The sequence below is a fragment of the Salvelinus alpinus genome, chromosome 6, assembly GCF_045679555.1.
Source record: "Salvelinus alpinus chromosome 6, SLU_Salpinus.1, whole genome shotgun sequence".
Classification (NCBI taxonomy): Eukaryota; Metazoa; Chordata; class Actinopteri; order Salmoniformes; family Salmonidae; genus Salvelinus; species Salvelinus alpinus.
In genome coordinates, this window is record NC_092091.1 from 43,522,862 (window position 1) to 43,667,040 (window position 144,179).

Genomic DNA, 144,179 nt, shown 5'->3' on the forward strand with positions numbered 1-144,179 from the left:
ACCTCTGATTATTTACTGTTATTAAGGGTTTGTACACATTTTCCATGATTTCTCCATGACTTTTAACAACATTTTCATGACTATTATTATAGCCTACATAAGCATAATTGACACTGGAAGACTGCTATGTCTCATCCCATGTAGGCCTACAGTCTCCTGCCGTTAACCCCCTACAAAGTAGAACTGCACTGTTAGTCACATGTTATCAACATGTGGTCAACCCTCCCTCCAGGGTATGCGGGCTTGCCTTTTGATCCAGCCCCGAAACATCCAGGTCTACTTATCAAGGTCCTGTTGAGCAGCTGTTTAGACTACAATTGTCACGACTTCCGCCGGAGTCGGTCCATCTTCTTGTTCGAGCGGCGTTTGGCGGTCGACGTCACCGGCCTTCTAGCCATCACCGATCCACTTTTCATTTTCCATTTGTTTTGTCTTTGTTTTACACACACCGGGTTTCAATTGAAACAATTCTAACATTGTTGGAATTAGCCTACATGGCTACTGTTTAATAGAGGGGAATCCCAGTTTTCCAACGGTCCAGATTTATTTAGGCTATCTACAGTACCCGTGGAAAGCGACAATGACATTAATGCCTAGTTAGCTATAGTTAACTTATAGCAGTTATTTCGTTAGTTATGTTTTGAATTGGCTATCTAGCTAGCCTGTTGTCTGTCATTATTTTATACCTGCTGCTGAAATGTCACACTCTCGCCTCTGACAACAGCCCACTCGCACTGGCACAAACTCAGCACACACAGACACGCACTGAGTCATTCCGATAATGGCTGATATGTAGATTTTTAAGTGATTGATGATATTTAAAAGTGTGCCTTCATGAAATACATTGAAATTATACTAATTTCCTTTACATTTCATGACCTTACAAACCCTAATTTGACAACTTGGAAAAGCACATCGTGAGCATTCAGGCTGGCGCATTTTCAATCTGCGAAATCTCGAACAGCATGCTGTCACACACAGATTCACAGACTTGCGGCAAATACACTTGAACAAACCAAAATCAGGAAATGAATGCCCACTCTACACTGCTATTCAATGCAGATCCCCCCCTTTATCCCCCTTTGATCAAACGTTTTGGCCTCATTGTGTGAATCTGGGCCAGCGATAGGCTGCTTTGTTTTATAGAGAAGCTGGTACAGAATCTCCCCCCATTGTAATTTCCTTAATTTTGTCAAATACTTTCTGTGGCACACATCAGAGTCAAATACTTTCTATAGAACAAACTTCACGTCAGGATATTCAACCGAAATTAATAATTCATGTATGTGTATTATATTAAACATAGAGGGAGTAAAATGTTGGCAAGCAATAAACGTTTCAGAACAATTATGGCTGAATTAACCTTACGCTTTCAAAAATACTTGTCGAACATGGGAGAGATGACGAATTTTGGCAAAGAGATTTATTTATAGACTAATACAAATCAGGACCCAGGGTTGAAACAAATAGCCAAACCGAAAACTGCAGACTAAAATGCTTTCTGCTACTAAGATCAGTGAAATGTAGGCTAAACTGACAACCGAGTGAAGAGCAGAAGAATGAGAGGGGGGGGGGGATAATTCTGGCAGGGGGGAGATTTGCGGTACAACACCTGTACAGCGCTCTGGACAGCTCCGGCCCAAGTCAAGCACTGTATTCAACCAAATACTAGCTCCGGGGTGACAATAATTTTGTCCATGCCATTTGTATTTTGGGGGGCTCCAGGGGGAGCGGAGGACGCTGACACCCACCTGAAGGAGGTCTACCACCGCACCCAGGTGTCCTGACTGGGGGACTTATGTTACAAAAATGAAATTGGTTCTGCAATGTTAAAAATCGAGTGCTACTACACCGGTAGGCCATGGAGCAAGGAGGGGGGGGGGGGGCAAAATACTGCCCACGGGCACTTCAGTCCGGCCTGTGAGACATAAAAAAGAAAATACATATATTTTTTATACACCTTTTTTCTCCCCAATTTCGTGGTATCCAATTGGTAGTTATAGTCTTGTCTTATCGCTGCAACTCCCGTATGAACTCGGGAGAGGCAAAGGTCGAGAGCCGTGCTTCCTCCGAAACACGACCCAGCCAAGCCGCACTGCTTATTAACACAATGCCCGCTTAACCCAGAGGCCAGCCGCAACAATGTGTCAGAGGAAACACTGTACACCTGGTGACCGTGTCAGCGTGCATGCGCCCGGCTCGCCACAGGAGTCGTTAGAGCACGATGGGACAAGGAAATCTCGGCCTGCCAAACCCTGTCCTAACCCGACGACGCAGGGCCAATTGTGCGCTGTCTCATGGGTCTCCCAGTCACGGCCAACTGTGACACAGCCTGGGATCGAACCTGGTTCTGTAGTGAAGCCTCAAGCACTGCGATGCAGTGCCTTAGACCGTTGCACCACTCGGGAGGCCCCCGCAGATTGATTTAAACAAACAATTGGTCCCCCCAAAAATGCGTTCCTCTGTTGACTTTTTTAATCCCGATGGAGCCCTCGAGCCAAAAAGTTTGCCCACCCCTGCCCATAGAGCAACTTCTCTACTCAACTCTCTCACCAAGGTCTCCAATCATAAGTGTGTAATCCACTGCTGCTGTCCACCTCTCTCATCCTTATAGTGCCCTACTATTGTACCTGTACCGCTCTCTTCACACACTGGGAGAGTCAAGATCCTGCAGCTCTCAACTTAGCACTCTATTTTCTCTCACACAACCAGTCCCAATCCCTTGCTATTGAGAAGAATGACTTTACTCAAAATCCAAAATATTGGAGGAAGGAGGAGGATTTAGGATGAGGGGTTGGAGGAGGTGTTAACCTCCTGCCACTTCTCTACCTTTCTCCCTGCTCTCCATCTATCCTCTCTCTATCTATCCCAGCTCTTAACTGTTATCCCTCTCTCTATTCCAGCTCTACAGTTATATCCATTGTCCCTCTAGACTGTGTTTCTTTGTGTTTCTCCTGATGCGGGGTCGGACTGGGCGAGGTGCCCAGACCCTCGGCCCAGAGGAGGCTCGTCAGTCATATCTGTACAGTCCTGGGAGACATCAACAGTTATACCCGCCAGCCCAGGGTCTGCTGTCCCCCATCCAGGACACCAGGGTGCGGTGGTAGACCTCCCTCAGGTGGGTGTCAGCCTCCTCCACTACTCCAGGAGCCCCCAGAGAATGGAGCAGCAGCCCTGCGTCCAAGGGCCTCTCCCACTGCAACGAGGCCTCCAGGCTGGCCACCAGACGCTTGGCTGCACTGGTAGTTCAGGTCTCTGTGTTTAGAGGCTGGAGGGTCGACGCCTCCAACCAGTCTGAGGAACACAGACAAAGGACGATCAAGTTTTTTAACACCTTAACACAAGTTTTTTAACACCTGAACCACATTCTCCAGACCCAAGACTCTTAGAACAAAGAATCTTTCAGAAGTCATGAAATAAAGATTTGCCTTAAATCTTCTGCTATAACAGATACAGTCCAGTTTGACTTTAAATAAGAGAATGAGAAAACCCTATGGTGTAATAGTCCAATTATAGCTTCTCAGTATGTCCTGTATTTCACTTTTACAGCGTTTTAGCCCTACAAACAGGGTGGGCACATGGGGTGGCGAGGGTGGGAGTGGCCAAGGCCATAAAAGGAGCCGGACTAGGGCATGAGGCATTAACATAATGACCTTGCAGAGTGAATGAAAGGGAAATTGATCAATAAATATCTTTAAGTGGCCATTAGTCATTTTATAGCTAGAAAGAAAGATTTTTTTAATGACATATTTCAGAATCAGTGGAAGAACAAGTTAAGGCTCAAATATTGTTTTCTAAATGGCTGCATAAAAATAAAATGAGGTTCATATTCATCATTGTGTGGGTCTCAAGAGGTCAGACTCCAAAAGAACAGGAAAAAACACTTTGTTTAGGAGCCAACTATAGTATATTAACATGGTCAACTTACAACTAACAATGACAAAACCTGTTTCTTTTTCTATTTGACTACAATGTACTGTAGGCTATGCCCAAGGAAATGGAACCTCTGTCTTTCACTTTTTCATAAAAATGTTTAGGGGCATACTATAGCCCTTATTCTTCCCCACTTAGCTATAGATAGAGATGTACATGTCTTTCCCTGATTCTTCACATCCTCTATCCCAGGTATCATCACCTAAATTCCACCGCAGTACGATTTATTCTTGAGCGGATGGTCGGGGAACGGAACATAATTACAAATATACTGAACAAAAATATAAAAGTGTCAAGGGTGTGCGTACTGGTAGCGGAGTCAGGTGCAGGAGAGCAGAGAGTTGTGAACAGGCGCACACTTTATTGAGGCAGGAGAAACCAACAGACGGACGCCATTGCGTCAAAACCTCCAGCCAATTGGCAAAAGTGCAAATAGCGCAAACAGTCACAATAATTATGTTTAAACAAATAAACATACCTTGTGACAAAACACGGAATAATACGAACACCAGTCTGGCGCGTCAAAATTGACACGTAACACAAACAATATCACACAAAGACATGAGGGGGAACAGAGGAATAAATACATGCAGTGTGATTGGGAAATGCAAACCAGGTGTGCAGAACAAGACAAAACAAATGGATCAATGAAAAATGGAGCGGCGATGGCTAGAAAGCCGGTGACGTCGACCACCGAACACTGCCCGAACAAGGAGAGGAGCCGACTTCAGTGGAAGTCGTGACAGTACCCACCCCCCTTGACGCGCGGCTCCAGCGTCCTCAGGGACGACCCGGAGGACGAGGCGCAGGACGATCCGGCCCGGCGATGGTGGAACCTCCGCAGCAGTTCAGGGTCCAACACATCCGCCACCGGAACCCAGCACCTCTCCTCCGGACCGTACCCCTCTCACTCTACGAGGTACTGAAGGACCCTCGCCCGACGTCTCGAATCCAGGATGGAACGGACGGAGTACGCCGGGGCCCCCTCGATGTCCAGAGGGGGTGGAGGAACCTCCTGCACCTCAGACTCCTGGAGCGGACCAGCCACCACCGGCCTGAGGAGAGACACATGAAATGAGGGGTTAATATGGTAACCTGTAACACACCTCGTTCAGTCTCCTCAGGACTTTGAATGGCCCCACAGACCGCGGGCCCAGCTTCCGGCAGGGCAGGCGGAGGGGCAGGTTTTGGGTCGAGAGCCAGACCGGTCCCCCTGCGAACACCGGGGCCTCACTGCGGTGACGGTCCGTACTGGTCTTTTGGCGCAGCACGGCCTGCTGGAGGTGAGCATGGGCGGCTTCCCATGTCTCCTCCGCGCACCTGAACCAATCGTCCACCGCAGGAGCCTCGGTCTGACTCTGATGCCGCAGTGCCAGAACCGGCTGGTACCCCAATACCAGCCGGTTAGTGGAGGAGTGGCGGAGCGAGTTCTGCGCTATCTCTGCCCAGGGCACGAACGCCGCCTACTCCCCCGGCCGGTCCCGGCACTAGGGCTGCAGAAACCTGCCCACATCCTGGTTCACTCTTTCCACCTGCCCATTACTCTCGGGGTGAAAACCTGAGGTGAGGCTGATTGAGGCTCATTGTTCAAGTCTGTTGAATCACTGTTTGGTGTCATCTCACTTTGATTTTGTTCCATCATCTGTCTGTTTCTTCCTCTTTTCCCTTTAAGTTGGATTGTCTTCTCAGACTGTGGTCGACAGGTAGGTCATTGATTACGTGTAGTAGGTTTCAGAGTAGGATTCTGGTCTTGTTTCCACTTGTCTCAGTATATACTTTACACACTGGATTGGCATTTACTTGTTCTTTGAAAACATACACAGTTTTCTCCCAATATGAACTTAACTTCCGTGGACCTCCTCTTTCACCCAGATTCCTGACAAGTATTCTGTCTCCAGAGTGAAGAACGACTCCTTTCATGTATCGGTCGTAGTACTTCTTCCCACTTGCACTTGATTGTTTGCTGTTTTCAGATGCAATTTGATACGCTTCTCTCATCCTCTCAGCCCACTTCTCGGCGTAACCCTTAGAAGAAGGAGCCACTTCACCTATCATCAAACTAAACAACAAGTCTACTGAAAGAAGTGGATGACGGCCATACAGCAAGTAGAACTTGAGAATCCTGTCGCTTCGTACTTGGTACAATTATAGGCATGTCCACCCTGTGGAAGGTGGTCTTTCCATCTTGAGTAACGTCCTGCTAAATCTTTCTGCTGGATTACCCTGTTGGTGGTATATGGTGTTGTCCTCAAATTACCCACTCCGGTGAGTTGCTGCAACGTCTTAAAGGTTCATTCTCAAACTCGCGGCCTTGGTCATGTTGTAATTTTGATGGATATCCGAACTGTGGAATGAAATCGCTGAAGATCCTTTCTGCCGTTGTTCTTCCAGACTTGTTTTTTTTGTTGGATACGCTTGGGCGAACCTTGTAAAATGATCAATGACACCCAGGATATATTCATAGCCACCTCAGCTGACCTCTAAATACATGTAGTCAATAGACACAAGTTCCAAAGGGGAACTAGTAGTAATGCTGCCTATTGGGGCTCTGGTGTGTGTAACCGGCTTCTTTTGCTTTATACAGTGGCACCGTCGGGTTACATGCTCGTAGATGTCTCTCTTCATTAATTGGGCCAGTAAAACCGGTGCCTCGCCAGGATAAGGACTCTCTCAGTTCCGACAGTTGTCTTCTCTGGCATGTCTTCCGGTATAGTAGTCCATTGTCGAGGTGAAGTTTCCCCCATTCATGCATCACCTTCCTTATTAAAGGACCACTGGCTCCTCGTCTGTCATTACTGGTCAGGACTGTGTTGGTTTCTTTCAGTCTGATTAGTTCTCCAATGGCCCTATCCATTCACTGAGTCCTCACAAACTCATTGTGGCTGATCATCGGCAAGGGTCCCCTTGAGTCTGGTTCCGAGTTGCCTTGTGACAGGTTAAGAGCGGCCACCCAGGCTATGTCTTGTCTCTGGGCAGCTTTGCATTCAGCGACATACACGTTGAAATCCAGTGGCAACCGGAAGAGTGTGTCTGCATCCATGTTCGCCTTGACTCGTCTGCATCTGCTGTCAGATCTGCAGTGGGCAAGTTCACCAACCCATCTGTGACCCACTGCACTCAGCTTGGAGGAGCTCATGATCTACAGTACCAGTCAAAAGTTTGGACACACCTACTCATTCAAGGGTTTTTCCATATTTTTACTATTTTCTACATTGTAGAATAATAGTGAAGACATCAAATAACACATATGGAATCATGTAGTAACCAAAAAATTGTTAAACAAATCAAATATTTTTGATTCTTCAAAGTAGACACCATTTGTCTTGATGACAGCTTTGCACACTCTTGGCATTCTCTCAACCAGCTTCACCTGGAATGCTTTTCCAACAGTCTTGAAGGAGTTCCCACATATGCTGAGCACTTGTTGGCTGTTTTTCCTTCACTCTGAGTTCCAACTCACCCTAAACATATATATTGGGTTGATGTCGGGTGATGATAGTTCTACAAAGCGCAAACCAGATGGGATGGACAGTCCATGGAGAATAAGAGCACCTTCTCCCAGCTGCCCACTGCACTGAGGCTAGGAAACACTGTCACCACCGATAAATCCACGATAATTGAGAATTTCAATAAGCATTTCTCTACGACTGGCCATGCTTTCCACCTGGCTACCCCAACCCTGGCCAACAGCTCTGCACCCACCGCAGCAAACTGGCCCAAGCCCTCCCCCTGCTTTTCCTTCACCCAAATCCAGACAGCTGATGTTCTGATAGAGCTGAAAAATCTGGATCCCTACAAATCAGCTGGGCTAGACAATCTGGACCCTCTTCCTAAAATGATCTGCCGCCATTGTTACAAACCCTATTACTAGTCTGTTCAACCGCTCTTTTGTATCATCTGAGATTCCCAAAGATTGGAAAGCAGCCGCAGTCATCCCCCTCTTCAAAGGGGGAGATACTCTAGACCCAAACTGTTACAGACCTATATCCATCCTGCTCTGCCTTTTTAAAGTCTTCGAAAGCCATGTGATCAAACAGATCACCGACCATTTCAAATCCCACCGTACCTTCTCCGCTGTGCAGTCCGGTTTCCGAGCTGATCACGGGTGCACCTCAGCCACGCTCAAGGTCCAAAACAATATCATAACCGCCATCGATAAAAGACAGTACTGTGCAGCCATCTTCATCGACCTGGCCAAGGCTTTCGACTCTGCCAATCACCGTATTCTTATCGGCAGATTCAACAGCCTTGGTTTCTCTAATGACTGCCTCGCCTGGTTCACTAACTACTTCTCAGATATAGTTCAGTGTGTCAAATCGGAGAGCCTGTTGTCCGGACCTCTGGCAGTCTGTATGGGGATGCCACAGGGTTCAATTCTCGGTATATATTTATCTGTATATATCAATGATGTCGCTCTTGCTGTGGGTGATTCTTTGATCCACCTCTATGCAGACAACACCATTCTGTATACATCTGGCCCTTCTTTGGACACTGTGTTAACAAACCTCCAAACGAGCTTCAATGCCATACAACACTCCATCCGTGGCCTCCAACTGCTCTTAAATGCTAGTAAAACCAAATGCATGCTCTTCAACCGATCGCTGCCCGCACCCGCCCGCCTGACTAGCATCACTACTCTGGACGGTTCTGACTTAGAATATGTGGACAACTATAAATACCTAGGTGGCTGGCTAAACTGTAAACTCTCTTTCCAGACTCACATTAAGCATCTCCAATCCAAAATGAAATCTAGAATTGGCTACCTATTTCACATCAAAGCCTCCTTCACCCATGCTGCCAAACATACCCTCGGTAAACTGACTATCCTACCGATCCTTGACTTCGGCGATGTCATTTACAAAATAGCCTCCAACACTCTACTCAGCAAATTGGATGCAGTCTATCCCAGTGCCATCCGTTTTGTCACCAAAGCCCCATATACCACCCACCACTGCGACCTCTATGCTCTCGTTGCCTGGTCCTCGCTACATATTCATCGCCAAACCCACTGGCTCCAAGTCATCTATAAGTATTTGCTAGGTAAAGCTCCGCCTTATCTCAGCTCACTGGTCACCATAGCAACACCCACCCGTAGCAAGCGCTACAGCAGGTATATTTCACTGGGCATCACCAAAGCCAACACCTCTTTGGCCTTCTTTCCTTCCAGTTCTCTGCTGCCAATGACTGAAACGAATTGCAAAAACCACTGAAGTTTGAGACTTATATCTCCCTCACTGCAGCTGTACACAGCCCATCTGTAAATAGCCCATCCAACCAACTACCTACCTCATCCCATATTTGTTTTTGTTTTTTCTGCTCTTTTTTACACCAGTATTTCTACTTGCATATCCTCATCTGCACATCTACCACTCCAGGGTTTAATTGCTAAATTGTAATTACTTCACCACTATGGCCTATATATTGCCTTATCGCCACAATTATAACACCATTGTCCTTCTACACACCGTTCTTCCGTATACTCTGTCCATCTGCACACACTTGAAACTTTACAATTCGTACACTGCAATGGTTTGGGGGCGAAAGCTCTTACAGCGTATCATATATAACCAAGCTTCATATGCATAGATATTTGCTCTTTATAAAAAAACAACAGGACTTTCTTCTTTTTCTCCATTCACCCAGCGGGTCAGACGCCAGGCACCAACCACACCAGGAATTCTCCTCAGGTATTTAACCTGAACATCTGTCGTCACCCCTGAGATGACTCCTTTGACGGGTGCTCTACTCCGAAGTTCAAAACACAAAACTTCTGTTGTCCGGATTCTTTTGAGGCTCACTGAAATCTTCCTCTGTTCTTCAGAAATACAATTAATGAAAATAAGACCAATCCTGGTCACTCTGACGGACTCCACTTTTCCCAGCGCATATTTTCAACACCTCAAAAGGGTCTCCCACATGTATCCTTACTCAACAAACGCATCCCAACAAGAAGTGACTCATTATCATTCATACACGTATCCTCCACTTCAATTTTAGACAATTTCCTTTTTGTTCCAGTTTTTCAATACTACTGTTGTCCATTCAGAACATTCGCCTTTACCAACTTTGATCAACGCTCTGCTTGATTCGAACTCCACTTCGCATCCACTTCCGCCATCTTTCTTCCATCTCCTCCTCACTCTCCTTTATTTCCTTCTCGATTGCGCAGACAGCCTGTCAACAGTTTAGTGAAATATGTTTTGTTGCACCTTTTTTTTTTACTATGGATGTTCCAGAACAGATTTCACGTGGTTTCCCAAATTAAGCACTGGGTAGCTGCAGGGAAAGGTTGGACAGCCCATGGCATACAGAGTTTGCGTGCAATATCACCTGTCGGGCAGCAAGAGCATGCTCCTCAAACAGTGGTTGAAGCATGGAGTGAAATGTGTTCTTATATTTATTTCTCAGCTGCACATAATAAGCACATGCTCCACTATAAAACCGAAGCAGCCTACAGAATGGACAGGCGGGAAAGTGCAGGGCCACCATTCCCTATTCGAGTGGTAGTGGGGCACACATCTTTCTTGTGTTATTATACACTGCTCAAAAAAATAAAGGGAACACTAGACACATCCTAGATCTGAATGAATGAACTATTCTTATTAAATACTTTTTTCTTTACATAGTTGAATGTGCTGACAACAAAATCACACAAAAATTATCAATGGAAATCAAATTTATCAACCCATGGAGGTCTGGATTTGGAGTCACACTCAAAATTAAAGTGGAAAACCACACTACAGGCTGATCCAACTTTGATGTAATGTCCTTAAAACAAGTCAAAATGAGGCTCAGTAGTGTGTGTGGCCTCCACGTGCCTGTATGACCTCCCTACAACGCCTGGGCATGCTCCTGATGAGGTGGCGGATGGTCTCCTGAGGGATATCCTCCCAGACCTGGACTAAAGCATCCGCCAACTCCTGGACAGTCTGTGGTGCAACGTGGCGTTGGTGGATGGAGCGAGACATGATGTCCCAGAAGTGCTCAATTGGATTCAGGTCTGGGGAACGGGCGGGCCAGTCCATAGCATCAATGCCTTCCTCTTGCAGGAACTGCTGACACACTCCAGCCACATGAGGTCTAGCATTGTCTTGCATTAGGAGGAACCCAGGGCCAACCGCACCAGCATATGTTCTCACAAGGGGTCTGAGGATCTCATCTCGGTACCTAATGGCAGTCAGGCTACCTCTGGCGAGGCCAAGGAGGGCTGTGCGGCCCCCCAAAGAAATGCCACCCCACACCATGACTGACCCACCGCCAAACCGGTTATGCTGGAGGATGTTGCAGGCAGCAGAACGTTCTCCACGGCGTCTCCAGACTGTCACATGTGCTCAGTGTGAACCTGCTTTCATCTGTGAAGAGCACAGGGCGCCAGTGGCGAATTTGCCAATCTTGGTGTTCTCTGGCAAATGGTAAACGTCCTGCACGGTGTTGGGCTGTAAGCACAACCCCCACCTGTGGACGTCGGGCCCTCATACCACCCTCATGGAGTCTGTTTCTGACCGTTTGAGCAGACACATGCACATTTGTGGCCTGCTGGAGGTCATTTTGCAGGGCTCTGGCAGTGCTCCTCCTGCTCCTTCTTGCACAAAGGTGGAGGTAGTGGTCCTGCTGCTGGGTTGTTGCCCTCCTACGGCCTCCTCCACGTCTCCTGATGTACTGGCCTGTCTCCTGGTAGCGCTTCCATGCTCTGGACACTACGCTGACAGACACAGCAAACCTTCTTGCCACAGCTCGCATTGATGTGCCATCCTGGATGAGCTGCACTACCTGAGCCACTTGTGTGGGTTGTAGACTCCGTCTCATGCTACCACTAGAGTGAAAGCACCGCCAGCATTCAAAAGTGACCAAAACATCAGCCAGGAAGCATAGGAACTGAGAAGTGGTCTGTGGTCACCACCTGCAGAACCACTCCTTTATTGGGGGAGTCTTGCTAATTGCCTATAATTTCCACCTGTTGTCTATTCCATTTGCACAACAGCATGTGAAATTTATTGTCAATCAGTGTTGCTTCCTAAGTGGACAGTTTGATTTCAGAAGTGTGATTGACTTGGAGTTACATTGTGTTGTTTAAGTGTTCCCTTTATTTTTTTGAGCAGTGTATAAAACAAAGGTAGTTGAAGTGTACAGCTACATTTCAGATGCATTTTTGTAGACTTGAACAGCAGTAGGAACAATCTACCTTGTTTTATTAGGGCTCTAAAGAAATACTATTACTGAACAAAAATATAAACGCAACATGTACAGTGGTGTTCCCCTGTTTCATTAGCTGAAATAAAGATCCCAGAAATTTTCCAGATGCACAAAAATATTCTTTAACTCTTTCACTTTTTTTTGCACAAATTTGTTTACATCCTGTTTGTGAGCATTTCTCCTTTGCAAAGAAAATCCATCCACCTGACAGGTGTGGTACATCAAGAAGCTGATTAAACAGCATGATCATTACACAGGTGCACCTGGGCTGGTGACAATAAAAAGCCACTCAAAAAATGTGCAATTTTGTCACACAACACAATGCCACAGATGTGTAAAGTTTTGAGGGAGTGTGCAATTGGCATGCTGACTGCAGGAATATCCAACAGAGCTGTTGCCATGGAGAATTTGGCAGTACGTCCAGCAGGGCTCATAACTGCAGACCACATGTAACCATACCATGTCTGTAATAAAGCCCTTTTGTGGTGAAAAACTCATTCTGATTGGCTGGGCTTGGATCCTCAGTGGTGTGGGCCTGGTTTCAAAGTGAATGAGCCTATGCCCTCCATGGCCCACCCATGGCTTCGCCCCTGCCCAGTCATGTGAAATCTATAGATTAGGGCCTATTGAATTTATTTAAATTGACTGATTTCCTTCTTTGAACTGTAACTCAGCAAAATCTTTGAAATTGTTGCATGTTGCGATTATATTTTTGTTCAGTGTGGTCGTGCCCCCCCATGGACTTATAAAATGCCCCCCTCAGGCATGTCATCCTGGAGCCTGACCTGGCCCCATCATCTGCAAACAGGGAGAGGCCAACACCAGGCCCGACATCCTGGAACATGTCATTCACCATTATATTAAACAAAACTGGATGAATTACACTTCCCTGGAGTGTCCCATTCCCAATCTCCACTGACTCAGAATAGGCCCCACCAACTCTGACCTGGATAGTCCGGCTCTTCAAGAAATAAAATAAAATAAACGTTTATTGGTCGCATACACAGATTTGCTAGTAACAGTGACTAATGTTCAAGGCAAGGTACTGGGTGGAGGCCAGCTAGTGGTGACTGTTTAACAGTCTGATGGCCTGAAGATAGAAGCTGTTTATCGGTCTCTCGGTCCTATCTTTGCTGCACCTGTACTGTCTCCCCCTTCTAGATGGTAGCGGGGTGAACAGGTTGTAGCTTAGGAGGCTGAGGTCTTTGATGATCTTCTTGGCCTTCCTGTGACACCGTGAGCTGCAAATGTCCTGGAGGTCAGGCAGTGTGCCCCCGGTGATGCGTTGGGTGTACTGCACCACCCTCTGGAGAGCATTGTGGTTGCGGGCGGAGCAGTTGTAGTGACAGGCGGTGTTACAGCCTAACAGAATACTCTTGGTGGTGCATCTGTGGTAGTTCGTGAAGGTCTTAGGGGCCAATATACATTTCTTCAGTCTCCCAATGTTGAAGAGGCGTTGTTGTGCCTTCTTTACCACGCTGTTGGTGTGGAGGGACCATTTCAGGTACTTAGTAATGTGTACACACAAGGAACTTGAAACTTTTGACCTTCTCCACTGCAGCCCCATCGATGTGGATGGCGGCATGCTCTCTCTGCTGTCTCCTGTAGTCTACGATCAGCACCTTCGTTTTGTTGAAGTTGGATTATATTTCTGCCACCACTCTTACAGTGCTCTCCCCTCCTCCCTGTAGGTGGTATTGCCGTTGTTGGTAACATGCCTACCATTGTTATGTCATCAGCAAACTTTTGGAGACATGTTAGAGTTGGAGACATGCATGACCATGCAGTCATGGGTGAACAGGGTGTGCAGGAGGGGGCTGAGCACGCACCCCTGTGGGGCCCCCGTGTTAAGGATCGGCGTGGCAGAGGTGATGTTGCCTACCTTCACCACCTGGGTGCCTGTCAGGAAGTGTAGGACCCAGTTGCACAAATCTAGGTCCCAGTTGCACAATCCTGGATCCAATTAAACAGGTGACCCCGCAACCCAGCATCATGCAGCCTCAGCAGCAGTCCCCCTTTCCAGAGCATGTCGTATGCCTTTTCAATGTCCAGTAATAACGCCACCACTTCCTCCTTGTTGGCCATCGCCTTCTTTATATCACAGTTCAGTGCTAGCACCGAGTCCATGGTTAATCTGCTCTGGTACGGAGAAAAGAGACCTAAACTCTCACACATATGTACTCATTTGTCTGTGACCATTCTTTCCATTACTTTACACAGTACAGAGGTCAACTCTGTTGGTCGGTATGAGCCAGGGTGGGATGCTTTTATTCCCGGTTTCACGATTGGAACTATGGCATGTTTCCACGCTGCTGGTAATGTCCCCTCCTCCCATAATGTATTTAATAATTCCAATACCTCCTCCAGTACCAAATCAACAAGTTGGTTGCCCGGGTCAATATTATATACAGTACGTTATCTACAGTACACTGTGGATAGCAGTGGTGGAAAAAGTACCCAATTTTCATACTTAAGTAAAAGATACCTTAAAAGAAAATGACTCAAGTAAAAGTGAAAGTCACCCAGTAAAATACCACTTGAGTAAAAGTCTAAAAGTATTTTGTTTTAAATGTACTTAAGTATCAAAAGTAAAAGTATAAATAATTGAACATTTCTTATATTAAGCAAACCAGACAACACAATGTTCTTGTTTTTTAATTTACGGATAGCCAGGGGCACAGTTCAACACAATCACAAACGAAGCATTTGTGTTTAGTGAGTCTGCCAGATCAGAGGTAGTAGGGATGACCAGGGATATTCTCTTGATAAGTGTGTGAATTAGACAATTTTCCTGTCCTGCTAAGCATTCAAAATGTAACAAGTACTTTTGGGTGTCAGGGAAAATGTATGGAGTAAAAAGTACATTATTTTCTTTAGGAATGTATTGGAGTAAAAGTAAAAATTGTCAAAAATAGAAAAGTAGTAAAGTAAAGTACAGATACCCCAAAAATCTACTTAAGTAGTACTTAAAAGTATTTTTACCCCACTGGTGGATAGCCTGAAACGTTGACACATACAAGTAAGTCATCTTTATCTTTATAATTTACAGTGATCTCTTCTCCATCGTCCAACACCGGCATACCCATCCGTCTGTAACTTTCCGACATTCGCCAATCACTGCCCACACTTCCCCCACTGGTGTATCGGCCCCCAATTTCCCGTAATATTTCTCCAACACTCCCACTTAGCTCCCTTAATGACCTTCCCCACCTCACGGAGCTTTAATACTCCACCGCTGAATCCTCCAATGTATGTCGCCTCAGGGTCCTGTATGCCAAATTTCTAGCACGAACTGCAGCATCACAATCCTTGTTCATCTGTGTCCTAGGGGCATTCTCTGTGGGATAGTAAGCACAGAAGCTTGAATCTTCATTGAACGCAGGAATTCATTCCATTCTTCAACAGATCAGTCACTGTGAACCTCACTGAAACATTCTGCACATTTCTCTGCAAATTCCTCCCATCAAGCTTTTCCAAAGTCCAGGGGTCAATGTCTTTCATCCACTTCCAACAGTTTCCGGCCAAACCAGCTCAGAATTGGGAAATGGTCGCTCCCAATTGTACAGTATACCGGTCCATTAAATCCCAATCCTCTCTTCTGGCCAGATCCCCCGATGCCAGCGTCAGATAATGCATGACATAGTTGCTCACCCAATGTGAAATCTTGTTGGGCATCCATCTTTTATGCAGACTAATCTGTGGTTGTAAAAGTTAAGTACTGTAATTGTGCACTGGACACGCCACACTTCAACCGCTATACATTCCAACTCAGTTCTCAACATTACTCTTCCATACTGTACACCTAGTTTCAGAAACATCACCCCCCCCCCACCCCCCCCACTCGCTCTTTCCGATCAGCCCATGTGGCCACATACCCAGGCAAAACAAAATCCAAACATGGTTTCAACCACATTTCCTGCGCATACTGTCTCATGCTTATCTTTATATATATATATATAGATATACTGTATATATATATAATTTTTTTCACCTTTATTTAACCAGGTAAGCAAGTTCTCATTTACAACTGCGACCTGGCCAAGATAAAGCAAAGCAGTGCGACACAAACAACAACACAGAGTTACACATGGAATAAACAAGCGTACAGTCAATAACACAATAGAAAAAAAGAAAATATATATACAGTGTGTGCAAATGGCATGAGGAGGAAGGCAATAAATAGGCCATAGTAGCGAAGTAATTACAATTTAGCAGATTAACACTGGAGTGATAAATGAGCAGATGATGATGTGCAAGTAGTGATACTGGTGTGCAAAAGAGCAGAAAAGTAAATAAAAACAATATGGGGAGGAGGTAGGTAGATTGGGTGGGGCTATTTACAGATGGACTATATACAGCTGCAGCGATCGGTTAGCTGCTCAGATAGCTGATGTTTCAAGTTAGTGAGGGAAATATAAGTCTCCAGCTTCAGCGATTTTTTCAATTCGTTCCAGTGACTGGCAGCAGAGAACTGGAAGGAAAGGCAGCCAAAGGAGGTGTTGGCTTTGGGGATGACCAGTGAAATATACCTGCTGTAGCACGTGCTACGGGTGGGTGTTGTTATCGTGACCAGTGAACTGAGATAAGGTGGAGCTTTACCTAGCAAAGACTTATAGATGACCTGGAGCCAGTGGGTTTGGCGATGGATATGTAGTGAGGGCCAGCCAACGAGAGCATAGAGGTCGCAGTGGTGGGTAGTATATGGGGCTTTGGTGACAAAACGGATGGCACTGTGATAGACTGCATCCAGTTTGCTGAGTAGAGTATTGGAAGCTATTTTGTAGCTGGCATCGCCAAAGTCGAGGATTGGTAGGATAGTCAGTTTTACTAGGGTAAGTTTGGCGGCGTGAGTGAAGGAGGCTTTGTTGCGAAATAGAAAGCTGATTCTAGATTTAATTTTGGATTGGAGATGCTTAATGTGTGTCTGGAAGGAGAGTTTGCAGTCTAGCCAGACACATAGGTATTTATAGTTGTCCACATATTCTAAGTCAGAACCGTCCAGAGTAGTGATGCTGGACGGGCGAGCAGGTGTGGGTAGTGATTGGTTGAAGAGCATGCATTAAGTTTTACTTGCATTTAAGAGCAGTTGGAGGCTGAGAGTTAGATTTGAAATAACTATTTAAAAAATATAATTTTATTCAACAGCAAATACGTGCCAAATTGCATTTTGAAACTGGCTTTAGGCTAATGAAGTGTTTGGTGTCATACAAAAACAGTCTGTCTGACTTGTGGCAGGGTGTGTTCACGTGCGCCTGCTTTATGATCTTTACGGTAGCTATTCCAGACTAATTTTTTTTTCCTTGGGAGGAAGCAGCGGAAAGTCTGGGACCCAAGCACATCAGCGTTTACAGTCATGGCTGAGCGCCGCGCATTCGCCCAAAAAATCAACAGGTAAGGGCGTTACTTCCAATTTTAACACTGATAGAACTGAGTCCCTCTTTCAAGCAACGCTGTTTTCAACATTTAAAAAACTCTCGTCCTCTGCCCTCCGTTTCAAGGCAAAGCCATCCCCAAATAAGGCCCTGCCAGCTAGCTAGTTATCGTTAGCCATATCAAAGATGCCCCAGTGCCAGTGATAGACCCGCCATATAGTACAGCGCTGTCTGTTTCTCGCAATGTTATTTTTGTGTATCGTGCAGTTGCATGCATACGGGGTTGAAGTTTAGCTACTTTTGACATCTATCATACTATCAAACCCAACCACTATCTGTCTTTACAAGGATTTAGGTAAGCATTAGTTGGACTGACTTGAAAATCCGTAGTAGACAGTTGCGGTAACTTGTTGGCTACGGCTGGGTAGCACTGACACATCGACGAGAGAAAGCAACACAGTAGTTACGATGCCAGTTGAGCGACGACTAATGTGGGCGAAATCGAGCTCCTAAGTGGAGGTCTTTACTGTAGGTGCTGATTTCAGTGCCCAAAGAATAGCCCGCAATTACACAGAACAATGACTTGTGTAATTGCGGGCTATTCTTTGGGTGCTGAAATCAGTAGTTTATGATAATTAATTTTTTGTGTTATGTGATGGAGCTCCAGTTTGCCCAAACTGAGTCACCGCCCAACTCCATCCTAAATCGTGCCCAACTCCATCCTAAATCGTGGAGTTGAGTTTAATCGGCTATACAGTTACGTTAACTAACATCGTCATGGACAGTGGTAGTTTACCAGCAAAAGCTCTAACATTCAAAGTTATGTCAACTACAGTTTAAGGTCATGCATTCAGATCTAATGCGTCTATTGAAGCGAACAAAACCAGAAGCGCTGTATCAATTGTAGTTGCTTGCTGTTCGTGCCAGTTGAATTAAAGCTGGATGTAAAACAATGCATTGCATTGTTGTGAAGAAATTGCTCATATGTGACTCACTACCTGGATTCGGTCTTATGTAGCAAAAATTTATATTGATTTTTTTTTACATTGGTGAAAATTAGACTCAGAGCTGCAAAATGGTATATCATACACTGCATTTTTGAGGAACATTGGGAAAGTAATTCTGCTTTGAAAGTTGATGAACTTGTGAACTCACTTTTGAGAAAAGGGCCTTTGAATGTTTTGGTACCTACTCGAGAGCTCTCCTTTGTCTACACCCATTCAGCATAGTTCACACCCTCTTAAGCCAGCCCCACCCATCTGTTTAAGGATTCACATGTGAGGTCATGTGCTAAACAGTGATTAGTGTAGTAAAGACTAAGACTAAAAGTGGTAGTAGCCTACAATAAGGACAATTCCAGGTAAACAGAAAGTGTCCAGATGTAAAGATGCCTTATTAGAAAATTACTGAAGTAAAACTAAGTCACCCAGTAAAATACTACTTGAGTAAAAGTATGTGGTTTTAAAAATACTTTATGTACTTAAGTATCAAAAGTAAAAGTATAAATCATTTCAAATTCCTTAAACCAGATGGCCCTATTTAAATTTTTTATTGACAGATAGCCAGGGGCACACTCCAACACTCAGACATAATTTACAAACGAAGCATTTGTCTTTAGTGAGTCTGTGTGGTATGTCACAAAATCATGTTACGACCACACATGTCAATATTCATTTTATATATCAATATTTTCCTAAGTCTTGCTAAGTGGATGGGTATCTACAGAAGGTGTAAACGGTACAGCCAAAGGTTACTTGCATAGTAGCAATATCAGAAATAGATGGTGTCAATATAAATAAAATATACAGTATGTACACGAACAATATCAATAAAGATAGTGATAGACGAGGTAGTTGTACGCATACAATCAGGGGTAAAGTGGCTGAGCAGCAGGAAAAAATATAATAGTAGCAGCAACATATGGGGTGTGTGTGTTTGGTGAGAGTCATTTGAGTAGAGGCACTGCAGATGGTGCTGACTGGTCCGTCCGAACCACGCTTGAGCAAGGGAATCTACAGTTGAAGTCGGAAGTTTACATACACTTAGGTTGGAGTCATTAAAACGTTTTTTTCAATCACTCCACAAATTTCTTGTTAACAAGCTATAGTTTTGGCAAGTTGGTTAGGACATCTACTTTGTGCATGACACCAGTAATTTTTCCAACAATTGTTTACAGACAGATTATTTCACTTATAATTCACTGTATCACAATTCCAGTGGGTCAGAAGTTTACATACACTAAGTTGACTGTGCCTTTAAACAGCTTGGAAAATTCCATAAAAGGATGTCATGGCTTTAGAAGCTTCTGATAGGCTAATTGACATAATTTGAGTCAATTGGAGGTGTACCTGTGGATTAATTTCAAGGCCTACCTTGAAATCAGCCAAGACCTCAGAAAAAAAATTGCAGACTTCCACAAGTCTGGTTCATCCTTGGGAACAATTTCCAAACGTCTGAAGGTACCACGTTCATCTGTAAAACAATAGTACACAAGTATAATAAACACCATGGGACCACGCAGCCGTCATACAGCTCAGGAAGGAGATGCGTTCTGTCTCCTAGAGATTAACGTACTTTAGTGCGAAAAGTGCAAATCAATCCCAGAACAACAGCAAATGCCCTTGTGAAGATGCTGGAGGAAACGGGTACAAAAGTATCTATTTCCACAGTTAAACAAGTCCGACATCGACATAACCTGAAAGGCCGCTCAGCAAGGAAGAAGCCACTGCTCCAAAACGGCCATAAAAAAGCCAGACTACGGTTTGCAACTGCAGATGGGGACAAAGATCATGCTTTTTGGAGAAATGTCCTCTGGTCTGATGAAACAAAAATCAAACTGTTTGGCCATAATGACCATCGTTATGTTTGGAGGAAAAAGGGGGTCGCTTGCAAGCTGAAGAACACCATCCCAAACGTGAAGCACGGGGGTGGCAGCATAATGTTGTGGGGGTGCTTTGCTGCAGGAGGGACTGGTGCACTTCACAAAATAGTTGGCATGATGGATGAAAATTATGTGGATATATTGAAGCAACATCTCAAGACATCAGTCAGGAAGTTAAAGCTTGGTCACAAATGGGTCTTCCAAATGGACAATGATCCCAAGCATACTTCCAATGTTGTGCCAAAATGGCTTAATAGCTTCTTACGGCTGAAATCCCGTCAACGGGATCGATTTGACAACAGCCAGTGAATGTGCAGGGCGCCAAATTCAAACAACAGAAATCTCATTATTAAAATTCCTTAAACATACAAGTATTATACACCATTTTAAAGATAAACTTGTTGTTAATCCCACCACAGTGTCCGATTTCAAAAAGGCTTTACGACGAAAGCACACCATCTGATTATGTTAGGTCAGCGCCTAGTCACAGAGAAACACAGCCATTTTCCAGGCGAAGAGAGGAGTCACAAAAAGCAGAATTAAAGATAAAATGAATCACTAACCTTTGATGATCTTCATCAGATGGCACTCATAGGACTTCATGTTACACAATACATGTATGTTTTGTTCGATAAAGTTCATATTTATATCCAAAAATCTCTGTTTACATTGGCGCGTTATGTTCATTAATGTTTTGCCTCCAAGACATCCGGTGATTTTGCAGAGAGCCACATCAATTTACAGAAATACTCATCATAAATGTTGATAAATACAAGTGTTATGCATGGAATTAAAGATATACTTCTTCTTAATGCAACCGCTGTGTCAGATTTCAAAAAAGCTTTACAGCGAAAGCACACCATGAAATAATCTGAGTACAGCGCTCAGAGACCAAAACAAGCCAAACAGATACCCGCCATGTTGTGGAGTCAACAGAAGTCAGAAATAGGATTATAAATATTCACTTACCTTTGATCTTCATCGGAATGCACTCCCAGGAATCCCAGTTCCACAATAAATGTTTGTTTTGTTCGATAAAGTCCATAATTTATGTCCAAATACCTCCTTTTCGTTCGCGTTTAGTTCACAAATCCAAATTCACAAGGTGCGAGCACTAAGTCCAGACAAAGTCAAAGTTCTATTACAGTTTGTAGAAACATGTCAAACGATGTATAGAATCAATCTTTAGGATGTTTTTATCATAAATCTTCAATGTTTCAACCGGACAATTCCTTTAACTTTAGAAATGAAAAGGAACAGAGCTCGCTCTCACGGCCGCGCGCCTGACTTAGCTCATGGCATTCTGCCAGACCTCTTAGTCAAACAGCTCTTATTCTCTCCCCCTTCACAGTAGAAGCCTGAAACAAGGTTCTAAAGACTGTTGACATGTAGTGGAAGCCTTAGGAAGTGCAATATGACCCCATAGACACTGTATATTGGATAGGCAAACGTACAAACCTCAGATTTCCCACTTCCTGGTTGGATTTTTTTCTCAGGTTTTTGCCTGCCATATGAGTTCTATTATACTCACAGACATTCAAACAGTTTTAGAAACATCAGAGTGTTTTCTATCCAAATCTACTAATAATATGCATGTCTTAGCTTCTGGGCCTGAGCAGCAGGCAGTTTACTCTGGGCACGCTTTTCATCCGAACGTGAAAATAGCGCCCCCAGCCATAAGAAGTTAGCCTCCCGGGTGGCGCAGTGGTCTAGGGCACTGCATCGCAGTGCTAGCTGCGCCACCAGAGTCTCTGGGTTCACGCCCAGGCTCTGTCGCAGCCGGCCGCAACCGGGAGGTCCGTGGGGCGACGCACAATTGGCATAGCGTCGTCCGGGTTAGGGAGGGTTTGGCCGGTAGGGATATCCTTGTCTCAGTATGTAAAATGTAATAAAATGTATGCACTCTACTGTAAGTCGCTCTGGATAAGAGCGTCTGCTAAATGACTAAAATGTAAATGTAAGTTAAGGACAACAAAGTCAAGGTATTGGAGTGGCCATCACAAAGCCCTGACCTCAATCATATAGAAAATGTGTGGGCAGAACTGAATAAGCGTGTGCGAGCAAGGAGGCCTACAAACCTGAATCAGTTACATCAGCTCTGTCATGAGGAATGGGCCAAAATTCACCCAACTTATTGTGGGAAGCTTGTGGGAGGCTACCCAAAACGTTTGACCCAAGTTAAACAATTTAAAGGCAATGCTACCGAATACTAATTGAGTGTATGTTAACTTCTGACCCACTGGGAATGTGATGAAAGAAATTAATGCTGAAATAAATAATTCTCTCTACTATTATTCTGACATTTCACATTTTAAAAGAAAGTGGTGGTCCTAACTGACCTAAGACAGGGAATTTTTACTTGGAATAAATGTCAGGAATTGTGAAAAACTGAGATTAAATGTATTTGGCTGAGGTGTACGTAAACTTCCGACTTCAACTGTATATAATGTGGGTAGATGACATAATGACTGGGGCGAAGGTTCACCTTCCAACAGGACAACAACCCTAACCACACAGCCACACAGCCAACCACACAGCCAAGAGTGGCTTCGGGACAAGTCTCTGAATGTCCTTGAGTTGCCCAGCCAGAGCCCGGACTTGAACCCGATCGAACATCTCTGGAGAAACCAGAAAATCGCTATGCAGCGACGCTCCCCATCCAACCTGACAGCTTGAGAGGATCTGCAGAGAAGAATGGGAGAAAGTGGCCAAATACAGGTGTGCCAAGCTTGTAGCGTCATACCCAAGAAGACTCGAGGCTATAATCGCAGCCAAAGGGTCTGAATACTTATGGAAATGTGATATTACTTATAAAAAAAGATATATGTATGTATTTGACATTATGGGGTATTGTGTGTAGATTGATTGGGGGGGGGGAGCAATTTAATAAATTTCAGAATAAGGCTGTAACGTAACAAACTGTGGATAAAGTCTGAATACTTTCTGAATGCACTGTATGTGCGTAATGGATTATGGTCATTGTAGTAAAATTACCATATTTTATGTGCTAAACTGTTGATTATTGGCCTGTTGGAAACTACAACTCCCTACTACATCACACAGTTCAGGCTGAATCTGATTTATCTCTAGAGAAACTGTGCAATGTGCGCATTGAGTTCACTGAAAAAACACGAACAAAATAGAAGTCAAATAACTGAACCGACCGGTCAATTAGTTGTTTAAAAACTGAAAAATAACCAACATTTCTGTTAACCAGTTAGCACTTGTATTGACTCGGGTGTGAATAACTATGTAAATTAGATTTCTGTATTTTATTTTCAGTAAATTTGCAGAAATGTGAAACACTTTGTCATTATGGGGTGTTGCGTGTAGATGGGTGAGAATAAATTTTTTTTTTTAATCTATTTTGAATTTAGGCTGAATCGCAACCAAATGAGGAATCAGTCAATGGGTATGAATACTTTCTGAAGGCACTATAGGTATTACAGACGGTTAGGTAGAGGTTGAAAATGTCAGTGAAGACACTTGCCAGCTGATCAGCGCATGCTCCGAGATGGTGCTGCAGTGGATAGCGGCCATTTCACGCTGATCTAAATTTTTTTGGTACATAATATTTCCTATGACCGAAAACGGCTTCTGGACATCAGAACAGCGATCACTATCATCTATTTGGATGAATATTTCTACTTCAACGAGTCGGCAGCTCCAGACATTCTGCTTACTCCAGACCAAGCCCAGTCTGGCCAGGGACCATAATGGTGTCAGAGGGACCAGTAAGGACCATAAAGGCCACCAGCATGGCCAGGAAGAGCAAGCCCTCAGGGACCATAATAGTAATGTTTGGCCCACAACAGAACTGCTTCCCTATTTGTTCTGTTGTGTGATATACAGCCGTGTCAGAGGGAACAGTAAGGCCACCACCAGGGCCTGAGAGAGTGAGCCCTCAGGCCACAGCATTTTCATTATTTTTTATTTAACTAGGCAAGCCAGTCGGACACACTGGGCCAATTGTGCGCCACCCTATGGGATTCCCAATCATGGCCAATTGTGATACCCTGGTTCGTTTCCAGGCTGTCTTGTGACGCTGCTAGCACTGAGATGCAGTGCCTTAGACCGCTGCGCCCCTCGGGAGCCCTTATAGCAGGGACAATAATATATAATAGTAATGTTTGGCTCACAACAGAACGGCTGCCCTTGACTATACTGTACCTGTCCTTCAGAGTGACCAGACTACTGCAGCAAATGAACTGGCCTTATCTGTTAACTTATTACGCCTACACTGCCCTTTTCCACTTTCCCAACCCGTCTTTGTGTGTGTGTGTGAGACATCTTTGACTGTAAGCAGCTTCGAGGCAACTTCTGACTGTGTTTTCCATAAGCAAAGCCTAGATTGAATAGATTAGACTGTCAAGTGGCTAGCCTCTGTCTCTACTGAAGGGTTGCCATTTGTTGAAGCAAATCATTTAGCCTATAGCCATGATCTGTCTCTCTGTGTTTGACCTGTTAACTTAATCTTAAGGATCGATATTCACTGCTAAGCTTCTCTCTCCTAACCTCTCTGCAGGACTGTAGCAGCTGAGGTGAGAAAGCAGATTGCTGGTCAGCATGGGGGCTCCCCACAGCTCCTCAAGAACCTCAACGTGGGTGCCGCTGCAAGCAACACCGTAAGCATCTAACCACAATGCATCTTGGTGTTTTTGCAGAGGGAGAGGTAGAGGTAAATGGAGGGGGGGGAGGGGGAAAGGGGGAATGGTTTGAGTGTATCAGCTAACAATTAACAGGTCCATTCTTCACATCCTTTCACCCCTACGGTGTGGTCAGTGATAACACTGCCTTGCTCCTCTCACCAGTAATGAATGAGTAGGTGTGTCCAAACTTTTGACACATACATACATACATACATACATACATACATACATACATACATGCATACATGCATACATGCATACATGCATACATACATGCATACAGCTGAAGCTGGTTGAGGGAATGCCAAGAGTGTGCAAAGTGTGGTTACTTAAAATATATTTTGATTTGTTTTAATACTTTGTTGGTTACTACATGATTCCATATGTGTTATTTCATAGTTTTGACGTCTTCACAATTATTCTACAATGTATGACTGCTAAATATATGACTGCTAAATGTACAGTATTACTGCTACTCTACACACATGGCGGTGCGTGTACAACACGAGGCTCGGCATCTACCCAGATTTTGCGAATTAGCAGTGATTTACTTAATTGTTCTTCGTTTATTCACTCAGTACAGCCTGACGTACACTCTATATAGCCGACAAGAACTCCTGGATATTGGAACACAATGCACAAAGAGAGTTTTTGACGACTTACAACTTCCACTGGAGATCGCGAGGATGCTCCAGGAGACTGAAACTTCACCGAGAGGAAGTGCCCGGAGTCGGTGTCGAGATCGTAAACAAAGGAGAGGGAAGCGGGGTGGCCTCGACAACACTATTGGGCTAGAGGGGCGCGACGTCTTCAGGGCTGATCGTACAGCAGAGGACTCTGGTAAGACCAGAGGAGGTGGTCTGTGCATTTGTGTAAACAAAGCATGGTGTACATACAGAAACATAACCGGGAGTCACTGCCCAACAAATCTGGAGTAGCTGACGATTAGGTGCAGGCCTTTCTACTTGCCTCAGGAGCTTACATCTATTGTTGGTACTGCAGCCTATATACCTCTGCATGCTAATGCTAAACTAGCAATGAGAGCTGCAGATTGCTATTAGGGAACAGCAAACTGCACTTCCTGATGGTGCTTTTATTGTTGCAGGGGATTTTAACCACTAACATCTGAAAACTGTTTTTCCCAAATTCCACCAAAATGTCTCCTGCCCTGCTAGAGGAGACAATACACTAGACCGTATGTATACAAACATTCCGGAGGCTTTCAAAGCCATTCCCCTCCCCCACCTGGGACAGTCTGATCACCTTTCACTCTTCCTACTCCCCAAGTATTTACCTCTCATTAAACGCGTGAAACCATCAGTGAGGACAGTCAAAGTGTGGCCAGAGGGGTCAGACTCATTACTACAGCATCAGTTTCAACACACAGACTGGAAAATGTTTGCCACTCAGGCCACCCTTGACTCCCATACGTACATCAACATCTGCATCAACAATGTCACCACCCATAAACTAATAAAGACCTTCCCCAACCAGAAGCCTTGGATGAACAGAGAGGTCCGACTTCTGCTAAAGGCATGCAATGCTGCTATCAGATCCGACGCTGTGGAAGCCTACAGCTCATCCAGGGCCAACCTGAAAAAGGGCATCAAGATGGCTATACATGACCACAAACTGCGGAATTAGGAGCACTTCAACGCCGACTCTCAACGCATGTGGCAGGGCATCCAAGCCATCACAGACTTCCGGCCAAAAAAACCTACTCCCACAGCCAGCTACGTCTCAATTGCCGACCAGTTAAACAGGTTCCATGCTCGCTTCGACAGGGACGACAAAAATCCAGCCATCAAAGCTGAGCTCACCCCCAGACAACCTCCCCCTCAGACTATCCATCGCAGATGTGTTGTCTGCACTGAGCAGGGTGAATGCACGCAAGGATGCTGGTCCTGATGGCGTCCCCGGTCGTGTACTCAGAGCATGTGCTGGGCAGCTGGCCGAGGTCTTCACTGACATTTTCAACCTGTCACTGGCCAGGGAGGTTGTCCCCACGTGCTTTAAGACCGCAACCATTGCGCCAGTGCCGACGCAGTCGACCGCATCAAGCCTGAATGACTTCCGACCTGTTGCACTCACCCCCACGATCATGAAGTGATTCGAAAGACTTGTTTTGGCCTACCTTAATTCCTGCCTCCGTCCAACATTGGATCCCCACCAGTTTGCCTACCGACTGAACAGGTCTACAGAGGACGCCATCTCCACAGCTTTACACTCTGCCCTGACCCACCTGGACAAAACCAACACCTATGTGAGAATGCTGTTCATACACTTTAGCTCAGCATTCAATGGTCACCAAACTCCATGACCTAGGGATCAGCCCCTCTCTCTGTAACTGGACTTAGGACTTCCTAACCAACAGACCCCAGTCTGTCAGGTTAGACAACTTCACCTCCTCAACCCTGAACCTGAACACCGGTGGGCCACAGGGCTGCTTGCTGAGCCCCCTACTGTACTCTTCACCTACGACTGCGTTCCTGTACACTGTTCCAACACCATTGTCAAGTTCGCAGACGACACCACAGTGGTAAGCCTGATCAGTGACAATTACGAGTCAGCCTACAGGGAGGAGGTCAAGCACCTGGCTGCATGGTGCGCTGGCAACTTGGTCTTCAATGCAAAGGAAACCAAGGAGCTCATTGTGGATTACAGGAAGTCTAAAAGCTGCAGCCACGCCCCAGTTCTCAATGATGGCACTGAGGTGGAGTGTGTGCCCAGCTTCAAATTCCTGGGTGTTTACATCTCCGAGGACCTTTCCTGGACCCTCAACACCTTCAACCCTGGTCAAAAAGGCGCCGCAGTGCCTGTACTTTTTGAGGAGGCTGAAGAAGGCCCGCCTGTCTCCCAAGATCCTGGTGAAGTTTTACCGCTGCACGGTCGAGAGCATTCTGACTATCTGCACCACAATGTGGTTTGGCGGATGCTCCGTGGCCGACCGGAAGGCCCTGCAACGGGTGGTGAAAACCGCCCAGCACATCACTGGTGCCCAGCTCCCTGCCATTGTAGACCTCCTGCGCAAGCGGTGTCTGCGTAGGGCGCACAGCATCCTCAGGGACCCTTCACATCCATGCCACAAGCTGTTTGCCCTCCTACCATCAGGCAGGCGGTACAGGTCTCTACGTTCCCGCACTAGCAGGCTAAAGAACAGTTTCTTTCCAGCTACTGTAACCCTGCTGAACTCTGACACGGTACTAGCCACATCCACCCGCCCACCGCTTAGTACGGCCTCTCAGGGACCTTGTTCCACTACACTCTTTGCACTCTTCTCTTCTTTTCCCCTTTATTATTTTTCCCCTAACGCCCCCTAATTGGAGTAAACTAATGGACAATATCACTTAGGCTTCTACTTCCAGCTTTTACGGACACGGTATATTTTACATTAGTTATCATTTGTTTGTTTTTAGTCCCATCCTTCAGCTACCCTCAACCCCTCCCATCTATCTATGACAACCATCCAGTTTTGATTTCTATTTGCCATATATTTTTCAACTGTGTTTCACAAAAGTTCTGAACCTATATGCATTTTACGGACACAGTGTATTTATCTTTTTTTTGTTCTTTTTAGTTCCACCCTTCAGCTCCCCTCACCCCCTCTCATCTATCTCTGAACACCAGTTAATTTCTATTTGCCATATATTTTTCAACTGTGCAATGATGTTTCACAGAAGGTCTGAAGCTTTCTATTCACATAGTTTTTACAGATTGTAAATAAAAATTAAAATTTTTGCTAAGTATTATTGATCGATTGACTGACCTATCAAATCACCCAGCAGTGCTATATGCACAGTTAACTTCAGGTAAATGTTGCAATTCTTCATCCTTTCCTGAACCTACGACAAAAAACGATCTACATATGGACAGTACCAAAACCAATGTTCTAATGATTCTCTTCGCAGATAAATCTGCAAAGCTTGGATTGTTGTATCTCTCATATATATAACATTTTATTGGTTGAAGGAATTTTGTATTATTTTAATTGAAAAACTCAGTTTTGAATCTGGTGTCGTCTTGTGTATCAATTCATAAACCATGTGCAATTGGTACATCGAAATCTCTTCCCGACTACACTGACCAAAAATATAAATGCAACACGTAAAGTGTTAGTCCCATATTTCTTGAGCTGAAATAAAAAATCCCAGAAATTGTCTGTACAGACAAAGTTAATTTCTCTCAAATTTTAACATTCCTGTTAGTGAGCATTTCGTCTTTTCCAAAAAAATCCATCCACTTGACAGGTGTGGCATATCAATAAGCTGATTAGACAGCATGACCATGGGTGACATCTGCTGATGTAAAAAGGGCATTATTAATACATTTGATTTGATTACACAGGTGCACCTTATGCTGGGGACAATTTAAAGGCCACTTTTAAAATGTGCAGTTTTGTCACACAACACAATGCCACAGATGTCTCAAGCTTTGAGGGTTGCATGCAATTGGCACACTGACTGCAGGAATGTTCACCAGAGCTGTTGCCAGATCATTTAATGTGGTACACCTTTATACACTGCTCAAAAAAATAAAGGGAACACTTAAACAACACAATGTAACTCCAAGTCAATCACACTTCTGTGAAATCAAACTGTCCACTTAGGAAGCAACACTGATTGACAATACATTTCATATGCTGTTGTGCAAATGGAATAGACAAAAGGTGTAAATTATAGGCAATTAGCAGGACACCCCCAATAAAGGAGTGGTTCTGCAGGTGGTGACCACAGACCACTTCTCAGTTCCTATGCTTCCTGGCTGATGTTTTGGTCACTTTTGAATGCTGGCGGTGCTTTCACTCTAGTGGTAGCATGAGACGGAGTCTACAACCCACACAAGTGGCTCAGGTAGTGCAGCTCATCCAGGATGGCACATCAATGCGAGCTGTGGCAAGAAGGTTTGCTGTGTCTGTCAGCGTAGTGTCCAGAGCATGGAGGCGCTACCAGGAGACAGGCCAGTACACCAGGAGACGTGGAGTAGGTCGTAGGAGGGCAACAACCCAGCAGCAGGACCGCTACCTCTGCCTTTGTGCAAGGAGGAGCACTGCCAGAGCCCTGCAAAATGACCTCCAGCAGGCCACAAATGTGCCGCCACAATAGGGCACTTGTTTCACAACGTTGACATCAGAAAACTGCTTTCCCACGCGACACCATACATTAGGTCTGCGGTTGTGAGGCCGGTTGGGTGTACTGTCAAATTCTCTAAAATGACGTTGGAGGCGGCTTATGATAGAAAAATTGACATTTATTTATCTGGCAACAGCTCTGGTTGGCATTACTTAAGTCAGCATGCTCCCTCAAAACACGAGACCTCTGTGGCATTGTGTTGTGACAACTGCACATTTTAGTTGCTTTTTATTTTCCACAGCACAAGGTGCACCTGTGTAATGATCATGCTGTTTAATCAGCTTCTTGATATGTGACACCTGTCAGGTGGATGGATTATTTTGGCAAATGAGAAATGCTCAGTTACAGGGGTATAAACAAATTTGTGTACAAAATTTGAGAGAAATAAACTTTTTGTATGGAACATATCTGGTATCTTTTATTTCAGCTCATGAATCATGGGACTAACACTTTACGTGTTGCATTTCTATTTTTGTTCAGTATATTTTGCAATCTGTATGGCCCAGCGGTCAATTTTTTTGGTCCTTAAATGAAACTGGTAGACTTTTTCATTTATCACAATTTTCTTTAACCAATTTTGGTCTTTAATGCAGGGCTGACAGACAAGTTCCTTACTTTCTCCCCCTTCCACTCCTTTTTTACGATACTGCTACAATTACTTGGTTGTAATTTTGGATAGAGCAGAAATGTCCATATTTTTGTTAGTTGCATGTGTGACAACTCCACCAGTTCTATTTATGATATAATTTAAGGTTATACAATTGTACATTTTGTTTTCCAAATTAGTTTTTATCAACTAGTATATTTGAGTTGAACCATTATTTGTTGTAATATTTGTTCTGTCTTGTTGTGGATTAAACTGAAATTGCAACAGACTTTCTGTGGCTTGTTTTAACTTTAGCGATATTTAGAGAGTGAGAGGTTGTTATCGGAATAAAGGAAAAAAAGCCATTATTGAACAGGTGCAATACATTTATAAAATAATAAGCTTACCTTGACTTGGAAGAGTTTGAGTGTTGGATAGCCAAAGCCATAGCCAGCTAGCTAACATAGCACCCCCCTCTGTGTGAGCTGGGTGTTTGAGTGGACTATACTAGCAAACTAGCTAAGCTAGTTAAGTAAGTAAAACTTGAAAGTTAAAAAAAAAAAATAATAATATAGCTAGCTCGCTCTTTCTCCTCTCTCTCTCTCTCTCTCTCGCTTTTCCTTCATTTTTGAAGAAATTTCTTGAACTGTTCAACTTTTGTCTTTGTCAACTACTCACCACATTTTATACACTACAGTGCTAGCTAGCTGTAGCTTGTGCTTTCATTACTAGATTCATTCTCTGATCCTTTGAGTGGACAAAATGTCAGTTCATGTGGCAAGAACTCTGATAGGTTGGAGGACATCTATGGAAGTGGGTGAGAACCATGAGCCTCCTAGGTTTTGTATTGAGGTCAATGTACCCAGAGGAGGATGGGTAGTTCTGTTTATACCATGGTGCAACCCTACAGAGTGCTGTTGAGGCTACTGTAGACCTCCATTGCAAAATAGTGTGTTTTTAATAAATTATTTGGTGATATGTGAATATATTTAGTATAGTTTTATGAAAAAAAAGTTATAGCTTTTTTAATGTGACACTATTTTTATGAAATTCACTGAGGAGAATGGTCCACCTCTGAGGAGCCTCTACTGTCTGCCAATATAGAAAATGCAGTTCCCTGATAATTGGTTTTGAAACGTTCTCAGGTTAGAACTTGTCTCAACATTTATCAAGCCACGGCGTTTGCTGACAGCTAATCCTTGATATTTCTTTGCTAGTAATACAGCTGGACTTTTTGGGGATGATTTTCTGCGGCTAACCCAGTTAGGTAGGCCTTTTCCAGATATATTCTCTGATTTTTGTATTCACTCGAACAAAGCCTCTCCTCTCTGTTTGCCAGGTGCCTCTCACAGAGGCAGTGGAGCCAGTGGATTTTGAGGAGTACCTCAGCACTCACCCACCTATCATCGAGTCGGGCCCCCTGAGGGACCTGATCGAGTTCCCCCCGGACGACATCGAGGTGGTCTGCACCCCCAGAGAGTGTCGCACAGTGGGACAGGCCGTGCCTGAGGAAGGGTAGGTGCTGGACTGGGACAATACTGACTGGCTGGGTTCGAGTTGGTCCTGAGGAACTCAATCAGATCAATCAATACAATTAATTGAAAGCCTTTTTTTTTTATATCAACAGTTATCAAAAAGGGCTTTACCGTAGACCCACCCCCCAAAAAAGCCCCATACAGTACGAGCTGAGTCTGTATTATCAGTTGAGACATTATCAGATTCCTCTAGGCCTACATCAGGTCTAACTCAGTTGCAGCAAACAGGATGCATCTCCTCATTTTAACACAATTACACCAATTGATTTACCAAATGAATAAAGCAAATAACTGTTCTGGTTTTGACGTCCAGTTAGGAGGGGTGTGACGTTACGCAATGTTTAGATATAAATATATTGTCTAGAACAGACATGAACTAACAGAAATTACTATTTGTTAGGTAAAATAGCAGGAATTTTTCTTCCATTGAAATTCTTGGGCTGGCCGCCCAAGCGTTTTTTTGTGGTCGCCAATTATTATAATTTTTATACATTTTCGGGATGGAAAAACACTTTCAGTGTAAAATTAAACTGCTGAAACCAGATAACATATGTAGAAAAGATCATGGACTTATTATTTATTTTTGAGAATTAACAATCACACAAAATAAAAGCTAGAGTCAAGGATAATTTTAAATAAAAACAATTCATTTAGAAGTAGCAGTTTTGTTATTATGTTTGAGCAAAATAACGCAGCATTAGCCATGGCAAAATGCATAGAATTGCAGGAAATTTGCTTTAAAATGGCAAAAATGTCTCCTCTCCATGGAGACATTTTGTAGAATTGTAGGAAATTGGCTTAAAAATGCAAAGATTTCTCTACACCACCAAGATGGGGGATGTCATACCAAAAAGTGTCCCCCTCTGCGTCACAATGGGATTTGATAAACTATTAGAGTTTGTTGCAATATCAACGGTGTGATGGGCTAATGATTCGAATTTGAGTTCACTACAGCCTAAATTACGTTATTTTCATCATCGCTATGCGAACAAGGCTGATTTCCGCGACAATTTCTTTGTTTAAACAAATTTTGTTTAGCTAATAAAATGAAAACATTACTTCAAACTACTTTTGGGTACCTTGTTAATATTACAACATGAAATCCATGTGTTAAACGTTGCTACCTTTTGGAAATAGCAAGGAAAATGTGTAATCTGCTTGACACATTAAAGTTACTTAATTTACAGATCAGGAAGTCAGCTAATTTCCACTCCATTCATATGCAAATCCGTTTGATTCACACTCTGGCTTGTATGGCTGTCATGTTAATATTTTAACCTGCCCTTCCCTTATCTACACTGAAATAATATAATTTCAGTAGTCCTCTACTCAGATTTTTTTTTATCAGTCTTGCATAGCTCATTAGTATAACCTCGTGGTTGAACATGTATAGATATATATCTATCTCTCTATATATATCTCTATCTCTCTATTTATTGTAGGTTCTAGGATACAACACGGAATAATGTGGAACAAATAAATACCATCAAAGGATACCTTACGTCTTACTATGAACACCTTGTGAAACAGCTGTGAGAACCAACCTGGCAATATTTAAGATTTTAATACATACACTGATCGTTTTTGGTACAGTTGGTATTATTTTCACAGATTTTTTTGGCGGGGACAGTCACATGACAATAATACTAAAATACTGAATTCTGGTTTGTGGAATTTTGAGGGGGTTGCTGTGTGGGTGGGAGGTTCTGCCTGTCACTTGTTCTCAACAGGCATCCAGTCTCGAATGGGAGATATGTACTTTTCATAACTTTTGGAAGGTATAGCCTACCTCAATGTGGTTCCCCTCTGGCTGGGGGGTTTGGAGAGGTACATTGAAGAAGATTACCATTTATTGCTTTCTTAAATGTCAACCAAATAATTTTTACCTGGTCAAAAACCTTCACATCCTTCTCAGTCTGTGCCTGAAGGTGGTCTTTGAAGGTGTTCTGATCTGGTTTGACAACTTCCACCACATCAGGTGGTGTTTCAGTGATCTGAAAGTACATTATCCAAAAATAGCAATAGACAAACAATAAACAAATCACAAATTTGAAAGACTACAGTATATACAATACATTGTTTACCTCAGTCAACAGCTGCGGCCCCCGGACCGTACACGGTGGAGACCTGGATGCTGCTGTTGTGTGCAAAGAGAATTACCTTCAGGTTTTTCTCCCACCCTTCCTGGTACCAATCAAGGGACTTGCCCATGGCAGTCTTGAGGGTCTGGTTGGTCCATTCAGAAAACCTGGAGCAGGGGGTAGGAAAGCGATATCTATTGACAATGTAAGATATTGAAATATGTCTGATTTATGCACCATGGAAAAACAAAAAGAAATTGTAACAAATAAATAAAACAAACCATTGGTGACAGAATATAACTTATAACATCCATACCTTGTTCCAGCGTTTATGACTTCGGTCACTCAAGATGACCTCAGGAGAACCGTGGGTGTTGAAGATGTCCATCATTGCCTTGGAGTTGGCCTCGCCAGTCTCGTCCTTGAGGGGTATCATACAAAATGAAAATCTATTTTTGGTTGCAAGCACCCTTTTTTAATGGGTTACAGAAGAAAATGTAGAATTAAGAACGTACTCGTCCTTTATTGACCTTAATGGGTATTGCCTCCACCCACTTTTTAAAGTGATCGGTTGCTTTCAGACACCAGCTGTTGCCATTCCTGGATTTCGTGAAGGGTCCGATGAGGGCCACCCCTAACATTTAAAGTGTTAAGGAGAAGATTACGTTATTCTTACCCGTATCTGTGTCATACAGTATGCATATTTTAATATTTGTAAGGATACTGACACACACACATTCTATAATATTGAACTCTGCTGTGGTCAAATAAAGCAACCATTACAAAACAACTTATCAGGGCAAATTTTTAGTTGGGACACTTACCGATCATGTGCCATGGTGAAACAACTTTGATGGGCTTCAACTCCGGCGCCACAGTCTTCGTCCTCTCAAACGTCTGCCAGGCTAGACAGGGTACTGACCTTTTTAAGCAAAATGTGACATTCATTGAAATTATAATAATTTCAGATATAATAGAATGTGATTGATAAACAAAAGGTTATTTCATGCGTTTCACTCCGAAATGGCCAGCATACATCTCGGTCAGCACGGCCTCCTTCTGCTCCTTAGTAAAAAATCCCCCTCCTGTGTGGCTGGCCATCCTTCCCCTTTAGGTACATATGATTGCCTAACAAGTTGGAAGAGAAGAGTTGTTGAAATACTCGAGTCTTAAGTACATTTGCACTGCTGTCTTTCTCTCTCTGTTTCTCTATCTCTGTCTTCCACTCTCTTCCCACCTCTCTCTCCCTCTCTCACTTTCATCCTGTCTCACTTTCTTCTGTCTGTCTGGCGAAGACACCTAGTTAAGGGCATTTGTAATTACCATTACTTTTAGACAGGGGGACACTTTTTTTGTCATGACAGGGCCTCTAAAATGTTCTCTAAACGGGCCGACCGCGCCACCTGCCACACCCACCACATAAGCCCCTTTTGAAATAGAAAGCCCCCAGAAATAGGTAATCAGTAATAGCGCTTTTAATTACGTTTCCATCTGCAACATATGAACGTTAAACCTCACTGAACACATCTGGTGTTGAGGATGAGACTTTGACTGTAACGTGCGGTATCTCTTTGCCTTCCAGGCACAATGACGCCCACGTCAGAGACTGTGTCAGGTCCTACACTGAGGACTGGGCCGTTGTCAACAGAAGGTAATTTTTTCCCCCTATTTTTTAGGGAGTGTGTCCTTTAAAAAAAACGTATTCATTACATCTTAACACCCACATTTTAACCCTTATTTTACAGTTTTTTACAATTACACCTGGCAGCTAGTTATCTATTACACCTCAACACTCGCATTCTGGTCTACTTATTTCAACAGATACCATAAGCTTGGTACTGGGTTTAACCCTAACACCCTGGACAAGCAGAAGGAGAGGCAGAAAGGCCTGCCCAAACAGGTGTTTGAGGCTGATGAGATGCCAGACGTTAGCGCTTATCAGGGCGACCAGGTAACCCATAGCATTGGGGCAGTCAACTAGGTAACCCATAGCAACGGGGCGGTCATCTTACGCTTTCAATATTTTTATAGTGTGTGTATATATAGGCCCTCTCTAACCTGTGTGTTTGTCCTACCCCAGGATGACCTGAAGCGTAGGTCCATGTCCATAGACGACACTCCGCGTGGCAGCTGGGCCTGCAGTATCTTCGACCTGAAGAACTCTGTCCCCGACGCCCTCCTGCCCCATTTGCTGGACCGAGCCCCCAACGAGGAGATCGACCGGCACAATGAGGAGCACCGCAAGTCCAACCGCCATCGCGAGCTCTTCGCCCTGCACCCCGCCCTCGACGAGGTTAGGACAGAGGCGCGCACACACTGCTGCATTTCTACGTAAAGACTGAAGTGCATTTTGACGTGTCAGGCCAGCGTTTGCTTTGCCAGGGTCTTGTGCATGTCTGTCTCTTCACATGAATGTGTATCGTCAGCCATGATCAGGGTTGCCATGTCCTGCAGTTTTCCCGAAAATTGGGCTAATTAAAGAATTATGTGGCAGGTGAAAATGTATTGGTTGCGGGTATTTGGGCCACTTAAAAAATATATATATTTCACTGTGACCTGTTGCTGACTCAGGCAGTGAGGCAGCGTGTTGCTGAGGTGAGTGAGGTGTGGAAGTAAAGGGCCAGAGCGGTGTCTGTGTGTTGACACTGAGCGCTTCAAGCAGACAGCTGAGTCACGTGAGTGAGAGGAGACAGAGCGGCAGGTGTCCACGTCGTGATAACTTTTTACCAGCTGTGGGTAGGCTATTTAGATTGTCATTATGGAGACACCTATTTCCAACCTTTTTTTCCATAAAACATATTAACGCATTAGAACGGATGCGCATCAAGAATTAACGGCCATTAGACTTTAGGCGCTGTAGCGCGCATTAGATAAATTCGCTTGAAGGTGGTTTAAACTGCATTATAAACTGGGTGGTTCGAGCCCTGAATGCTGATTGGCTGAAAGCCACGGTATATCAGACCGTATACCAAGGGTATGACAAAACATCTATTATTACTGCTAATTATGTTGGTAACCAGTTTATAATAGCAATAAGGCACCTCGGAGTTTGTGGTATATGGCCAATATACTACGGCTACGTGCTGTGTCCAGACACTCCGCGATGCGTCGTGTAAGAACAGCCCTTAGCCGTGGTATATTGGCCATATACCACACCCCCTCATGCCTTATTGCTTAATGCGAGTGGGAATTTGAAATGGAAGTTATAGAACTAACTCGTGTTCTTCTGTTATGGACAGAAGATTAGCCATCTATCTGTTGGCCATCAATTAGCCTATTAATTTCTATGCCGATGTAGGCTACTGTAGTCTGCTGTTTTATACAATAGATATCACTGGAGTCATTGCAAATCAATTTGTGTCACTTGTGTAGCCTTCCTGGAGCTGTCAAATGGATTTATTCAGTGTTGGAAAAAGTAGGCTACCCAATTGTCATACTTGAGTAAAAGTAAACATACCTTAATAGAAAGTGAAAGTCATCCATTAAAATACTACTTGAGTAAAATTATTTGGTTTTAAATATACTTAAGTATCAAAAGTATATATGCAATTTCAAGTTCCTTATATTAAGCAAATCTGACGGCACCATTTTATTTATTTATTTATTTATGCATAGCCACTCAGACATAATTTACAAATGAAGCATGTGTGTTTCGTGAGTCCACCAGGTCAGAGGCAGTAGGGATGACCAGGGATGTTCTATTGATAATTGCATGAATTGGACCATTTTCCTGTCCTGCTAAGCATTCCAAATATATTGTGTACTTTTGGGTGTCAGGGAAAATGTATGGAGTAAAAAGTACGTTACGTTCCTAAAGAAAATAGTAAAGTAAAAATATAATTAGTAAAGTACAGATACCCCCCCCCCCAACAACTACTTCAGTATTTTTACTTAAGTACCTTACACCACTGGATTTAATAAATAGGCTATATTATAACTTCAGTGTGTTGTAGCCTTGTGTTATTATGCAATTATTTAATGGCCATGTTTAGTTAATGAAATTGGAAGTTAGAACTGTGACCATGATCACAAATGATCAGCTGATTTTCGGAGATTGGAGTATCTGTCCATAGGACCACTTTAAGCCGTACACTCCACAGAGCTGAGCTTTACGGAAGAGTGGTCAGAAAAAAGCCATTGCTTAAAGAAAAAATAAGCAAACATGTTTGGTGTTCGCCAAAAGGCATGTGGGAGACTACTAGAGGTTGACCGATTATGATTTTTCAACGCCAATTTATTGGAGGACCAAAAAAGCCGATACCGATTAATCGGACGATTTTTCTATTTTATTTATTTGTAATAATGACAATTACAACAATACTGAATGAACACTTATTTTAACTTAATATAATACATCAATAAAATCAATTTAGCCTCAAATAAATAATGAAACATGTTCAATTTGGTTTAAATAATGCAAAAACAAAGTGTTGGAGAAGAAAGTAAAAGTGCAATATGTGCCATGTAAGAAAGCTAACGTTTAAGTTCCTTGCTCAGAACATGAGCACATATGAAAGCTGGTGGATCCTTTAAACATGAGTCTTCAATATTCCCAGGTAAGAAGTTTTAGGTTGTAGGTTATTATAGGAATTATAGGACTATTTCTCTCTATACCATTTGTATTTCATTAACCTTTGACTATTGGATGTTCTTATAGGCCCTTTAGTATTGCCAGTGTAACAGTATAACTTCCATCCCTCTCCTGGGGGGGATGTTCTTATAGGCCCTTTAGTATTGCCAGTGTAACAGTATAACTTCCATCCCTCTACCTGGGCTCGAACCAGGAACACAATGACAACAGCCACCCTCGAAGCAGCGTTACCCACGCAGAGCAAGGGGAATAACTACTCAGTCTCAGAACGAGTGACGTTTGAAACGCTATTAGCGCGCACCCCGCTAAATTGCTAGTCATTTCACATCGGTTACACCAGCCTAATCTCAGGAGTTGATAGGCTTGAAGCGCAGCGAAGAGCTTCTGGCAAAATGCAGGAAAGTGCTGTTTGAATGAATGCTTACGAGCCTGCTGCTGCCTACCACCGCTCAGTCAGACTGCTCTATCAAATCATAGACTTAGTTATAACATAATAACACACAGAAATACTAGCCTTAGGTCATTAATATGGTCGAACCCAGAAACTATCATCTCGAAAACAAGACGTTTATTCTTTCAGTGAAATACGGAACCGTTCCATGTTTTATCTAACGGGTGGCATCCATAAGTGTAAATATTCCTGTTACATTGCACAACCTTCAATGTTATGTCATAATTACGTACAATTCTGGCAAATTAGGCGGCCCAAACTGTTGCATATACACTGACTCTGCGTGCAATGAACGCAAGAGAAGTGACACAATTTCACCTGGTTAATATTGCCTGCTAACCTGGATTTCTTTTACCTAAATATGCATGTTTAAAAATATATACTGCTGTGTATTGATTTTAAGAAAGGCATTGATGTTTATGGTTAGGTGTTGGTTTGGTATGGTTAGGTGTTGGTTAGGTGTTGCTAACCATGTTTATGGTTAGCAACGATACGCACCGCATTGATTATATGCAACGCAGGACACGCTAGATAAACTAGTAATATCATCAACGATGTGTAGTTAACTAGTGATTATGATTAATTGTTTTTTATAAGATAAGTTTAATGCTAGCTAGCAACTTACCTTGGCTTCTACTGCATTCACGTAACAGGCAGGCTCCTCGTGGAGTGCAATGTAATCAGATGGTTAGAGCGTTGGACTAGTTAACTGTAAGGTTGCAAGATTGAATCCCCCGAGCTGACAAGGTAAAAATCTGTCTTTCTGCCCCTGAACGAGGCAGTTAACCCACCGTTCCTAGGCCGTCATTGAAAATAAGAATGTGTTCTTAACTGACTTGCCTAGTTAAATAAAGATTAAATAATGGTGTAAAAAAAATAATATATATATATATATTTTTTTTAATCGGCTAAATCGGTGTCCAAAAATACCGATTTCCGATTGTTATGAAAACTTGAAATCGGCCCTAATTAATCGGCCATTCCGATTAATCGGTCGACCTCTAGAGACTACCCAAACATATGGAAGAAGATACTCTGGTCAGCTGAGACTAAAATTGAGCTTTTTGGCCATCAAGGAAAATGCTATGTCTGGCGCAAACCCAACACCTCTCATCACCCTGAGAACACCATCCCCATGAAGCATAGTGGTGGCAGCGTCATGCTGTGGGGACGTTTTTCATCGGCAGGGACTGGGAAACTGGTCAGAATTTAAGGAATGATGGATGGCGTGAAATACAGGGAAATTCTTGAGGGAAACCTGTTTCAGTCTTCCAGAGATTTGAGACTGGGATGGAGGTTCACCTTCCAGCAGGACAATGACCCTAAGCATATTGCTGAAGCAACACTCGAGTGGTTTAATGAGAAACATTTAAATGTCTTGGAATGGCCTAGTCAAACCCCAGACCTCAATCCAATTGAGAATCTGTGGTAGGACTTAAAGATTGCTGTACACCTGCGGAATCCATCCAACTTGAAGGAGCTGGAGCAGTTTTGCCTTGAAGAATGGGCGAAAATCCCAGTGGCTAGATGTGCCAAGCTTATAGAGACACCCTAAGAGACTTGCAGCTGTAATTGCTGCAAAAGGTGGCAACCACTTTGGGTGGGTGAATAGTTATATGAATAAAAAAAAAACATTTTTTTTGCATCTTCAAAATGGTAGACATGTAAATCAAATGATACAAACCCCCCACAAAAATCCATTTGAATTCCAGTTTATAAGACAACTAAATAAGAAAAATGCCAAAGGGGGTGAATACTTTAGCAAGGCAGTGTATCAGGGGCTATAGCCTGCATCTTGCTAACCAAACCGTGGCAAAGTTGATTTACAATCATAAACTCAGATTTTAGTAAGTAGGCGTAGCCTAATTCTATTGAATGACAAGTCAATCTAATTGGCCATTAATAACGGTTTGTAGTCTTAACATCTGGCACATAATAACAGCACAATTGCCAGAAAATAATTTAACAGAAAATTATAATTTCTCTTGCTACATATTCAAATTATTTTATTAGTTCACAATAATTATTTTGATGGAAAAAATTTCTTAGGTCATTAGAAGTGAAGTCGATATTCCTTCTTAATTCGCTCAAAAACGTTAATCTATTCTCTTGCTGCTGAGAAAGACAAATGGGGTAGTTTTCAGGCCTTGTGGGCGGGTTTTGAGTAGTCATTGGCCAAGAAATTTTAGCTAGACCTGGCAACCCTATCAATGCTAATGCTGTCACATCACATGGCTTTTTAAAGCGGCGAAAATTCACGAAGTTGACGCTACTGGTTTCACACGAGTGTGAAAATACGTTTCATCAAATAGTGTTTATACACCGCATATTCCAATACATAATGTACCATACAAAAACTTATGTTCATGTTTTTCTTCTTCTTATTATACATTCTCTGCGTCCTCAGGAGGAACCCATAGAGCGCCACTGTGTGCCTGATGTTCCTAAGGAGCACTTTGGCCAGAGGTTACTCGTCAAGTGCTTGTCCTTGAAGTAAGTGGGGGAACACACCGACAACCTTTAAAAAGCATTTTAGCTGCACTCTTTTTAACTGCCTTCTGCTTTCTACTGACCCAATCCATTTTCCCCTTCAAGGTTTGAGATCGAAATCGAGCCCATATTCGCCAGTTTGGCCTTATACGATGTAAAGGAAAAGAAAAAGGTAAGCTGTTATGTTTTCCTCAATGCCACTCGGCCCTGAGTTGTTGGGTCAGTCTCTGAGAAATCAGTAAGTGGTTGGAGTCCAACATGAACTAGATGACTGGGCTATAAAAGTTTACATATGAGACTTGTTATCATTGTGTGAATGCTCTTTAAGTCATACCATGTATGAGTAACACTCAATCGTTGCTCATACGCATCAAACGTTAGAGGGAAGCGGTAACCAATTTAAAATGAAGTCCCTCCAAGCCCCTCTTCCATGCTCAGTCAATTTCCAGTGAACAAATATTTAAGAGTTTTTAGAAACTTCAATGTTGTCAGATTAAGTATTGGTAATGGATTGAGAAATACGTTGCACTAAACCGATATCAATATCAGACTAGTCTCCTGTCTTTTTCCACTGTTTATTCCACTCAAAATTTCACGTCTCTCTCCCTCATCAGATATCAGAGAACTTCTTATTCGACCTGAACTCGGAGCAGACTAAAGGGATGCTGCGCTCCCACATCCAGACAGCAGCCATCTCCACCCTGGCCCGCTCAGCCATCTTCTCCATCACATACCCCTCCCAGGACGTCTTCCTCGTCATACAGGTCAGCATCACGCACATTTCTAGAGTTGCAAAATTCCCTAAATGTAAAAAAATAAGAAATAAATCAGAAGGGAATAAGATGTAAGTAAATCATCCAACAGGGATTTCTGAAAAAACAGGGAATTTTTTGCAGTGTTAACTTAATCATTTCCTTTTACATTGGATCTGCTGATCTGTATGTGAGTAGTGACTAACTTCCTTCCTGTGTGTTGGCTGTCCCCAGCTGGAGAAGGTGTTGCAGCAGGGTGATATAGGAGAGTGTGCAGAGCCCTACGTGGTCTTCAAAGAGTCCGACACAGCCAAGGTAAGAGCGTTCTTTAAAAAATACATTGAAATAAGCAATTGACTCAAAGTGATGGTAATCTTTTCATAGATTAGGTAGATTCAGTGGTGTAGATCACCAAACAGATGGAGGAGATGCATTGATTGTCTCTCCTTCCATATATAGAACAAAGAGAAGTTGGAGAAGTTGCGGAGCCAGTCGGAGCAGTTCTGCACACGTCTGGGTCGGTACCGGATGCCCTTCGCCTGGACAGCCATCCACCTGATGAACATTGTGAACAGCGCTGGTAGCCTGGAGAGAGACACTGAGCTGGAGATGGGACTTCCAGGTCAGAACGCTTGGGGATCAATAAAGTTGTACAGAGTTGAATTGATTACCACAGAGGATGGCCAGTTCTTCCTGGAAGTCAGTGCCAGCTGAGAACAGAACAGGGCCGTGCAGTTTGTCTATATGAGTCATCGGGTGGACATTAGTCATACTTGAGGGTAAGGTTGCTGATGGAGAGGTTTCATACTGGGGGAGGGGACTCAGGGAACACATCTAAGCCGCTTTTCATCAATTGTTAACTTTATTATCATATGAAATGAAACATATCATTGAATATAGAGTGTAGAGGCTGGTCTATATGATTACCTTTGACCTTGTGATGTAATGATGATTCTGTAACTCTGACGACCCTGGCTGTGGCTTTCTGTTGGCCCCCCCAGAGAGGAAAGGGTCATGGTCGGAGAGGAGGAACTCGAGCATTGCGGGCCGGCGCTCCCTGGAGAGGACCACCAGTGGAGACGAGTCATGTAGTCTGAGCAGCTTCAGACCTGCTACCCTCACCGTCACCAACTTCTTTAAACAGGAGGGGGACCGGTTGAGTGATGAGGACCTGTATAAGTTTTTAGCTGACATGAGGAGGCCGTCTTCTGTACTGAGGAGACTGAGACCAATCACAGGTACAGTAACACCACCACCATCAGCACTACTCAATAAACGTCAATAAACACAATCTTTTGAATTAAGTCACCATATCAATCCATTAACTAGAAAAGGACCTTTACTGAAGTAAATGTGGTGTGCTTGCTAGTCTTGAAGTATTTATGGTTGTGAAATAGTATTACTCGTGGTAGTGACAGCAGTAGTAATGGTAGTAGTTGTAGGTAGTAATAGTTTTCAAAGGTTATGTGTTAGTTATAGTGATCTATTTTGGAATGGTGGGTAATTATTATGGTGTGTTCAAGTTGGATAATATACTAGGCTAGAGTGAGTACTACACTGAGTGTACAAAACATTAGGAACACCTGCTCTATCCATGACATAGACTGACCAGGTGAATCCAGATGAAAGCTATGATCCCTTATTGATGTCACTTGTTAAATAGACTTCAATCAGTGTATACGAAGAGGAAGGTTTTTTAATCCTTGAGACAATTGGGACATGGATTGTGTGCCATTGAGGGTGAATGTGCAAGACAAAAGATGAAGTGCCTTTGAACGTGGGTATGGTAGTAAGTGCCAGGCGCACGGGTTTGAGTGTGTCAAGAACTGAAATGCCGCTGGGTTTTTCACGCTCAACAGTATCCAGTGTGTATCAACAATGTTCCACCACCCAAAGGACATCCAGCCAACTGTGGGAAGCATTGGAGTCAACATGGGCCAGCATCCCCTCGTACACACTACCCTGGCGTTACAAGCGTCATGCTCTACCAACTGAGCTACAAACAGTTTAAAAGCTGTGGCAAATCCAAATAATTCCTTTCAAGCCTATGGAGAATTTATTCACATTTACAAATGGCACAGTTCTAAGCAATGTTGTATCTTTACCATTTCATGCCAACCCGTGGCTATTTTATATAGACGGTTACCTACTGATCATAGCATGTTTGTGTTGGAGACTGATCTGAAAACCCGCAGCTGTGGCCTTGGACTGTTTCATGTAAATGTTGAAAATGGATCTTATTGTAATTCTGGCTTCTCAAACCAACACAGACATTTTAGATAATTATTGAGGCTTAGTTTTAGAAAATTGTGCCAGACTCTGATGTCTCTGTTTACAGAGCTGGCAGAGGTCGAGGTGTAGCCATATTCATAAAGAACATCTTGAAATTTGCTGTGTGTATTTCCACCTCTGTCCCCAAACGATTTGAATGTCTTGTCCTAAATGTGGGCCTTGGTAATAATTCCCAACTAACGTTAGTGAGAGTTTATCGCCCTCCCAATTGCTCTTAGCAAATTATCTGTCTTGCTCTAATTGCTAATCTGAATTATTAATATTGGGTGATCTTAACCTGGATTAGTTGATGCTGGTATCAGATGGACTGAAAGATATTTGTACTGAATAAACCAACCCGCCCCAACTTAAAACACCTTGAAAAATCTATTATTTTAGATATCATTCTGACAAACACCCTTTGTAAGTATACAGCCAATGGAATTTTTGCTAACGAGCTCTGTGACCCTTGTCCCATTGCCTGCATGTGACATATCAATCTACTTAAATAACGTTCACGCATTATTACAAAGATACATTTTAGAACTTTCACTTAACATTTCCTGTATGACCTGGACGTTGTATGATAGGGAGGGTGTGTCCTCTCTCTGATTCAGATCCTTAAATGTTTTATCTCTCTGTTTAACTCTGTTGCAGATAAGCATGCCCCATATACATGATTAAGGGTAAAGTACAGATCCAACCCATGGTTCATGTATGAATTGTCCCTCTTTCATAGGTGTTCTCTCTTTCATAGTTTCTGTACTGTAGCGGGGTATATGGCATGACCGGAAGTGCACACAAGGGGCTCAATTTTAACAACAAAGAAAAATAGAAACAATAATATTTATTTTATTACATTTTTACGTACAAAGTAATTTAGGCAACAGGGATCTTGATGCAGGAGGGGATTGGATATCTCTGCTGTAACCAAGAAGCTTGATCTTGACATCTAGCCACTTAGCTAGAAAGTTAGCAAACCAAATGCCAAGCTAGAGCTGAATTTAATTAGATTAGATTTCTTATTGTTATACTTACAGTTAGTTATAAGCAGTAGTGTAGCATGCACCCCCCAAAACAATATTAATTAATTATAGTGGTGGGAATCCAACAAAATGTCACGTAGGGCCCCCAAAAGTCTAGTGCCGGCTTTGTATGGATGTGGGTACGCTGACCCGCGAGCCACTGTGGCCCATCATGTTGAGTTCAGGTTTTGTGTGGCCCCCACCCCCATCAAGGGGCGGCAGGGTAGCCTAGTGGTTAGAGCGTTGGGCCAGTAACCGAAAGGTTACTGGCCCAACGATCGAATCCCCGAGCTGACAAGGTAAAAATCTGTCGTTCTGCCCCTGAACAAGGCAGTTAACCCACTGTTCCTAGTCCGTCATTGTAAATAAGAATTTGTTCTTAACTGACTTGCCTAGTTAAATAAAGGTAAAAAAAATAATTTTAAGTTACACATCCCTGCTCTAGAGGGAGTCCTTTATTCACCTCTAAACAGGTAGAAAATCCACAATAGCTGATTTGCTTGATAATTTATTACTGTAGCTTTCTGCCCCCCTCATTGTAGAACCATTTTTTTTATTTAACAATTGCTTCTGGTGCTATCCCTAAGATCTGGAAGGCGGCGCATACACTTAAATGATGTGTTAAATTGCTTAGATCATAAGAATCACTGTGCTGCCATATTTATAGCCGTATCCAAGGCCTGTGATACTGTCGACCATCCCCTACTCATTCAAAGGTTGTCTGAAATGAGCTTCGACCAATTGTCATCAAGTGGTTTGGAAACTGTCAGACAGGACACAATGTGCTTTCTGAACGTGTCAAGTTACCGCTGTATTACTAAAGGTGTCCCACAGGGGTCGTTTTTTATTAATTACAGTGCATTCGGAAGTATTCAGACCCCTTGACTTTTTACATATTTTGTTACGTTACAGCCTTATTCTAAAATGTATTATTTTTATTTATTTTTATCGAGTACACACAATACCCCTTAATGACAACGTGAAAACAGGTTTTTAGAATTTTTCACATTTATAAAAAATAATAAACGGATACCTTATTTACATAAGTATTAAGGCTCTTTGCTATGAGTCTTGAAATTGAGATCGGGTGCATCCTGTTTCCATTGATCATCCTTGAGATGTTTCTACAACGTGATTGGCATCCACCTGTGGTAAATTTAAATTGTTTGGACATGATTTGGAAAGGCGCACACACCTGTCTATATAAGGTCCCACCGTTGACAGTCCATGTCAGAGCAAAAACCAAGCCATGAGGTCGAAGGAATTATACTTAGAGCTCCGAGACAGGATTGTGTCGAGGCACAGATCTGGGGAAGGGTACCAAAAAATGTCTGCAGCATTGAAGGTCCCCAATAACACAGTGGCCTCCATCATTCTTAAATTGAAGAAATTTGGAACCACCAAGACTCTTCCTAGAGCTGGCTGCCCGGCCAAACTGAGCAATCAGGGGAGAATGGCCTTGATCAGGGTGGTGACCGAGAACCCGATGGTCACTCTGACAGAGCTCTAGAGTTCCAGTGTGGAGATGGAAGAACGTTTCAGAAAGACAACCATCTCTGCAGCACTCCACTAATAAGTCCTGTAAGTAGAGTGGTCAGATGGAAGCCACTCCTCAGTAAAAGGCACATGACAGCCAGCTTGGATTTTGCCAAAAGGCACCTAAAGGACTCTCAGACCATGAGAAACAAGATTCTCTGGTTTGAGGAAAAAGATTGAATAGCGTAAAGTATAGAGATGCTTGATGAAGGTTCACAACAACCCTAAGCACACAGCCAAGACAATGCAGGAGTGGCTTTGGGACATGTCTCTGAATGTCCTTGAGTGGCGAAGCCAGAGCCCGGACTTGAACCTGATTTGAACATCTGTGGCGTCATACCCAAGAAGACTCGAGGCTGTAATCGCTGCCAAAGGTGCTTCAATAAAGTACTGAGTAAAGGGTCTGAATACTTAAATAAATGAAATTTCCGTTTTCCAAAAATTTCTAAAAATATGTTTTTGCTTTGTCATTATGGGGTATTGTGTGTAGTATGATGAGGAAAAATAACAATTTAATCCATTATTAGACTAAGGCTGTAATGTAACAAAATGTGGGGTCAAGGGGTCTGAATACTTTCCGAATGCACTTATATATATAAATAATATTGGTCTATATGCAAGAACCTATAACATTCAGCTGTATGCAGATGATACTCTTATGTGCGCTATTGCTCCTGTTGCTGACCAGAATATGTTAGAACTACAATCTGATTTTGTTGCCTTGTTGATTTAAAATGGGTAATTAATGTGGGAAAAACTAAATGTGTCCTTGGTTTACACATTTATGCATTGACGATTTAAATAAAATATACGGATGAGCTAGTTTAAGAATTTGAGATTTCAAGTAGGCTTCTTTTTATAGAAATAGATCATGCCTCTCCTTAAACAGCAGGAAGCAGATTGCACAGTCAACTTTCCTGCCAGCTCTTGGTTATGGTGGCACCATTTATCAGAATGTAGCAGCCACTACTCTAAAACCCTTGGATGCAGTGTACCATAGTGCCCTTCGCTTTATCACAGGTGACAGGTTTAATACTCTCCATCCTTTATCACTGCGTCCTTTATCAAAAGGTCGGCTGGACCTCTCTAAATTCCTGTAGATCACTTCATTGTTCCCTTTTAGTTTACAAAGCTCTGCTGCAGGAGCTTCTAACATGTCTCACTTCTCTGTTAAAGTATATAAGAGGCACCAAACCCGCTCACAGGATTGGTTATCTCTAGGTAAATCAGCCTTTAGTTTTAACTAGAGGTCGACCGATTATGATTTTTCAACGCCGATACCGATTTATTGGAGGACCAAAAAAGCAGATGCTGATTTAAAAAAAAATATATATATATATATGTGGTCCCGTGTGGCTCAGTTGGTAGAGCATGGCGCTTGCAACGCCAGGGTTGTGGGTTCATTCCCCACGGGGGGACCAGGATGAATATGTATGAACTTTCCAATTTGTAAGTCGCTCTGGATAAGAGCGTCAGCTAAATGACTTAAATGTAAATATATATATATATATATATTTGTAATAATGACAATTACAACAATACTGAATGAACAATGAAGACTTATTTTAACTTAATATAATACATCAATAAAATCAATTTAGTCTCAAATAAATAATGAAACATGTTCAATTTGGTTTAAATAATGCAAAAACTAAGTGTTGGAGAAGAAAGTAAAAGTGCAATATGTGCCATGTAAAAAAGCTAACGTTTAAGTTCCTTGCTCAGAACATGTGAACATATGAAAGCTGGTGGTTCCTTTTAACATGAATCTTCAATATTCCCAGGTAAGAAGTTTTAGGTTGTAGGTATTATAGGACTATTTCTCTCTATACCATTTGTATTTCATATACCTTTGACTATTGGATGTTCTAATAGGTACTTCAGTATTGCGAAGAGCTGCTGGCAAAACGCACGAAAGTGCTGTTTGAATGAATGCTTACGAGCCTGCTGGTGCCTACCATCGCTCAGACTGCTCTATCAAGTCATAGACTTAATTATAATATAATAAACACACATAAATACGAGCCTTAGGTCATTAATATGGTCAAATCCGGAAACTATCATTTCGAAAACAAAACGTTTATTCTTTCAGTGAAATACGGAACCGTTCCGTATTTTATCTCACGGGTGGCATCCATAAGTCTAAATATTGCTGTTACATTGCACAACCTTCAATATTATGTCATAATTACGTAAAATTCTAGCAAATTAGTTCGGAACGAGCCAGGCGGCCCAAACTGTTGCATATACCCTGACTCTGCGTGCAATGAACGCAAGAGACGTGACACAATTTCCCTAGTTTAATATTTCCTGCTAACATGAATTTCTTTTAACAAAATATACAGGTTTAAAGAAATATACTTCTGTGTATTGATTTTAAGAAAGGCATTGATGTTTATGGTTCGGTACATTCGTGCAACGATTGTGCTTTTTTCGCAAATGCGCTTTTGTTAAATCATCCCCCGTTTGGCGAAGTTGGCTGTCTTTGTTAAGAAGAAATGGTCTTGACACAGTTCGCAACGTGCCAGGCGGCCCAAACTGCTGCATATACCCTGACTCTGAATTTTCCTAGTTAAAAGAAATTCATGTTAGCAGGTAATATTAACTAAATATGCCACATTTGTCAGAATAAAAGCCTGAAACAATGTCTAAAGACTGTTCACATCTACTGGAAGCCATAGGGAACGCAATCTGGGTCATGTCCCTTTATATGGTGGATAGGCTTTCAATGGAAAAACACCCATTTCAAAATAATGTCACTTCCTGGATGGATTTTCCTCAGGTTTTTGCCTGCCATATCAGTTCTGTTATACTCACAGACATTATTTTAACAGTTTTGGAAACTTTAGAGTGTTTTCTATCCAAATCTATAATTATATGCATATCATAGCTTCTGGGCCTGAGTAAAATGCAGTTTACTTTGGGCACGATTTTCATCCGGATGTGAAAATACTGCCCCCTAGCCCAAAGAGGTTAAAATAAATTAATGTTAGCAGGCAATATTAACTAAATATGCAGGTTTAAAAATATATACTTGTGTATTGATTTTAAGAAAGGTGTTGATGTTTATGGTTAGGTACACATTGGTGCAACGACAGTGCTTTCTTTCGCGAATGCGCTTGTTAAGTCACTCGTTTGGCGAAGTAGGCTGTGATTCAATGATAAATTAACAGGCACCGCATCGATTATATGCAACGCAGGACAAGCTAGATAAACTAGATCAACCATGTCTAGTTAACTAGTGATTATGTTAAGATTGATTGTTTTTTATAAGATACGGTTAATGCTAGCTAGCACCTTACCTTGGCTCCTTGCTGCACTCGCATAACAGGTAGTCAGCCTGCCACGCAGTCTCCTCGTGGAGTGCAATGTAATCGGCCATGATCGGTGAGAAAATTAATTAATTCCAATTAATTGGTCGACCTCTAGTTTTAATGCCCCACCCACGTTTGGAATCATTTACAATCCTCATTACGTCTTGAATCACTGGTGCCAATAGGGCCGCTTAGAACGCTGATAAAGAATGAATTCACTGAGTGTTTTGGTTGATTGTAATCATTTATTTGTGTTGTAATGTATCTAGGAGTATATTTTTGTTGATGCTGTTTAATTGCATTATAATGTTGATTTTTGATTTGTTTGTTCTCATTGCACCATTGAGAATGAGACACTTGTCTCAATTATAAATAGAAGTTAAATAAAAAAAATACAAGTTATAATTTAAATGGTATCAAAAAGCTGTATGCAACCTATTCCAGACTGCGCTTGAAACTTTGAATGGTTTTTCTATCTTAAACGGTGGAAGACTGGTTACGACCGGAATGTTTCCTGTCGAAGTCTATGGTCATTGAAACGCATTGGGATTTATGCAAATATGGTTGTAGTGTGAAAAGTGTATCTAAAAGCATTCTGACCAGTGCCAATCTGCAAATTTTAAAGTTATTTTGGTGTTGGTAGCTTTTACAGTTTTTACAGTTTTAGTGCTAGAGTTTCCAGCGCAATAATGATAATAATATTAACAGTTTCTAAAGTTGTGCTTTGCTTTCAGCAAGCACATCTAATTACTTACATCAGGCTTCTTCAAAGTCTCAGACAGTGGGCCTCTCGTCAGAGAAAATCAAGAAAAATATATTCAATTAATTTCTCAAATACAGTAGTTTCAATAAAACTGTTAGAGAACAACTTTTTATTTATGGACACTGTCCTGATTGAAGGCATTAATTCTGAGACTCCAGACAAAAGTAGCTTTTTATTTATCTGACTTTCCAGTCTTTATATTTAGCCTCACAATTAAGTGTTTTATCATTTTATTTTCAGGACAGCCAGGTCTACAAGCGGAACACAAAACAATTTGACATAAAAATTTACATTCATGAGTTTTATTGACAAATGTCAAATTATGTTTTTCCAAAGCAAAAACCTGATAATGAATTTATTTGTACAAAAATGTATACTTACAGATATTGTTTGCTCAGTGGTATGAACATGCAACTGACCTATTAAAAACGAAATCAATGAAAGTGCTTTCAGGATATCCAAGTAATTTATTGTTTAATCTGAAAATAGTATATTTTGGTTTCTGTTACAAAGTATGTCTGGCATTTTTAAAATGCCGCTGCCCCTTTAAGAGTTTGGTTGCTCAGTTGTGCCTAAACCATGCTACAAACTCTGGTTGTATATGCATTTTCTTTATGATGCCATGTGCACAACACTAGGAGTTGAGAAGTAAATGTGGTATCACTGGAAAGCTGGGACACCCCTCTTTTTAAATGTATCCATCAAATCTGCTTTAAAAGGTGTGTTTTCCCTGCGATGGTATTAGAGAAGAGAATACAGTTTGACTTTCCTTTCACGCCTCCACTAAAACTCTCTGGTGCCCCACACTTTGAAAACCTCTGACTTACATATAACTTCCAGTGAGAGAGCACCACTGCCATATCAGTCCATTAGGCTTAGATATTCGTTGAGGTGTAGAGCTCTGTGTGTGATGTTGTTTACCCTGTCTTGTTCTCTCCAGCCCAGCTGAAGATTGACATCTCGCCGGCCCCAGAGAACCCCCACTACTGCTTGACCCCTGACCTCCAGCAGGTCAAGCCCTACCCAGACAGCAGGGTCCGCCCCACCAGGGAGATACTGGAGTTCCCACCCAAGGACGTCTACGTACCAAACACCACCTACAGGTAATGAAACAATACCACTTACTGTACATTACCTAGCTAGCGTTACCCAACACCACCTACAGGTAATGAAACAATACCACTTACTGTACATTACCTAGCTAGCATTACCCAACACCACCTACAGGTAATGAAACAATACCACTTACTGTACATTACCTAGTTAGCATTACCCAACACCACATACAGGTAATGAAACAATACCACTTACTGTACATTACCTAGCTAGCATTACCCAACACCACCTACAGGTAATGAAACAATACCACTTACTGTACATTACCTAGCTAGCATTACCCAACACCACCTACAGGTAATGAAACAATACCACTTACTGTACATTACCTAGCTAGCATTACCCAACACCACCTACAGGTAATGAAACAATACCACTTACTGTACATTACCTAGCTAGCATTACCCAACACCACCTACAGGTAATGAAACAATACCACTTACTGTACATTACCTAGCTAGCATTACCCAACACCACCTACAGGTAATGAAACAATACCACTTACTGTACATTACCTAGCTAGCATTACCCAACACCACCTACAGGTAATGAAACAATACCACTTACTGTACATTACCTAGCTAGCATTACCCAACACCACCTACAGGTAATGAAACAATACCACTTACTGTACATTACCTAGCTAGCATTACCCAACACCACCTACAGGTAATGAAACAATACCACTTACTGTACCTTACCTAGCTAGCATTACCCAACACCACCTACAGGTAATGAAACAATACCACTTACTGTACATTACCTAGCTAGCATTACCCAACACCACCTACAGGTAATGAAACAATACCACTTACTGTACATTACCTAGCTAGCATTACCCAACACCACCTACAGGTAATGAAACAATACCACTTACTGTACATTACCTAGCTAGCGTTACCCAACACCACCTACAGGTAATGAAACAATACCACTTACAGTGCATTCGGAAAGTATTTATTTTCTACTTTTTTCCAGATTTTTCCCACACATACATTATAGCCTTATTCTAAAATGGATTAACAAAATGTTTTTGCTCGTTAATCTCCACACAATACCCCGTAATGACAAAGCAAAAACAGGTATTTAAAATGAAAAACAAACTTTATTTACATAATGAATACTTATGTAAATGTGATAAAAAAAATTTTTTTTATTAAATACATTTTGAAAATATTCTTTACCTATTTTTGCCTTGACATTTTGGTGTAGTGTGTCTGTGTGTAGATGAGTAAAAAACAGCAATTGAATCCATTTTAGAATACGGCTGTAACGTAACATATGTGGAAAAAGTGAAGGGGTCTGAATACTCTTCGAATGCACTGTACATTACTTAGCCTTACCCAACACCAGCTATGTGTAATGATACATTCTACCAACCAGCAGGCAACATAACAAGATGACATGCATGGATATTTATTTAACCTTTATTTTAGCAGGGAAATCCCATTGAGACCAAGGCCTCTTTTTCAAGAGAGCCCTGCATACAAATACAGCATTTTACAAATGCAATGCAATAAAAACATACAGTACTTACAAGCAATTAATGAAGAGCAATCACTTTCCTCAACAGTTCAACGGGACTTATAGAGTTTGCCATCCCTGTGATCGGGTCTGGTAAGTCTGTAGTTTAACAATGAAGTAAGGTACGGCGGAAGTTTGTGCTAGAGGGCTTGAATTTGTAATCCAATACCATCCTTAGACTTACAATCTAATACCATCAACAAGGCATTCCTGACACGTTGATGTCATTCCTAGTCGTCAAGGGGAATTTCTTCCTGTTTTTGAGACTGTGTATTTCCATCTAACTGTTCTGATCAAACACACTGGAGCCTGGAGGACACAGACGAACCAAACGGTCTTTCTCCCTTCCACTCTGTGTCTCGCTTTCATCTGAGCCATGGGGGTAACACTGCTGTAACAGAGCAGCACAACACACAACCTACAGGCCTTCCTGTTGATATTAAGCTTTCCTTCTAGCCATGGCGCATCAGGTTCAACATGTAACAGCACCCCATGTCCCGTGTGACTGCCAGATCGACTGACTAACTGCACACAGCCTTGTGTTGAGTGACCTTCTGAGCCCTGCTGCTATTTTAGTCAAGGTCAGAGAGTGAGGGGGAGAGGACTTTTATCAGACGCTGTATTGACATGGTGAGAGAGAAAGAGGGAGATGGAGGGAGAGAGGGCTCTTATCAGACACTGTGGTGGCATGGAGGGAATGAGAGAGAGAGGGAGAGAGAGAAAGAAAGAAAGAGCGAGAGGACCCTTATCACAGGTTGTGTTGACATGGCCACTTCAGCTGCCCTGAGGCCTTGTTTGTCTCCTGATAGCAGTCAGGGCCTTCCTAGATTGAGCTCCTGCCAGCTTTAGTAACTCTGCTTTAGTTGCTCTGCATACTTCCTGGTTAAGGAGATTGATGTGGTACAAACTATTACATTACTAGGAGGGATATATCATTAACTTTCAAAGTTCCAGAATGGTTTGGTAATGGCAGCCATTTTGGTCAGGGAGAAATCCAAACCATTCTAATTGGAATAAATGGCAGTAGAGGCATACTGTAGGTGATGCATTTCCTGCTTTTACGTATGCAGGAAAATAAAAGTAAAATGGGATATATCAGAAATCCTGTCATTAGGGATGCACGATATATCGGTGAACATATCGGAAATGGCCGATATTAGCTAAAAATGCCGGTATCAGGTTTTTATTTACAAGGAATCGGACAAAAATGTAATTTCGGTGCATCACTACATGTAATAGTTATTGTCAACCTAACATATCGTCATGGGATTCGTTCCACAAAAAGTTCCTTTTCCGTCCCATTGATATTTTAGTTGAAGGTGTGCACTAATATAGATTTTTATTTTATTAAATGAAGTGCGCTTTAATGTAGACCACATGGAGAATTCAATACGTTTGATTTTTAATATGAAAAAGGTTTGCCAAAGTGCAAAATATTATCTTCTAGGAAGCGTTCAACCCACTTACTCCCAAAAAATTTGGTTTTACCATCACTGTAATGCCCTAGTTATTTTGTTGCTTTGACAGTAATTTCTGAAGATTGTGATTTATTTAATGTGATTAGTGATTATTTTAGGTTCTACTCTTTTTGGCAATTTTCTGGGGTTTTGTGGTTGAAAACTGAGCCGCTCGAGCATTACACGTCATCCCTCTTACCCAAAGATAGACGGGTTATGAATGTTTTAGCAATGACTTTTTGTGATGCTTGCATTCAATTGCCACTCCCTGTTGCACACAACAAGCTTCCATTCCCCGTCACACAGGGATTTATGACTGATATAAGATTAAGTCGTCGACTTTAAATCGTCAACCCTGTTACTTTAAATAGGCACCTACTATAGTTACCTCCTGAGATGGGGAAATATGTCAACGGACCATGTCTCCATTTTTGTTTTCTTGGAAAGCTATGAGTGATAGTACAATACCAGTACTTTCATTTCCAACTTCCCTAAGTCCTATCATCAACTTATTTCAGTCCCTGTATGGCTGTGGATTGACTGCATTGTTTGTATGGAATGTTGTCGTGTTGGCAGTTTTTAATTTGAAGAACTACTGCAATCATTCCACTAAACCTGTCTGTTTAGCTAGCTAACAAACGCACAGTGCAGGTCATCTTCAAATGAATTGTCTTACACTATCTTATCACAGCACTGGCTGATCATGGCTGACCAACTCACCAACATTGCTTACCCTTTATACTGTCATAAGAAGGTTCATGTCCATTCTAGTATTCTAATTCCTAATTCTATGGTAGAAAACGCTGTGAGCTCTGAAGTTTATTTACCCGCTGTACATTTACATGTTGATTGGATAAGCGGTACAGTACATCTGGGTACAGTAGCAAATGCCATTTACTCACTGTAGGTTGAGTGTACTGTATATTGGCCTCTCACTTGCATAAGATGGTTAATGCAAATAATGTTTCAGGATTGTTGTCAGCATTGCGGGCTGATCAGACTCAACTGTTGCGTTTATAGGCCAGGGGTGTGATGACCTGTGGTTGGTGAAAGCGTTGCCTAAACCTGCTTCGATGGCATTAGATCATTAGCCCAGTTTGTTGGTTTTTCCTTGGCAAAGAATACAAAGGACAGCAGTATATTTGTTTTGAGTATGATGGTTTTATTTGTCATTATAAATATACAGTAGTTTACCAGAGTCTCTGATAAGGTGGAAGTAATCGTGCTGAGCAATTAGTGTTTTTTTGGAGGATTTCGATTTTGGTTCAAAAAAAACATTTTTACATTAAATGATTACCTTAAAATGATTTTAGAGCTTTTTAATAAATATTCCAAAGCCAAATATTGAGAACATTCAATTGCCAAAACATTCTAACAGTCTTATTACTTTTTATTCTATTTAATTTGTTAGCCATCTCATCTCTGCTCAGGCAGTAGCAGCCAGCCAGACAACCATCTGACATTCTCGCCAACGAGTTATCCTATTTAGCTGAGCTAGTAGCTAGCTGCCTATGCTGTATGAAAAAATCACTTTCAAGACTGCTAATTACCAAATACTACAACTGTCAATCGGGTAGAGCTACCTCTCAAACTGTCTCTATCCCTTTTGTCGGTTTTGTGTACATAACTCTCATGCATATGGCCGGGAGTAACATATGGAAGGCAGTACGGGCGCAATGGATTATGGGCATTGTAGTTAAATACCACTTATGCGCTGAACTAGGTTAAATATTATTCGATTGAAAAACTTTGTTTAGCATTTCAGTTCATTCTTGATCTGATTTCTCTCTTGCTTGTTTTTATTTCTCTAGAGGAACGGCGCGTTGAACTGACAAAAACAAAATGAAATGGAATTCAAGTAATTGAACCAACGTCGGTCAATTAGTTTAATAATGGGGGGGAAAACTCAATTTAATTTAATCGCTCAGCAATAATTAGTAAGAAACATAAAATATGTACAGTAAGTAGCAGCCGTTTTAAATGCAGCAGAAAGATAAGAGTTGGCAGGAGACGAGAGTCAATATGACCAATGTAAATGACCTGACATTAACTAACCTGGCAGCACATTTAATAGAACATCAAAATGGTTTTAAATACAGTATAAAGTTTTTAAAAAGATGGTGAAAACACTAAGCTCATATACATTTGAAGATCTATGCATCATGTTGATATTTTGTCTACTTACGTGTGAATATTTGGTACATTCAGCAACAGCCACCAAATGTGCAGAAACACAATATAGAGTGATCAATCAGTGGATAAGGACATGCCTGAGGATTATGCCTTTGTCACATGTAGTTCATTCATTTAACATAATGAGTAGTAACTTATCTAAAGCAGAGTGTTCTGTCGGTTACATAAATTGCTTAATTGAGAAGAAGAAAAAAATCACCCATTGAAGGTAGCCTAACTTCTCAGTGCTGGGATGTGTTGCAGACCAGGACAGACAGTGTTGAATCATCTGACATTCCATCCAAACCAAAACTTGGCTCTTATAAAACTGATTACCCCTCCCAGTTGTTACCCAACTCTATGTGTTTCTGGAAACAATTTGTGAGGTCATTGACCGGCTGACTGCTATTGCATCATTCTGACGAGTCAGCTTATTTTCTCTGTCATACAAATTTGTTGGCTGGCTGTTATTGGCGGCTGACATTTTTTCTACTGTCAACAACTGCTCTATCTTTTGCTACCATGCCAACAATGTGTAATGTGAGGGTGGGTAAGTGGAAGGTTACGGCGAGAGGGGGTGTATTTGTTGTTGTCATACCAACGAGGTATAATGTAGGTGGGGACGAGGTTATGGGGGGCTTGAGGTGAGGGGGGCGGGTGAGGCGGGTCGTATGGAGATCTTGGTGGTCTTGAGAGAGTATGAGGTCCCCATAGGTTTCCACTGGATTCCTTTCCTCCTCATGGAACGACCCTTTGACCTCAGCCACATGTACCTGCCGTTCAGGTTGGTGTCACCACAGGCATTGAACCACCAGCCACCTGCCAGAAATGGGTTAAATTATATAACAAGTCTAGAACCCATAGTCAATCTCTGCTGCCTGCTTGGAAATGTCTTTAACAGGTGTATGGTACCAGACAGTGCTGTGAACCTGTACCACGTGTGTAGTCAGTACCTGTAGTTGCATCAGGTGTGTGGTCTATACATACCTGTGTAGTTTTTGGCGCAGTTGGAGTCCTGGTGGTTGTCGTTGTCTCTGTCCTTGGTTGAGAACCTCATGCCACTGTGGTTGCCCATGGCGTCGGGCAGATCACCAGACAGGTGGGTGAGGTGGAGGGTGTAGTGGGCCTGGGGTCCCTCCAGGGTGAACTGGTACTCTACAGACCTCCTCTCCTCCTTCCAGTCCTCCAGCTCAATACGCAGGATAGATTCACCCTGACCAGCAAGGCTGTGGATCTTCCTCAGGCCCAGCCAGAACTCTCCTACAATAACACCGATAACACACACAAATGTCATTGATTGAATGGCCATAGAGCTACAACACACAGATAAAACACGCATTCTGTCAGAACTGTCCTATGATAACACAGAGAACAAACACATTCTGTTAGAACACTTCTATAGTAACACAGATCACACACAAATGTCAGAACTCTACTTTAACAGATCACAAACACATACAATGCCATCAAATGGCCATAAAGCTAGTTCAGATTCTATACTGTAGGCATAGCTACTTTGTTTTGTTCTGTATGCCATGGCCCATGACTCGTGTTAAATAGTTTGGGGCAAGATCTGACACTCAATACTATTTTCCCTAGCCCCTGGCTGCATACTGTAGTCATGGGTGTGATGACATAATTACGCTCGTAGCAGTGACGGAAACTGACACTGAACAATTTATAGCTTAAATTTGGACTTGTGGCATTGTTGGAATGCAGTAGGACTATATGCCTATGAGCTGGGGACCAAGCCTGGCTGAAGTTAAGTGCAGCTATTGCTTTGTCTAGTCAGACAATGGAGGAAGTCAACCTGTCAACGGGTGACTGATAAGCTAATTTACAATAACTGTTTCCTGTCCGCTGTTCCTTCAGGAAGTACTTAAGAGTGGTAATGTGTGGCTGTATTGGCTGTTTCCTGCTTTGAATGCCTACAGGCCTTTGTAGACTGGAATCAGGATATAAAGGCATAATCAGGTATGGGTGCTTGCAGTTGAGTTGAGCCATAAAGATATCATTCGTTTTTTTGGTTCTTTATGGATAGAGATGTATTGACTGTCTACTAGATCCCGACCGATATATTGGTTCAACGATATTATCGGCCGATATTAGTCCAACGATAACCAACGCACAATAAATAGGATGAAAAAAGGGAATCTAATGCTTATCTGAACACTTGCGGCCATTCTCATGTCATTATTGTCACAATGTATTTAATCAACATTTGAAACATAGAGATTGGACAATTGCTCATTTGGAGGGCAATTTATGAGAATTCAGTGAGGAAAATGACACTTTTTTTGTTTGTTTCCCCCGCAGTTAAACAGTATATCGGCAGATATATCGGTATCTGTACCTTTTCTCCCCCCAAAAATCGGAATCTGTATCGAACCCCAAAAAACCTATCGGTCGGGCTCTACTGTCCAAACCGCTGGCAAAATGTACTGATAGAAAGAAATAAGCCAAACTAACCTTCCAGATCCCCAAATCCGTTCTCGTACTTCTCCCATGCCTGGTCAAAATCCACAGACCCGTCCTCCCTGCTCTGGATGACTGTTGATCCTCCTTCTGTAGATGTGGGAGATGGGACATGTAGTCAATACATGGACAGAGAAACACAACAACAACAAAGTGCTGTTCCTTTCTCTAGACTGATTAGGGAAAGTCGTAGGAAGCACTTATTTCCTAGGATTGTCAGTCCTGAATTCATAGCTACGTGTGCTATGTTTTCATTGGTCTGAATCGTCTGTACATTGAGTCTGGAGCAGGATACTTGTTATTTGGTTGTACTGCAAGGACTTCTAATTGGTCAGCCACAGGCTAGTGTGTGGGGGGTTATAAATTACATCCTGTTGCTTTGTTCTGTGGAGAGAATCACTGAGGATGGGGGAGCATGAACATCTATCTACCTCCCCGCATGATTTGTTCTCTTTGGTGAATAAACCTATTTTCCTCCCCCTGATTTGCTTTGGGGTTTGTGTTTTTGAAGAGTAACATCAACTGCTAACGCTTGTATGTAGTGCAAGGAAATGGCTTGACACATTACTGTCACATAGTTGGTTGAGAATTTGAGACGGGATTGTGTCTTACCTGAGGTCAGTTCACAGTACACGTTGAAAGGCTCAGACTGGTTTGGCTTGACAGAGTACACCCCGCTGTTTCTCTCGCCTCTGTTGAACAGATCACTGCAGTCCATGGATAGGTCTGCGTCCGGACCAGTGGAGTTGCCTGTCAGGTATTCGAACATGTCTGGCGTCTCCGAGTTGGAATCAGCTGCTTTGTCAGTCGTGTCCTGGAAATTGTCAATGCTGATCTGGAATAGCAGGCAAAATAAAAAACGGTATGGTGTTGTCTGTCTCCTTAAATGTTTTTAGTGGCCTTTTATATACACTGATTGAACAGGGATGAATGAAATGGCCAGCAACAGAGATGTGTACCTTTTCCTCCAGAGTCTTGATCTTAGTTTTTTGGTGGTTGAGCTGATCGTGCTGCTCCCTCACAGCTTTCAGCAGGTCCGTGATGGCCCTCTCCTGAGTCTCAATCACATCCTGAAACAGACCAGTTAACACTGTCTAGTTAATGCTCACATTTAAAATACATTTCCCAATGGCATAACTTAAAATTGATATCGTTACTACTCATTAAAAAGGTATGTGTTCATTAATAACTTAAACTTCTCAATGAATTCAGCAAAATAACATTTGATGCAATATTCAGTAGGAATTGTATATGTTTAAATATGTTGAATATGTGTGCCAGAAACACTGAATCTTATTCTAGAACAAAGACATTTCACATTGAAACAAAATAAGTCATAAATCTCAGTACTGATTTAATATGAGTGAAGGTCAGCAGTGTACCTTGAGTGACTTGATCTCGTTGAGCTGCTCTGCGGGTATCATGCTCTCCGACAGTCCCTTCAGTTTCTCCTCCAGCCCTCCTACTTTACTCTGCAGCTGGCTCCTCTCTTGCAGGATACTGTTGATCTTGGAGTTGATCTCCAGTGACAGGTTCCGGATCTCCTCGTTGTTGGCCTTGAGGAATGTGGTGGTCTTCTTCAGCTCCTCTTCTTCCTCCTTTATCTCAGAGGTGACCACAGAGAGCTGGTAGAAAGAGCGGTCAAAGATGTTGAGTTTTTGAAAGATGTCGTTGATCTGGGCCTTGGTCTTGTGGACAAACTCCCTGAGGCTCTGACCCAGTTGGAGCAAGCCGTTGGCAAGGAGACGGACATCGTCCAGCATGGCAAAGCGGGACTTGGCCTCGGCTGGAGGCTGCGTCTGGGGCTGGAGTTGCGAGGTTACGGTGGGGTAGACCCTGGAGGTGTCCTGATGAGCTGCCTGAACTGTAGACACACCCAGCAGGAACAAGAGGCAGAAGAGCTTCATGGTCAAATCTCTCTCAGCAATCGTGGAATAGCAAGAAGTAGTCTCTCTCTCTGTTCTTCCTTCCGCTGCCCTACTTTCACTCTCCGTCTGTCTGTACACCTCTTACTCTCTCTCTTTCCCTCTACCTCTCTCTCTGTCACTCTGCTAGAAAGATGTGAGAGCAGCAGGCAGGCCTGTGTTATATACCCCAGTCCAGCAAGGGAAGGGTAGATTAGTTGATCATTAAGCCCTGTTATGTTTGAGCTACTGGGCCCCCTGAAATCCCCTCGGGGGCCCCCTCAACCCCCTCCCTTCATAAACAAACAAATCACTGCAGTGAGCGAATAGCAAATACATCCCTTTAGCATGACAGCTCGCCCCCCCCCCCCCCACCCGCTTAACCTCCCAAATCCCCCACCACACCCCACCCAGCCTCCATCTGCAGTGCCCTGCTTTAGCTGATCAGCAGAAAGCCCACAGTGTAAGGCCATCAGATGATGGCTCATTTGTCCCTATCAATCTCACCTTATAGCAGCCACACCTCACCGTGATTCATAATATGTCACACAATTGTTGTCTAAGGGTTTGATTTAACGTCCTGCTGAATCAGCCCAGCATCACTCTCTCAGGTCCCTCTCGCTGGGCATAGATGAGGTGTGCTGTAGGTACTGAGAGAGGCAGGTGGATGTCATCAATGCTATGGTATTTGCTGTAGTTTGCATTGGGGGAGAATAATGTCCTACATGTAGATGACTGTGAACTCATTTTGGTTTTGTTTGATCGTACTATTCTGATTTAATGTAGTCTAGTCTTTCTGATCTATCTAAAGATCTATTTTAATGAATCACTTTTAATAGGAATTCCTAGTCAGTGGTTTGTTCGTGGCTTGTCGTTTCATATCCACTATATCGTTACTGTAAAATTCCAAGCTTCCACTAATGATGATTATGAAGGCGGGCCTAAATTGTTGTTGCGTTCTGTTGCCACATTTGACTATTCTAGTTCTGCAATCTGACCGTGCTCTCTTTGTGAGCATCTTTTGTTGCTCCTACTTAGCCAAGATTATTTTAATTCTCCCAATAATCTGACTACTTTGAGATGTTGGTCAAACTGTCTCGACAGCATGTTTCAATGTGGTTCAGTGACTCTAAATCATGTTAGTCCTACTCTACTATATGTTTTATTGGGTGTACAGGTGGTTGGGTTGGGGCAGAGAGTTGGTGGGGCCTGAATTTTTTTAGCAACTTTTGGCCTTTTTTTAGGTTGTTTATCCAACTGAAAAGCGGTGGCTATACTTTATTTTGGGGTCCCCAAAAGTTTCAAATAAAACACCAATATGTAATGAGGAAAGAGTGATGGACAGCAACTTCCCTTCAACAGAGGCACATTGTGGGGAGGTAGTTAGTTAGTTAGTTTCTTTAGCATTTGTATCCTGTAAATGCATGACAAAACTCACCATGCCATTACAGACGCGGGTAACTCTAGTGCAGGGATGGGCAACTGGTGGCCCCCCTTTTCAAGGCCCTCGGATCAACACCCCCCCCCCCCCCCATTTTGAAATGTGTTTGTGCATCAGCAGTTTTTCTCTTATGTCAGTCACTGATAGTCAGTCAATTAGTCCATGCTAGCTAATTTATTTTAGATTACTAAGTTAGTTTAGCGGCCAGCTATCTAAACTTGTTATCATGGTCGAATTACAGGCCCCATTGATTTTGTTAGTCAGTCTCACTCAAATATCTTACTATAAACTAACATTTCTCTCCGTCCCATGGCAAAATGTGTAGTACTTGGACCCATGAGCAACTGCTGATGAGTTCAGATTTTTTGGTGGCTACCACCCCCAGCAAAGTTATTCATCCCTACTCTAGTGCATAGCAATGTTCATAGCAAATGCAGATACGCTGGCTATTTGTTCATACAGTACAGAGACTCTGGCTGCAATATGCCCTTAGTAAATATGGGTTTCTGAACAAACACCATTCCTACCTGATTCTGAGCTGTGCTTGCTTAGCTTAAAGCTGGCTACATGATTCCTTACTCCCTATATGTTCTCCTTCCTAAATCTGTGGGGAGCACAGACGGTACAATATTCACATTGGGACATGTAGTAGGCCTACAGTGGGAGGCGAGGGTTGACTGTGTGACTCCGAAACGGTGCTTACGCTCGGTTTGGTTATGCAGCTACTCTGAGTCAAATAATTGATTAACCTGAGATGAATCTGTTGAGGCTGAATGACCAATAGGAGAGAATTGGCCCCGTGCTGAAAAGGGAGCTGGATCTGGTCCATATGTGTAAGAATGGCTTTTTCCTGGGGGTTATTGCAATGCAATTACATCATTCTAAAATCAACATGAGTGCCTCAAAGAACAATCAGGCAGATCAAAAAAATCATCCAGCTCTTCACCTTCACGGAGACACGTGACCAGCTACTAGACAGGGAAAGGAGGAGGGAGGAACGAAGGGAGAGGAAATTAGATAGATAGATATAGCGTGAGTGAGGGAGATGAACCGAGAGAGAGAGAGGATGAGGGATTCCCACGGTTTCAGCCGTTTGTCGTCACAGCTGTGGTCCTAGGGGGACCTACCCTGCGGCGGAATCTACGTCAATGTGGTCAGGCCACTGCGCTGTGGCTGCCTCGGACGTTCTGTGGTCGTAACCCTGGGAACCCTAAAGCGTTTGTGTCCAGCTTGTTAACACTAGAAAAGCCTGGCCTCATTGTACCTCCCTTCGTGGCGATGACACGTCTTTTCAACATTCTAATCGTCTAATAAATAGATTAAATATATGCTATTGTAAAAAATAAAAAAATAAAATTGGTTGTGTTTATGAAGGTCTTAGGTAACATTAGAATACGAAAAATTGGTACCACCTTATTTGGATTGGATTGTAATGCATCTACAGATGGACTAACTATCTACTAACTAACTAACTAACTATCTACTAACCCTTGTCCTAACCCCAACCCTTATCCCAACTGTAAATTAACCCTTAACCTAACCTTAACCCTTACCCTTATTCTAAATCTAACCATAACTAAGCAAGCAGTTGGTTATATACAGATAGTTTATTGATAGTACAACCATCTGTATAGTATCTACAGATGGACTATCCAAATAAAGTGTGACTCCAAACAAAAAATATATATTTGATATAACGTAACATGTTCATTTGTTTGGTACTGTAGGCTATATGTAAAAACTAAAAACCACTAAAAACAGTTTCAAGTGTAAAATAAATGTTATTCGTGGAGTGTCTTTGTTACAACTATGAAACAAAAATAATTGATGTGGGAACAGAGTAAAAGCTTATTTTTATAATAACAAAACAAATATAAATACTCAAACCACCAAGACCCCCGGTCAAATCAAGAAAATATCAGTAGCCTTGTGAATAGTGAAAATCAGCACAAACGCAATAATGGCATTATACTTTATACCATGACTTAAAAAATGGCAGTAATACATTTCTAAATTGTTTGCATTTCTAGTGTTAACTGAAGCCCCGCTGCTTACTGCCTGTGGAGAAGAGAGGAGGACTTTTTTTTAAACGTCAACTTTTGGACCTATAGGCTACCACAGTATTGTCCAATTGCCACTATAGACACTTAAAGAAAAGTAAAATAACTGTCCAATTTACATATTTTTCATCGATGATGAACATTATACCTCTGACGGTATTGAACATGCGCAGTTGGCCATGGCATTATTGCACCTTCCCCCAGCAGTGGTGCAGTAAGGCAAATGTTGCCCCTGTGCCCCCCCCGCCCACCACCACTAAACTAGCCCAGCAGAGGATTTAGTTGCCGTGGATCCAGAGTGATTGACAGGACGAGCCTCCCTTTTCCACCAGGCAGTGGCCACAGAGGCCTACCCTGATGGCCTTGGTCACTCCAGTCACTGACCTATTGATAGTACTGTACAGGTGTTATATTCAGTACATTATGTGTAGGAGGTATGTAATGTCCTAAGGAAAATGGCGAGGACAATGTTGTGAAATTCACTCAGAGCTGTTGATACATACAGTATCAACAGTGCTGCTATGTCAGTTGAGTTCATGTGTTCCTGTTTGATGGAAGGTGGTTTGGTTTCACGATAGGAAAGGCGTGTCTATATATGTGTGTGTTCCAGGAACCTGCTGTATGTGAACCCACACAGCCTGAACTTCGCCAACCGTCAAGGCTCAGCCCGGAACATCACAGTGAAAGTGCAGTTCATGAACGGGGAGGACCCCAACAACGCAATGCCGGTAACAATGACACACACACGAGAATGCTTCTTAGCCCACCCAACCACAATAATTCTTCTTAGCTCACCCGCTCACACACATTCTTCTTAGCCCACCCTCCCACGAGAATTCTTCTTAGGGTTATTAGTGTATTTTGGTGCTTTACCAGGTACTGCTGCACAATCCTAGACTGATTTCTTGGAAATGGATTGTGAAGAATGGTGTTCAAGTATATTTGAGCTCTGTTACTAAACACATCATTTTAGAACATGCAGACAAACATAAGTCTAATGTCCACTGTATGTTGCCTCTCTTCCTCTGGTCCTCTGTAATTCAACCCCTGTATGCTGTTCTTCATCTAAGTTTCTTTCTCGTCTCTCTCTTCCCCCAGGTGATTTTTGGCAAGTCTAGCTGTGCAGACTACGCCAAAGAAGCATACACTGCTGTAGTGTATCATAACAGGTGAGGGACTCAGATCCAGCTCTCAGACAACTCACTGATGTTTACATTTTGTATGAAGTGTGCTTAGGCCCTTTCTTAAAAGAAATATACACAGTACCAGTCAAACGTTTGGACACCTACTCATTCAAGGGTTTTTCTTTATTTTTACTATTTGTACATTGTAGAATAATAGTGAAGACGTCAAAACTATGAATAACTCATATGGAATCATGTAGTAACCCCAAAAATTTTAAACAAATCAAAATATATTTGAGATTCTTCAGATAGCCACGCTTTGCCTTGATGACAGCTTTGCACACTCTTGGCATTCTCTCAACCAGCTTCATGAGGTAGTCACCTGGAATGCATTTCAATTAACAGGTGTGCCTTGTTAAAAGTGAATTTGTGGAATTTCTTTCCTTCTTAATGCGTTTGAGCCAATCAGTTGTGTTGTGACAAGGTAAGGGTGGTATACAGAAGATAGCCCTATTTGGTAAAAAAACCGAGTCCAAGAACAGCTCAAATAAGCAAAGAGAAACGACAGTCCATCATTACTTTAAGCCGGGAGTTCTTAAACTTTTTCAGCCTGGGACCCACATGAGAAATTCTGTGTTTTCCTGGGACCCAAGCTTAGGAAAATATGCAACTATACATAAATATCGGTGCATTTCATTGCCTTTATGCCTAAAACAAATGCAATATAGACAAAAACATAACAATGAAATTGAATATCCATATAAATATCTATTCATGTTTATTTCACCCCATTTAAAAACACTCCTACATATCTGTCTAGGATGGAACTGTTGCTGTTAAAATACAATACATTTTCATTCTGAACTGGAATAAACTGATCACATCACACAGATGAATAAAAGAACACACACACACAGGCTTTTTGATAGTTCAACCCTAAGTAACAGTACAGATGAAAAATTATCAGGCCTATTGTACATCTTACTGTAGAAATTATTGTTGAAAGAAAGTCTAGGTTGGAACTGTTGCTGTTCAGAATCAAAATATGTATTGTATTTTATCTGGAAAAAAACTGATTCTGGGTTCCGTTGTTGACAGTGCAACACGGAGGTCATGCTCAGCCTTAACTGTTTCTGTACTTGTTTTTTTAAGTATGTCAGAGTTGAGAACCCTGAGGTATGTGGTGCCAAACTGGATCAGAACATCTACTGCTTTCTCAGTCAGACAGGAGACCGCTTCCTGCTGTAGATGAGCAACCCAGAACTGTGTGTGTTTGCCTCAAAAAGCATCTTGCTTCAATCAGTTCATTCCGGTTCAGAATATAAATTATTACTTGTATTTTAACAGCAACAGTTTCAACCTAGATTTGTTTTCAACAATAATTTATACAGTAAGATGTACACTAGGCCTGATCATTTTTCATCTTCGTCTGTACTGTTACTAAGGGCTGTTAGCTTGTTTGGCTAATGTTAGCTATTATTTGTGTAGAAGGCCAGGGGATTGTTAGAAAGATAAACTCACATCTACTACTATGAGTTAGTAAGTACTCCTTTATTTCTGCTTATCACCACCTGTTTTAAAATGACAACAATGCCTTGCTAGCTGACTGACTTTTCCATTGTCGAAGCACTACTAAGCACTTCCCCGCACAAAACGCACTGTGGGCACTCCTCGTTATAAGTTTGTATGAAAGAGCGAGAAACTCAGCGCTGTATATGCGTTTCATGACAATTTGAGCTCAGTCAGAACTTGTGGCTAGCATGAGTCCATTTGACGACAGCGGTTAGTGATGGCGAGTGGGAATGACAAGTCAGTGTCTGACAGCGAATCATATGTTGCTGAACGACAGCGCTGCATCGTATGTCGCGGAGTGATCTTCAAGACTGCAGAAAAGAGATCCTGTAAACCAGGAAGCACACAGGCATCTCTCTCCCACAGCTGCCAAACTGAGCAGAGACCGCAGATGCACTTGGCCAAATAAATTCCTGTAATTCATGAAGTAATTATAAATTTACTCTGACACGTCGTGACCCACCATTAACAGGCCCGGGTTGCGACCCATACTATAAGAAAGGCTGCTTTAAGACATGGTCAGTCAATCTGGAAAATTGTTTAAATGTTTCTTCAAGTGCAGTTGCAAAAACCATCAGCAAAAACCATCAACCAACCAGTGCTATGATGAAACTGGCTCATGAGGACCGTCACAGGAAAGGAAGACCCAGAGTTCCCTCTGCTGCAGAGGATAAGTTCATTATAATTACCAACCTCAGAAATTGCAGCCCAAATAAAAGCTTCCGAGTTCAAGTAACAGACAGTATCTCAACAACTGTTAAGAGGAGACTGCGTGAATCAGGCCTTCATGGTCGAATTGCTGCAAAGAAACCACTACTAAAGGGCACCAATAAGAAGAAGAGACTTGCTTGGGCCAAGAAATACGAGCAATGGATATTAAACCGGTGGAAATCCAAATTTGATTTTTTTGGTACCAGCCACCGTGTCTGTTATGAGACACATAGTAGGTGAACGGATGATCTCCGCATGTGTGGTTCCCACCATGAAGCATGGAGGCGGATGTGTGATGGTGTGGGAGTGCTTTGCTGGTAACACTGTCAGGGATTTATTTAGAATTCAAGGCACACTTAACCAGCATGGCTACTACAGCATTCTGCAGCGATATGCCATCCCATCTGGTTTGCGCTTAGTGGGACGATCATTTGTTTTTCAACAGGACAATGACCCAACACACCTCCATGCTGTGTAAGGGCTATTTGACCAAGAAGGCGAGTGATTGAGTGCTGCATCAGATGACCTGGCCACCACAATCCTCCGACCTCTACCCAATTGAGATAGGTTGGGATGAGTTGGACCCGCAGAGTGAAGGAAAAACAGCCCAGCATATGCGGGAACTCCAAGACTGTTGGAAAGCATTCCAGGTGAAGCTGGTTGAGAGAATGCCAAGAGTGTGCAAAGCTGTCAAAGGGTGGCTTTTTTGAAACATCTAAAATATATTTTGATTTGTTTAACACTTTACTACATGATTGATGTGTTATTTCATAGTGTTAATGTCTTCATTATTCTACAATGTAGAAAATAGTAAAATATAGAAAAACCCTTGAATGAGTTGGTGTGTCCAAACGTTTGACTGGCACTGTAAATATGATGGGAAATATTGGTTGATATGAGTTTACATTACAATTAGGCAACTTCTCAATTTTCAGGTTTATCCTTGCATCAGGTTTAACTGGTATTATATTGAATTCAAGTATTGAATATGAGACTCGTTTCAGGAAACTAGGTGTATGTCGTGCGACGTACAGGAGAGCCATTTGAATTTAAACTTTTTTTTATCAGAATGCGTTTTTTGGCAGAAATGCCTTCTGGAAGATGTGAACTTTCATGTGCCTTAATAACAAACTTGTTTGCCATCTGTAAATATGAATGGTTAAATTATGAGCAATTACAAGCAAGATGACGCCGATAGAGATGGCAGCTTAGCTTCAAGCCCTTAGGAAACTGTGCAGTATTGTTTTTTTAATGTATTATTTCTTACATTGTTAGCCCAGAAAACCTTAAGTGTTATTGCATATAGCCGGGAAGAACTATTGGATTTCAGAGAGACGTCAACTAACCAGCACTAAGACCAGGAATACGACTTTCCCAAATCAGGTCCTTTGTCTGCACCTCCCAGAGGCCGACCCAGAAACAACGCCGTCGGAGGAGAGCGTGCCGGAGCGGTTTTCTAGAGAGGCTTCGGATGCGCGCACACCACCCACCACTTCCGAGTATATTACTTGATAATGTCCAGTCCCAAGTTAACAAAGTCGACGAAATTAGGGCAAGAGTTGCTTTCCAAAGAGATATCTGTGAATGTAACATACTCTGTTTCAAGGAGACATGGCTAGCTGGGGACATGCTGTCAGAGTCTGTACAGGCAATGGGATTTTCAGTGCGTTGCGCCGACAGGAACATAGAGTTGAAGTCGGAAGTTTACATACACCTTAGCCAAATACATTTAAACTCAGTTTTTCACAATTCCTGACATTTAATCCAAGGAAAAATTAATTCCCTGTTTTAGGTCAGTTAGGATCACCACTGTATTTAAAGAATGTGAAATGTCAGAATAATAGAGAGAGGGATATATTTCAGCTTTTCTTTAGTCACATTCCCAGTGGGTCAGAAGTTTACATACACTAAATTAGTATTTGGTAGCATTGCCTTTAAATTGTTTAACTTAGGTCAAATTTTTCAGGTAGCCTTCCACAAGCTTCCCACAATAGGTTGGGTGAATTTTGGCTCATTCCTCCTAACGGAGCTGGTGTAACTGAGTCAGGTTTGTAAATTTAAAGCTGAAATAAATCATTATCTCTACTATTATTCTGACATTTCACATTGTTAAAATAAAGTGGTGATCCTAACTGACCTATGACAGGGAATTTTTACTAGGATTAAATATCAGGAATTGTGAAAAACTGAGTTTAAATGTATTTGGCTAAGGTGTATGTAAACTTCCGACTTCAACTGTATGTAAGAATGCTGTTCATTGGCTACAGCTCAGCATTTAACACCATAGTACCCTCAACTCATCATTAAGCTTGAGACCCTGGGTCTCGACACCGCCCTGTGCAACTGGGTCCTGGACTTTGTCTATAGAGCTTGTACCTTCAGACACATGAAACTGCAACAGTTTGCCTACCCGGCGCGCAGGGCAGTTGAATTGGCTGCACCTACCATCAACGGCCCGAGACTTTATCGTTGGATTTTTTTACAGAAATGTTTGGCGATTGACTAGAAATGCCTTGGAGATCGACAAGTCGCCGTTTTGGTGACCAGTGGCCTAGGGGTTCACATACTTTTTCCAACCTACACTGTGAATGTTTAAATTATGTATTCAATATAGAAACGAAAAATACAATAATTTGTGTGTTATTAGTTTAAGCACACTAGGTTTCTCTATTGCTGTGACTCCAACGATGAAGATCAGATCAATTTTAATGACCAATTTATGCAGAAGTCCAGGTAATTCCAAAGGGTTCACAAACTTTTTCTTGCCACTCTACGTTATATGATCTATGAATGGCAAAGGGATATAGGAGATGGACTTTATTCACTCAGTTCAACATCTTTTATAAACTAGTCAACACTTGCTGTTCGGTCGTCAATGAAAGGGGAGGGGGAATGACATGTCCTCTTAACTGCTTATAACACAAATTCTGTTTGTGATATTAAGATGTTGACAATGTGTGTTAGATTTATTTAGGAAAAGTGTTAAGGATTAACATAGTTTTAAAAAATTTAAAAAAGTTATCACAGATTTTGAAAGGTTTCACCTTTTGCACTTTGGATGTTTGGGGTTTAATTCCCTCGGCCTGTTCAATAATGTTATATTTTCCATTAGGAGAAAAGGTTGCTCAGGCTCCTTCGCTCCAAAGGATGTTTCTACCCTTTATCCACAAACAATCTATTTTGTCTTCTCCATGAGAAAAAGGCTTGCTCTGTACTCATTTAGATCGTTTTTTTTCTATAGCTGTTAAAACCCCTTGCTTCTTTCTTTGCAGTCTTCAGTGTGTTGTTTATTCCTATAAACCTCTGCCCTAACCAACCGTGACATTTAGATGCTTATTCCAATTCCTTTTAAAGCCTTAACTTACCATGACTCTGTAATGGGTGTTGTGCTTCTCAGATTCCTTGACTTCTCTATACTCCGTTAGATGTCTATTCCTATACGACCCCAGTCTTTCCCAGACGGTTATTTCTTATAAAGCCCTAACCAACCATTAATTCAACTCTGTGTGTGTAATGGTTGTTGTGTTTCCCCCCAGGTCCCCAGACTTCCATGATGAAGTGAAGATCAAGCTCCCGGCTTCTCTGACTGACCACCACCACATCCTGTTCACCTTCTACCATGTTAGCTGCCAGCAGAAACAGAACACCCCTCTGGAGACCCCCGTGGGATACACGGTAACTACTGCACATGTGTGCGCACATATGCACAAAGAAATGCGCGCACGCACAAGCACACGCACATGCCTTTTGCTTTTCAGGCCCTAATCATCTGTATTTCTCTCCTTCTCTCTCTCCTTAGTGGATTCCTATGCTGCAGAACGGTCGTCTGCGTACAGGAAACTTCTGTCTGCCTGTGTCTCTGGAGAAACCTCCTCAGTCCTACTCTGTTCTCTCCCCTGATGTTCCTCTACCTGGGATGAAATGGGTGGATAACCACAGAGGTGTTTTCAACGTTGAAGTGACATCCGTTTCCACTGTCCACACACAGGTATAGCCGACCAACATTTTCTGTTGCAAAACGTTTTGCTACAGTCTGCCTCAACTGAGCACGACCCAGGTATTTCATGCAAAGGACCCCCTACACTTTCCATTCACTACCTGGTATACATGTATAGCATATATCTGTGTCAGACTCTGAGACTGATAGATAGACCAAATACCTCAGCATGGGTAGTGGAAGGAGGAGAGGTGAGCGTAATGTGTCCCTCCCTCAGTTCATTACTGGTTGAACTTCACTGGTGTTATTTAGTGCAGCCCACTCCATCCCTCTGTTCTGTTGGCTGTAGTGTGGAGAGGGGGAGAGTGTTTCCCAGGAGCTTAGCCCGGTGGTAGTGTGATCATAAATCTCTGGGTTATTTTACCTATAGCTCTGCTCACTGCATTACCCTACTGTAGTCTGTAGTAGCGGTCGACCGATTTAATTAGAGCCGATTTTCAAGTTTTCATAACAATCGGTAATCAGCATTTTCTGGACGCTGATTATGGCCAATTACATTGCAATCCACGAGGAGACTGTGTGGCAGGCTGACCACCTGTTACGCGAGTGCAGCAAGGAGCCAAGGTAAGTTGCTAGCTAGCATTAAACGTGTCTTGTAAAAAACAATCAATTAATATAATCACTAGTTAACTACACATGGTTGATGATGTTACTAGTTTAACTGTTAATTTATCATCGAATCACAGCCTACTTTGCCAAACGGGGGATGATTTAACAAAAGCGCATTCGCGAAAAAAGCACAATCGTTGCACCAATGTACCTAACTATAAACATCAATGCCTTTCTTAAAATCAATACACAAGTATTTAAAAAAAAAACTGCATATTTAGTTAAAAGAAATTAATGTTAGCAGGCAATATTAACTAGGGAAATTGTGTCACTTCTCTTGTGTTCAGTGCAAGCAGAGTCAGGGTATATGCAGCAGTTTGGGCCGCCTGGCTCTTTGGGAACTGTGTGAAGAACATTTCTTCCTAACAAAGACCGTAATTCAGTTGCCAGAATTTTACATAATTATGACACAACATTGAAGGTTGTGCAATGTAACAGCAATATTTAGACTTAGGGTTGCCACCCGTTCGATAAAATACGGAACGGTTCCGTATTTCACTGAAAGAATAAACGTTTTGTTTTCTTATTGATAGTTTCCGGATTTGACCATATTAATGACCTAAGGCTCGTATTTATGTGTGTTTATTATATTATAATTAAGTCTGCTTTGATATTTGATAGAGCAGTCTGACTGAGCGGTGGTAGGCAGCAGCAGGCACGTAAGCATTCATTCAAACAGCACTTTCCAGCATTTGCCAGCAGCTCTTCGCAATGCTTGAAGCCTATCAACTGCCGAGATTAGGCTGGCAATACTATAGTGCCTATAAGAACATCCAATAGTCAAAGGTATATGAAATACAAATGGTATAGAGAGAAATATTCCTATAATTCCTATAATAACTACAACCTAAAACTTCTTAACTGGGAATATTGAAGACTCATGTTTAAAGGATCCACCAGCTTTCATATGTTCTGAGCAAGGAACTTAAACGTTAGCTTTTTTTCATGGCACATATTGCACTTTTACTTTCTTCTCCAACACTGTGTTGCATTATTTAAACCAAATTGAACATGTTTCATTATTTATTTGAGACTAAATTGAATTTATTTCTCTATTATATTAAGTTAAAATAAGTGTTCATTCAGTATTGTTGTAATTGTCATTATTACAAATATATAAATATCGGCTGATTAATCGGTATCTGCTCTTTTTGGTCCTCCAATCGGTATCGCCGTTGAAAAAGCATAATCGGTCGACCTCTAGTCTGTTGCTCTTACCGCAGAGCACACAGTTCAAGCACTTCTATTGTGTGGTGGAGTCTAACATATTTATTTTATCAAAGCCAGGTTTTCTTTGTTACTGACTTCTTCCATCCCTGCCTCCCTCCATCAGGACCAATACCTGGATAAGTTTTTTGCGTTGGTCCATGCCCTGGACCACATGTTCCCTGTGCGGATAGGAGACATGCGCATCATGGAGAACAACCTGGAGGAGGAGTTAAAGTGCAGCATCGCCGCGCTGAACTCCTCCCAGCTGGAGCCCATCGTCCGCTTCCTCCACCTCCTATTGGACAAGCTGGTGCTGCTGGTGGTGCGGCCGCCCGTCATATCAGGACAGATAGGTACCGCATCCAGGCTCATAGGAACTGTAGCCTTTCAATGACTTCATTTAAATAATTATATTCCGTCATCTAACCTTCCAAATTATTAACAATAATAGGAAGATCATAAATGACACACAAATATTCAAAGTGCACTTTGAACTTATTTATTTGTGCTGCCACTGAACTGGCACTGAATAAAACGACTGTACTATCTGGTCCTAAATGTGTTGTCCATGTCTGTATGTGTAGTGAACCTGGGCCAAGCGTCGTTCGAGGTGATGGCGTCCATAGTGAACCGGCTCCATAAGTACTTGGACACTAGTCAGGACATGCACGGCAGAAACAGCCTGCTCTCCTCTTACGTATACTACGTCTTCCGCCTGCCCAACATGGACCCCAACTCCCCCTCACCAGGTACCTCAGCTTTATAATTTTTTTTACCTCAGTTTTACTTCTATTAAATTATATTAAAATCAATTAAATTGTAAGAGCCATTACATTTATTGTGGAGTAATAACTACTCTTTTCTTCTCTTCCATGTGTGCGTTTGTCTTAGGGCCAGGTCTGGGTGGTTCAGTCCACTATGCCACCATGGCCAGGTCCGCCCAGCGACCTGCCAGCCTAAACCTCAACCGCTCCCGTAGCCTTAGCAACAGTAACCCTGATATCTCTGGCACACCCACCTCCCCTGACGATGAGGTCCGATCCATCATCGGTAGTAAGGTAGGAGACACGCCACAGACCAGACATGGCTTACGTTATGTTTCTCAGTACTTTTGGGGTGTAGTCAGTCCACTGCATCAATGGTGCAGTGTTTTCCATTAGCGCCAGCCGTCGGCTAATCAGACGGTTACAGACTCATTTTGAGCCGGCTACTTTTCCCACTTTATATTAACTAGCCTACTTTTCATTTCAAAGTTTCAAATCGCTAGTCCGTCGCACCCTTTCCCGCTAGAATGAACGATATGCATCTTCTAGCGATCTATTGGGGTGCCGCCGCCGTGCTGAAGTTTGCAGGTCTGTGAGTGACTATCGTCTCGTTAGTCAGTGTAGTCTACCGACTCGCATCGGTGAGAGAGACGTTCATTTGCATAGGCTACTGGTAGGCTTTTTGGAAATGATCTGCGAATAAATTATGATAAGATGAAGATGGTGAGTCATCACTGCAGGAACAATAGGTAGTGGAGAGCCTCATTCTGGTCCAAATACGATAATTAGGGCCCTCGCGCAATCCAGGCATTGAAACGGAATTCAACATTATAAAAAACAACACATTGACCTTAGTAAGGAATCAACTAAATGTATAGGAAATGTATACATTTCTCCAATGTTTATTGTAAGTCATGAACAGAATGCATCATTGGTTCATATTTCCTGCTACTTTCTGAAGAGGCAATGAGAATGTCTCTGTGTGTACGGCACGCTCGTCTAGAACTTTGTGTAGCTGTTAGTGATGATGCTAATGCAAACAGTCTTCTGGAAGTTGGAAAGGCTTTCCCAAAAACTTTCTCAATTACATTTCTACTGCAAAGTAGCCTATGCTTACCTGGCAGAATTATATCATGATTTGTTTTTCATTAATCCAGTGGGTATTTGTTTAGCAAACTCTACCGCTACAAAACCACTGCTAAACAACAGCCTCTTGCTTTGTGCGCACTTGAATTAAGGGTAACTACACCCCAAAAAATATATTTCTCCGATTTTTCCCAGACATCAAAAGTGGTCTCCTGATGTGTTTTAAGCATTGTTGTGGACTTTAAACATAACATTTGTTGTGAAAACCTGGAAAAACAAAACGGACTCAAGCATATTTTAATGGATTTTATAGGGCCCTACCCAAGATGGCGCCGACAGACATAGCATCTCTTTTTTTATATATATATTTTTTAATTTAACCTTTTATTTACCTAGGCAAGACAGTTAATAACTAATTCTTATTTACAATGATGGCGTACCAAAAGGCAAAAGGCCTCGTGCGGGGATGGGGGCTGGGGTTAAAAATAAAATATAGGACAAAACACACATCACAACAAGAGACACCACTACATAAAGAGAGACCTAAGACAACAACATAGCATGTCAGCAACACATGACAACACAGCATGGTACAGTAGCAACACCACATGACGACAACATGGTAGCAACACAAGATGGCAGAAGCACAATACATGGTACAAACATTATTGGGCACAGACAACAGCACAAAGGCAAGAAGGTAGAGTCAACAATATATCACGCTTAGCAGCCACAGCTGTCAGTAAGAGTATCCATGATTGAGTCTTTGAATGAAGAGATGGAGAAATGTCTCCAGTTGTAGTTTTTTTTGCAGCTCGTTCCAGTCGCTAGCTGCAGCGAACTGAAAAGAGGAGCAACCCAGGAATGTGTGTGCTTTGGGGACCTTTAACAGAACGGATGTTGCATGTGAAGGATGAGGGCTGCAGTGGGTATCTGAGATATGGGCGACCTCTGCTTCTAGCTCCTAAGCAACTTTGCAGTATTTTGTTATTTCTTACAACAACAAAAAACGTTCTGGGCTAATAATTTGTCATTACATACAGCCGGAAATAACTTTTGGATATCAGTGCGGCGGTAACTTACCTGCATTACAACCAGGAATACGACTTTCCCGAAATGGATCCTTTGTTCGTTTCCCCCAGGGCAATTGAACTTATCCCAGAACCTGCTCCAAGATGCCGTCAGGGGAGAAGAGGTATTCGGAGTGGACTTCTAGTCCGACTCAGGAGGCATGCACACCTTCCACCGCTTCGGAGTACATTACTCGCTAATGTTCAGTCTCTGGACAATAAAGAAGACGAGCTCAGGGCGAAGATCTCCTTCCAGAGAGACATCTGGGACTGTAACATACTCTGTTTCACGGAATCATGGCTCTCTCGTGATATACTGTCCCCATCCATACAGCCAGCTGGGTTCTCAGTACATCGCACAGAGAAGAATAAAAAACTCCGGGAAGAAGAAAGGCGGTAGTGTTTGTTTCATGATTAATGACTCATGGTGTGATTGTGATAACATACAGAAACTCAAGTCCTTTTGTTCACCCGACCTAGAATACCTCGCAATCAAATGCCGACCGTAATTGTATTGAGGTAATATATATATAAATGTATTTTTTTAAATCTTTATTTAACTAGGCAAGTCAGTTAAGAACAAATTATTATTTTCAATGACGGGACAGTGGGTTAACGGCCTTGTTCAGGGGTAGAATCTTTGGTTATAGTCAAAGCAGTGTATAATTCCCCCTCAAGCCGGTACCATGACGTCCCTCAAGGAACTACACTGGACTTTATGCAAACTGGAAACCACATCCTGAGGCCGCATTTATTGTAGCTTGGGATTTTAACAAAGCAAATTTGAGGAAAACGCTACCGAAGTTCTGTCAACACATTGACTGTAGTATTCGCTCTGGAAAAACACTAGACGACTGCTACTCCCCCTTTCGAGATGCCAAATCAGATCACAACTCCATTTTGCTCCCCCCTTCCTATAGGCAGAAATTCAAACAGGAAGTACCCATGCTAAGGTCTATTCAACGCTGGTCTGACAAATCGGAATCCACGCTTCAAGATTGTTTTGATCACATGGACTGGGATATGTTCCAGGTATCCTCTGAGAATAACATTGACGTATACACAGACACAGTGACTGGGTTCATCAGGAAGTGTGTAGGGGATGTTGTTCCCACGGTCACTATTAAAACTTAACCAAACCAGAAACCGTGGATAGATGGCAGCATTTGCGCAAAACTGAAAGCACGAACAACTGCATTTATCCATGGCAAGATGACTGGAAATATCTTTTAAAAAAACAAGTGTAGTTATTCCCTCCGTAAGGCAATCAAACAGGCAAAATGTCAGTACAGAGACAAAGTGGGGTCTTAATTCAACGGCTCAGACACAAGATTTATGTGGCAGGGGTCTACAGACAATCACGGATTACAAAGGGAAAACCAGCCACGTCGCGGCACCGATGTCTTGCTCCCAGACAAGCTAAACACCTTCTTCACCCGCTTTGAGAATAACATAGTGTCACCAACGCGGCCCGCTCCCAAGGACTGGGGGCTCTCGTTCTCCGTGGCCGACGTGAGTAAGACATTTAAGCGTGTTAACCCTCGCATGGCTGCCAGCCCAGACGGCATCCCTAGCCGCATCCTCAGACAATGTGTAGACCAGCTAGCTGGAGTGTTTACGGACATATTCAATAATCCCTTTCCCCTTACTGCTGTCCCCACTTGCTTCAAGATGTCCACCATTATTCCTGTACCAAAGAAAGCAAAGAACTGAACTAAATGACTATGGCCCCGCAGCACTCACTTCTGTCATCATTAAATGCTTTGAGAAGCTAGTTAAGAATCATATCACCTCTACCTTACCTGACACTCTAGACCCACTTCCCACCCTAGACGCACCTAGACCCGTTTGCTTTACTGCCTCAATAGATCCACAGACGATTACCAACAATGATGAGACCGCCTACAGGGAGGAGGTGAGGGCCTTGGCGGAGTGGTGCCAGGAAAATAACCTCTCCCTCAAGGTCAGCACAACAAAGGAGCTGATTGTGGACTTTAGGAAACAGCAGAGAGAGCACGCCCCTATCCACAACGACGGGACTGCAGGGGAGAAGGTGGAAAGCTTCAACTTCCTCGGCGTACACATCACTGACAATCTGGAATGGTCCACCCACGTAGACAGTGTAGTGAAGAAGGTGCAACAGCGCCTGTTCAACCTCAGGCGGCTGAAGAAATTTGGCTTGGCCCTTAAGACCCTCACAGACTTTCACAGATGCACAATTGAGAGCATCCTGTCGGGCTGTATTACCGCCTGGTACAGCAACTGCTCCGCCCGCAAACGCAGGGCTCTCCAGGGGGTGGTGTGGTCTGCCCAACGCATCACCAGGAGCACACTGCCTGCCCTCCAGGATACCTACAGCACACAATGGCACAGAAAGGCCAAAAAGATAATCAAGGACATCAACCACCCGAGTCACGGCCTGCTCACCCCGCTATAATCCAGAAGGCGAGGTCAGTACAGGTGCATCAAAGCAGGGATTGAGAAACTGAAAAACTGCTTCTATCTCAAGGCCGTCAGACTGTTAAATAGCTATCACTAGCCTGCTACCACCCGGTTGCTCAATCCTGAATCTTAGAGGCTGCTGCCCTATATACATAGACATGGAATCACTGGCCACTTTAATAATGGAACGCTAGTCACTTTAATAAAGTTTACATACTGCTTTACTCATCTCGTGTACAGTGCCTTCGGAAAGTATTCAGACCCCTTGACTTTTTCCACTTTTTGTTACGTTACAGCCTTATTCTAAAATGTATTAAATAAATATACATTCTCAGCAATCTACACACACAATACCCCATAATATCAATGCAGAAACTGTTTTTTAGACATTTTTGCTAATTTATAAAGAGTAAAAAATGTATCACATTTACATATGTATTCAGACCCTTTACTCAGTACTTTGTTGAAGCACCTTTGGCAGCAATTACAGCCTTGAGTCCTCTTGGGTATAATGCTACAAGCTTGGCACACCTGTATTTGGGGGGTTTCTCCCATTCTTCGCTGCAGATTCTCTCAAGCGGCCAGCTCTAGGAAGAGTCTTGGTGGTTCCAAACTTCTTCCATTTAAGAATGATTGAGTTATTGGGGACCTTCAATGCTGAAGAAATGTTTTGTTATTCTTTCCCAGATCGGTGCCTTGATGCAATCCTGTTTTGGAGCTCTATGGACAATTCCTTTGACCTCATGGCTTGGTTTTTGTTCTGACATTCACTGTCAACTGTGGGACCTTATATAGACAGGTGTGTGCCTTTCCAAATAATGTCCAATCAATTGAATTTACCACAGGTGGACGCCAATCAAGTTGTAGAAACTTCTCAAGGATGATCAATGGAAACAGGATGCACCTGAGCTCATTTTCGAGTCTCATAGCAAAAGGTCTGAATACTTATGTAAATAAGGTATTTCTGTTTTTTATTCGTAACATTTGCCTTGTTATTATGGGGTATTGTGTAGATTGAGGACATGTTTTTGTTTTATCCATTTCAGAATAAGGCTGTAACGTAACAAAATGTTGAAAAGGTCAAGGGGTCTGAATACTTTCCGAATGCACTGTATGCAGGCTAAATACAAGGAGTAACGCTACCGCCTTTCTTCTTCCCAGAGAGTTTTTTTATTCCTCTCTGCGCGATGTACTGAGAACCCAGCTGGCTGTATGGATGGGGACAGTATATCACGAGAGAGCCATGATTGCGTGAAACAGAGTATGTTACAGTCCCAGATGTCTCTCTGGAAGGAGATCCTCGCCCAGAGCTCGTCTTCTTTATTGTCCAGAGACTGAACATTAGCGAGTAATATACTCAGAAGCAGTGGAAGGTGTGCATGCCTCCTGAGTTGGACTAGAAGTCCACTCCGAATACCTCTTCTCCCCTGACGGCATCTTGGAGCAGGTTCTGGGAGGGGGGAACGAACAAAGGATCCAATTCGGGAAAGTCGTATTCCTGGTTGTAATGCAGGTAAGTTACCGCCGCACTGATATCCAGTGCTCTAATTATATTGGTAACCAGCTTATAATAGCAATATGGTATCTCGGGGGTTTGTGGTATATGACCAATATACCACAGCTAAGGGCTGTATCCAGGATTTCCGCTTTGCGTCGTGCATAAGAACAGCCCTTAGCCGTGGTATATTGTCCATAAACCTAACCCACTCTGGCCTTTATTGCTTAATTATATAAAAGGGGTACACTGAAGCACTTTTTCCCCCCTCATTTACATGGATTCACTGATTTCAAAGAGGATTGGATTGAAAAGCCCCATTGTTTCTGCCTCCACATAAGCGTTCACTGTACCACTGTATCACTTACTGTACACTATGAACCTGAGAGCAGCATTTCTCAACTGTGTGACTTGTCAACCCTATAGCTGATGGACAAACATCAGCAGGAACACCTTATCTCTGTAACCCCTGTATTGGCAACCTGACACACAGAAGAGAGAGGCCGCCTCTGCGACGAAGGCATAGCAAAGCATACACTAGCACACTTTTAGTAAAGTTAAACAATCTTCATGGCTCTGTTAGTTGGGTAATTTCCAGGGGTATCCAAGTGTATTGCAGAGACACTTTGTAAATTAGTTAATAGCATGGACTTGTTGCTCTAATCAAATCTTACAATGATTTGGTACTTTGATCAAATTACTTAATTTGACCCCAAAAGTACTTAACAGATGAGTGAGTGATGAACACTCCCACCCCCTCGGTCTTTCTGAATAGTCTGGTCTAACGTGATGCTAGTGATGGATGCTACCCCCATAGAAATAGAATAGCCACCCATGATGGCACATCGACTTGAATGGAGATTCCTGTTCAAGGTATCCTAGTAATTCTAGTTCTATGGCTTCCTCTGTGTGATGAATGATACCTACAGTATAATGCTACTAAACTAACCTGTATTCTTTTTTTCTGAACCAAGGGTGCAGATTATCATGATGGGATATGCAATCTAATCTGTTCATGCATTGCTGTTTTCATGAATCAGGAGTTTCTAATGAAATTATTTCAGATCTTTAACTAGCTAACTTTATTATTCCGCCTTGCTGCTTACGATTCAATCATCTTAACCTTTAACCTCTATGCTATTCCTTCCTCCCCTGTGCTGCTCTGTCCGCTTGTTGCTGCCTTAATCTTGCCTACCCTTTGACTTGGGACCCTTGACGTCTCAGGGCCTAGACCGCTCCAACTCCTGGGTGCACACCGTGCGGTGTAAGAGCACCCCCTGGAGATCCAGCCACGGTTCTGCCTCTGACACTGACACCGACACCATGCAGGTGCTTCAACAATAACTCCCTTCCTCTCCCACCAAAAAATACATCATCGTCACTCCCTACCCTTCTTAACCCGCACCTCAACCACCCCTCACCTACACGCTCTCCCCGACTTAGGAAGTCAAAGTTGCCGCTATGAACCTTAAACCGCCATCTTTAGTTCCTTCTTCTTTAGTTACTTCCCTTCTTGTCATCGTTTCCGTTTTTACACAACACCTTTCTCTCTCCAGTTGGCTGTAGAAGAAACATCTATGCCCATTCTGACAGTCGTGGTGTTGTCACTGTCTTGAAACGAGTGCAGAAGGATTTCTCACCGCACTTTCTAGTACCCCTAGTGTAGGAGAGGTGTTGCACGTACGTTGCGGCCAACATCTAGCCAAGACCCATGTGACTCCGTTTGTGCTATTTTTCTTTTCTCATACTTGAAATCTATACTATTTTTATTGGCAATCCAGAGGTTATCTTCATTTTCCCAGCATTCATTTTAATTGGCTTTCTTCACCCTGTCATTCCCAGTCCTGTTTCATTTTCACCATGATCATTTAAACCCATGCATGACCTACTACTAATTTCGTTCAGCGTGTGGGATGGGCATGATGTGGAGTGTGCTGCGTGGGTTTGGGAGTGACTGCGAGTGTGTACGTGCTTGTCTTTGTCTTTTTTTTGTGTGTGTTGTGACTATGGTTACATTTTTTACATTTAAGTCATTTAGCAGACGCTCTTATCCAGAGCGACTTACAAATTGGTGCATTCACCTTATGATTCAACTTTTTTTTTTTTTTTTTTTGGTTGTCGTCATTGGTTGTCATGAAGGGGGTTTTGTGGCTCTAGTCATGTCCAAAGATTCAGTAAAAAATCCTATATGCATTTGTATTTAACTGAGGTAAGTTGTACGCACAAGTTAACCCACATTTGGGGTGTTTGTTGTCATTTTTTCCCCCACAGTTGATACTGTGCACGAACTACGTGTCTAGGGGCAGTTTGTCCACTTGTATAAAATATATCTAATGAGGTGTGTAAGAAATGTAAATATGAGGGAACTCACACACTGCACTTCTACATTGGTACTGTATGTTTTTGTATACTGTACTTTAGATTATGATGTTTTGTGCTCATGTGTGTTAATTGTGTGCGTGAGAGAGGGATTCTGCTGCAGACACATCTCCTTGGGTTGAGAAGGTGCTACAGCTAGACCCCACACCTGTTGCCCCTCACTAACCGGTTGTTGTTGTCACCGTCCCATCCATCCCACCCATAGGCCGCGGAGCGCTGTGGCAACCGCATGTCTTCGCACACTGAGAGCGCCAGTTTCTTGCAAACTTTAACAGGACGGTTACCCACCCAAAAGGTACCTGCCACTGTCTACACCGGGGGAGGAGCCATGCAGAATGCCACCTCACCTTATTCGCCAATCTGTCTTTGGATGTGTGCCTCTTGATTGGATGGTGTATTTGGGGATTGTGGTCTTTTTGGATGTAGAGCAGGGATGGGCAACTTTGATGGGGGTGGGGACCACAAAACTCTGAACTCCTAATGAGGGGCTGCAGGTCTGCATACCTACATCCATACACACACATTTGTGGACCCCAGGAAGAGTAGCTGCTGCTTCTGTAAAAGATCATGGGGATCCAAATATGCATGCGAGCCTAAGTGACATTTTGTTTGGGGGGGTCCCCCCACCTTGCGAGCAAAACATTTTAGCACCCCCCCTCTTGACAGGTGAGAGAGAAATGTTACGTTTTATTAGTTCATTTTCTGCATTTCTACACATTTTGCCATGTGGCAGTTTTAAAGCAAGTTTGCTGTAATTCTACACATTATGTCGTGGGGTGGAGAGAACATTTAGCAATTTTATGTAATTCTGTATGTAATTACAAGTTTTACATGTAATTTCCTGCAATTCTACACATTTTGCCATAGGGTGGCGAGAATTGTTTGCCGTTTTTAATATGATATCTGATTGAGTGACTAACAAAATCCATGGGGGACCCCTGGTTGGTAATTCAACTGTGATTACTACAGGTTTAGACAGCTGGCGAGACAAACTTACCGATCTAAAAAAAAAAATAGCTGACATGGGATAATTGAGTGACAGTGACTGACATAACAGGAGAAAAACTACCGATGCACAACCAAATTTTTAAATTGCACCTTGTGTATTCTAACTCTAACCAGTAAGTCAGGACCTCGACTGACAAAAGGGGGGGGGTGTCGCAGGCCTGCAGTTGCCCTTCCCTGATGTGGAGTGTAGATGTTCCACCTCTTGGCTGTGATTGAATTGTGTGTGTGTGTGTAATGTACCACTAACTATAGCACTTTTACTCTTGTTCAGGGAAACGGCACACACTTTTATATTTATTTATATATTAATGAAGCCTCCCTTTTCAGTGTTACCACCAGACACAGGTGCACCAAGTGGATTATTTAGTTATTTTGAGCAAATATTACATGATTTAAGATAAGCTCAAACTAAATTGATATGTGTCTAACTGTCTGGTCTGTGTGTCTCCATCTCTCTGTGTCTCAGTTGTTCCATGAGGAACTGGCCCTACAGTGGGTGGTGAGCAGTGGCATCGTCAGGGAGGGAGCTCTACAACAGGCCTGGTTCTTCTTTGAGCTGATGGTAAGACAAGACTACACACAGCTACATATCTGGCGCCCTTTTCACACTACTAAGCTGTGCCGACCTATACTGCTCTGGCCTGGTTGCATATCCAACATAATTGCTTGGTTAGTTTTAAAAACTGATTTTAAGAAAATAAATTGTAGAACCACGTGGGGCTTCCAACTTTGCAACTTGGCCAGATCTTGACGACTCATGACTACCACTATGTGTTGGGCCCATAGACTTAGACACCACTGTGTCTGCCCCATTGTGATGTCTGTGAGAGCATGGGCAGCACCATTGAGGACATCTTCATTTTGAAGTAGTACGTTTTCTTCTTCTACTACTTGAGTTGGCAAACAAACTGAAAATGTGCGTACTGCCACCTGTAGTGTGTTGTTTGAACAGGTATTATGCCAAGGTTGGCGATGTATTGCCACCTGCAGTTATGGAATGTTTACTCACAAGTACAATTCATTGGCTGATGACCTGGATGGAATTATGTGATCCTTCCTTAACCCATATGAAGTCCCACCCAGTTACTACTTCAAAATGGTGAAAGTCCTCAATGGCGCAGCCCATGCTAAAACAAGCTTTTGGGCCCTAGAGTCCTCTTTCATCTGCTAAGGTTGGGCCCTGTCTCACCTTGATGACCTCACTCCTCAGGTGAAGAGCATCATCCACCACCTGTACTTCACCGACCGGCTAGAGTCGCCCAGAAAGAACCGTTTCCCCGAGCGCTTCATGGATGACATCACAGCCCTGGTCAGCACCATCGCTGGGGACATTGTCTCACGCTTTCAGAAGGTAGGAGTGAAAATTTGAATTAACTTTGTCACCAGCATAGGACACACGGGACACTACAGATCAGGCTTACATCAACACAGCAGTTTCTAATGCCACTAACCACACAGATACTTCAAATAAATTGACCTTTTCTGGTTCTGAGTCAATCAGATCGAGCAGTGTTCTCGAGACTTTACCCTGACCTCTGACCCTGTGTTTCTGTCCAATCAGGACCTGGAGTTGGTGGAGCGTCTGAACACCAGCCTGGCCTTCTTCCTGAATGACCTGCTGTCTGTCATGGACCGAGGCTTTGTCTTCTCCCTCATCAAGACATACTGGAAACAGGTACTGGGAGAGCGAACCAACCCACTTAGCACCCAACAGCACCTCAATGATAACGTCCTTTCAGAATCTGCTTTCATTTAAAAGGCTTGGTGATGAAACCACTATGATAGATTAGAGTGACCTTGTGCACAGGATTTCGGAAGTAACGCTACAGTAGCTATCCTGCCAATTATCAATCCTGGTAACCTGCCTAAATGATTACCGCCCTGTAGCACTCACGTCGGTAGCCATGAAGTGCTTTGAAAGGCTGGACATGGCTCACATCAACACCATCATCCCGGAAACCGTAGACCCACTCCAAATCGCATACTGCCCCAACAGATCCACAGATGACGCAATCTCAATCGCACTCCACACTGCCCTTTCCCACCTGGACAAAAGGTACACCTATGTGAGAATGCTGTTCATTGACTACAGTTCAGCATTTAACACCATAGTGCCCACAAAGCTCATCACTAAGCTAAAGACCCTGGGACTAAACACCTCCCTCTGCAACTGAATCCTGGACTTACTGACGGGCCGCCCCCAGGTGGTAAGGGTAGGTAACAACACATCTTCCACGCTGATCCTCAACACTGGGGTCCCTAAGGGGTGCGTGCTCAGTCCCCTCCTGTACTCCTTGTTCACCCACGACTGCGTGGCCAGGCACGACTCCAACGCCGTCATTAAGTTTGTTGACAACACAACAGTGGTAGGCCTGATCACCGACAACAGTGAGACAGTCTATAGGGAGGAGGTCAGAGACCAGGCCAGGACAACAGCCTCTCCCTCAATGTGAGCAAGACGAAGGAGCTGATCGTGGACTACAGGAAAAGGCGTGCCGAACAAGCCCCCATCAACATCGACGGGGCTGTAATGGAGCAGGTTGAGAGTTTCAAGGCCCTTGGTGTCCAAATCACCAACGAACTATCATGGTCCACCAAACACACCAAGACAGTCGTGACGAGTGCACGACAACAACTTTTCCCCTCAGGAGACTGAAAAGATTTGGCGTGGGTCCCCAGATCCTCAAAAAGTTCTTCAGCTGAACCATCGAGAGCATCCTGACCGGTTGCATCACCGCCTGGTATGGCAATTGCTCGGCATCTGACCGTAAGGCGCTAAAGAGGGTAGTGCGTACGGCCCAGTACATCAGTGGGGCCAAGCTTCCTGCCATCCAGGACCTATATACTAGGTGGTATCAGAGGAAGGCCCAAAAAGTTTATAAAAACTCCAGTCACCCAAGTCATAGACTGTTCTCTTTGCTACCGCACGGCAAGCGGTACTGGATCGCCAAGTCTAGGTCCCAAAGGCTCCATAACAGCTTCTACCCCCAAGCCATATGACTGCTGAACAATTAATCAAATTGCCACCCGGACTATTTACATTGAAACACCTTTGTTTTTACACTGCTGCTACTCTCTGTTTATTAACTATGCATAGTCACTTTACCCCTACCTACATGTACAAAATAACTTGACTAACCTGTACCCCCACACATTGACTCGGTACCGGTACCCCCTGTATATAGCCTCGTTATTGTTATTTTATTGTGTTACTTTTTAACTCTTTCTTGAATTGCGTTGTTGGTTAAGGGCTTGTAAGTAAGCATTTCACGGTAAGGTCTACTACACCTGTTGTATTCAGAGCACGTGACAAATAAGATTGGATTTGAATTACAGTATTGGATATCACTTCCCTGACTTGGAGTAAAGGGCCTCAACAGTGCTTCTCCATCAAACCCTGGTTTGGGAAGTTTTCTAGACCTCATTCCATGTCTTTCCCCAGGTGTCCACTAAGCTGTACATGCTGCAGAACCCGACTCTGGAGTCCCTGAGACTCGACTTCCTGAGGATCGTCTGTAGCCACGAGCACTACGTCACACTTAACCTGCCCTGCAGCCTCCTCACGCCCCCCGCCTCGCCTTCACCCAGCATGTCTTCCGTAACCTCACAGGTCAGCTATACACAGTACATACACACTGGACACACACATACAGCTGAAGTCGTAAGTTTACATACACCTTAGCCAAATACATTTAAACTCAGTTTTTCACAATACCTGACATTTAATCCTAGTAAAAATTCCCTGTCTTAGGTCAGTTAGGATCACCACTTTATTTTAAGAATGTGAAATGTCAGAATAATAGTGGAGAGTGATTTATTTCAGCTTTTATTTCTTTCATCACATTCCCACTGGGTCAGAAGTTTACATACGCTCAATTAGTATTTGGTAGCATTGCCTTTAAATTGTTTAACTTGGGTCAAAGGTTTCGGGTAGCCTTCCACAAGCTTCCCACAATAAGTTGGGTGAAGTTTGGCCCATTCCTCCTGACAGAGCTGGTGTAACTGAGTCAGGTTTGTAGGCCTCCTTGCTCGCACAGGCTTTTTCAGTTTTGCCCACACATTTTCTATAGGATTGAGGTCAGGGCTTTGTGATGGCCACTCAATACCTTGACTTTGTGGTCCTTAAGCCATTTTGCCACAACTTTGGAAGTATGCTTGGGGTCATTGTCCATTTGGAAGACCCATTTGCGACCAAGCTTTAACTTCCTGACTGATGTCTTCATATGTTGCTTCAATATATCCACATCATTTTCCCTCATGTAGCCATCTATTTTGTGAAGTGCACCAGTCCCTCTTGCAGCAAAGCACCCCCACAACATGATGCTGCCACCCCCGTGCTTCACGGATGGGATGGTGTTCTTCGGCTTGCAAGCCTCCCCCTTTTTCCCCCAAACATAACGATGGTCATTATGGCCAAACAGTTCTATTTTTGTTTCACCAGACCAGAGAACTTTTCTCCAAAAAGTACGATCTGGCTTTTTTATAGGCCAGGACAAAAGCCTCTCCCTCAATGTGAGCAAGACGAAGGAGCTGATCGTGGACTACAGGAAAAGGCGGGCCGAACAAGCCCCCATCAACATCGACGAGGCTGTAATGGAGCGGGTCGAGAGTTTCAAGGCCCTTGGAGTCAAAATCACCAACGAACTATCATGGTCCACTAGTCTGGCTTTTTTATGGCGGTTTTGGAGCAGTGTCTTCTTCCTTGCTGAGCGGCCTTTCAGGTTATGTCGATATAGGACTCGTGGATATCGATACTTTTTTACTTGTTTCCTCCAGCATCTTCACATGGTCCTTTGCTGTTGTTCTGGGATTGATTTGCACTTTTCGCACCAAAGAACGTTCATCTCTAGGAGAGAGATTGCGTCTCCTTCCTGAGCGGTATGACATCTGCGTGGTTCCATGGTGTTTATAATTGCGTACTATTGTTTGTACAGATGAACGTGGTTCCTTCAGGCGTTTGGAAATTGCTCCAAAGCATGACCCAGACTTGTGGAAGTCAAAAAAAAAAAAAAAAATCTAAGATCTTGGCTGATTTCTTTAGATTTTCCCCTGATGTCACGCAAAGAGGCACATGAGTTTGAAGGTAGGCTTTGAAATACATCCACAGGTACACCTCCGATTGACTCAAATTATGTCAATTAGCCTATCAGAAGCTTCTGAAGCCATGACATCATTTTCTGGAATTTTCCAAGCTGTTTAAAGGCACAGTCAACTTAGTGTATGTAAACTTCTGACCCACTGGAATTGTGATACAGTGAATTATAAGTGAAATAATCTGTCTATAAACAAATATTGGAAAAATGACTGGTGCCATGCACAAAGTAGATCTCCTAACCGACTTGCCAAAACTAGTTTGTTAACAAGAAATGTGTGGAGTGGTTGAAAAACTATTTTTAATGACTCCAACCTAAGTGTATGTAAACTTCCGACTTCAACTGTATATACACACACCAGATATACGCACGCACACACGTCCTGGAGTAGTAAGTGGTGTGTGGACAATGTCTCTAAATCATCCCCTGCTTTTGTTTCTCACTCTCCATACCTCTCTCCATCTCCACAGAGTTCTGGCTTTTCTGCCCAGGACCAGAAGATAGCCAACATGTTTGAGTTGTCTGTCCCTTTCAGAGAGCAGCACTACCTGGCTGGTCTGGTGCTGACTGAACTGGCTGTCATCCTGGACCCAGAGGGCGAAGCGTCAGTAATCGTAAACTGTGTTACTGTTTGTGTGTTTGTGTGTGATAGGGAGACCGAGAGGTTATGTAATTTGCCTCCTTTGTCGCTCTGTCATTCTCGAGGCAGACTCCTCCTTACTGTGGTCACATGGACCTCATGTTTCTCTCGGTCATTCTGTACTGTCTGAAGGTCTAGAGGGGTATTGTGTGTGATGCTATTTGAGAAAGTGTCTCTCCTTTGACCTATACTGTGTGTCTTTGTCATTCTCGACCCTCTCAAGGCTAAGGGGCAGTACAATGTGTGAGTGAGTGACTGTTAATAAGCGGGGTTATCGTTCATCTGACGTATACAATGAGTGTTGAAAATATTAAGAACGTTTTCCTAATATTGAGCTGCACCGCCCCCTTTGCCCTCAGAACAGCTTAAATTTCTTCAGGGCATGGACTCTACAGGTTGTCGAAAGCATTCCACAGGGAGGCTGGCCCATGTTGACTCCAATGCTTCCCAAAGTTGTCAAGTTGGCTGGATGTCCTTTGGGTGGTGGACCATTCTTGATACACACGGGAAACTGTTGAGCATGAAAAACCCAGCAGCGTTGCAGTTCTTGACACAAACCTACAAAAATTACAATGTGAACATCTGCCCCATATAGTGTCTGTTTAAAAGCCCAGCTAATGATGGTATTGGACTTTTTCCATATAGCCTATGCATGGTCCATATTATCAGGTATGCTATTAGCAGTAAGCGTTATCACTTGTAGCCCAACTGATGTAGCATAGTGGCTATAAATAAATAGGCTGAAGCATGGGGTAGCCTATTTGCATTTACCCTATTGGGCTAATCATTAGCTAGATCCCAAATGTGATCTTTTAACAAGTTAGCATCGTATTGATGATTTTTATGTTCCAAAAAACTTGCATGAACACATTGAATGTAATGTAGGCCTACCTGTTGGGGTAAACCACCACCTGGTGTATCACTGTGTGTACTTCTTACAGAAACCACTTCTCACCGAAACCACCATGTCACCCCCCCTCAAACAAATCAAATCAAACTTTATTTGTCACATGCGCTGAATACAACAAGTGTAGACTTTACCATGAAATGCTTACTTACAAGCAGTTCAAGAAGAATTAAGAAAATATTCACCAAATAAACTTAAGTAAAAAATTATTAAAAGTAACACAATAACGAGGCTATATACAGGGGGTACCAAGTCAGTGTGCAGGGGTACAGGTTAGTTGAGGTAAATTGTAAATGTAATTAGGGGTGGAATGACTGCATAGATAATAAACAGCGAGTAGCAGCAGTGTACAAAACAAATGTGGGGGGAGGGTGGTGTCAATGTAAATAGTCCGGTGGCCATTTCATTAATTGTTCAGCAGTCTTATGGCTTGGGGTAGAAGCTGTTAAGGGACCACTTGCCGTGCGGTAGCAGAGATAACAGTCTATGGATGACTGTAGTCTCTGACAATTTTATGGGTTTTCCTCTGACACTGCCTATTAAATAGGTCCTGGATGGCAGGAAGCTTGGCTCCACTGATGTACTGGGTCGTACGCAGTACCCTATGTAGCGCCTTACGGTCAGATGCCGAGCAGTTGCCATACCAGGCAGGGATGCAACCGGTCAGGATGCTCTCGATGGTGCAGCTGTAGAACTTTTTGAGCACCTAGAGACCCATGCCAAATCTTTTCAGTCTCCTGAGGGGGAAAGGTTTTGTTGTGCCCTCTTCACAACTGTCTTGGTATGTATGGACCATGATAGTTTGTTGGTGATGTGGACACCAAGGAACTTGAAACTCTTGACCCGGTCCATTTACAGCCCCGTCGATGTTGATGGGGGCTTGTTCGGCCCGCCTTTAACTGTAGTCCACAATCAGCTCCTTTGTCTTGCTCACATTGAGGGAGAGGTTGTTGTCCTGGCACCACACTGCCAGTTCTCTGACCACCTCTCTATTGGCTGTCTCATTGTTGTCGGTGATCAGGCCTACCACTTGTGTCGTCAGCAAACTTATTGATGGTGTTGGAGTCATGTTTGGTCATGCAGTCGTGGGTGAACACAGAATATTCATCCTAAAAGTGCATCGGCGACGTCGTCCCCACAGTGGAGTACAGGAGGGGACTAAGTACACACCCCTGAGGGTCCCCAGTGTTGAGGATCAGCGTGGCAGACGTGTTGTTGCCTACCCTTACCACCTGGGGAGGCCTGTTTAGGAAGTCCGAGATCCAGTTGCAGAGGGAGGTGTTTAGTCCCATGGTCCTTAGCTTGTGATGAGCTTCGTTTAACACTATGGTGTTAAACGCTGAGCTGTAGTCAATGAACAGCATTCTCACATAAGTGTTCCTTTTGTCCATGTGGGAAAGGGCAGTGTGGAGTGCGATTGAGATTGCATCATCTGTGGATCTGTTGGGGCGGTATGCATATTGGAGTGGGTCTAAGGTATCCGGGATGATGCTGTTGATGTGAGCCATGACCAGTCTTTCAAAGCACTTCATGGCTACCGACATGAGTGCCACGGGGTGGTTATCATTTAGGCAGGTTACCTTCACTTCCATGTGCACAGGGACTATGGTGGTCTGCTTGAAACATGTAGGTATTACAGACTCGGTAAGGGAGAGGTTGAAAATGTCAGTGAAGACACTTGCCAGTTGGTCTGCGCATGCTTTGAGTACACGTCCTGGTATTCCATCTGGCCCCGCGGCTTTGTAAATTTTGACCTATTTAAAGGTCTCATTCACATTGGCTACCGAGAGCGTTATCACACAGTCTTCCAGAACAGCTGGTGCTCTCGTGCATGCTTCAGTGTTGCTTGTCTCGAAGCGAGCATAAAAGGCATTTAGCTCATTTGGTAGGCTCGTGTCACTGGGCAGCTTGCGTCTGGGTTTCCCTTTGTAGTCCGTAATAGTTTTCAAGCCCTGCCACATCCGACGAGCGTCAGAGCCGGTCTAGTAGGATTCGATCTTAATCCGCTTTGCTTGTTTGATAGTTCTTATGAGGGCATAGCAGGATTTCTTATAAGCGTCCAGATTAATGTCCCGCTCCTTGAAAGCGGAAGCTCTATGCGGATCCATGGCTTCTGGTTGGGATATGTACGTACGGTCACTGTGAGGACGATGTCGTCGATGCACTTATTGATGAAGCCGATGACTGAGGTGGTATACTCCTCGATGCCATTGGATGAATTCGGACATGCTTAACACCTCGGCCGTCCTACAATCTAAGCTAGATGCCCTCAATCTCACACAAATTATCAAGGAACCTACCAGGTACAACCCTAAATCCGTAACCATGGCCACTCTCTTAGATATCATCCTGACCAACTTGCCCTCTAAATACACCTCTGCTGTCTTCAACCAGGATCTCAGCAATCACTGCTTCATTGCCTGCGTGCGTAATGGGTCCGCGGTCAAACGACCACCCCTCATCACTGTCAAACGCTCCCTAAAACACTTCAGCGAGCAGGACTTTCTAACCGACCTGGCCCGGTTATCCTGGAAGGATATTGACCTCATCCTGTAAGTAGAGGATGCCTGGTTGCTCTTAAAAAGTGCTTTCCTCTCAATCTTAAACAAGAATGCCCCATTCAAAAAATGTAGAACTAAGAACAAATATAGCCCCTGTTTCACCCCAGACTTGACTGCCCTTGACCAGCACAAAAACATACTGTTGCGTTCTGCATTAGCATCGAATAGCCCCAACGATATGCAACTCTTCAGGGAAGTCAGGAACCAATATACTCAGTCAGTTAGGAAGGAGGAGGTGAGGGACCTCGGAGTGTGGTGCCAGGAAAATAACCTCTCACTCAACGTCAACAAAACAAAGGAGATGATTGTGGACTTCAAGAAACAGCGGAGGGAGCACCCCCTCATCCACATCGACGGGACAGTAGTGGAGAAGGTGGAAAGTTTGAAGTTCCTCGGTGTATACATCACGGACAAACTGAAATGGGCCACCCACACATACAGCGTGGTGAAGAAGGCGCAACAGAGCCTCTTCAACCTCAGGAGGCTGAAGAAATTTGGCTTGTCACCTAAAACACTCCAAAATGTTTACAGATGCACAATGGAGAGCATCCTGTCGGACTGTATCACCGCCTGGTATGGCAACTGCACTGCCCTCAACCGCAAGGCTCTCCAGAGGGTAGTGCGGTCTGCACAACTCATCACCGGGGGCAAATTACCTGCCCTCCAGGACACCTACAGCACCCGATGTCACAGGAAGGCAAAAAACATCATCAAGGACAACAACCACCTGAGCCACTGCCTGTTCACACCGCTATCATCCAGAAGGCGAGGTCAGTACAGGTGCATCAAAGCTGGGACCGAGATACTGAAAAACAGCTTCTCTCAAGGCCATCAGACTGTTAAACAGAGAGGCTGCTGCCAACTAACAGATTCAAATCTCTGACCACTTAAATAAATTAACTTATTAAAGGTATCACTAGTCACTTTAAATAATGCCACTTTAATAATGTTTATATATCCTACATTACTCATCTCATATTCTGTATTCTATACCATCTACTGCATCTTGCCTATACCGCACGGCCATCTCTCATCCATGTATTTATATGTACATATTCTTATTTATCCCTTTACATTTGTGTGTGTAAGGTTGTTTTTGTGAATTTGTTAGATAACTTGTTAGATATTACTGCATTGTCGGAACTAGAAGCCAAGCATTTCGCTACACTCGCATTAACATCTGCTAACCATGTGTATGTGACCAGTAACATTTGATACCCCAAAAAGTTTTTGGGTCAAGAATGACAAAACAATTGTTTAAAATTAGCATCAGCTAGAAACGCTATAATGCAATGCATCAGGAAATTGTTTGGTCAATGTGTTTGGACTTGTTCCTGTCCAAATACACCAAAAAAACAACCTCTGCCTTTCTCCCTCCCTAACCTAAAGGATGTTTGGCTTACATAAGAAGGTGATCAGTGTGGTCCATAACCTGCTGTCCAGCCATGACTCCGACCCCCGCTACGCTGACCCTGAGGTCAAGGCCCGTGTCGCCATGCTCTACCTGCCACTCATCGGCATCGTCATGGAAACGCTGCCCCAGCTGCACGACTTCACAGGTGGGTCTAAATTCTACATTTAGCCTTCCGTGTCCCAAACTTTCAGGAGGATTCTGAGTCTGTAGATATGTGGAGTTTATCCATACTAGAATGGCTGTGTGATTAGATAAAATGACTATCAGGTGGCTTTAGAAATCTTTGGGCATCCCACTGGTTCTGGTGCTGCTCAGGAAAAGCACATTAAACAATGTCTGCAACTCTGATGTGCTACTCCCGACTAATTTTGTTTTGTGCTTGTTGATCCTGATTGGTTTCTCTTCTCTCCCCCCCTCATTTCTGTAGAGTCCCATATCCAGTGGGGCCGCCCTGGGGGAGCTCAGGGGTCCGCAGATGGTGCCGGGGGGGATGAGTCTGTAGAGGACGGCAACAGCATGATCAGTCAGACTGTTGCCATGGCGATAGCGGGGACCTCATCTCCGATGTCCCGTCCCAGCAGCTTCCTGCTCAACCCACAGGCAACTACAATTCCTGTTCCCTCTATCCCTTCCTCGCTTATTCCCTCTGTCTTTGCTTCTGGAGTCTCTTTCTCTCCTTCTGTTAAGCTCCCCCTTTCTACCTCTACTTTCATAACTCTCTGTTTTGCTCACCTTTTTTCCCTTGGTCTCTTCCCATCTCTCTCTCTCTCCAGGCCAGTCGTCCGCACGCCACCTTCTCAGCAGAGTCCAGTCGCAGTCTGTTGATCTGTCTGCTGTGGGTTCTGAAGAATGCAGATGAGTGTGTACTACAGAAGTGGTTCACTGACCTGTCTGTCTCCCAGCTCAACCGTCTGCTGGACATGCTCTACCTCTGTGTCTCCTGCTTCGAGTACAAGGTAACGTCACAGCTGGAGCACAGAAAAGGCATGTGCGTGTTGTAGATCTATTGTAGTGTCTTTGGCTATCCCGGATTAAGTGATATGACATGCTATTCTATAAAATCCTTTCTCTGTAATTAATATTACCTGATTAAGCTAATCATGTAACTGTAATTAACTAAAAAGTCGGGGCACCACAAAATAATGTTTATAGAGCTGTTATCTTCCGAATAAACTCTTAAAGACCTAGTAATATTTTACATCAATAGCAGTCATTATTAATCGTCACCTTATTTCAGTCTCATCTGAAAGTTGTACATTCTCTTCACGAACCCTGGCTAACAAGTTGAATCAGCAATACAAACTTTGGTTTAATTATTTATTTACTAAATACCTAAATAATCACACAGAATTACATATACACAGAATGCTAATTATGTCATACAGAAAACGTCCCTGGTGGACGGAGCCGACATGACGGCTGGTTACACAAAGGAAAGGGGGTTGGGTTTGAGTGAAAGAGTGGGAAGACTGAGGAACTAAGGGAGAAGCTATGCTATCGTAAATACAGTATCTTATACATTCTAAATTACCGCCCATTTGGAAAAGGAAAATGCAATAAATATTTACTCTGACCTGCGCTTCGGTAGGTTGGTCGTAGATGCTGGCCGTGTTGCCCAACAGAGATCTTCCTGTTCTTGGAAGAATGTCTCTGGTGGTAAACTGGATACGTTGTAGTATCGTCGTTGTGTGTTAGACTGGATCCGTCGTCCGTCCTTTCCTAGCCAACGTTTACAGCGGCCGCTGCTAACTCAACGGCTAGGAGGTATCACTTCTGTAGTGAATAAGAGTTCAAAGTTCATACCATTCGCAACCAAAGCTCACGCTGAGGTTGGCTTAGTTCTGTAGTTGACATGTTAGTCCTTTTAACGTGGGACCATCGTCCTCACGTCCTCGGAACAGGAGGTTACATTTTCGTCAAGGGCTTTATATAGTGGTAGGAGAGAGGGCATGTTTCATAGTTTACAACCAATGTCTCTTCACATGGGCGGGCCACTGAGTGAGCAGAGATTTACCCTTATGAAAACCCAATTCTCTCATTTGGAAGCTAAAATTCCATTTAAACTTTTCACAAATAGTTTCATATTTAAACATTTAAATTGCACAACAATTCCATGTGAATTTGATAACTATAAGGTGTAGACTTTCCAGGATACAGTTTGTCATCCTATCATTAATAAGAATGTCTCAGATGACAACCGAACTGACATCATATTCATTAAGTACCAACGCATATTTTCAACTGGTTGGATTACCGAAATATGGTTCCTTTCCCCCCACCTTTTGATGTTCCCCGACTCTCTATGTTTAACAAAGGCTTTTCAAGAGTCCTTCAGTAGAGTCAAGAGAGGAAAGGGAGAAAGGTATTTATGGGGGGTCATAAACCTTACCCACGGGCCAACGTCATGACAGTAGTAATGCCTCAATTCTGTAGAAGCACGTCAAGTGTATTGCCTCACTTGACAGTCCATTATTTCGTGCCTGGATAAGACTGGGTGGAAGAAACTTATTTCAAAAGGTGCTATGAATTTGTACTTCCCAGGCGCTTATGAGTTGGTTTTCAAATCGGTATATGTACAGTTGAAGTTGGAAGTTTACGTACACCTTAGCCAAATATATTTAAGTTCAGTTTTTCACAATTCCTGACATTAATCCTAGTAAAAAAAAATCCCTGTCTTAGATCAGTTAGGAACACCTCTTTATTTTAAGAATGTGAAATGTCAGAATAATAGTAGAATGATTTATTTCAGCTTTTATTTCTTTCATCACATTCCCAGTGGGTCAGAAGTTTACATACACTCACTTAGTATTTGGTAGCATTGCCTTTAAATTGTTTAACTTGGGTCAAACGTGGGTGAATGTTGGCCCATTCCTCCTGACAGAGCTGGTGTAACTGAGTCAGGTTTGTAGGCCTCCTTGCTCGCACACGCTTTTTCAGTTCTGCCCACAAATTTTCTATAGGGTTGAGGTCAGGGCTTTGTGATGGCCACTCCAATACCTTGACTTTGTTGTCCTTAAGCCATTTTGCCACAACTTTGGAAGTATGCTAGGGGTCATTGTCCATTTGGAAGACCCATTTGCGACCAAGCTTTAACTTCCTGACTGATGTCTTGAGATGTTGCTTCAATATATCCACATAAATTTTCCCTCATGATGCCATCTATTTTGTGAAGTGCACCAGTCCCTCCTGCAGCAAAGCACTCCCACAACATGATGCTGCCACCCCCGTGCTTCACGGTTGGGATGGTGTTCTTCGGCTTGCAAGCCTCCCCCTTTTTCCTCCAAACATAATGATGGTCATTATGGCCAAACAGTTTGATTTTTGTTTCATCAAATCAGAGGACATTTCTCCAAAAAGTACAATCTTTGTCCCCATGTGCAGATGCAAACTGTAGTCTGGCTTTTTTATGGCGGTTTTGGAGCAGTGGCTTCTTCCTTGCTGAGCGGCCTTTCAGGTTATGTCGATATAGGACTCGTTTTACTGAGGATATATATACTTTTGTACCTGTTTCCTCCAGCATCTTCACAAGGTCCTTTGCTGTTGTTCTGGGATTGATTTGCACTTTTCGCACCAAAGCCGTTAATGTCTAGGAGACAGATTCCGTCTCCTTCCTGAGCGGTATGGCGGCTGCGTGGTCCCATGGTGTTTATACTTGCGTACTATTGTTTGTACAGATGAACGTGGTACCTTCAGGCATTTGGAAATTGTCCCCAAGGATGAACCAGACTTGTGGAGGTCTACAATTCTTTTCCTGAGGTCTTGGCTGGTTTCTTTTGATTTTTCCATGATGTCAAGCAAAGAGGTACTGAGTTTGAAGGTAGGCCTTGAAATTCATCCACAGGTACACCTCCAGTTGTCTCAAATGATGTCAATTAGCCTAACAGAAGCTTCTGAAGCCATGACATAATTTTCTTGAATTTTCCATGCTGTTTAAAGGCACAGTCAACTTAGTGTATGTAAACTTCTGACCCACTGGAATTGTGATACAGTGAAATAATCTATCTGTAAACAATTGTTGGAAAAATTACGTGTCATGCACAAAGTAGATGTTCTAACCGACTTGTCAAAACTATAGTTTGTTAACAATAAATTTGTGTAGTGGTTTAAAAACGAGTTTTAATGACTCCAACCTAAGTGTATGTAAACTTCTGACTTCAACTGTATGTGTGTGTGTCTTTCGGAGAGGTTGGGTTACAAGTGGAAGTATCAGTTGGACCTTGTGTGCAGTTGACTAACAAAGTAATCTTAATCGGAGAGCTTTCCTACTCTTTTCGGCTCACCTTACTCTTATATAATCCATCTCTATTCCATTTTAGCTCTCTTGCTGTGGTGGTGTGGGCGCAGTAACCCTGTGTAACTTCTCTCCATCCTCATCGTGGAAAAAGGCCCATGTTTTTTTTCACCGTGCAGGGGAAGAAGGCCTTTGAGCGCATGAACAGCCTGACCTTCAAGAAGTCCAAGGACATGAAGGCCAAGCTGGAGGAGGCCATACTGGGGAGCATCGGGGCACGGCAGGAGATGGTCCGCCGCAGCAGGGGACAGCTAGGTACACACGGAACACACACACACATTGGGAAAAGGGATCTGAAAATGACCATTCCATCTCTCTCGCCTTCAACTTCTCTTTCCCTTTCGCTCCACATCTCCTCACCCTCTCTACCCCCTTGCCTGCTTTTTTCCCTCTCTCCTGCCTATCTTCTCTCCTCCTCTTATGTCTTCCCCCCGTAGAGAGGAGTCCGTCAGGCAGTGCCTTCGGCAGCCAGGAAAACCTGCGCTGGAGGAAAGACATGACACACTGGCGCCAGCACAGCGAGAGGATGGACAAGTATGCTTACGCTTTTTACACAGACACACACACACACACACAGAGAGAGAGAGAGATGCACGCACACATCGCCATCTCACAATCCACTCAGGCCCTATAGTGGGCATCTTCAAAGAAACAAGAATCTAGTTTGAACCGAACAAGCCCACACCGAGCGATACGGGTTGGATTCCTGATGCTACAACAGAAGAAGACACGCTGATAGACCCTATCCCGTTGTTTTTAGATGGTCAGTGTTTAAAACGCCAGTAAGGCACATGCATCTTTTCCTCTGTCCCATTTCATCTGTAAACTCACTCCTCCGAATGTTCTCTCGTGTCTCACTGTGCCTCTGTATAGGAGCCACAGATCACTCAGGTATTGTATTGAATGGTCCCCCTGGAGTCAGTGTGCTGCTGTGCTCTTGAGTTCCTCCTGCTTGCTTTGGTGACCTGACTCATTCCCTCCGAACCCTGACCTCTGACCCCCAACCTTTCCTGTAACAGTGCTTGTGGTTTATGTCTGTCTGGCGCCTGCAGTGGGACTGCTGGTCATTTAACCAGTGTGCAGTGCTCACTGATGTGTGTCTATTCCCTATTCTGGGTTTAGATGGGTGAAATCAATGTGATTCTGTCACAAATGGTAGGCTCTCAATTGGTTGATTTAGCATGTGTGACAATTTGCACAGTAGAAAATGTAGATGATTGTATAGCATGTGTACTTGCCAATTAGACCCGTTTGTAATACTGAATGTCCAATAAATCATAATCAACAAAAAAAATGGATAAGCACTTTCATAGAAATCACATGTTCTATTGGTGTGGCCTCTCTACCTCTACCGCTCTCCATCCGACCAGTGCCCCCCTAACCTTCCTCCTGTCTTACCTCTGCTGCCTAACATGCTGACCACACCACTCGCGTCACGTGCGCGAGCATTGCGAAATAAATATACACATACATGTTATTCAATCATTGCACCCACACTGCTCGCGAGCATCTGCGTGGCCAGGCGCTAAAATAGAAATTGGTTCTATGTGTGACGGTCAATGTGATGCAAGTCCAGCCTCTCCCATCTCCTCATTGGCTTTTAGGAGCGTATACCCACGTGGGTGATTGAAAGATGAACTGAGGTCCGCACTCCAGTCAGTTGTAGTAATGCATTGTAAAGTTGGTTGCCAACCTTCATGTAAAGTCCAAAGGGGGGAAAAAGAAGCCTGAAGGAAGGAGGAGAGATGATGAGAACCTAATTTGGTTTATCGTTTTATCTGTGGATTAATTGTCAGAGTAGTGGACCTTGTGCATTTCAGGTAAAATAACAACCCAATGTTTATATCCCAGGTCAAATGAGCTAGCAACAGCAAGCTATCTAGCTAAATTGCCATAAATGTTTAATGCTTTTTGACCTGTTCCCAAATTAATTGTTTTGATATTTCAACCTGCGTGTCCTGATTGCTTCTGGTGTGGGTGAACAAATGACGCGCGTCCGTTTTGGTCAGCATGTAACTCCCCCCAAGGGTTGGAGGTATGTTTGGGTCGCTGGTCCCCTGCTCTCCTCTCCGTGTGCTAGCCATGCCATGCAGCGTGTAGCTACCGTGTGCTCTGGACTCTGTGGTGTACTGTGTCGTGCAGGTTTAGAGACAGCATCCTACTACACAGCCCAGGGAGTCCAACCCAAACCCAGGAGCCTTTAGTAGTTAGGTGTGTAACTCATCAACTGTAACAAAACATGTCATAACCCCCCACCACTATCATCCTACTCTTCAACCCCTCCATACACCAAACCCCTTACAGTTCATTGCACATGGGAGAACTCCTGTCTGTGTGCGAAGGCTTGAATGTGACTGATAGGCATGATGAGTGCTGTGGCATTCAAGGGGACCCCATGAATATGGAGCTGGCCGGCGCCCATTTTGGAGAGTGTCTGACCGCCTGTCACGTCCTGTTTCCTGTGACAGGACCCGAGCGGAGCTGGAGCACGAAGCACTTATTGACGGTAACCTGGCAACGGAGGCCAATCTGATCATTCTGGACACTCTGGAGATCATCGTCCAGGTACAGAGGAATGACATTTCCACCAGCAGCCCTGCAGATATTGGCGATGAGCGAGATGCAAGACTTTGCTCTCACACAGTCACTAGCAGTATCGGCGCATGTGTACGTGCACAGGTTCGCTTCACGCTCTTGCAGCGTGGCAGCCAGGGCACCAAAATTGCTGATAAGTATAGCCTCGCGCGTCAACACTCTTAGTTGTTGTGGAAATGTACCCACTATGCTGTTTACTCTGTGCACCTATGTCATATCGCTGAGTCTACCTTTAAGAGGCACCAGACTCCTCACATTCCACAGTCAGGTTGAAAGATGGACACATTTGCAAACCAAATTTCCCTCTGGGGATAATACAAATATATTGATTGATTGTGATATGTATTTTTAAATTTTGTTTTATTTAACCTTTATTTAACTAGGCAAATCAATTTAGAGCAAATTCTTATTTGCAATGACAGTATTTGTGTGTCCTAGGCGGTGTCTGTGACAGAGTCGAAGGAGAGTATCCTGGGCGGAATGTTGAAGGTGCTGCTCCATAGCATGGCCTGTAACCAGAGTGCCCTCTACCTCCAGCACTGCTTTGCTACACAGAGGGCTCTCGTCTCCAAGGTCCGAATTGACTTCCTGTCTACAATCGTGTCGATATTTTCCATCGAGGAGTTGCACTTTTTAAAGAGATTTTGCGAAGTCAATTTGTAAAACGTCTGCGCACTGGCATAGTATTGTCTGTTTATCTCTGTGTATCTGTCCTGTTTCATACTTACGTACATTTGTGTGTGTGTGTGTAGTTCCCAGAGCTGCTGTTCGAGAAGGAGACAGAGCAGTGTGCTGACCTGTGTCTGCGTCTACTGAGGAACTGTAGCAGCAGTATTGGCACCATCAGATCCCACGCCTCCGCTTCGCTCTACCTGCTCATGAGGCAGAACTTTGAGATTGGCAACGTAAGTACAACGTCAGGGCAACGCACAGCAAACACGGACACATAAGAGTACTGTCTACCTGCCAGCTACTTAACCAATTTTCAATACAACTATTGATCCCTTTAGGGGTCATTATTGATGAAACGCAGGAGAAGGATTGCACGTCTTGTACATATTCCACATGTGACGTATGTTCCTCCTTTTCAGGACAGGTTCCATGTAGGTGTTCTATGTTCTCGCCGTTTCTCTGACTGTTCCTGCTCCTTTTGTAGAATTTTGCTCGGGTGAAGATGCAGGCGACCATGTCCCTGTCCTCCCTGGTGGGAACGTCTCAGCACTTCAACGGGGAATTCCTCCGGCGTTCCCTGAAGACCATCTTGACCTACGGCGAGGAAGACCTGGAACTCCGGGAGACCACCTTCCCTGACCAGGTAACCGCAGTGGACATGCTGGATGTCAATAGATTAGTACGGACTTACTGACATTTAACCCTTTTTAGTTATTGTAGTACAAAGCAGTGGAACTACTTGTTCAGTATATAAAAGTGTTTCAATATACAACGGACACACAAAAAAACGATGAAAATGTCATCAGAAAATGGCTGACCGGAAAGGGAATACCTTGTCCAATCACGTGAGATGATGATGTCACCTTATTACCCATGCTTCATGTTTCTATCTTTTGTGTGTACTGTAGGTCCAGTATCTGGTGTTCAACCTGCACATGATCCTGTCTGATACAGTCAAGATGAAGGAGCATCAGGAGGACCCAGAGATGCTCATAGACCTCATGTACAGGTATGGAACACACACACACACACACACACACATTGAGCTTTGCTTCAAGGCGTTGCTGCGTCTGTGTCCAGGATCGCTAAGGGTTACCAGACGTCTCCAGACCTGCGTCTGACGTGGATGCAGAACATGGCGGGTAAACACTCTGAGAGGACCAATCACGCGGAGGCAGCCCAGTGTCTGGTGCACAGCGCGGCCCTGGTGGCAGAATACCTCAGCATGCTGGAGGACCGCAAGTACCTGCCTGTCGGCTGTGTCACCTTCCAGGTGAGGACAAGGGAAAACACTATTTTAGGACTGTGTAGATTTGACTACTTTGTTTTGACCAGGAAATCATCCTGGAGAGACATGATACTGCAGGTTTAGTCCTAGCTCAGTGCCATCACAAGTGACTCAATTTATCAACTGAATGTACAGAGTAACATGTTGTAAAGAAAATGTAATACCATGATTAACCCATTAGAGTATTATGTCTGTGTCTAAATAATGAGTGACCATGTGTGACTCGTCTTTCTCCGTTTCAGAACGTCTCTTCCAACGTGCTGGAGGAGTCTGCAGTGTCTGACGACGTGGTGTCTCCCGATGAGGAGGGTATCTGCTCGGGGAAATACTTCACTGAGGCTGGCCTAGTGGGGCTGCTGGATCAGGCTGCTTCCTCCTTCTCCCTGGTGAGACTCCGAGAAATAACTACTGCACTTAAGATAGACCAGCTGTTGACTGCCTCTGGTCTATCTATGACACATGGAGCGTTGTCAAGGCTTGATCTAACCACTCATAGGAATAAGTACTTCACATAACCAGACCTGGGTCAAATACTTATGTCAAATACTTAAGATGCACTTGATCGTTTTTGCCCGGTATAGTGGAACCAATGGAATAGTCCCGAAAGTGTAAGCCCCAAGCTAAATCAAGCGCACCAATACTTTCAATACCTTTTCCCAGGCTGGTATGTACGAGGCGGTGAACGAGGTGTACAAGGTCCTGATCCCCATCCACGAGGCCAACCGGGACGCCAAGAAGTTGGCCACCATACATGGTAAACTACAGGAAGCCTTTGGCAAAATCGTGCACCAGGTAAATCCACGTGCTTTTATCTATCGCTTGCCCTATACATACTGCAGGTATAGAGAACAGACGGACAGGACTGTTATGTGCCCAACAGACACTGTTACGTGCCCCACCTCTGTGTGGAGGTCGTTTAGGACTGCCTGTCTGTGGATGTTACGCGTGCATGTCTGTGATTCTGGGACAGAGAAACACGTACTGTGACTGTACTGTGCCATGTGTGTGTTAGGAGCATGGACCCACCAGTGCAATGCCCTGTTGTCTGTCGGAGGCATTGCAGGAAAGAGCATGCCAAATATGTACACTCTCAGACCGACAGCCACTGCAGTGTACCAACGTGACTGTAAACGTGTTTATATTCTATTTTCTTTGTCACCACAGAGCACTGGCTGGGAGGTAGGTCCTAATGGTTCCTGCTTGGCCTGTTCATTTACTTTTTATCTCTACTTCATATTTATTATTTGCTTGTCGTGTTGCTCTCTGCTGCTGTGTTACATTATACTGTACCATCCATTAACATCTACCTAGACTGGGTGCTGTCCGTTTGTCCCTCCGTCCAACCAACTGTGGGACTGCTGATGCCATGTTACGGGCAGCAACCCTCTTCCTCCTCCTCATTCTCGTTTCCTCTTCTGCTCTGTCTGCGGAAGGTTGTCTTAACGTGACCGTTTTGGCAGGCCGTGCATGGGAGCCCCAGTGTGATACTAATGGCAAGTCTCGGTGAATGAGGGCTTCACCTACCCCTGCCTTGTCAGACCATCTCTCATCAACAACAAACTGTCTGGTCCGGTCGGGCGTCAACATCTGGTCTGTTGCTCGCTCGCCTGTTGTCACGACTCATCTCATCTACGGCCACAGGGTTCGATTTTAGTCAGATATTCATGCTGAGGATACCCACTTCCCCAGGTTGTTCTCTCAATACACACTCCCACAAACCAGAGCCCTTTTGTAATAGAATGCTCTGACAAACAAATGAACCGCAAACTTGCGTTTGCCATATGCAGTTCCAACTGAATCCACATTCGGTTAAGAAACGTTGAATTTCAAGAGGGTGCAAGTCCAAGGATTTTGGACTGGATTGTTAGATTTGACCCACCTCAAAATAAAATGTTCTCCCTTTTTATTTGGAAAAAGACAAACTAAATCGACCCCTGAGTTCCTTCATTCATACTGCTGCTGTTGTGTTAACTGGTATTAACCCGGTGTGTTGCATGACAAGGACAGAACACTCCTCCGTTTTCTCCTGAGGGATCTTAAGGACTGGGAGTACAGCTCCCTGAATGTTTCCAGGGACTGTGGAGCTCCATCACCACCATGACTGCATTCTCTTTTTTTGCTCTCTTTTCTCTCCCTCTCTCCTTTCACCCCCCTTTATTTCACTCTCTCTTTCTCTGCATGTGTCGTGTGTTCTTAAAGTCAAAAGGAATTGTTTTGGTATTGGTGGTTTGCTGTCTCTTCTGTTTGCCTTGGTTTGTGGTGTTCTTGTGGTGTTCTTGTGTTGTTCTTGTTTAGTTTCTCTAGTGAATTACCTGGAATCCTGATTAAAATGTGTTCTTGTTTAGTTTCTCTAGTGAATTACCTGGAATCCTGATTTAAAATGTGTTCTTGTTTTCTCCTTTTGATTTCCCTGGTTGCCATGCCGACCCTTCCTTCCCACTTTACTTATTGTGTGTTGTGGTAAGTTTCTAGTTTGAGGATGACTTTATTTCTGTGACTTTTTGAAGGGGAATGTAATGCAATGAACCACTGACAAACAACCACTGAGCCAAATGGCAGAGCAACTGATCACAGGAAAATATGCTATGTATTTCACGCTGTACTATATACCTATGTATAATGCCAAAGCTATGTCAATTCAAATAATTGTTCAATGCAACCAATAGGAGCAGTACTGGGAGCTTGCAGCCTTGAGTTGATCTGGTTTGGCTCAGTCCTGACCTGTTTCTGTACAGCCACGTATATATCCTCCTCCCCCTCTTCACACACACACACACACACACACACACACACACACACACACACACACATACAACACCGACACACCCGTTTCCTTAGCTGCTCCACTCCTTCCTGAAAAACTACAGAGCTCTGCTTGACCAGCGCCTGTTCATTTAATTTTGCTCTGTCCCTCCTCATTCATCTGCCAGTTTAAAGGCTTTGGTACCGGGCCATCGGGACCTTAGACCGTGACAGACTTTTCACACGTGTACTCAAATCAAATCAGATGTTATTGGTCACACACATATTTAGCGGGTGTAGCGAAATGCTTGTGTTCCCAGCTCCAACAGTGCAGTAGTATCTAACCATTCACACGTCAACACAACACCCAGAAATACATACTGTTTCTAGGTCAGTGCACATATTCCAATCTGATCAGCAATAACACATCATTGGTCAACATGGTCATTGATAGAGCCTCTGAAAGTTGTTCATTTATTCAAACGTTTACATTAGCCTAATTAACGGTGTCTATTATGCTGAAGGTCGTTGGTCTGTGTTCATATTTGGTGTTGCAATTGAAGTGTTTGCTGATGATGAGGACTTGAACTTGATGGTTTCACTGAGTTGGATGGATTTCAGCTAATGTATCAATAGTCTGGCTCAGACATAATCAGACTGTCACCATCCACGTGGTTACTACTGTGCTTTATCCTTACACTTCTGATGACATTCTGTGTAAAAGCAGCATGTTTTTGTTCAAGAGCATGCATGCGCTTATATTTGACATTTGCACACGTAAAACATGTTTTCTGTCTCACAGGATGGGAAGAGAATGTTTGGTACTTACTTCAGAGTCGGATTTTACGGCTCTAAATTTGGGGACTTGGACGAGCAGGAGTTTGTGTACAAAGAGCCTGCCATCACCAAGCTAGCAGAGATCTCACACCGACTCGAGGTAAATGGCAGTTTGGAGGAGTGTGTCTCAAACTATCTTTTGATATTTGTTCCATTAGTCTACTGTTGATAACAGTCCTGAAATGTTTCACATGTCAAGTTTTCAAGATGTTGGACTTTCAAGATGCAAAGTGTCTCTTGCTACAGTACGTTATGGGACCATATCAACAGTGGACTAATGAAAGCAATACCAAAATATTGTTTTTCAGTGGATTTTTCCTTTAACCTCTAATTCCTCCCAAACCCGGATCCAGGAGCACCCCCATCAGTAAAAAAGCTGACTAGCATAGCCTAGCATAGCGTCACAAGTAAATACTAGCATCTAAATATCATTAAATCACAAGTCCAAGACACCAGATGAAAGATACACATCTTGTGAATCCAGCCATCATTTCCGATTTTTTAAATGTTTTACAGGGAAGACACAATATGTAGTTCTATTAGCTAACCACCATAGCAAAACACACAACTTTTTTTTTTCACCATTTTTTTCCTGCATAGGTAGCCATCACTAATTCGACCAAATAAAGATATAAATAGCCACTAACCAAGAAAAAACTTCATCAGATGACAGTCTGATAACATATTTATTGTATAGCATATGTTTTGTTAGAAAAATGTGCATATTTCAGGTATAAATCACAGTTCTACATTGCAGCTGCAATCTGAAATAGCGTCGATGCAGGCAGAATAATTAGAGACCAACGTCAAATACCTAATTACTCATCATAAAACATTTCTGAAAAATACACAGCGTACAGCAAATGAAAGCCCAACATCTTGTGAATCCAGCCAATATGTCAGATTTTTTAAGTGTTTTACAGTGAAAACACAATATAGCATTATATTAGCTTACCACAATAGCCAGAAACACAACCGCATTTACCAGCAGCAAATGTTAGCGATCGTAACAATCCAGCAAAAGATATATCATTTGACTAACCTTGATAAACTTCATCAGATGACAGTAATGTAACATCATATTACACAATGCATATAGGTTTTGTTCGAAAATGTGCATATTTAGCAGCACAAATCGTGGTTATACAATGTGACCAGTAGCAACATTTCATGCATTCTGGCCGGCGCCATCTTGGAGAGGCACCTAATCTAATCGATAAATAATCGTAAACTTAACAAAAAAATACAGGTTGGACAGCAAATGAAAGATGCATTAGTTATTAATGCAACCGCTGTGTTAGATTTTTAAAATTAACGTTACTAGACATACAGTGTGCGTTACAGCCAGACTAGTGCCGCAATTAATGGCGGACAAATCCTTTTACATTTTTCCACATAAATACGGAATAACATCATAAATAGCTCTTACTTTTGGACGAGCTTCCATCAGAATCTTGGGCAAGTTGTCCTTTGTCCAAAAGAATCGTTGCTCGGTTGTAAAACGTCCTCTTCAACTTTGGAACTAGCAGCTAACAATAGCTATGTGGCGCAGACATGCCCAAATGTTCAAAACGCAATACTAAGGAAATTCCGAAAATCGCAATATACTCGCATAAACTGATATAACTCGGTTTAAAATAACTTCGTTATGATGTTTCTAACACCTATATCGAATTAAATTACAGACGGATATATCTAAGGCCGATAACTGAGCGTTTCAAAATGCCATCCTGAGGTCTTGCTTTGCGTCCTGACGAACGTCGAAAAGAGAGCTCCCTCCGTTCCTTGGGGCTTTATAAGGTCTGAGATCTGCGTAGAAACTCCATTCCAATTCTCATTGGTTACTGACATCCAGGGGAAGGCGGGTGCAGTTCATGTCGACCCATAGGATACATACAGAGCTTTAAACTGATCCTAGAACAGACCCTCGTTTTCAGACCTTCGCAGTTCCTGTCATGAATTTCGCTGCAGAATGAGTTCTGTTTCACCCACAGACATAATTCAAACGGTTTTAGAAACTAGAGATTGTTTTCTATCCAATAGTAATAATAATATGCATATTGTACGAGCAAGAATTGAGTACGAGGCAGTTTAATTTGGGAACGATAAATGTCGAAGTTGAAACAGCACCCCCTATAGTGGCAAGAGGTTTTTAAGTAATGGTCTCTGATCAGTTTGTGAAATGGTCTCGGTCTACTCTGTGAGAGAGCTGGAGCACCGAGTGTGTCCTGTGTGTTTGATCTCTTAGGGGTTTTATGGCGAGCGCTATGGAGAAGACCAGGTGGAAGTCATTAAGGACTCTAATCCAGTGGACAAGTGCAAACTGGACCCAAATAAGGTGTGTGTGGCGGTGGGGGAGAGGGTTTGTGGATAAAGATTTAATTCCAAATCACTTATTTGATTATTAATTTAGGTTATTTGAAGGCTATTGGTTATTAATTGGTTATTTATGTGTATTGTGGTTCATGTTGGTAAAACATCATGTTAACCAGGTGTCACTGTGTATCTTTACTGTGTCCAGGCTTATGTCCAGATCACTTATGTGGAGCCGTACTTTGACACCTATGAAATGAAGGACCGCATCACGTACTTCGACAAGAACTACAACCTGCGGCGCTTTGTCTACTGCACGCCGTTCACGCTGGACGGGCGTGCGCACGGGGATCTGCACGATCAGTTCAAGCGCAAAACCATCCTGACCACCTCCCACGCCTTCCCCTACATCAAGACCCGCATCAACATCATCCACAAAGAAGAGGTGAGGCACCGGCACGTCACCTGACGCCGTGCACCACATGCTACTGTTACATGAAATCCACGACCCATTTCAGAGTGACCACTACGGCGATGTTCTTACTGACACGCATTCGTATGAAAAACAGGCATGTACCTCTGTTTATCTTAAATATTGACGCAAATGTCTCTCGTGTGCTTTCTCCATCGGATCGTCAATCCCTGTCTCTCTGGCCCTGTGTTAGATCAGCACCATGCCCATCGAGGTGGCCATAGAGGATATGCAGAAGAAGACCCAGGAGTTGGCCTTCGCCACCCACCAGGACCCCTCCGATGCCAAGATGCTGCAAATGGTCCTGCAGGGGTCTGTGGGGACCACCGTCAACCAGGGACCTCTGGAAGTGGCCCAGGTGTTCCTTTCAGAGATCCCCAGTGACCCTAAACTCTACAGACACCACAACAAACTACGCCTCTGCTTCAAAGACTTCACGAAGAGGTAAAGTACCAGTTTCCGCTCTAGAGGTCAATAAAGTTTATTAAATTCAAAGTACTGTTGTTTGTAAATCGAGATTATAGACTCCAATTCCCTGTGCTGTATGCAACAGGTCATATTGAAGTACAGTGCTCTGCTCACACCTGTCCTATTCTCCTCCATACAGGTGTGAAGACGCCCTCCGTAAGAACAAGAGTCTGATTGGTCCAGACCAGAAGGAGTACCAGAGGGAGTTGGAGAGGAACTACCATCGTCTGAAGGAGGCGCTACAGCCACTCATCTGCAGAAAGATACTCCAGCTTTATAAACCTGTGCTGCAGGTCAACTCTCACAGGTGTGTGTGTGTGTGTGTGTATGTTGACAAGCAGGAACATACTGGGGCCATACTTGTGAACATTAGAAATAGAAATAGTTTAAACTAGGGGTGTGCCGATCTCGTCATACTCGTATGCGGAATCGTATCCGTTTTATCACACTTGATACTCGTAATCAGATTTACTCTTGATCGGAAAACCCGGACGTGCGCTTTAAATGCTGGTAAAGCCTATACCTCAAGTGCACATTACTGCTCTATCACTCAGAGTGCATCTTTATGTTTCTTGTTGTGGAATTATTCTAATCAAAAGGGGAGACTTGTAAATTTCTTCAAAACAAGTAAACGTTCTTATTTAATTACTGCAGTAATGGAGCTTGTCAACGAGCCCCCCCGTAGGTGATTCGTTGAGAGCCCAACCAGCAGGACTAAGCCACAGCATTTATAGCAAAGTCCATCCTCCTGGATAATCATGACAAACAACAGATGTATGGAATGGGTCACAAGGTTAAGATTCATATGAAAGATGCTAATAATTCACAGCAAAGGCTATCCGCTGTCAAGACTGTTCTTGTTGTGTAGAAACCAGAGTCTGGCCCCACCAACTCAATACTGGAGCCATCTCCCCATGGTAACCCAGTACAGAAACGGTAACTCATGCTATGGAATGCGGTCTTGTTAGGTTCATCACCCAAAGACATGGTAAATCTTCTGTCAGCATTAAAACTCCGAGGCCCATCCTCAGTAGAACACACACAGATGAAAGTGTTCAGAGAACCCCCTATTCTGTTGCATAAAACAAACATTTGATGCAATAACAGTATTATAACACAATCTTGCAATTTTCTCCACCATGTCCTTCATTCACTCACCCACATTGTTAAACGACCCCGACAGATGAAAATGCACATGATTTACTTACTTAGTCCTATTCAATTATCAACAAAATAGGCTAATAAATAGCTTAATGTATGGCTGGCTACTAGTGCCTGCATTTATTGCAGACACAGATTTAAATGAAGGTAGGCTAATTCTCTTGACCCCGTATATTGTTTCACTTTCGAGAGAATCAAAACGTATCTCTCCTGACACTTATGCCGCAACATTTGTATAATACAAATAAACTACATTTGTAATTTTATTTTCTAATGATATGTTGCTCGGTAAACATGCCTGGGCGAGAATAAGTAATAATAGCAAGCAAGCATGGGTTTGGATCACGAAATAACGACAGACATCGTCAGCAATGGAATAAATATACCTTCAGACAAAGTAGGCTTACTAAACCATGCCAAGTAGACAGACAAAACAACCAAATAGCATCAGCAAAGTGGACAGGAAATAACTAGAACAACAATGGCTAGCTACGGATTCTGATTCATACGCAGTGTTTGGAGAAGGGGAGACTTGAGAGCGGCTTGTTCTAATCCAAATCGTTGCAGCTGGCTCAACCGATACCCCGCCCGTTTCTTTACAGACAGAAGAACTAACCAATAGTTGTTTGGAGCACACAGCCCTTCACTTTGTTTGAGTGAAAGAGAATGTGTGCTGGCAGCTGAAAATTACTTTTTTCCGTATAATTACAAAAAATACTTGTCATAATCGTGTTCGGAAAATTCTCCATATCCGTTACGGTACTCGTTTTGTCCGAGTACTTGGCTCACCCCTATTAAACTGTTTCTCGGTCTCAAAATGTGCATCAGCCAATTAAAATAGCTGATTTACTTGAACGTGATAGAGCACTACATTGTACTTGGTCCCGTCAGCCCTATGCTAACCTCACCAGCTGACTGATTATGTCCTATAATAAATTCCGCATCAGCCTATCAATGGCATTTCTTAAAATAGGTCAACTCTGGCCACCAGAAGGATATTTTAAACCTACAAATTCAAGGTTTACTTTTGTATCAAAATGTTGTGCCAATATTGCATTGATTAATCCTTGACTAGGCTACTAGTACTAACTTTACACACAATTGTTTTCACATATGACAAAATCCCAAGTTTTTGCGGAGAAAAGGTCAATTAGGTCCTTACAAACATGTACGTGTATCATACATCGAATAAATAGACTAAGAGCCTTATGGACTTGTCGATTTAGCGGTCATGTACCGTTATTACCATCGCTTCGAAGTGGCACACAATACTAAAGCGGTTGACTCTAAATCCATAGGGCTTTTCACTGACTCGTTGATGCGCGATTCAAAATGTAACAAAAGTGGATGATTTATAATAATGCATATAAAATGTTGTAAGTGTAGCCTACATATGATATGGTGTTTCTGGTCTAACAGTTACATGAAACTATGCTATTATATATTCGGTATTTTGGGCTTATGTAGAATACTGATGAATCATTAAGTAATCTTGCGAGACATTGATTCACCTTAAGTTATAACACTTTATTAAACAAGCACCATTCTGAGAAGTGACGAAGCATCGCTCTAGTGCGATCTGGTCGATCTACACCCCTGTATAATAGAAGCCTATGTGTCGGTCTACGAGAGGAACTCAGAGAAACTCCTCATTAGATATATTTGTAATCTTCATTTACAAGGTTTTGGCTGCACCCTTCGCAACACACTATCACAATAAATGTAGGTCTACATTTCAAAGGGAAAAAAACGATCTCACCTGGGATTAGAAGCCTGACTGTGAGCTATCTGTCCAGCTTAAGTTTTGTGCATGTTTTACTAACTTTGATTAGCAGATGGTGCTGTGTGACTTCTGTTAAGGACGCTCATGGGAAAAAAGGGGTTGGTCACGTCAACGTTTTTAATTGGCCGATACAGAATTTGTCACAGGAAAAATCATGTCCAGCTGGTGTTGTTAACCTGGCATACTTATCCCTATGCTATCTGATGGGGAAAAGCTAACAAGTAGCGTTATATCACGTGCAACTATGGCAACAAATGTTTTTTGAGACATAGAAACAGTTTAAATGTAAACTGCTTCTAATGTTCGCGGCTCCACTCTTTCTTTGGCGCGTTAATGATGTGCATTTGGACGTATGAAATACTCATATTGCTTATGTTTTGTCATGCCTTCCCCTCCACATAAATATGATTCCCTGCTTTTGCTTCTGTTAAATGCAGCAAACGGGCAGCTTCACCAGGTAGTTTGGTGTTCTGTGATTGGAATCACCTGTGTAAAACTGTCTGCACTGGGTCTCTACTGCATGGCCAATTTGGTATGACTTGGCTTCTCCATGTTTCACTGACTTTGCATTCTGTGTTCTTTTTTTCCACAGGGATTCCTTCAGCAGAATGAGTCTCCGCAAGCTTGAACTTTGAAGATGAAGAAAAATTGAAATGAAGAATCATTACCTTAATTTATTCATGTGTAAAGACGGAGTCAGCGTTCCCGATAGCAAGCAGAAGGAAAGCTAAAGGAGTGTTACCACGAACTTGGTACGTCATTCAAGTGTCTTATTTGTTGACAGGCAGGCAGCCTGTTACGCAATCAGTGGGTTTAACAAAGTGGATCTTACTACGTATAATGTCAAATCTGTATTCATATTTCATGTGTGCACTTTTTTAAATTACTGTGTATCCATGCATTTTGCGACTTGAACGTTTTAATATTTAAGCAAAAATGGGATGGAAAGAAAACTTGCAAAATATGTACCGACACTATTTATAATGCTTTATAATTTTTAGTTAAGCTCCATTTTGTTTTTAGTTAGGGAAATGTTTTAAACATTGACATTGAATAGTTATGTATTTTTTTTGTTTACTTTAAATATTTTACTAAATAAATATTTGAATGACCAAATGGGTGAGTACTGTTCTTTGAAGACGAAAAATACAATTTTGAAAAACTCTTGGGCAAACAAAGAAAAACTTTGCATATGCTGGTGTTTTATTAAATGTACAAGAGAATCTACAAATTATAGCAGGAGCGAGAAGTAGAAAATATGTGGGAATTATTATTATTTTCTACACGTGCAAAAATGATCTCGCCAAGAACTAGACCGAGATGGCCTCCTTTATCTGTATCTAACTGAACTTAAACATTATGGGCCAAAACTGAGCAGCTTATTTCTGATGGTCCAACAGTATTTGAAGGCATGAAACCAATGTTTTCCCTAAGTAAAGCCAGCTATGGACTTCCCGGACTGTGGGGGCTTAAAAAAAAGGTTGGCAAATAAGCTCTATTTTGGTGGCCTCTGGTATGTTATAATAACTTGATTCCATCTAAAATACACAGCAAAATGATTGGATGCTTTATCAAGTTTTCCTCCCAGATTGATAAAATGAGTTGTGGTATTGTGTTGAAAGACACGACTTTACAATTTAAATTACTGCAAATGTATACGAATTCAGTGTATTATTAGTTATTTAGGATGTTGTTCCGCTACCTATTGTTCCTGCAGTGAGGAGTCACCATCTTCATTGAATGCTTTCATAATTTATCTACAGATTAACAGCCAAAAAGGTTACCAGTATGCAAATTAGGGAGCCAAATGAACAGCTCACTCCAATGTGATTCGGTGGGCTACACTGAGTATGGTTACATGCACACAATAATGCGATTATTGTGGGTAGTCAGATTAATACATTTGATTAAAATGTTTACATACTTTGCAAGAAGAATGATACCCCTAATAATCCTGTTTACATGCATAGCCACGGGAAGTAGGGGTGTTGCAGACCCCCCCCCCCCCCCCCCCCCCCCCCCAAAAAAAAGATTATTACAAAAAAGTCACATTGTTTTTCACTGAGCCTTTACTAGTCCTGTATTAGCGGACCGATATCGCCGTGGGCATGTAGCGTGGGCAAAAATCTGAAATCAGGCTACCTGATGGCACTCTGATAAATGCAGAAAATGGCCAATCGAAATAAACGTTCTACCACAGCGACCGTGTTATTTTTGGGAAGCATATTTGATTCAGAGTTTGCACATAACGTTTGTATGTGAAAACTACTTCTACTAAGCACTCGTTTAGTTGTTCCGAACTCACTCCACTAGCTCTAAAGAGGGGGGCTTGCTCGGCTGGTGGAAGCAGATCAAATTGTTCACATGTCCTAACAATTTGAAAGATTGTCAGAAAAACAGGTTTTAATCTGCGTATTCTTACTTCAATTTTGACCTTACGCCCGATTTAAGATAAACTGAGTAAGGTGTTTACATGACTTTTGCATCATCTGGCTACTGCCATATGTTTCATTTCAAATTATTAGTGTGCATGTAAACATACTCAATCACTGACGAATCTCTCACTTTAACGTCACTGTCAGCCATGTCCGGATATGGGCTGGATATCCTAGGAAATTACAAACAAGATATTTGGTTTACTTGTCCCGGTGGAATACCATGGACATGCAACTACGTTGTATGATTTATGAATGGTAAAGGGATATAGTAGATTGACTTCGTTCACAGTAGCAGTGCGTGGGTAAAATCACGGGGGGAAGCCAATCCAGGAAAAAAACGCCATATTACAATCTGTGTTGTGATAATTGAATTGTTTGCTCTATAACCTGTTAGTTCATATACCTTGCAACTGTGATATAGGCCTAAGGTTGATGCAATAAGAAGACAGTAACAGAATCAATTCAAGCAAACCTTTGTTTCATCACAAAACCGGAGCACCGTCTGTCCACAAAGCATAATGCACTTAATAAACAGTTATATGACCTACAGCATGGTCACGCAAGGTAATGTTTCTGACATTTTCGGACCGTTAAACAACTATTAATTTAGAACTACGGAGAGTTACCGCTAGTTACAAAGAAAACAGGAGCTGCCTCCACTATTCCAGCACCATTTCAACATGTCAACACCATCTAATCACATTTTTTTACATTTTAGTCATTTAGCAGACGCTCTTATCCAGAGCGACTTACAGTAGAGTGCATACATTTTTATTACATTTTACATACTGAGACAAGGATATCCCTACCGGCCAAACCCTCCCTAACCCGGACGACGCTATGCCAATTGTGCGTCGCCCCACGGACCTCCCGGTTGCGGCCGGCTGCGACAGAGCCTGGGCGTGAACCCAGAGACTCTGGTGGCGCAGCTAGCACTGCGAAGCAGTGCCCTAGACCACTGCGCCACCTCTGCTTAGTCTAATAGTGTCAACTAAAAGATACCAAAAACGATTTAGTCCAATCAAAGTAAGCTGTGGGTGTGCGCGCCAAGTAGAAAAAACGTTGACTCACCCTAACTGTAGAGAAAAGCCAATGCCACCATCCTCTTTTATGTTGCCAAAACGGTCTTTGACTGTCATATAGTACACGCTTTTAGCTTTTGTTATCCTCGGCTACCTGGTTAAAATAAATACTTGCCGAACTTCCTTTAATGGGCAACGATGCGCCAGGCCAGCTAGTTAACTACATCTACACTGAACAAAAATAGAAACTCAACATGTGAAGTGTTGGTCCCATCTTTCATGAGCTGAAATAAATGGAATGGTGACATTTGCACGATCGGTTTTTTATCGCTCATTTGCACGTCACGTCAATGATATCATGCCACCGTGTGGGACTGTGGGTCAATTAACTTTGTCGGAGTGGTGTAACTTGTGTGTATAGTACAGTCGCTAGGCTGCAGGATTGCCGTATTAAACAAGAACCCTGTGTGAGTGTGTGTACACATAATAACACCCCTCACATTCCGAGCTATTGTCTGGGCTGCGGTGTTCGTCCGCCTGCACTGGGACACTGATGTCCTGGAAGTCTTCTCTGCTCTCAGCGTGACACTCACATTCCAGACAGCGTGTCCTCAACACCAGAAGGCCCTGGAACAAACGCTCCATCAGGTCCACACCCAGGCACTCTGGACAGGGGAGAGGAAAAGAGGAGAGTCCGGATTTAACATAGTAATAGACAAAACATAATGGCTAAAGCAAGGGTACAAAAAAATTTGACAGACAGGACACGGTCGATGAAGTGGATTTCCAACGACATGTACTCGACTATGACCTCACTTTCACTTTTAGCTTTCTCCTCCGCTTCCTCTGTTACCTTCTCCCGAGAGTTTTTCCTGTGTTCCCCACCGTTCTCCTGAGGTTGGTTACTCTGCGTCTCCTCCTGGTCAGGTTCGGCTGTCTCTGTCTTCCCTCCTGTGTGGCAGCTAATCCATCTCATGCTCATGAACTTAGAGAAGATACTGGGCTGCTTCCCTGAGGACAGCCAGCTCAGCTTGGGCCTCTTCTTCACCTCTGACTCTTTAGGGGCCACCTCTCCTTTCCCCTCCACGTCACTTTCCTTCTCTTCTTCCTGCTTCTTCTCCCCCTCTTCGCCTTCGAATTTTGGCGCTACGGTGATGTCACTGGAGGACTTCCTCTTGGGTTGGGTGAGAGGTTTCCCGTTTTCGACTGCCGATACTGCCTTCTTGGCCTGCCTGTGGGTCACTCTTCCTCTTACTGCTTGTTTGACCATCATCGTTAAGTGAGATTTCTGAAGTTTTGGCCTGCTTCTCTGTTGCAGTTTGTTTTTGTGCCCACGGTGGTGGCAGTGTCTGGCTTGACCTCTGACTTCATCGTCCTGGTCACCCTCCTGTTCCTTCCTGATGGTCTATGAGGCCTCCTGCATGTATCCCAGGATGCATTGGAGCACTTCCTGGGTGTACTGGTGTAGGTAGCCCTCGTATTTGGGATTCAGCTGAATGTAAAACACTAATTAGAGTCAGTCAAATATTGAATTTAATATTTATTTATACAGGTTATTCTCATTGCGAATCTTTTTTTTTCTTTTTTCTAAAAGAAACATATCAAGTACCTACCCCTCTTTCAGCAGTCAGGGTGTCCAGAAGAGGTGGTGCCGATGCACATGGAATTGCTGGATAGTTTCCACAGTTTGATCACCTTATTGGAACAGCTCCAGTCCAGCTACCTACTCCACCCTGACAAGTTCACTGACGGAGAGCTGGCCAAGCCTCCACACAAACTACTCAGTTCAGACCCCAGCCCAACTACAAGTCCCTGCAAGACTGGGTCACATTCATTAGGCAAAATGTTTAAGAATGTTTGGATATAATGGTTGTGTAATATGGAGAATGTACTTAGGTTTTTCTTCATTTATAGAGGCAAGGAGCAGTTTCACTTTTTTATAAAAATGGTGTATTACTGACAAAAGAGCAAAGTACAAATACTGTATCAATAGGTCTGTATAGCAGCAGATCAGGTTTACATTATTTGGGTGGTATAGCTAGCTAATCAGGTCAAAAAAAAACAGGGATATAGGCCAAATCTGAAAACTAAGTGAATATATTGATAAAAGTCACCTTGTCCTAGAGAGATTTACATGGTTATCAAAACATCATGTCAGGGTAAGCCTACACAAAGCACAACCCTTATTTGAAGTGTTTCTAAATTCCCCTATGGGAAAAATGAATGGTGGAAAAACGATTGGAAACATTTCCCTGTTTGACCTCTAGGTTTTATGGGTATTATGACTCAGACTGTGATACTCTATGGGGCAGGTGGAGGGGGCATTGCGATGAGTGTGGCCAATGGTGCGGTCCTGTTGGCTGCAGTGACAAAATGTAGCTGTTTGAAAGCAAATTTCCTGGAATTCTACACATTTTGCCATGGCTTATACTATCCGAGTGACTCAAACATCTTAAAATCTATGGGGTCCCCATGCCATGACAAAAATACTCCTAAATGCATATTCTTTTTTAAATTTTTGATTCTCCCGGACTGTCTGGCTTTTATGTTGGTGATTGTTAGTTCTCAAAGATTATCAAAGAAAAAAAGATATAGGTCCATTATCTACATACTTTATCTGGTTTAAGTTACACTGAACATGTTTTTCCACCCCCAAAATTATATATATTTTTTACTGTTTGGTCATAGGCAACCCCCAAAAAACACCTAGATGGCCCGCCCAAGACTTTTCTATGCAGAAGAAAACCCTGCCCTCCTCTCCTTGACACCTCACTGCAGACCTGGGCAAGAGGGAACGGTTTGAATGTCTCTCTGAATATAAATGCCACATTCAACAATTTCATAGATTTTACTGAGTTACAGTTAATATAAGGGAATTGAAAGGAATTCATTGGGCACAAGTCTATGTATTTCCCATGACTGGGAATACAGATATGCATCTGTTGGTAACAACAACAATAAATAAGTAGGGGCATGGATCAGAAAATCAGACAGTATTTGGTGACCACAATTTGCCTCATGCAGCGCGTCACATCTCCTTTGCATAGAGATGATCAGGCTGTTGATTGTGGCCTGTGGAATGTTGTCTCACACGTCTTCAATGGCTGTGCGAATTTGCTGGATATTGGCGGGAACTGGAACACACTGTCGTACACGTCGATCCAGAGCATCCTAAACATGGTTAATGGGTGACATCACAGGAGGTTGGTGGCACCTTAATTGGGGAGAATGGGCTTGTGGTAATGACTGGAACGGAATCAGTGGAACGGCATCAAATACTTTCCGGGCCTTATTCGGGGCCATTATTATAAGCCGTTCTCCCCTCGGGAGCCTCCACTGGGCAGTGGTGTAAAGTACTTAAGTATTTTAATATTTTTAATACTTTTAATATTTTTGGCAACTTTTACTTCACAACATTCCTAAAGAAAAGGATGTACTTTTACTCCATACATTTTCACTGTCACCCAAAAGTGCTCGTTACATTTTGAATGCTTAGCAGGACAGGAAAATTGTCTAATTCACACACTTATCAAGAGAACATCCCAGGTCATCCCTACTGCTTCTGGTCTGGCAGACTCACTAAATATATGCTTCAGTTTGTAAATTGTGTCTGAGAGTTAAAGCATGCCCCTGGCTATCCGTAAAATAAAATAAAAAACTAGAAAATGTGACCGTCTTCTGAAAGGATTTATACTTTTACTTTTGATACTTAAGTACATTTGAGCAATTAGATTTACTTTTGATACTTAAGTATATTTAATACCAAATACTTTTAGACTTTTACTGAAGTAGTTTTTTTACTGGGTGAGTTTCACTTGAGTCATTTTCTGTTAAGGTATGTTTACTTTTACTCAAGTATGACAATTGGGTGCTTTTTTCATCACTGCCACTGGGTGACATGTCTTGTGAGTATGCAGGCTTTGGAAGAACTAGGACATTTTCACCTTACAGGAATTTTGTACAGATCCTTCAAACATGGGGGTGTGCATTATCATGCTGAAATGTGAGGTGATGGCGGTGGACGAATGGCACAACAATTCTATCAGTTCGGTTGCCAGAGACGCGACCCAGTCGTAAACTGTTTTTGTTCCTTTTATGGACACGACCCAGTCGTTCGTTCTAAATGTTGAGGGCTGGCAACGTTCTTATCCCTTGCTTGTTAGCTAACCAACTACAGCTAACTTAGTCACATCAAACAGTGCAGCCAGAATAACAACAAAGTAGCTGCATTTGTATTTGTTTACGAAAAAAGTATTGTTAGTCGCTCTGGATAAGAGCTTCTGCTAAATGACTAAAATGTAAATGTTTAAGCTATTTTCTAGTGAAATTTATTTGGATACATCCATAACAATGAGCTAATGAAGGGAGATTTCACCTGGCATAGAAAATGTGCTCTTTCGTCAGGGCACTGTTGTTCAGAGCAGCTAGCCAACAACACAGTTAACACAAGTCACTTCAAACTGAAGCTGGAAAGACTGCAAACTAGCTGCACTTCGTTTCGTTTGACCTTTTTGGTATTTCATTGTATATCCATAAAATGATGCTGATTCATGATTTCGACTGGCTGAGAAAAGCTGCCTGCCTGTCTCATCCCGACACGTTTAATACCATTTGACAGCTGGATATCAAATTTGAATATTGAAACAATGCTGCAAATGTCGAAGAGACAGACGGCAAGGTTTATACAAATCTCCACCGTTGAAAACTAAATGTTAGTCTAAAAAAAGTCTAGATGTTTTTTTTTATAGTGGAGATCAAGTTGACAAAATTTCTGGCTGGGCTGATGAGACAGTGGATTGAGCAGTCAGATGGAAGAGAGTAAATAGGCATTTTAACGTCATATATTTAGCCAGTGGTAACTTGTGGAATAGACACAGGCTGGAATGTGGTTTTAACCAATCAGCATTAGACCCACCCGTTATATAAAAAAGCAATAAGGCAAAGGAGGCAGTGCTATATCATGAATATAGTCACAGGTAAATGGGTTGACGAACAACGCCATTTACCTGTGACTATATTCACGATACAGCACTGCCTCTTGTGCCTTATTTCTTAAATCAAATGGGTGGTTTGGATCCTGGATGCTGATTGGTTGATATACTGGAGTTATGCCATGTCCCACAAAATGCCATGACGTGTTAATGTCATAATTCCACTGTCCTGCAGCCCATGCAGGAAATTCATAATCTTTATCTCCCTTTGGAAGAAATTGTCTTCAAATACATTTTCCATGCTACTATTTGGTTTGCAACAGTTGGGGGTTGTATAAACCTACCAGTCTGTCTCTACGACATTTGAAACGATACATCATTTTACAAATGCGATCTCTCCCATGCAGGGCCGGTCCTCATATTAGGCGGCTGCCTACGGCGGCAATTGAATTTGGGGCGGCATTTTGGCAATTGGCTGCCGCCCTCTGGCGCCCCAGCCACCAGCTCATAGCCTTTGCTGCAGATCCCCACCCCATTCCCACTTTTCCCGAAGTTCAATCCCACTGTCCTTGGTAGCTATGGTGATGTGTGTGTTTATATGGGTATATCCAACTGTGATTTTTTTTTAAAAATGAATCTGCCAATTAAATGATTGTATTGTTTTTTTATGTTTATGTTTGGATCCTGTTAACGTTAGCTAGCTGCTACTACTAGTGGGGGTATGTACCCCAAAGGGGCCATGGATTACAGGCAACATCCGCACTGAGCTAAAGGGTAGAGCTGTCGTTTTCAAGGAGCGCGACTCTAACCCAGACGCTTATAAGAAATCCCGCTATGCCCTCCGACGAACCGTCAATACAGGACTAAGATTGAATCCTACTACACCGGCTCCGACGCTCGTCGGATGTGGCAGGGCTTGCAAACTGTTTCAGACTACAAAGGGAAGCATAGCCGCGAGCTGCCCAGTGACACGAGCTCAGATGAGCTAAATGACTTCTATGTATGCTTCAAGGCAAGCAACCAGCTGTTCCGGACAACTGTGTGATCACGCTCTCCGTAGCCGATGTGAGTAAGACCTTTAAACAGGTCAACACTCACAAGGCCGCAGGGCCAGACAGATTACCAGGACGTGTACACCGAACATGCGCTGACCAACTGTCAAGTGTATTCACTGACATTTTCTACCTCTCCCTGACCGGGTCTGTAATACCAACATGTTTCAAGCAGACCACCATAGTCCATGTACCTAAGAAGACCAAGGTAACCTGCCTAAATGAATACCGACCCATAGCACTCACGTCTGTAGCCAGGAAGGGCTTTGAAAGGCTGGTCATGGCTCACATCAACACCATTATCCCAGAAATCTTAGACCCACTAATTTGCATACCGCCCCAACAGATCCACAGATGATGCAACCTCTATTGCACTCCACACTGCCCTATCCAACCTGGACAAAAGGAACACCTACGTGAGAATGCTATTCATTGACTACAGCTCAGTGTTCAACACCATAGTGCCCTCAAAAGCTCATCACTAAGCTAAAGACCCTGGGACTAAACACCTCCAACTGCAACTGGATCCTGGACTTACTGACGGCCGCCCCCAGGTGGTAAGGGTAGGTAACAGCACATCTGCCACGCTGATCCTCAACATGGGGGCCCCTCATGGGTGCGTGCTCAGTCCCCTCTTGTACTAAATGTCAGGAGTTTAAATGTATTTGGCTAAGGCGTATGTAAACTTCCGACTTCAACTGTAGCTTCTCAATTCTCATGTGTCTTTTCAGGTACCCTAATCGAGAAAATGTCTTCCCACCCTGGGAGCAGTGGTAGGGCTTCTCTCCTGTGCATATTCTCTCATGCTCCTTCAGGGTCCCTAACCACCTAAAACAATTTCCACAGTGGGAACAATGGTTGGGCTTCTCTCCTGTGTGTGCGTTCTCTCATGCCTTTTCAGGTCCCCTGACTGGGTAAAACTCTTTCCACAATGAGAGCAGTGGTAGGGCTTCTCTCCTGTGTGTGTTCACTCATGCTCCTTCAGGTTACCTAACCACCTAAAACTATTTCAGCATTGGGAGCAATGGTAAGGCTTTTCTCCTGTGTGTGTCCTCTTATGCACTTTTAGGTTCCACAACTCAGTAAAACTCTTTCCACACTGGGAGCTGTGGTGTCGTCTCGCTGGTTTGGACGTCTCTGGGTCTGGTTCATCGGAGGGACTCTTCCTGTTATCATCGTGAGTGTCTGGTCTCTCATGCCTTTTCAGGTTCCCTAACTGGGTAAAACTCTTTCCACACAAGGAACAATGGTAAGGCTGCTCTCCTGTGTGTATTTTCTTATGCTCCTTCAGACTCCCTAACCACTTAAAATGCCTTCCACACTGGGAACAGTGGTAAGGCTTCTCACTTGTGTGTGTCCTTTCATGCGTTTTCAGGTCCCCTGGCCGGGAAAAACTCTTTCCACACATGGAGCAGTGGTAAGGCTTCTCTCCTGTGCGTATTTTCTTATGTTCTTTCAGACTCCTTAACTGGGTAAAAGTTTTTCTACACTGAGAGCAGTGGTAAGGCCTTTCTCCTGTGTGTGTTCTCTCATGCCCTTTCAGCTTCCATAACCACTTAAAACTCTTTCCACATTGGGAGCAGTGGTGTGGTATTGCTGGTTTGGATATCGCTGGCTGTGGTTCCTCTGAGGGACTCTTCCCGCTGTCAGGACGAGAGTCTGGTCCCTCTCCTGCCAAAGACAAATCGAGAATTTAGTTCAGAAAGGAAACACTACACATTTGTTTAACCATTTATTATGAAAGATGAACAATACATTAGGTCTTGACTAGGGATGTGCACGGTATTCGAATACTCTAATATCCAAACGGATGTTAGTATTTGAATACTTGTGAGCATTCATTTTTGCAACAACAAAAAAGGTGACATATTTTAACACTGAAAAGTTTTCTAAATTAAATGAAGATATCCATCTGACATTGTTACATAAAAGGACATACTATGACATTTACATTACCTTTTCATTGTAGCCGTAGCCTTCACACGTGTAGCTTGATGTTTATTTTGGCCAATCAAAGCAGCTCAATGTGTAGCAAGTGAAGTGAGAGTTCACTAATGCAATGCAAGATGGAATAAAATGATGGAATTAAAAGGAGTAGGTAGGCTACAACGAGGCTGTTGTTTTATCTGAATCGGGTTGGGGAGAAAGCACAGCATGTCGCCTCAATTAGCCTAGCTAGCTAGCTTCTCTAGGCTACTCCAGTTAGCCTAGCTAGCTAGCTTCTCTAGGCTACTCCAGCCAAACAGGTGTGAGGCTGGGGTGGGGTTGGCATAGCAGAAATACTTTGGGGCAATCTCTGCTCATGTGATCAGCTGATACCAGCACTCGGGTTTCCCTTCTGAACCGGCTTCACTTTATATAAAAATCAAATCAAATCAAATCAAATTTATTAGTCACATACACATGGTTAGCAGATGTTAATGCGAGTGTAGCGAAATGCTTGTGCTTCTAGTTCCGACAATGCAGTAATAACCAACAGTAATCTAACCTAACAATTCCACACTACTACCTTACACACACACACAAGTGTAAAGGGATAAAGAATATGTACATAAAGATATATGGATGAGTGGTGGTACAGAACGGCATGGCAGATGCAGTAGATGGTATAGAGTACGGTATATACATATGAGATGAGTACTGTAGGGTATGTAAACATAAAGTGGCATAGTTTAAAGTGGCTAGTGGTACATGTATTGCATGAAGATGGCAAGATGCAGTAGATGATATAGAGTACAGTATATATACATATGAGATGGGTAATGTAGGGTATGTAAACATTGTATTAAGTGGCATTGCTTAAAGTGGCTAGTGGTACATTTTTACATAATTTCCATCAATTCCCATTTTTAAAGTGGCTGGAGTTGAGTCAGTATGTTGGCAGCGGCCGCTAAATGTTAGTGGTGGCTGTTTAACAGTCTGATGGCCTTGAGATAGAAGCTGTTTTTCAGTCTCTCGGTCCCTGCTTTGATGCACCTGTACTGACCTCGCCTTCTGGATGATAGCGGGGTGAACAGGCAGTGGCTTGGGTGGTTGTTGTCCTTGATGATCTTTATGGCCTTCCTGTGACATCGGGTGGTGTAGGTGTCCTGGAGGGCAGGTAGTTTGCCCCTGGTGATGCGTTCTGCAGACCTCACTACCCTCTGGAGAGCCTTACGGTTGTGGGCGGAGCAGTTGCCGTACCAGGCGGTGATACAGCCCGACAGGATGCTCTCGATTGTGCATCTGTAGAAGTTTGTGAGTGCTTTTGGTGACAAGCCGAATTTCTTCAGCCTCCTGAGGTTGAAGAGGCGCTGCTGCGCCTTCTTCACAACGCTGTCTGTGTGGGTGGACCAGTTCAGTTTGTCCGTGATGTGTACACCGAGGAACTTAAAACTTTCCACCTTCTCCACTACTGACCCGTCGATGTGGATAGGGGGGTGCTCCCTCTGCTGTTTCCTGAAGTCCACAATCATCTCCTTTGTTTTGTTGACGTTGAGTATGAGGTTATTTTCCTGACACCACACTCCGAGGGCCCTCACCTCCTCCCTGTAGGCCGTCTCGTCGTTGTTGGTGATCAAGCCTACCACTGTAGTGTCATCCGCAAACTTGATGATTGAGTTGGAGGCGTGCATGGCCACGCAGTCGTGGGTGAACAGGGAGTACAGGAGAGGGCTCAGAACGCACCCTTGTGGGGCCCCAGTGTTGAGGATCAGCGGGGTGGAGATGTTGTTACCTACCCTCACCACCTGGGGGCGGCCCGTCAGGAAGTCCAGGACCCAGTTGCACAGGGCGGGGTCGAGACCCAGGGTCTCGAGCTTGATGACGAGTTTGGAGGGTACTATGGTGTTAAATGCTGAGCTGTAATCGATGAACAGCATTCTCACATGGGTATTCCTCTTGTCCAGATGGGTTAGGGCAGTGTGCAGTGTGGTTGCGATTGCGTCGTCTGTGGACCTATTGGGTCGGTAAGCAAATTGGAGTGGGTCTAGGGTGTCCGGTAGGGTGGAGGTGATATGGTCCTTGACTAGTCTCTCAAAGCACTTCATGATGACGGAAGTGAGTGCTACGGGGCGGTAGTCGTTTAGCTCAGTTACCTTAGCTTTCTTGGGAACAGGAACAATGGTGGCCCTCTTGAAGCATGTGGGAACAGCAGACTGGGATAAGGATTGATTGAATATGTCCGTAAACACACCAGCCAGCTGGTCTGCGCATGCTCTGAGGACGCGGCTGGGAATGCCGTCTGGGCCTGCAGCCTTGCGAGGGTTAACACGTTTAAATGTTTTACTCACCTCGGCTGCAGTGAAGGAGAGCCCGCAGGTTTTGGTAGGGGGCCGTGTCAGTGGCACTGTATTGTCCTCAAAGCGGGCAAAAAAGTTGTTTAGCCTGTCTGGGAGCAAGACATCCTGGTCCTCGACGGGGCTGGTTTTCTTTTTGTAATCCGTGATTGACTGTAGACCCTGCCACATACCTCTTGTGTCTGAGCTGTTGAATTTCGACTCGATTTTGTCTCTGTACTGAGACTTGGCCTGTTTGATTGCCTTGCGGAGAGAATAGCTACACTGTTTGTATTCGGTCATGCTTCCGGTCACCTTGCCCTGGTTAAAAGCAGTGGTTCGCGCTTTCAGTTTCACGCGAATGCTGCCGTCAATCCACGGTTTCTGGTTTGGGAATGTTTTTATCGTTGCTGTGGGTACGACATCGTCAATGCACTTCCTAATGAACTCGCTCACCGAATCAGCATATTCGTCAATATTGTTGTTGGACGCGATGCGGAACATATTCCAATCTGCGTGATCGAAGCAGTCTTGAAGCGTGGATTCAGATTGGTCGGACCAGCGTTGAACAGACCTGAGCGCGGGAGCTTGTTGTTTGAGTTTTTGTTTGTAGGCTGGAATCAACAAAATGGAGTCGTGGTCAGCTTTTCCGAAAGGGGGGCGGGGGAGGGCCTTATAAGCGTCGCGGAAATTAGTATAACAATGGTCTAGTGTTTTTCCAGCCCTGGTAGCACAATCGATATGCTGATAGAATTTAGGGAGTTTTGTTTTTAGATTAGCCTTGTTAAAATCCCCAGCTACGATGAATGCAGCCTCAGGGTGTGTGGTTTCCAGTTTACAAAGAGTCAGATAAAGTTCGTTCAGGGCCATCGATGTGTCTGCTTGGGGGGGAATGTATACGGCTGTGATTATGATTGACGAGAATTCCCTTGGTAGATAATGCGGTCGACATTTGATTGTGAGGAGTTCTAGATCAGGTGAACAGAACGACTTGAGTTCTTGTGTGTTGTTATGATGATCACACCACTTCTCGTTAATCATAAGGCATACCCCCCCGCCCCTCTTCTTACCGGAAAGATGTTTGTTTCTGTCGGCGCGATGCATGAAGAAACCAGCTGGCTGCACCGACTCCGTTAGCGTCCCTTGAGTTAGCCATGTTTCCGTGAAGCAGAGCACGTTGCAATCCCTGATGTCTCTCTGGAATGCTACCCGTGCTCGGATTTCATCAACCTTATTGTCAAGAGACTGGACATTGGCGAGTAGTATGCTAGGGAGTGGAGCGCGATGTGCCCGTCTCCGAAGCCTGACCACGAGACCGCCACGTTTTCCCCTTTTTCGGCGTCGCACAGGGTCGCCGGCTGGGATCAGATCCATTGTATTGTGTGGAAGGCAAAACACTGGATCCGTTTCGGGAAAGTCATATTCCTGGTAGGAACGATGATGAGTTGACGTTAATCGTATATTCAGTAGTTCCTCCCGACTGTATGTAATGAAACCTAAGATTACCCGGGGTACCGATGTAAGAAATAACACGTAAAAAAACAAACAAAACAAACAAAATACTGCATATTTTCCAAGGAACACGAAGCGAGGCAGCCATCTCTTTTCGGCGCCGGAAAAGTATAAACAGAGACCTGAATGAACTGTTTTCCTATGAGGTCTAATCCAGACCAGATCACTCAATAACCCCAGGCAAAGCTTCACAACATTTCATAATACAAAATGTTAACTTGCGGGCCATCATAATAATAAAGAGTTTCAAATCTAATCTTGCTCTCATGGTATTTCATGTTTTAAGGCTGAGCAGATCTCTATAATAATAGATATTAAGAAACATTTCAGTCAATGTCATTGGATACATTTGATCCATTGTTAATAAAGGTCTGTTGGTGGCCCACTCTTTGATGGGGTAGAAATCTTACAGAGTGTGGCTTTAACAATTCCTAAATTATTTTTAAAAAACACGTAAGTGTAGGGGTTTGAGTTGTAAGACAAAAGCAGCGGACTGTAGATAAAAGTCGACGAATAAAGTCAGGGAGATGCATTTGCGACAGTCAAGTCTGACACGGCTGTGGTTTTCCAACAGCAAGACTCAGATCAGCATGGCAGTGTTGACGTAATTGACATTGTTTATAAAACAATTTCTCTATAATTTCGAAATAAACATCTCCAACCCCATATTACACACTCACTCACACACTGAAATAATGTGTGTAGCCTACATTGTACAATCAATTGGTGAGAGAGAGCCCCAAATATCACATTCAATTTGTATTTATCCACTGTACATGAATCGCGGCAAAGTTAGTTCCTGTTTCAGTCACGTCTTTTGGGCACAGTCGCGTGGGTCAAACTTCAACACCCTAATGATTGGTTGACAATACATCCTCCCACAATGCAGGTGATGGCTGCAGGATGAAGCTGGTGAAGAGCAAATGCAGAAACTTGCAATTGACTGCAGTAAAAAAAAAAAGAAGAACTTTGAACACTTGGTTTTTGTAAAGTTAATGCAGTCTGACAATTGTTAAATCGTTATAATGTAACACACTTTAAAAGGCAGAGACGAACGATGGTCTCCGACTTGACAAAATTGCTCCGCGCGAACCTAGAATTTCAGTAGAATGCCCCTTTAAAGCCAATATCAAGAATTCATAAATTGTGGGACTTTCAAATTAATGATATAGGCTATCAGGGCAGATTTTGTCTTGAATAATTACTAATAATTTGTAGACTGCAAATTGATCAAACAGATATAACATTTGACTAAAACAATCATTTCAAAACTTGCTTACATTTGTATATGACCACATATATCTTTATATTCTGTGTGGTAGGTGTAACAATAGTATTGTTATGTGTTGCAGTGGGGACACTAATGTGTGCAACACTCGCTCATACCGTTCTACCGCAGTGACCAGCGTCTCTATTGATGATGAGATGTTGACTGTTAATAATAAACAATAGTTAAGCAGCTGAAATGCTTTAACCCGTCCTATCTGAAAAGTCTAAGAGACAGAACAGATATGAAATATGGTGACAGCGGAGACGAACTTGTCGGCAGGAAAATGACTTTCGCCGTCGAGAGGCTGTGAGTAGCAAACTTGGAAGTGACTCGCCAACAGTGAGCTATGTAGCTATATAGCAAGAAGGCCACCTAAACGGGTGACGCAGAGAGAAACCACGTTGCAAGATGGAAAGCGCGCTTGGATTAAAACCACCAACAACATTATGCTTGGACACCAACAACCTGGCGAAGAGCTGGACATCGTGGAAAGAGGAGTTGACACTCTACCTGGTTCTTACTACACTAGAGGATGCGGAGGAGACCGTGAAAGTGAAACTTTTCTACCATCTCATTGGAGAGAGTGGTAGGAAGCTGTGTGAGACAATGACGTGTTCAATGTCCGCGAGGTCGTCAGTGAACCAGTTTATTGAGGCGTTTGACACGCATTGCAACCCAAAATTGAATGAGACTGCTGAGAGGTCAAGGAACTGATGAAGGTATTGATAAATATGTGACAGATTCTAAAACGCTAGCCAGTACATGCAATTTCGGTGATATTAAAGACTCGTTGATCCATGCAACTTTCATCTTAGAGAGAGACTGCTAAGAGAGGATAACCTGACAGACAAATTTGTATGCCGATATGTAGATCTGCCGAGTTGTCAAGTAATAACAGTAAAACAATTCAATGTAATACAGTTGAGGAAGTCCATGCAATAAAACATACAACAAATAAAGAAAAGGACTAGTATCCAATCTCATGCAAATTCTGTGGGAAAACACATGAGAGGAATAAAAACAAATGGCCAGCTTTTGGAAGCAGTGTAAAAAGTGTGGGAAGGACAATCGTTTTGCTGCAAAGTGCATGTCAAAGCAAGGGAAAGGAAAACGAGTGCATGACGTGAGAGACAGATGAGGATATTCTGAGTGTTACTACAGACGAGAGACCTAGTCAGTTATTTTCGGCAAATGATCACTGTCAAAGAACTTGTGAGATTCCAGTTAGATTGTGGAGCAAGCTGCAATATTATCCCAATAAATCCTAGTGATGTACAGCAAGAGCACACTACAGCCACTGGGCAAATACAAGATTCAACTGAGAAATTCACGAAACAAGATACTGTGCCGCCTGTCTAGAGTGCCGATACTAGGAAGTAAAGCAGTTCAGGCCATGAACCTAGTAAAATGGCAGTTTACTTTTCTTTTTTTTGTTGCTGTGGATAGCATTGTGACAGAGGGTTACGGACACAGATGTTCAATGGACTATGGAGAACATAAAAAGTTCATATTCATTTGTCTTCACAGGAGACGATAGGAAACTACAAAATCCAGATTGACCACAAGGTGGAGCCAGTGAAACTACCTAAAAGAAGAGTTCCAGTCGCAATGATGAAGCCATTGAAAGAAGGCAGAGCAGCCTTCAGGACAGGAGGATTATTACACCGGTGGAGAAAAGAACCCGATTGGATAAGCAGCCTTGTGATTGTGAAGAAACCAAATGGTAAACTGAGAATATGTATAGACCCCAGACCATTGAACAAGGCACTAAAGAGAAGTCACTTTCCTCTACCTCTATAGATGCATTCTTACTGGACCTTTTTAAAAGAAAGAGTATTCACAGTGTGTGACGTCAAGAATGGTTTCTGGCACATACAGCTAGAAGAAGAGTCAAGCTATCTGACAACATTCTCTACACCGTGTGGCAGATACAGATGGTTGAAGATGCCGATGGGGATTAGCCCGGCACCTGAAATGTTCCAAAGGAAATTGTAAGAGCAATGAAGAAGGGTCGTGGCTGGGTCTTCCAGCATGACAACGACCCGAAACACACAGCCAGGGCAACTAACGAGTGGCTCCGTAAGAAGCATCTCAAGGTCCTGGAGTGGCCTAGCCAGTCTCCAGACCTGAACCCAATAGAAAATCTTTGGAGGGAGCTGAAAGTCCGTATTGCCCAGCGACAGCCCCGAAACCTGAAGGATCTGGAGAAGGTCTGTATGGAGGAGTGGGACAAAATCCCTGCTGCAGTGTGTGCAAACCTGGTCAAGAACTACAGGAAACGTATGATCTCTGTAATTGCAAACAAAGGTTTCTGTACCAAATATTAAGTTCTGCTTTTCTGATGTATCAAATACTTATGTCATGCAATAAAATGCAAATGAATTACTTAAAAATCATACAATGTGATTTTCTGAATTTTAGATTACGTCTCTCACAGTTGAAGTGTACCTATGATAAAAATTACAGACCTCTACATGCTTTGTAAGTAGGAAAACCTGCAAAATCGGCAGTGTATCAAATACTTCTTCTCCCCACTGTATAACATTGAGGTTACATATGTTCCTGGGAAGGACATGTTGCTTGCCGATACTCTGAGCTGAGCATACTTACCAGGAAGTACCACAGAAGGATCAGTTGAAGCTGAAATAATCGAAAGCATTGTGGCCCAATACCTACACATCTCAGAGGAGAGGCTCAAAGCTAGTCGCTCTGAAACCACAAAAGACAAGAAAATGCAGACACTGACACAGACCATTCAGTCGGGATGGCCAAAGAAGAAAATGGATACACAGAAAGATGTCATACACTACTACTCATTTCAAGACGAACTGAGTGTTCAAGTTGGAATCATATTCAGAGGAGAAAGAGCAGCTATTCCAGACACACTCAGAGGTGAAATAACTAACCGGATTCACTTTTCTCACATTGGGATTGAAGGATGCCTCAGGAGGGCAAGATAATGTGTATACTGGTAAGGCATGAACGAACAGGTTAGGACATTCATAGAAAAGTGTGACGTCTGCAGGATGCAAAATAACAAAAAGAGACACTTTGTCCACATGAGCTGCCTAGCCGACCATGGGAAAAGATAGGCACAGACCTGTTAACCTTTGACAACAGAGATTATCTGATTACTTTCCAACTTCTGGGAAATTGACTACTTACCTGTCCACTACTGTGATCCGCAAGCTTAAATCACACTTTGCAAGGGATACCAGACGTCTGTTTCTCTGATAATGGACCTCACTATTCCTCCCATGATTTCAAAAGATTCGGTGAACTGTAGGAATTCGAACACAAGACCTCGTCACCTGATTACCCTCAAAGTAACGGGAAAGCATAGTCATCCGTTAAGGGGAGGCAGGTAGCCTAGTGGTTAGAGCGTTGGACTAGTAACTGAAAGGTTGCGAGATCGAATCCCCGAGCTGACAAGGTGAAAATCTGTCGTTCTGCCCCTGAATAAGGCAGTTCACCCACTGTTCCTAGGCCGTCATTGAAAATAAGAATTTGTTCTTAACGGACTTGCCTAGTTAAATAAAGGTAAAAAAAATCAAATAAGACGGCAAAACGTCTGATGCTGAATGCCAAAACAGCAGGCAAAGACCCTTACCTGGCTATAGTGGATCATCGCAATGACACGTTTTGTTGTTTTGTCTCTGTACTCCAGCACTTTGGATTTGAAATGATACAATGACTATGAGGTTAAAGTACAGACTGTCAGCTTTAATTTGAGGGTATTTTCATCCATATCGGGTGAAGTGTAGAGAAATTACAGCGCTTTCGCGACATAGTCCTCCCATTTTAGGGGACCAAAAGTATTGGTGTGTATTAACGTAGTCAAAAGTTTAGAATTTGGTCCCATATTCCTAGCATGCAGTGATTACATCAAGCTTGTGACTCTACAAAACTTAGATGTATTTGTTGTTTGTTTTGGTTGTGTTTTAGATTATTGTGTGCCCAATAGAAATGAATGGTAAATAATGTAGTGTCATTTTGGAGTCACTTTTATTGTAAATAAGAATAGAATGTTTCTATACTTAACTAAAATATAAACACAACATGCAACAATTTCAACAATTTGACTGAGTTACAGTTCATATAAGGAAATCTGTCAATTGAAATAAATAAATTAAGCCCTGATCTATGGATTTTACATGACTGGGCAGGGGCGCAGCCATGGGTGGGCCTGGGAGGTTATAGGCACACCCAGTTGGTAGCCAGTCCCCCCCAGCTGTCCGGATGGCTGGTGTCAGACGATCCCGTAGCTGAAGAACCCAGATGTGGGGGGGGGTCCTGAGCTGGTGTAGTTACACGTGGTGTGCAGTTGTGTGGCTGGTTGGATGTACTGCCAAATTCTCTAAAACGAGGTTGGAGATGGCTCATGGTAAACAAATGAACATTAAATTATCTGGCAACAGCTCTGGTGAACATTCCTGCAGTCAGCATGCCAATTGCATGCTCCCTCAAAACTTGAGACATCTGTGGCATTGTGTTGTGTGACAAAACTGCACATTTTAGAGTGGCCTTTTATTGTCCCCAGCACAAGGTGCACCTGTGTAATGATCATGCTGTTTAATCGGCTTCTTGATATGCCACACCTGTCAGGTGGATGGATTATCTTGGCAAAGGAGAAATGCTCACTAACAGGGATATAAACACATTTGTTTACAACATTTTAGAGAAATAAGCTTTTTGTGCGTATGGAAATTTCTGGGATCTTTTATTTCAGCTCATGAAACATGGGACTAACACTTTACATGTTGCGTTTATATTTTTGTTCAGTATACATTAATGTGGATGCTACCATAATTACGGATAGTCCTAAATGAATCGTGAATAATGATGAGTGAGAAAGTTAGACGCACAATATCATACCCCACCCAAAAATGCTAACCTCTCCTGTTATGGTAATAGGGAAAGGTTAGCATGTCTTCGGGGTACGATATTTGAATTCAGGCTGTAACACAAAATGTGAAATAACACAACTTGATGGCAGTAGCTAACTACTGTAGCTATATAGCCAGCAAGCGAAATAATTGCAAACGGGTTAGCATCTAAATACTAGCACGTTAGGAACGTATTTCCTCCAACGCTAGGAACGTATTTCCTCCAATGAAAAGGTGCCTTGGTCCCAAAACACACTTTTTCTGGAGACTTGTGGGCAGAGTGCTGATGACGTCTCCCACTGTATGCACTTTAGAAGCCTGATTGCATCCAGACTGAGGAGAAATCTGCACAAAATGAGTCCCTGACCCCCTCCTGAGGTGGTCAGCCAGATCTGAACACAATCAAACCACAAAGCAACTTTTGTGCATCTAGACCTGTCTTTTCAATGTGATCTTCGTATTCGGATAGCAGAAGTTGCATGTAAGTGTCAAGTGTAGACACGGCCTGATATGATTGTATCCCGCGGTATGAGCCTCTTGTCTTCCTACCCTAGGCTGAGTTAGCAGTTAAGCCCTGGGCTCCACTTTATCAACTCAGATCACCCCTCTTGGTCTATCTCTACTTGCCAAAGAGGTTAGCTCACTCCTTCCTACTGTTAACACTTTATGTGTAGTTTGTGACAAGATATACTATGCGTCAGCAGGGGCTATTTTTTGTGTACAACACCAAATGAGCAATCCATTATTTATTAATAGTCTGCTCTGCACTATTTTAGCGTGGCCTGGCTCTTACTACGTGTTATCTCGCCTTTCACGCTGAATACGTTCATCCACGGGGTATAATGGCGGCTGGTCCTCCCTTTCTAGTTGACCAGACAACAGCCTCACGGGTGAGTCACACTCGCTAAGTCCCGGGTATAGGGTGTCAGCTAAGACTAATTTCATGAAATTAATTCTTAGCTGAAAGCAGGGGTTCAGCACTTTGTCATTCAGTGCTCCTTTTGTGTGTTTTTTACAGTTACCCTCGAGCTCCTCTGTGGTTTCCTGATCGAGCCCACAATATGGTCTGACTGCGGGACACCTAAGGTGAACCCCCTGAGCATGTAGTTGTTATAATGCTACATTTCTTCTTCAGCACTTAATTCATCAAATCATTTAACTAGTTATTGAAAACCAGTAACACTTCTTTTTGGGTTCCACAGTTTCATAATTTATGGATTTTATAGTTTTTTTTTATATACCAATTGCAATGCAGTAGCTTCTAACAACAGTAATCTATTTTCTTACCTAACCCAACAAATAATTTTAACTTCTAATACAACAATCATCAAAATAAAAGCTAGACTGTCAGGGAGAACTGATAATTCAAAAAACAATTAATTTAGCAGTATTGATTTTGTTATTATTCTTGCGCAAAATAACACTGCATTAGCTATGGCGAAATGCATAGAACTGCAGGAAATTAGCTTTAAAATGTTAACAATTTCTCTTAGCTTTATGGAGAAATTTGTAGAATTGCAGGAAACTGGCTTAAATATTTTTTTTAAATGATCAAATGAGTTAAATTGAAAACTGAAATACCTTAACTACATAAGTATTCAGACCCTTTGCTATGAGACTCAAAATTGAGCTCAGGTGCATCCTGTTTCCATTGATCATCCTTGAGATGTTTCTGTTTCTAACTTGATTGGAATCCACCTGTGGAAAATTAAATTGTTTGGACATGATTTGGAAAGGCACACACCTGTCTACATAAGGTATGACAGTTGACAGTGCATGTCATCGCAAAAACCAAGGCATGAGGTCGAAGGAATTGTCCATAGAGCTCCGAGACAGTATTGTGTCGAGGCACAGATTTGGGGAAGGGTACCAAAACATTTCTGCAGCATTGAAGGTCCCCATAAACACAGTGGCCTCCATCATTCTTAAATGGAAGAACTTTGGAACCACCAAGACTCTTCCTAGAGCTGGCCGCCCGGCCAAACTGAGCAATCGGGGCAGAAGTGCCTTGGTCAGGGAGGTGACAAAGAACCCGATGGTTACTCTGACAAAGCTCTAGAGTTCCTCTGTGGAGATGTCCTTCTGGAAGGTTCTCACAAGCATCTCTGCATCACTCCACTAACCAGGCCTTTACTGTAGAGTGGCCAGACGGAAGCCACTCCTCAGTAAAAGGCACATGACAGCCCGTTTGGAGTTTGCCATAAGGCACCTAGAGGATTCTCAACCCATGAAAAACAAGATTCTCTGGTCTGATGAAACCAAGATTGAACAATTTGGCATGAATGCCAAGCGTCACGTCTGGAGGAAACCAGGCACCGCTCATCACCTGGCCAATACCATCCCTACTGTGAAGCATGGTGGTGGCACCATCATGCTGTGGGGATGTTTTTCAGTGGCAGGCACTGGGAGACTAGTCAGAATCAAGGGAAAGATTAACGGAGAAAACCTGCTCAGGACCGCAGACTGGGGGCGAAGATTCATCCTTTCAACAGGACAACGACCCTAAGCACACAGCCAAGACAACGCAGGAGTGGCTTTGGGACAAGTCTCTGAATGTCCTTGAGTGGCCCAGCCAGAGGCCGGACTTGAACCCGATCGATCATCTCTGGAGAGACCTGAAAATAGCTGTGCAGCAACGCTCCCCATACAACCTGACAGAGCTTGAGAGGATCTGCAGAGAAGAATTGGAGAAACTCCCCAAATACAGGTGTGCCAAGCTTGTAGCATCATACCCAAGAAGACTCGTGACTGTAATCGCTTCCAAAGATGCTTCAACAAAGTACTGAGTAAAGGGTCTAAATACTTATATAAATGTGTTATATATATATATTTTTTTTTTATCAGTCGAAAATCCTGTTTTTGTTTTGTCATTATGGTGTATTGTGTGTAGATTGAGGGGAAAAAACAATTTGATCAATTTTCGAATAAGGGTGTAATGTAACAAAATGTGGAAAAAGAGAAGGGGTCTGAATACTTTCCGAATGCATTGTAACAAAGTATGCTCGTCTGTTTTTTTGTGTTTTGTTGCTATACATTTTATCGTAATTTTAATTTTTTGGGGGGCTGGTAAAACATTTGAGTAGTGGGTCGATTTTTTTAGATGTTTATTTTATGCCCTGGTATATACCGTATACCGGGGTATTTGGAAATATCCACGGTATGGTTTTTCAATACCTTCAATAACGTTGAAACTATTTATTTGTAGCTACTTTTTAAGTAAATACCTGCAGTAAACTTGTGCAATACGTTAGGCGATAAAGCAGATCGCATTCTTCATTTCACTGGTCACACGGTCTTTGTTTACAAGCACACAATGACCAGAGACCCGGAGCCTTGAGTCACAGCATGCGCCAGGTGATCTAGTTACAGTATGGAATTCACAACTAAATGTTTACCAACTAGATAGCTTATAACTAAGTTAATGGTTTAAAATGTGCTAAATACTCTGCAGTTGTGCATTTGGTTTGCTAATTCAGTAGCTTGTTATCTAGCTAGGTAAGAGGTTTGCTTTTTACCTGCATATAGCTTGAAATCTTGTATTTCATGTGTTTTCTTACCTATATTATTACATATATTATTTCCTTTATATTATTTCCTCTCATCTTGATATTGAATACTGCATTGTTGGGAAAGAGCTTGCAAGTTAACATTTTACTGTACTGTTTTACACCTGCTACTGTATCCTGGTGCACGTGACAAATACACTTTGAAACTTAAAATGTGTGTGTGTGACTTTGTGTCTGTGTGCGCGAGAGTGTCGTGTATATCTGTGCAGTGGTGTAAAGTACTTAAGTAAAAATACTTTCAAGTACTACTTAAGTCGTTTTTTGGGGTATCTGTACTTTACAATTTATTTTTGACTACTTTTACTTCACTACATTCCTAAAGAAAATAATGTACTTTTTCTCCATACATTTTCCCTGAAACGCAAAAGTACTCGTTACATTTTGAATGCATAGCAGGACAGGAAAATGGTCAAATTCACACACATCAAGAGAACATCCCTGTGCATCCCTACTGCCTCTTATCTGGCAGACTCACTAAACACAAATGCTTCATTTGTAAATGATGTCTGAGTGTTGGAGTGTGCCCCTGGCTATCCGTAAAATAAAATAAAAACAAGAGATTGTGCCATCTGGGTTGCTTAATATAATGAATGTGAAATGATTTATACTTTTACTTAAGTATATTTTAGCAATTACATTTACTTTTGATACTTAAGTATATTTAAAACCAAATACTTTAAGACTTTTACTTAAGTAGTTTTTTACTGGGTGACTTTTACTTGAGTAATTTTCTATAAAGGAATCTTTACTTTTACTCAAGTGTGACAATTGGGTACTTTTTCCACCTGTGTGTGTGTGTGTGTGTGTGTGTGTGTGTGTGTGTGTGTGTGTGTGTGTGTGTGTGTGTGTGTGTGTGTGTGTGTGTGTGTGTGTGTGTGTGTGTGTGTGTGTGTGTGTGTGTGTGTGTGTGTGTGTGTGTTTATATAGAGTGCCGTGACCTTATGAATTTGAGAGTGGTTACATTTCTCCATCCCCCAGCTGTTTACCCAAAGTGTCAAGGCAGTCATTTTGTTGTTGTAATGAATCCCGGATTGCCCCTTTAAAACCACACACAAGTTGTGTCCTGTTTTTTTTTTCAAGACAGTACTCACTAGTGATAATCAGATCTCCAATCTCCTCTTCAAATGAGACAGTCATCTCCCCCTCCCTCACTCCAAAAACGGTATGCGCCTCTTTCTCTTCTATGACGGTAACAGCCTCCTCTTTCACTATGAACGCGTCTTCCTCTTCTTTCACAGAAACGTCGTTATCTTCTTTCATTGTAACAACCTCACCCTCTACCTCTTTCTTCACTGTGACATCCACCTTGTCCTTCTCTTCTTCCTCCTCTTTAAATGATACAGTCATCTCCCCCTCCCACACTCCAAAAACTATATGCGCCTCTTTCTCTTCTAAGACGGTAACAAACTCCTCTCACTATGAACGCGTCTTCCTCTTCTTTCACAGGAACGTCGTCATCTTCTTTCGTTGTAACAGCATCAACCTCTACCTCTTTCTTCACTGTGACATTATTCTCTTCCTTCACGTCAATGTTGAGCCACAGACCCCCTTTCTCTGTCCAGAAGCTTTCTTATTTAACAAGAGGGGAGTAGCTTAATGAGCTCATGGTCGGGAATGTTAGCTAGCTATTATTAGCCACTAGACTAGTGCTAATTTAACGAGCCAGCAAGCTGACTAACAACAACGTAAATATGAAATTAAATGGGGTAACTAGTAGATAGGAGACAATTGTGTTCAAAACACAGTGTCTAATATACTCAGGAAGAGTCTAAAGAGCTTGAATCTTTCGGCTATTTTGGCTAGGAAGCTACCGAGGTGCATGAGACTAGTATTCTACAAAGATGACGTCACGAGTGTATGGTAACGAGGAAACCTTCAAAATAAAACTCCGCATTTCAAAACATTGCAATGTGGATAGATTAAGAAAATACTGCATTCATGTCTCCTGTCCTTCATTCAGATGGTGTATGAGACAAAGGCTGATACTGGGTCTGTAGTAATTTTTCCTATTATACAGTATTGCACAATGTTTACTATAGACATGGTATATCACACTGTTGGCTTAATACATTTTCCACAAGGAAAAGGTACATTCATTCACGTTTCTTCTCCTTCAGATAGTGTATGAGATCAAGGCTGATACTGTAGGTCCCATTCTATACTATCATACAGTATTTGGCAGTGTACCGTCAGTACACTGCCAAACTGTTGGTTCAGCTGGGCATTCTCCATCAGGCTACTGGTTCAACCTCCACGGCTGACACCCCAAACAACACAGACACAACCAACTGTTGGTCATGAGTGCATGTTTGAGGACCTTATCGAAGTGGCTATTCTGCTCCTTCCTGTTAAAGGGGGTGAGCCTGATCAGAGTCCACCGCAGGTAACTGCTGTGCACTGAAGTTTCTCTGACGGGTTGAGGTGCCATGTTCAGAGGCATGGTGGCCAGAGGCCGCTGGAGCCCCCCATCGAGTGGTCAACACATCAATGTGCAAGAGCTCAGTGTGGTTCGCCTAGCTCTTCAACAGTTCCAGCCCTACCTGGTAGGACAGCATTTCCTGATCCAATGGCTCAGGAGCTCTTACCTTGGGCCCAGACCCGCTTGGCATCGCTGCGAGCAGCACATATCAGGATCCTGAACAATGCAGTGGACATGCTCTCTAGAGATGGCCTGCTGTGGAGGGACTGGAGTCTACACCCTCAGGTGGTGTTACAGCTTTGTGACAGGTTTGGGAGAGCACAGATGGACCTGTTTGCATTTCAGGAGAACACTCATCGCTGGTTCATGATGTCGGACCCTACGAGTCTGGATGCCCTCGCTCACAACGTGCCCAGCAACAACTCTTAACGTTTTCCCACCATTTCCCCTGACCACAGCTACGCTAGACAGGGTCATTATGATTGGCCACCAGCTGCTCTTGATTGTTCCATGCTGGTCAATACCACCATGGTTCAGCCTTCTGTTGTCTCTCTGCCCCTGAGGCCCGACCTTCTCTCCAGGCTGGGGGGGGACACTGTGGCATCTGGACCCGCACTGCCTCCAGCTTCAGGCTTGGCCTCTGAGAGGCATTAGTGGACCAGTGTAGGCCTCCAGGACAATGTGGTGAACACGTTGCAGAGTGCCATGGTCTCTTCCACCAATGAGTCATAGTAAATGTGGTGGGGCATATTCTGTACCTGGTGTGAAAGCCACATGTGCAAACGGTTTTCCGGTTTTCACAGTCACTGCTCGATGCGGGCCGAGTGGCATCCACAATGAGAGTGCATTTAGCCGCTATCTCGACATGCCATGATGAAGGCCAAGAGGGACCCATGGCTGGCTACCCATTGCTCTCCACATTTATGAAGGCAGTTCGATGTCTGTGTCCTGCAATGGTCCGCTGGGTGCCATAATGGAACGTTGACGTGGTGCTGTGAGCGCTTGCTAAGCTGCCCTCAAGCTCCTAGTGTAGATGACTTTGAAGCACCTATCCACACAGGTGGCATTCCTGTTGTCTATTACCTCCACTAAAGAGGGTGAGTGAACGTCATGCTTTTTCAGTGAGCACTGAATGTTTTTCCGAATGGGTCCAGACGAGAGGAGTGTCCAGACTAAGGTCTTAACCCCTCATTCTTGCCATAGGTCCTGTTTGACAGACATGTGAACCGGCCCTTACATACTCCTTCTGCAGCTCTGAGTGAGCTGGGTATTTTTCCCCCCAGGTGTGCTGCGTCCGGTCAGGGCCTTGGCCACTTATATTAAACAGACAGAGTCAATACGACAGTCTGATCGGCTATTTGTTTGCTATGGTGAGAGAGTTCTGGGCCAGAGCCTATCGATACAAAGACTCTAACATTGGATTGTGGACACTATTACTACAGCATATCGGCTGGCAAGCCGGTCTCTGCCGTCTGCTGTAGAGGCGCATTCTACTAGAGGAGTAGCTATATCGTAGGCACTTCTCCAAGGAGTTCCCCTCAATAGCCAGTTGGGCAATGTTTACCACCTTTTTCTCGGTACTATCGGGTCATTGTTGGCCCCGCCACTGAGGTCGGAACGGCTGTGCTGGGTGTTGCTTCCGCTACCCTGAGTGGGGACGGAGAGCATAGCAGCTATGACTGCCCTGAGCTCAGTCCTACGGGACTTTGCTCTCTACCTGGCCCTTATCTAGTTCACAGATGAATCTGGTATTGTGATACCATATTGGAATGATCCAATATAGTGTTACATAGCGAAGGTTATGTATGTAACCACAGTTATCTGAGCTATTGGATCACTCCAATCCTCTTTGTCTGTGATCTACGAAAAAGACATGAGGTGGAAGTAGTGCAGCGTTCAGCTATTTAAGTGGGTCAGCCGCAGCACGACCCGATACACGGGACTAATCTGAAATTCTCTGAATGTATCCTGCCGTGCGGAAGGATACCATATTAGAGTGATCCAATAGCTCACATAACCGTGGTAATATACGTAACCTTTGTTTGTGAATTGGACCTCCACTTCAGATGGCAATCAAACTGTATCCGGTTTTGGTGGGGATTCCGCTTAGGGAATATGGCTAGCGCGAGGGCTGAGGGGGTAACAATGAACATGTTTGAACTGCAGCCAAGTTGTTGTCGTGTCACAATGGGTGGTTGTCCACTGGATTATATGTCACGCTGGAAGCATCCCCGGAAAGATGCATATCGCCATCTGCTGACTGGAGTGGGTAACGCAAGTTGAGAGAAGTATATATTTTTTCCAGACCATTTTTTCCCCTTCCATTTATTTCAGTAAAGGGCAATCTGCAGTTGCTACCTCCATTTTTGGACTCATAAATGGGTAGGTTTTATTTACACAAATACATGTTCCACAATGGAGCA

General features: G+C 43.1%; 2 protein-coding genes, 1 long non-coding RNA gene and 1 pseudogene across 13 annotated transcripts; 2 read left to right on the forward strand and 2 right to left on the reverse strand.

Moving 5' to 3' along the window:
* The first annotated feature begins 17,360 nt into the window (after positions 1-17,360).
* Positions 17,361-115,520, forward strand: LOC139577555 (dedicator of cytokinesis protein 7-like). 11 transcript variants are annotated; one of them, XM_071404623.1, is made up of 49 exons: positions 17,361-17,517; positions 24,905-25,004; positions 32,083-32,258; positions 35,942-36,010; positions 36,181-36,310; positions 36,440-36,652; positions 41,809-41,894; positions 41,997-42,063; positions 42,506-42,655; positions 42,878-42,958; positions 43,103-43,265; positions 43,645-43,881; positions 52,493-52,655; positions 66,312-66,429; positions 66,800-66,870; positions 72,645-72,783; positions 72,908-73,096; positions 75,048-75,276; positions 75,508-75,672; positions 75,815-75,981; positions 83,005-83,109; positions 84,365-84,454; positions 85,634-85,729; positions 86,378-86,518; positions 86,729-86,842; positions 88,610-88,777; positions 90,731-90,864; positions 95,758-95,927; positions 96,210-96,382; positions 96,556-96,738; positions 100,193-100,328; positions 100,511-100,607; positions 100,947-100,964; positions 102,216-102,284; positions 102,542-102,638; positions 103,107-103,241; positions 103,421-103,573; positions 103,825-103,983; positions 104,249-104,349; positions 104,421-104,613; positions 104,871-105,014; positions 105,289-105,420; positions 105,793-105,807; positions 108,182-108,307; positions 110,456-110,545; positions 110,729-110,965; positions 111,186-111,436; positions 111,600-111,767; positions 114,997-115,520. In XM_071404623.1, exons 1-49 carry the CDS (start codon positions 17,480-17,482, stop codon positions 115,037-115,039), a joined length of 6,489 nt encoding a protein of 2,162 aa, XP_071260724.1. In that variant the 5' UTR covers positions 17,361-17,479; the 3' UTR covers positions 115,040-115,520. The 11 variants fall into 11 exon arrangements, 9 of the variants coding, with proteins under 9 accessions (XP_071260724.1, XP_071260716.1, XP_071260717.1 ...); XM_071404615.1 differs by lacking the exons at positions 100,947-100,964; positions 102,216-102,284; XR_011675331.1 differs by lacking the exons at positions 100,947-100,964; positions 102,216-102,284; positions 114,997-115,520 and having other exon boundaries at positions 111,191-111,436; positions 111,600-111,738.
* On the reverse strand, positions 56,791-62,361 carry LOC139577556 (angiopoietin-related protein 3-like). Its single transcript, XM_071404625.1, has 6 exons — positions 61,679-62,361; positions 61,256-61,366; positions 60,909-61,131; positions 60,291-60,386; positions 58,809-59,081; positions 56,791-58,640 (listed from the first exon to the last, which is right to left on the reverse strand). Exons 1-6 carry the CDS (start codon positions 62,201-62,203, stop codon positions 58,450-58,452), a joined length of 1,419 nt encoding a protein of 472 aa, XP_071260726.1. The 5' UTR covers positions 62,204-62,361; the 3' UTR covers positions 56,791-58,449.
* A 2,570-nt stretch (positions 115,521-118,090) lies between the features above and the next one.
* LOC139579693 (ubiquitin carboxyl-terminal hydrolase 1-like) lies at positions 118,091-121,167 on the reverse strand (annotated as a pseudogene).
* Positions 121,168-130,998: 9,831 nt separating this feature from the next.
* On the forward strand, positions 130,999-133,278 carry LOC139578729 (uncharacterized). Its single transcript, XR_011675605.1, has 2 exons — positions 130,999-131,604; positions 132,413-133,278. It is a non-coding gene; the product is annotated as an uncharacterized lncRNA (long non-coding RNA).
* Positions 133,279-144,179: the final 10,901 nt, after the last annotated feature.

Excerpts from the sequence above, each read along its gene's own strand:
- LOC139577555 (XM_071404623.1), top strand. The coding sequence starts at position 17,480 with ATGGCTGAGCGCCGCGCATTCGCCCAAAAAATCAACAG. Across the intron at positions 73,097-75,047 it reads TTTCCACTGTCCACACACAG|GACCAATACCTGGATAAGTT; the intron begins GTATAGCCGACC and ends TCCCTCCATCAG. Across the intron at positions 104,350-104,420 it reads CTCATAGACCTCATGTACAG|GATCGCTAAGGGTTACCAGA; the intron begins GTATGGAACACA and ends GTCTGTGTCCAG.
- LOC139577556 (XM_071404625.1), bottom strand. The coding sequence starts at position 62,203 with ATGAAGCTCTTCTGCCTCTTGTTCCTGCTGGGTGTGTCTACAGTTCAG. Across the intron at positions 60,387-60,908 it reads GTACTGTGAACTGACCTCAG|AAGGAGGATCAACAGTCATC; the intron begins GTAAGACACAAT and ends CCACATCTACAG. Across the intron at positions 59,082-60,290 it reads CGGATTTGGGGATCTGGAAG|GAGAGTTCTGGCTGGGCCTG; the intron begins GTTAGTTTGGCT and ends GTGTTATTGTAG.